The sequence below is a fragment of the Brienomyrus brachyistius genome, chromosome 24 (genome assembly GCF_023856365.1).
Source record: "Brienomyrus brachyistius isolate T26 chromosome 24, BBRACH_0.4, whole genome shotgun sequence".
Lineage (NCBI taxonomy): Eukaryota > Metazoa > Chordata > Actinopteri > Osteoglossiformes > Mormyridae > Brienomyrus > Brienomyrus brachyistius.
Window position 1 is genome coordinate 267,119 of NC_064556.1, and position 132,882 is coordinate 400,000.

The window sequence follows — 132,882 nt, forward strand, 5'->3', positions numbered from 1 at the left end:
AAAAAGTCAAGATCAAAAGACACCCCCCCATCCCCACCCCCCCATGCTGAGACCAGGTCCTGGCCTGTCGCTGGGGGGGGGGGGGGGGAGGTGACATTGCAGATAATCATCAGGCATCCCCACTAATGAAAGGAGGGGGGGCACGCAGATGTGATGTTTGTCTGCTTCTGTACCTAAATACACCACACTGGTTAAAGGGCGCAGAGAATGTCGGTATATATATCATCAGCTATACGTGTCCAGTCCTGCCTTTCCGCCATTAACGCGCATTTCCGCCCCTGTTTCACCACTAAAATATACGCAGGTATTATTATGGGACTGTCCTGTTGAGCAGGGTGGCCTTATCAGCAGTGCCACAGCCTCAGACCTCCAGACTTGTGGGTCAGTTCCCAGGTGGCATGTTCTCCCTCTGCAAACCCCCAATACAGTACTGCCCAGTCTTATCCGCAAAGGGCTGCTGCGTTTGTGGGTTTTCGCTGCAGCAGCCTACTTAGAATAATGATTAGAGGACTGATTGGCTGAAGAGTCCTCACTCCTGGGTTTGGACAGCTGAAGTTGAGGTTACCCCTAAAACCTGCAAACACACTGGCCCTTTGCGGATAAGACTGCCCACCCGTGTGGTAAAGAGTCCCGTCAGGGGTGCCCCCCCCCATGTCCTGGGAAAGGCTCAGGCCTCACTTTTATATGCATTAATGAACTGCAGTACAGTCATAGACACAGGTCATTAAATCACATTTCTGTTGGTGTAAAGCGATTATTTTACATCCATCAGGGTTACGGTCAGCTTAGCCATTTTAAAAACACTTGCAAAGTCATCCCGATATTTGTCTGCATGTGTTGAACTCACCCACCAGCACACTGTGTTTGGATCATAAATACCTGACTGAGTTAATTACATAATTAACTTAATTATTTAAGTTAGCTGGTGGTGGAATTTAACAGTTTAATGGAATTGCTGTGAAATTGCTGTGGTTTTAGAAATGATACAGAGTTTGTGTAGCCGTCCAGTGAGATACCAGTGACTTTTGGAGAATAGAAGAAGTTTAAGTTACTGCTTATTGTGTGTTTGTTAATTAGTATATTTGCTAATGTTAAATTGTGCTTTTCTTCTGGGCAAATATACAGTTTTTTTACACAGATAAATAGGCAGTAATAAAACAGCTTTAGATGAAAATAGCTGACCCTGTGCTCAGACTGCAGGCTTTTAAAACTGTTTATGAATTATAGTTTATGAATTATAGTTTATGCAAACACAGCTTGGCTCAGACAAGTGTTCAGAATTTTCAAACATAAGTACTGAAGCGATAAGCTTACAGAGAGCAAATGAAAAAGAGGCGGAGCGATGGAGAGAGGAGTGAGAAGAGGCTGGGGGCCTCCAGCTGTCAGTCTGCTGGGGGGGGTCTTGCCGTGAGCTCACTGTCGCTGCGGAAGCTACTCAGCATCATAGCACAGCACCAGCCCAGCACCCAGGGTGAGGGGGGGCTGAGCTGCTGTGGACTGGTGCTTTTGGAAATTGAGTGTCGGACATGGTCACTGTGATTTATCGCTCCGAGGGGTGAAACAGCAGCGTCGCCCCCTTGGCTCCAGCTACAATCACCGCAGTCCCGTCACCGATCCATATATTGATTCCGTCACATGGGTTGTCACGGGCCCTCTCCGTTATCTTTATCTCTGACCGGTGAAAGCGGACAGGTAAGTATGAAAGGCGTGCCTTGAATGCACACCGCATTGCTGCTTTTCACTAAATGTTTGCTTGAATATATAGGAACTGAGATGCTTGAATTGTAAAGCCTGAAGCAACAGTTTAGTCTTCAGCCAGCAATTCAGGTGAAAATGAAGGTCAGCTCTGTGCTTTAGAGGGAGGTGATGAGAGCTGGGCAGGGCTGTGGTTCCCATCTGCCCCCAATGCCACGTCTGTGACTTTCCTCTTGGTGTTCAGTGGTGCCAGTAGGTCCTCCATCATGTGGGACCGTCCCACCAGTGTCCCCCACAAACAGAGATGCTTATGCTTTTTGGGGCAAGGGTCAGATTAGCATGAAGCTGCTCAGCAAGGCGGCTATTGATAATATATGGGATGGAAATTTGTGAAAATGATCACCGTGAGAAAGATCACTGTGAAAGAGTGCAATGGTTCTGCATTCAGAGTTTGATCATTTAATTTCTTTTTTATGTCTCTTTAATTATTTCTTTTTGCCTCAATAGTCAATAATGCAAGACCAATAAAGGGAACTCGGTATGAACCTGCAGGGGATTATGGGTAGGAATGTGAGGCCCGCACTACATGCTATGACCCCAGGGAGGATCATGAAACGGTTTCACATCTGTTGCTTGAATAGGCAGGTGTGGTGCCCCCCACATGGTCAGCGGGGGACCAGAGCCACACATCACACGGGACAGGATGGGGTGGGTGGTGGATGTTGGTGGAGGAGCTGGACTGGGTGGCAGAGAGCTGCGCTGTGACACGCTAGCGAAAGGGAGCTACTGTAACCGGCCGCCGTCCTTGGCCACGTCGTCCCACCCGGTTTCCTGATGGCCAGGCCTCATGTGATACGACACGCTAGCGAAAGGGAGCTACTGTAACCAGCCGCCGTCCTTGGCTGCGTCGTCCCACCCGGTTTCCTGATGGCCAGGCCTCATGTGATACGACACGCTAGCGAAAGCGACCTACCGTAACCGGCCGCCGTCCTTGGCCGCGTCGTCCCACCCGCTTTCCTGATGGCCAGGCCTCATGTGATACGACACGCTAGCGAAAGCGACCTACCGTAACCGGCCGCCGTCCTTGGCCACGTCGTCCCACCCGGTTTCCTGATGGCCAGGCCTCATGTGATACAACACGCTAGCGAAAGCGACCTACCGTAACTGGCCGCCGTCCTTGGCCACGTCGTCCCACCCGGTTTCCTGATGGCCAGGCCTCATGTGATACGACACGCTAGCGAAAGCGACCTACCGTAACTGGCTGCCGTCCTTGGCCGCGTCGTCCCACCCGCTTTCCTGATGGCCAGGAGGCCTCATGTGATACGACACGCTAGCGAAAGCGACCTACCGTAACCGGCCGCCGTCCTTGGCCGCGTCGTCCCACCCGGTTTCCTGATGGCCAGGCCTCATGTGATACGACACGCTAGCGAAAGCAACCTACCGTAACCGGCCGCCGTCCTTGGCCGCGTCGTCCCACCCGGTTTCCTGATGGCCAGGCCTCATGTGATATGACACGCTAGCGAAAGCGACCTACCGTAACCGGCTGCCGTCCTTGGCCACGTCGTCCCACCCGCTTTCCTGATGGCCAGGAGGCCTCATGTGATACGACACGCTAGCGAAAGTGACCTACCGTAACCGGCCACCGTCCTTGGCTGCGTCGTCCCACCCGCTTTCCTGATGGCCAGGCCTCATGTGATACGACACGCTAGCGAAAGCGAGGCACCGTAACTGGCCGCCGTCCTTGGCTGCGTCGTCCCACCCGGTTTCCTGATGGCCAGGCCTCATGTGATACGACACGCTAGCGAAAGCGACCTACCGTAACCGGCCGCCGTCCTTGGCCGCGTCGTCCCACCCAGTTTCCTGATGGCCAGGAGGCCTCATGTGATACGACACGCTAGCGAAAGCGACCTACCGTAACCGGCCGCAGCCCTTAGCTGCATTGTTCCACTCAGCTTCTTCATGAAACCTGTGCTTTTTAATCAGCATTTCTATCAGACTTATTTGCCATGGCCCTCTCTCTCAATCAGCCCCTGGTTTATCTGCATCGTGGGCCTCTTGTTGTGATTGGATGTTGCTGAAATGAAGCCCCCCCTCGCTTTGTGAAAATCCTTATTTTACTGCGTATGCTCTATTCGACTTTATGCAGCAATGCTGTCGCTACAAGAGGCCAATGATACATTTCCACAGGTCTTTCCGGCCTCTTATTTATACCCACAGCATGTTGCCCTCGGGCTTGGGAAGGGAAGCAGCTTCTGGATCCCTCTTGGCCCGCAGGCCTGTGAAGGACGGCAGATTCTGGAGTCCTCTGGGCTCTCGGGCCTGTGAAGGATGGCAGCTTCTGGAGCCCTCTTGGCTCTCGGGCCTGTGAAGGATGGCAGCTTCTGGAGCCCTCTTGGCCCGTGGGCCTGTGAAGGACGGCAGCTTCTGGAGCCCTCTTGGCTCTCGGGCCTGTGAAGGATGGCAGCTTCTGGAGCCCTCTTGGCCCGTGGGCCTGTGAAGGACGGCAGATTCTGGAGCCCTCTGGGCTCTCGGGCCTGTGAAGGACGGCAGCTTCTGGAGCCCTCTTGGCTCTCGGGCCTGTGAAGGATGGCAGCTTCTGGAGCCCTCTTGGCCCTCGGGCCCCCTGAGCAGGTAGCAAGGATCGGGAGGTGATGTCCCATCTGGCAGATGTTTCTGCATTAACCCCCCAGTGCAGTGCTGGACACCTCTCCTGTACTGTGAGCAAGAATGGGAGTCATTAGCTATCCCTCTGACTTACGTACTATTCTGCACTCAGGATATTACACATGGGTAACTTTAATGGGGAGATAAAGAAAATCAGCAGCCTTGGCAAACAATATAAGGTGAATTTATCAGCCTGAGAACACAAGGAAATGTAATGGGGAAAGCTGTTTTCCATAGAGAAATCCAACGTTTATTTAGAAACATTATACACATAATCTTTGAAGGTATGAGAACCATCCATCCATCCATCCATCCATCCACATAACCTGAGACCCAGACCACACAGGGCACAGGGCTGTGATGATAGCATATATAAATGGAGTCTGTGTCTGTGAACCAAACATTAATAATCATTACTGTCCATTAAAAGTAATTTCTCCTAAATGTTTTGTTTTTCCAAATAAATCTAAATGATCCGTTTATAGCTTAGAATGTAAACAGCTTTTACTCACAGGAAAGCTGTATTTCACTGCACAGACGGAAAAAAACACAGGAAAGCTGTATTTCACTGCACAGATGGAAAAAACACAGGAAAGCTGCATCTCACTGCACAGATGGAAAAAACAGAGGAAAGCTGCATCTCACTGTGTTTTTTACATATATGCAGTGAGATGCAGCTTTTCTGTGTTTTTTTCTGTCTGTGCAGTGAGATTCAGCTTTCCTGTGTTTTTTACATCTATGCAGTGAGATGCAGCTTTTCTGTGTTTTTTACATATATGCAGTGAGATGCAGCTTTTCTGTGTTTTTTACATCTATGCAGTGAGGCAGCTTTTCTGTGTTTTTTACATCTATAAAGTGACATGCAGCTTTTCTGTGTTTTTTTCTGTCTGTGCAGTGAGATGCAGCTTTCCTGTGTTTTTTACATCTATACAGTGAGATGCAGCTTTTCTGTGTTTTTTTCTGTCTGTTCAGAAAAGCTGCATCTCACTGCATAGATGTAAAAAACACAGGAAAGCTGAATCTCACTGCACAGACGGAATAACAATGAAGACCATGAAGTGAACCAGCCTCCAAAGAACAAATGCTGCTGGGAGGCGGGCGGGGGGGAGCAGTGTATTTGCCCATAATTAAATTTGTGCTACTTTTCTTTATTTTACCTCGTGATAAATGTGCTATAAACACTGTTTCTAGTCGGTTAAGATCATACGCCTTTTTTATGGAGAAAGCAGTAATAATCCTGATAATAGACTGTGTTTCAGGCTGCTGCTGCACTCTGTAACATATATCAGGATAACCCCGGTAACCCCGACCTGCTTGGAGTCTGTCAGGACATCCCCAGTAACCCGGACCTGCGTGGGGTCTGTCAGGATAACCCCGGTAACCCCGACCTGGGTGGGGTCTGTCAGGACATCCCCAGTAACCCGGACCTGCGTGGGGTCTGTCAGGATAACCCCGGTAACCCCGACCTGGGTGGGGTCTGTCAGGACATCCCCGGTAACCCGGACCTGCGTGGGGTCTGTCAGGATAACCCCGGTAACCCCGACCTGGGTGGGGTCTGTCAGGACATCCCCAGTAACCCGGACCTGCGTGGGGTCTGTCAGGATAACCCCGGTAACCCCGACCTGGGTGGGGTCTGTCAGGACATCCCCGGTAACCCGGACCTGCATGGGGTCTGTCAGGATAACCCCGGTAACCCCGACCTGGGTGGGGTCTGTCAGGATAACCCCGGTAAGCCTGACCTGGGTGGGGTCTGTCAGGATAACCCCGGTAACCCTGACCTGGGTGGGGTCTGTCAGGATAACCCCGGTAAGCCTGACCTGGGTGGGGTCTGTCAGGATAACCCCGGTAACCCCGACCTGGGTGGGGTCTGTCAGGATAACCCCGGTAACCCTGACCTGGGTGGGGTCTGTCAGGATAACCCCGGTAAGCCTGACCTGGGTGGTGTCTGTCAGGATAACCCCGGTAAGCCTGACCTGGGTGGGGTCTGTCAGGATAACCCCGGTAAGCCTGACCTGGGTGGGGTCTGTCAGGATAACCCCGGTAACCCCGACCTGGGTGGGGTCTGTCAGGATAACCCCGGTAACCCTGACCTGGGTGGGGTCTGTCAGGATAACCCCGGTAACACCAAACCAAGTAGGGTCTGTCACCAAAGGGGGGAGGACAGAGGCCTTATGTTGCTTGTAGATGCCATCGTAACACTTTCTCTTTGTAGCTTCAAATACACCATCAGACAAGTGTGTAGAAGAAAGTTTGATATTGGGAGGGACACAACTTAATAATTTCAATGTAAATGTGTCCAATGCGTCACATAACCTCCCGTTCTCAGCAGAAATTTTCACAGGTAAGAAACATGGCTGTGTGACTCCTGACGGAGACAGACCATGGAAAGGATGCCGACTTACCCTGCTCTCCAGGCACCGACAACAGCTCCCTCAGGAGGGCCGACGAATCCATCCCCGGTTTCACAGTTACCTTGGTGGGCTTCTGTCTTATGTTTAGTGTACAAGGAGTCTTCTGGTCCCCAAACACTGTAAGGCTGTAGCCCTGATCTAAGGGGCCTCCATCTGGACTCTGTGAAGACCTTGACCTCACAGGGATGCCCCCCACTCGCCCCCAGCCCCACACCGAGCTGCCCTCTGGCTGCCCACTGCATCTGTGCATTTTGTTGTCCTCTGAGCCTCATTTTCATTCATTACTGTGCATGAGAACCTCTCCTGGCTGATCACTCTGTTCATCTAGGAACGCTGGGATGTTTCCAATGTAACTGATCGAACCAGTTTAATCCGAGACCGCAAAGCCCCGTGGACTCCACAGCAGCCCAGCACCAGCTACTCAATTCCGCTGCCCCTCCTCCACACCTCCTCCTCTATCCCAACTGATGGGGGGGGGGGGGGGGGTCAACAGCCTCACCCCCCCCCTTCATCTTGACCTCATTCTCCTGCTGAGTGGGGGTTTTGATGGGGCTGGGTTTTATGAACACCGGGCTGAATCACGGCTCAGGTGGGCTTGTCCATGAGTCATTCGTCAAAGATCCCATTGATCTGCCAGGTCCAGGCCCCGGTGCCATCAGTGGATGGAATGTTGGACAGGAATGTCATAGATATTTGGAACTGATGCTGATCTTTGGCCTTGCCCCCACCCTCACTGACAGGAGGTTTTGGTTTGTTCCAAAGGTGGTAAAGGGGGGCAAATGGCTGGTTAGTCCACAAGAGGGAAATGGACATGTTGGTTGAGTGGGGGGGGCACTTGCAAAGATGGCCTGAGAGCAACAGGAGGACTCAAGACCAGAGACTGCAACCACTATCCTGCAATTTAAGGACGGGGGAGAGGAGAGAGAGCAGGAGCAGCCACAAAACAGGCTGATATTGGAGGCGAGGGGAGGGGGCTGAGCGCAGGAGGGAGGGGATGGTGTGGGGGGGGCTGGGGGGGATAACGCGCAGAACAGAGGAGAGGCAGAGTGCTTTGGCAGAGCGCAGAAACAGACGCACACAGCAGCGCTGGGCGCCACTGAGACACAGGCAGCAAGCAAGATTGCCGGCGTCACGGCAACAGTGCTCATCCGACACCATGACAACAGCCACGAGCTCGTGCTGAGCCTCCACCGGCGCTGCGCCGCAGGAGTAGCCAGGAGACGAGCTGGGACCGAGAGTCCACCGCGTCGCCAGGAGAAGCCATTCATCCACAGCGGTCTCCGGAGTGAACCCCCCCACCCCTAAACCCCCCCCGGGGAGAGCGGGAAAGATGCAGCTGCACGCTGAAGGCGAGCACGCAACCCCGCACCGGACTCGCCGCCCCGCGCCGCCCCATGCACTCCCTCCTCGACGCTGACGGCTCTGCCTCCGCTCCTCATCTGCCCCAGCACCATGAGGATTTCCTGAGACCCCCCCCCCCCGGTGTCGCCCAGCTTCACACGGTGGAGGAACGAACCATGTAAGCGGCCACATCAGGTGAGTGTCATTTCACTGCTTCTCTCTTTCCTCCCTTGGTGAAATAATTTTTAACCAGAAAATAAGCATAAAGAATTTATTTTTTTGTTTTACCTTTTCCATTTTCATCTGCCTTTGCATGTTTCCTAGAATTATTTACTTAATCAGATCTGACAGGTTTTAATTCCAGATGCTCATACTGTGTGATTTCTCGGGGGGGGGGGGGGGGGGGACAGTAAGTGCGAATGGGGTTCATGTTTATCTCTGTAGCGTATGGAATGGTCTGGACAATCTGTGCAGTCTTAATGATCTTAACAGGAAAGGCTTGTGTCTAGTGGTGATTATTTTCTGTTGCCATGAAATAACAAGGAAAAATGTCTTTGGTGGCAAATGCATGCTTTGGAAATGCGTCGGTGTTCTGGCCTCGAAGCTGGACCTGTACACACCAGCCAATCCCAGTGGTCAGGGGGGCACCCCCTCTATTTGCACCCCCCTTGCCCTTAGATACGTGCTGGAATCGCCCATGGATGCAGAGGCTCTGAAACACATCTCACTCACTATCTTCAGTCATTTTTAGGAAGACTTACTGAGATTCTTGCATGGTGTGGATTGGAAAAGAGAAACTTTCAGCTGTAGTTTATCTATAAATCAAAACCGATAAATTACTCATGCGGGTGGAGGAAGACAAAAACTTAAAAACCCGTGCCTCCGTCAGCCCTGAAGACAGCCATCACCATGGAGTAGATAAGCGAAGAAAAGTTGGTGGTACTTGAGTCGTGACAGCAATGAAGAGCAAACAGGTGTCACACTGTTTGTATTAACGACTGTAAATCACAGCTGCCCATGAATTTAGTCCGTGATGCACAGGTAAAACCCACCTGGAGTGACTTATCTGGTCATGTTGTGATGGTGCTGAGCCTGGTAGCCATTTCTCATCAGCTGGAGGAACAGAGAGAAAGCTGGCTCTGTTTGTTTTGTGCGTACGTGTTTGTGTTTGTGTGTGTGTGTGTGCATCTGTGTGCGTGTGTGTGCATCTGTGTGCGTACGTGTGTGTGTGTGTGCATCTGTGTGCGTACGTGTGTGTGTGTGTGCATCTGTGTGCGTACGTGTGTGTGTGTGTGCATCTGTGTGCGTACGTGTTTGTGTGTGTGTGTGTGCATCTGTGTGCGTACGTGTTTGTGTGTGTGTGTGTGTGCGCATCTGTGTGCGTACGTGTTTGTGTTTGTGTGTGTGTGTTTGTGTGTGTGTATGTGTGTGTGTGTGTGTGCATCTGTGTGCGTACGTATTTGTGTGTGTGCATCTGTGTGCGTACGTGTGTGTGTGTGTGTGTGTGTGCGCATCTGTGTGCGTACGTGTTTGTGTGTGTGTGTGCATCTGTGTGCGTATGTGTTTGTGTGTGTGTGTGTGTGTGCATCTGTGTGCGTACGTGTTTGTGTGTGTGTGTGTGTGCATCTGTGTGCGTGTGTGTGCATCTGTGTGCGTATGTGTGTGTGCATCTGTGTTTGTGTGTGTGTGTGCATCTGTGTGCGTATGTGTGTGTACATCTGTGTGCGTATGTGTGTGTGTGTGTGTGTGTGTGTGTGTGCATCTGTGTGCGTATGTGTGTGTGTGTGTGTGTGTGCATCTGTGTGCGTACGTGTGTGTGTGTGCATCTGTGTGCGTACGTGTGTGTGTGTGTGTGTGTGTGCATCTGTGTGTGTATGTGTTTGTGTGTGTGTGCATCTGTGTGCGTATGTGTTTGTGTGTGTGTGCATCTGTGTGCGTACGTGTTTGTGTGTGTGTGTGTGTGCATCTGTGTGCGTACGTGTTTGTGTGTGTGTGTGTGCATCTGTGTGCGTACGTGTTTGTGTGTGTGCATCTGTGTGCGTACGTGTTTGTGTGTCTGTGGTTGTACATGTTTGTGTGTGTTTGCTTGTGTGTGTATGTGTCTGTGTGCGTGTGTGTGTGTGTGTGAGCAGGGGGGGTTGTGAGTGTGTTGGGGGGTGGTGATTATAAAAGATTTCTGAGCTGAGTCTAGAGTTCTGCACTTATTTGTCAGAGTAACGATCAATGTCGAATATGCATGTTAGTACATCCTTCCTGGACTCGAACACACACACACACACACACACACACGCATGCATGCACGTGGTCACACACACACATTCACAGGTGTTTGTGCTGCATTGTAAAGATGAAAGCTGCATCACAGACCACTATCTCAGTCATTGTACAGTGATCTCCTCTCGCTTTGGAAGAGCAAAGTTAAAGATACTGTTTGCAGTAATGTGTTAGGAACAATAGCTTGGATTTACTACGACATGCTTCATATGGGCATAGCCGCAGGAAATGCACGTGTGTCTCATCCCTGCCCACAGTCCTGGGCTGGCGCCTTGGCCATGCCTCTTCCCCAGGCGCACACTGCTGCTCCTGTGTGTGCGGTGTCCAAGATAGTAACCAGCTGCTAACCCATTAGCATCATCTGTAGTCTGTTCTGCACGCTGTAATACTACCTGCTAAAGGGTTTGAATTACCAGTTAAAACCTCAGGGTAAAATCTTCATTAATTTCCAGAATCCATCCTGAGTGTTAAAACCATTATGTGCTATTGCAGTGTTATTATTAATAGTAATATTTTGCACAGTATTTCCCTGCTTTCACTGTAAATTGGCTAAATGGGAGTTTTTCTATGTGTTGTTAAAAATGGTCGCATGCACTCTTTTGGCTTCTACTGCCATCCTCTGTGTCGTTATCGAGCATGACCGTCTGCGGTACTCCCCCAGCTGTGCCATCGTTGCGGGGTAGAAGCCGAGCTGCCCAGGAGTTGCCAGGCTGGTATGTGGTAACTGCACACGGTACCACCACACATGGTACCACCGCACATGGTGACTGCACACGGTACCACCGCACAAGGTGACTGCACACAGTACCACCACACATGGTGACTGCACATGGTACCACCACACATAGCAACTGCACATGGTACAACTGCACATGGTGACTGCACACGGTACCACCGCATATGGAAACTGCGCATGGTACCTGCACATGGTACCACCACACATAGCAACTGCACATGGTACCACCACACATAGCAACTGCACATGGTACAACTGCACATGGTACAACTGCATATGGTGACTGCACACGGTACCACCGCACATGGCAACTGCATATGGTGCAACTACACACAGTACGACCACACATGGTACAACTGCACACAGTGACTGCACATGGTACCACTACACATGATGACCACACACAGTACAACCGCACATGGTGATTGCACATGGTACAACCATACATGATGACTATACACAGTAGAACCGGATATACTACAACCACACACAATGACTGCACTTCCTACGACCACACATGGTACGACCGCACTTGGTACAACCACACATGGTGACGGCACATGGTATTACCACACATAGTACAACTGCACATGCTGACTCCACATGGTACAACCACACACAGTGGCTGCACACCCTACAACCATACATGGCGACCGCACACTGGACTACTGCACACTGTGACTCCACACAGTGACCACATATGCTACCATTGCAGATGGTGTGCTCACATGTGGTGACTGTGCACAGCGCGTAACCAGGGACCACAAGCCCCAGACACGTCTGTAGTGCAGGATTTTTTTTTAGAAGGGAGCTGCCGATTGCTCTTTTGAAACATGGCATTAAACGTTGTATGAGGGAGGGGGCAAAGTCAAACTCTGTGTATGTGAACCAGAGGGTCCCCTGCTCACCCGCTTGTGTCACATCCCCACACTGAAGGCAGCCCAATCCTCCAAGTCTTCCTAATGTACCACAATTTAATGATTGTGAATATTTGGTTAATGAGACGTGTTGGAGGCCCAGCCACCCTTCCCACCTTCCAGGCAAATTCATCAGGTCTCTTAAGCTATGTTCCTTCGTTTCCTGGGGGAACAACATTGTTTTGGTCTTCACCAAAAGACCAGACTATGTTTTCTACTCTGTAACAGCTGCACAGTTTTTCTTTTAGAACTATTAGACATGGCTTTGTTCCGGACTGTGACAGTAACATATGAAATATGAAAAGTAAAACATGAGGGTCTTCAGTAACACACGAGGGTCTTAGGTAATGCATGAGGGTCCTCAGTAATGAGGCCTCCTCAGTAACTGATAAGCGTCCTCAGTAACATATGAGGTTCCCTCGGTAACACGTGAGGGTCCTCAGAAATGAGGCCTCCTCGGTAACTGATAAGGGTCCTCAGTAACATATGAGGTGCCCTCGGTAACACGTGAGGGTCCTCAGTAATGAGGCCTCCTCGGTAACTGATAAGGGTCCTCAGTAACATATGAGGTGCCCTCGGTAACACGTGAGGGTCCTCAGTAATGAGGCCTCCTCGGTAACTGATAAGGGTCCTCAGTAACATATGAGGTGCCCTTGGTAACACGTGAGGGTCAACAACAACAACAAATTTATTTTTATATAGTGCATTATCACAACATTACATTGTCTCAAAGCGCTTTACAGTATCCTCACCCAAAGCCCCCAGTGAGTAAGCCATAGGCGACAGTGGCAAGGAAAAACTCCCTAGAAGGAAGAAACCTTGAGAGGGACCAGACTCAAAGGGGAAGCCCATCCTCCAGGGGCCGGCAGGGATAGTCAAATAGAGAGAGGAGAGCAACTGTCCTCAGTAATGAGGCCTCCTCGGTAACTGATAAGGGTCCTCAGTAACATATGAGGTGCCCTCGGTAACACGTGAGGGTCCTCAGTAATGAGGCCTCCTCGGTAACTGATAAGGGTCCTCAATAACATATGAGGTGCCCTCGGTAACACGTGAGGGTCCTCAGCAATGAGGCCTCCTCGGTAACTGATAAGGGTCCTCAGTAACATATGAGGTGCCCTCGGTAACACGCGAGGGTCCTCAGTAATGAGTCCTCCTCGGTAACTGATAAGGGTCCTCAGTAACATATGAGGTGCCCTCGGTAACACGTGAGGGTCCTCAGTAATGAGGCCTCCTCGGTAACTGATAAGGGTCCTCAGTATATGAGGTGCCCTCGGTAACACGTGAGGGTCCTCAGTAATGAGGCCTCCTCGGTAACTGATAAGGGTCCTCAGTAACATATGAGGTGCCCTCTGTAACACGTGAGGGTCCTCAGTAATGAGGCCTCCTCGGTAACTGATAAGGGTCCTCAGTAACATATGAGGTGCCCTCGGTAACACGTGAGGGTCCTCAGTAACATATGAGGTGCCCTCGGTAACACGTGAGGGTCCTCAGCAATGAGGCCTCCTCGGTAACTGATAAGGGTCCTCAGTAACATATGAGGTGCCCTCGGTAACACGTGAGGGTCCTCAGTAATGAGGCCTCCTCGGTAACTGATAAGGGTCCTCAGTAACATATGAGGTGCCCTCGGTAACACGTGAGGGTCCTCAGTAATGAGGCCTCCTCGGTAACTGATAAGGGTCCTCAGTAACATATGAGGTGCCCTCGGTAACACGTGAGGGTCCTCAGCAATGAGGCCTCCTCGGTAACTGATAAGGGTCCTCAGTAACATATGAGGTGCCCTCGGTAACACGTGAGGGTCCTCAGCAATGAGGCCTCCTCGGTAACTGATAAGGGTCCTCAGTAACATATGAGGTGCCCTCGGTAACACGTGAGGGTCCTCAGTAATGAGGCCTCCTCGGTAACTGATAAGGGTCCTCAGTAACATATGAGGTGCCCTCTGTAACACGTGAGGGTCCTCAGTAATGAGGCCTCCTCGGTAACTGATAAGGGTCCTCAGTAACATATGAGGTGCCCTCGGTAACACGTGAGGGTTCTCAATAATGCATGATGGTCCTCAGTAACGATTTGGGTGCAGCTGACATTGACAGCTTCTCCAGCTTCGCCCAGACCCTGATTCGCACCAGTGTGCACCACAAAATCTGTTGCACAAAAAGCCCAGCGGAAGGACACCATTGGTCAAGCAGACAGCTAGTGTACAATTCAACACTCAGTGTGATAATGGCGTTAGCTATATTATACAGCTAATGTACAATTCAACATGGCATTAGCTATATTGGTTCTCTGGGGCTATGGAATTTGGAGGTACGAGCTGTTTCATGCCTCTGGTCTGCTCCTGCTGGCAGTTGACGGTTTGCCCTCCTGTAGTTGCAGCTCCTGCATTGTCCATGCCCCGGGTGTCTGTCTCTCTGACGCTGTAGTAAATATATGCCCCCACGCCCCCCCCCCCTCTCTGGGGAGGCAGCGAGAGAGAGAGCGGCATTGAGCAACCACCCCCGCACTCCTCCCCCTGCCTCCGTGCGCGGGACTTCTTGCGGAGCGCTAATCCATCTCGCTGGTACGGCAAACAGGAGGGAGCGAGCCCCCCCCCCCTTTCCTGCATGGCCTCCTGGTGCTGTGGCAGTGCGGGGGTGGGGGCTCCACCGACAGCTCCCACTGGTCATCTTCATCACCTCCTCATCACCTCCTCATCACCTCCAAGCCTTGTTTCAGACAAGTTAGCAGAAAGACAATAAATATTATTAAAAACAGGGGGGGGGGGGGGGTGGGGGCATCATTTTTACACCCCAAGCTTGCTGGCATGGTGGCACTCTGCCATTCCTCATAACACATCACCCCCCATGACAAAGCTTTGTCATCGCCCCCCACTGTCCAATCTCAGTGCCTTTAGCAGCTGCACCCGTTCCTCGGGGGTGGGGAGGGGTTCTCTAGCATTGTTTGGATTTTATATCGCCATCTTACACATAGTGATGACTTTAGCAGCAAATCCTCCCATCCAATGTGCCTGTGACTGATGCACAATGGCATGACGTTGATACCCCCCCCCCAGCCATCCCAATGTGCTGGCACTGCAGCAAATGGCTGCTCTGCACTATGGTGCTCTTCCCATCCACTCCCCCCCATGTCGAACCTGCCCCTTATTGCATAACGGCACATTGGACACGAGGAAGCATTTCCACTGACAACCCCCCCTCCCACTACCAAATCTTGCGTACCATGGGAGAGGTGAGCACCCAGCCCCAGGGTCTCCATGCACCTCAAAGCAGAGCCCAGTGGGGGAGGGGCCTTACATTATTCACGCATCACAGCTCTGTACCGCATGCCTGAAATCGGATGGAGCGGCAAAGAAATAAGAGGGAGCAAGGGGGTTCCCGGGGGCACCAGCAGGGGGCACCCAGCATCCCCCCGATACGAATAGCACCTGGAGGTGTATCACTCCTAGCCTGTATGGTCTTACTGTTCCGCTGGCTGTGTTTAAATCAGCTCACATTGCTCAGTTTCTCTGGCCCAGAGCTGCTGCATGTTACTGCTGCACCTTTCCGGAGAGGCACCCTGTTCCGGAACAAACCCACCAAAGGTGAAACTTTTTTGGTTCCAAAGCCACCACATGCAGGTCTTTGTAATGCTTGTTCTTAGCCAGAGATTTTCTCTATTAATAGCAATAGCGATGTTCTGGAGAGAAGTTGGCAGAATGAAGAGTAGAAGGTCTATAATGTCCTGGCTGAAATCCTGACTCCCTGATCTCATTGCAACTTTAATGACCGCCTTGCAAATTCTGTCACATCGCTATAATTATTTGCTACTACTCAAACGTTTCCATAACAATGCCCTCATACACTATTCATGATTCTGTCCAATCAAAACATCTCTTTTCTTGTCTCTTCGATACAGACAACATTACCACAAAGCACAGATGAGGCTTCCGGCTTTTACTTACTGCTTTGCTTCTCAGGTTATGAAAGACTCAGATGGATCTAAAAAAAAGATCTCAGGAGGGATGTGTCTAGATCTTACAGAACTGTCACTGTGGCTCTATGTATGTGTCAGTTCTTTTCCTCCTCTGGTCATATACAATAGTCTCAAGTGACTCACTTTTCAAAATATGTATTTTGTTCCAACAGCAAAGGTTGAAGAAATATTGCAGATAAGAATACTTTACCGAGCGGACAGGGAAATATTGAATGTTATTCTTTGCTACTGGAATAGCATCTCAGCTTTTCCTGGTTAGGTTCATGGTGACAGCATGCAAGGCAGGTCAGACCAGACAGTTTCGGTCATTCTGGTGGATCCATAGATATTCCTAAACCAGCTGGGAGGTATAATCCCCAGCCTATCCTGGGTCTTGATTGGGGCCTTGGCCTAAATGCCTCAGACAGCAACCCTTGATCTGAAGGTGCATCAGTTCTGTTTTGAAATCCCTGCAGATCTCCGAATGTCTCACTCTGAGAGTTAATATACCTGCAGAGAAATCTCATTTTGGCCGATGTTAGTAACCACTAACATAGTCATTATGCATAGCTTATATGGTTGCAGATTGCACCATAAACCACCAACATAAACCTCCACTGTCACCAAATCAATCTGCCTGTCAATCTCACCTTCTCTCGTACCAACACTCCTTCACTTAAACTCCCTCACTGAGGTCAGCATGAGCTACTCTTTTCTCAAAGAGTGCCATCGTCATAAATTTGGACCTGGCAATCCTTATGATGGACATTCTGCTAGCATCTCTGATGCAGCTGTCGCTCCTAGCCCCCCATGCCATATGCCTTTGCAGCCATAACTGCACCTTGATATTCTCGCCAAGAAAATCACAAGCGAGAGTGAAGCGAAGTCCACCCTTTCTGGAGGCCTGGAATCCACACTGCTCTTTCTGAATCCTAGCTTCCACCATCATGAGCAACCTCCTGGTTAGTATCCTGGCACATACTCCTCTGTTTGAAGGACAGAGTGCCCCTATTCTTTAAGCACCTACCCCACAAAAAAATTAGCTCAGGCCTGCTAAGAAGTGCGATCCCCTGTTGGTGGGATACGCTGTCTGGTTTCCCTTTGTAAAAATAGGAAAAATCACCCTAGTTCGTCAGTACTGGAGTTCTGTACCGACTGTTCATAAAACACTGAAGAGGCACATCAGAAATATCACTCCAAAACATCCAGTGATTTCAACATTGCTGCATAGATTTCTCCTACCCCTGCATCCTTTCCAAAACAGGGGAGTTCCTCTAAGGGCACTTTCACAACGAAGCCCCGGAACCTGCTCCTTGATTACAGCTCCCCGGAACCTGGTCCCTGTTTACAGCTCCCCGGAACCTGGTCCCTGTTTACAGCTCCCCGGAACCTGCTCCTTGTTTACACCTCCCCAGAACCTGCTCCTTGTTTACAGCTCCCAGGAACCTGGTCCCTGATTATAGCTCGCCGGAACCTGCTCCTTGTTTACAGCTCCCAGGAACCTGGTCCCTGTTTACAGCTCCCCGGATCCTGGTCCCTGTTTACAGCTCCCCGGAACCTGCTCCTTGTTTACACCTCCCCAGAACCTGCTCCTTGTTTACAGCTCCCAGGAAACTGGTCCCTGTTTACAGCTCGCCGGAACCTGCTCCTTGTTTACAGCTCCCAGGAACCTGGTCCCTGTTTACAGCTCGCCGGAACCTGCTCCTTGTTTACAGCTCCTTGGAACCTGGTCCCTGTTTACTGCTCCTAGGGCTATCAGCCTGGAATTTTTGTAGCCCCTGCTCATTTTCATTTGTCCCTATCGCTGTAAGCACTAACAAATCTGCAGGCTATTGCTGTAAGCACCAACCAATCAGCAAGCTATCGCTGTAAGTGCCTCCCCAGTAGTTTGTGTTTGAATAAAAAACAGCAAGTCTGGAGTAGGCACTAAAAAAGGGTTTTGGAACTGCCCTTGAAGAACTAGAATGGGGCCGAGTTCCTGGGGCATGAAGATAACGAAAGTCCTGGAAAAAGTGCTTCCTGAAAACAGGTCCTACAGTATTAAAGCACCCAATGTGTTCTTTCCATCGCTGAACAATATGCCCAAAATGCTCAGCACTTCTAAAGCCTAGCTGAACACAGAGCCAGAGCAAGCAAAAGCCTGCTACCTTCTACTGAGGCATCAAATGGATTACTAAATCATCTTTGGTGCCACCATGACCTCTCCAAACACCTGCCATTCATGGTCGTTTGCCTCCATGATTGCCTTCACTACTTCCCCTTTGGCCTGAAAGTACCATTCAGCTGACTCAGGTGATCTCAATGCAATAATTGCACTGAAGGTATCATTCTTCAGGTCGACAGCTTTCCTCAGCAGAGGTGTCCATCAGAGGGTCAAAGGGTTATCGCTATTACAGACAGCGAATACCTTCTGGCCAGATGGCCCATTTACAATAAATAGCCCCACCTCATGTGACACGTGGGAGATTATCTGCTGGTCTGGGTTTCATTGACCTGACATACAGTAGGAGCTTCAGCCAGATATTCCCAGCAACCCCTACTGGTTTGTCTGGCTCCTCTTGGTCCATCTGGCCTCCTTACCTTGCACTGAATCCAACAAGTGGTGGTTGGGTGAATCCACAATCAAGTGGTGGTTGGGTGGTATCTCTGTGCCCATCTTCATCCAAGCATCCAAATCCAATCAGATGAACTGCAAGACTGACCACTGATCTTTGTAATAGAGTATAGAGTGCTCTGGTAATGTGTGCACTTATGAATGTGTCCGTGTTTGAACTTCCATATAAAATCTGTCTGTTCTGTCACAGAAGTCCAATAACAGTCCAGCAGAAGACCATTCTTCCCAATCACACCCCTTGTGGCGTCTCCGTCTTTGACGTCTGGCCTGTTCCCCTAGAGCCGTTTGTAAAGGGAAGCCCTAGTTGGAGCTAAGATCACACAGCTCTGTCGGTCGTAAAGGCATATAAAGGCATATGCAGGGTCCTGAAGAGGGAACCACATGACAACAGAGAGTAATAAGCACAACAGCATATCCATCAACTGTAGGGAAAAAAATTACTAATAAACAAAGGAATCTATTACATGTATTGTATGTACAGGATAGATGAAATACAAAGAAAGGTAGTATAGTAATAGAGTAATTAAACAAACTATGGTAGCCTTCATCTAAGGTTCCTGCACTTGTATGTGTATACATTTTGTTTGGGTCTATTGCACTTTAGATAGAGCAGAAATTAAAATGTATCGATATGCCATATTGTTTATGTGATTTTGATGTAGTGAAATATGATTATCATTTAGCAATATTAAAAGTTACAAATCACTCAGACATCATTTTATCCACTAATTAAGTTTTGATGTTTACTTATTCTTGTCTGTTTAATTGATTTATCAAGATAATAAGCTCATATCCTTCATATAATTTCCAGGAAGTCTTTGAAACATTACTAAGGCAGCTTATCCAGGTCTCTTTAAACAGTGGCAGGCAGTTCCATATTTTAATGGTGAACATGCAGACAGATAACAGGAAACATGCAGTGTGGTCACCAGCCCCGCAGGAAACATGCAGTGTGGTCACCAGCCCCGCAGGAAACATGCAGTGTGGTCACCAGCCCCGTAGGAAACATGCAGTGTGGTCACCAGCCCCGCAGTCCTTGAAGTTACTGTATGTCACTGGAACAGGCAAATGGCAGGTTTGACATCCCACCCTCACTGGTATATTTCAGCTTGTTTTCCGAAGTTTAGAATGGCTTAGAAAATATGCTGAACATTCAGGATAAGAAAGTTTCAGTGCACTTTTCTGTGTGTTCCACAAGACACATTCTCTTGTTTACACACACAGACATACACACTCAGGTTTGTAATTATATCTTTGTGGGGACTCTCCATTTCTATGGGCAAAATTCTAATCATAACATGGCAACCTTAACCCCCACCCAGCCCTAACCTTAACCCCCACCAAGTCCTAACCTTAACTATATGTAACCAAACAAAACATGAGACTTTTTAGTTTTTTGCTTGCATTCACAGATCTTTCTGGGGACCTGAAATATTTTTTTATTACATCGTGGGAAACATTTGGTCCCCACAGTGTAATATAGACATATAAACATAATCCACACAGACATAGACACATGCACCGACACAGTCCTTTATACAAACATACACACAGAATTCTCTAACCCAGTAGTCCCCAAAACTCAAACACTGTGTACCACCTCAGAAAATGTTAGACTGGAGTGACCGATGATTACATACATATACACCTTCATGCAGCACGGCTCTCATCAAACACACGGGCACAGTCCTCAGCACACAGTCTTTGAAACAAAGACTCACATGCTCAACGTATGGTTAGTACTGAAAGCCCAGTTTTAAACTAAGGTGCCTCCCAGGACTCTATTTACTGTAATAGTTATTACTGCAGCTGCTATTAGTGTTAAAACAGCGTGGAAGCTGCTGAAGGAGAACAGGCCCTTATAAGCAGGGATGGACATAGTATGATGTATGCAAAGTACGCATTCACCTTTAAAAGCGTTACGCGCGACAATCGATTATGGTAAGTTTCCATGTCAGTGCAAATGCACATAAGTACGCATTGACACTGACATGAAAACAAAATATAATGCATTTTAATCGTTATATGGTAACTATACTTCATTTGCGGTATACAGGTTAAAATGCAGGGTATTTTACTGTCATAGCAGAGCCAATACACATAAAATAAGTATGCATTCACACTTTTACAAACAATTGTCACACATATCGTTTTTAAAAGTGAATGTGTACCAGTTATGTCCATCCCCGCTTATAACATAAGCATGAGAGGAAGGAATTGGGATTTTATTGGAATACAGAAGCGGAAAGGGGTTATGAAAAATGAAAAGAACAAAATGACTGGCAATAAGCCTCGAGTAAAGTGAATCAATGTGAACCAGACTTCCTCCTACAACCATCACCATAATTAGGAATCACACTATAGTCATTAATATGCTCAGTGTTGGTGCCACGGTTGGGGGGGTGATGATTGAGGTTCACCCCTTGCCTGTGCTCCCTCCCCCAAAAACTCACCCAAACAAAAACAATTAAGACATATTGCGCAAGTCCAGGTCATGTGTCTTTTGATTTCTGCGGTTATGTTGCTGCTCAGGTATTACCTTTGCCCCCCCCCCCCCTCCCACACTTCCTACTGCTCCACAGCTGTGGCCCCCGTGAGAATCCTGAGCTCGGCCATCACAGTTGTACTGATGTCAACGCTGACTGTACCTCTGCTACATTGTTGCTAAAGCTGCTAATGCTAATCTTGCTAATGCTGTTGCTGCTAAAGCCAGTGGTAACGCTCTAACTGCCAGCTACTAAGTGTGCCGACCTGCTGCCTCATGTTAGTGCTCTGTCACTGCAGGCACTGAACTGCTCCCAAGCGCATCATTGCCTAGTCTCCCAGGCCGTGGGGGTGCGCAGTAGTGACCTGGAGACCACTGCTAGGCTACCAGGCAATCTCGCTCATTCGTCAGCCGGCAGAAACATTGTTCTGAGATCCTAAATTATTCAGACCTGCGTCCGATGAAATAAACATGACTTTATGTAGCTGTCGGTTTTCATTTTGCCGGTTTTAATCACTTCATTAAATTTCTGATTGGCTTAGTTATTTAACGGGTCGTCTCAGTCTGCTTGTAAAAGGCATGCCTTGGGGGAGTGTTATAAATGTGGGGGGGACATGCAGGGGTGCAGCATGGGTAGGGATACCCTGGCAGATTCGGGGGGGGTCCCACATTTCACGGGAGCCCTTAGACTTATACAGTTATACGATTTGTCAGGCCCAGCCTGTCTAACTATGTCCTTAGTTACATGTATCCTGAGTCTGGGATGATGGCGACATTCGTTGTACATTTATATCTGGGAGAAATGGCTTTGTGTGGAATGAAGACAAAATGTAAGAGAAGGATGGTGCTACTGCTTGTGTACAACAATAAGAAGTTAGAGGTGTGATAACGGGCTCTACAGCAGTGATTCATCCCGCTGGCCGGCTCTCCTGTCCCGCTGTGTTTGTGTAGCGCTAGCAGTGAGCTCACAGGCTACACGTCCACCTTCGTGGGCGCGTTAAAAGGCAAACTGCGCCCCGGGCCGCAGAGCCAAGCCACCCAGCTCTGCGTTCGCTTTGTGCCTCTCCCCACCCCACATGATTTTCTCGCTCATCTCCAGTACCGTGTTTGCCGGAGTCTGCAACGTGTGGCGAGAGCCAGCACCATTTAAGCTGAGCACTAAAGGAGAAAATGGATATGGTGGGGGGGGGGGATGTTTATTCTCAGGGGAATAATGGAGCTCCTGGAGCTCGCCAGCCTGGATGCGGGGGCACTGATCCTCCCCCCAGACTGCCCGCTTAATGCTTTGCTGTAGAAACTGACGCACCCCCCACCCCCCGCTCTCTGCGGTTGCTTATGCTGCCACCCCCACGAACATGGCTGCTTCAGCCCCCTCCCCCAATCCCGCTGGCAGGCCCCACGGCCTCGTGTGCAGTAAGGAGATGGGGGCCCGCATTGGCCCCCACGTGGATCCACCACCTGACACCTCCTTTCATCGGAGCAGACCTGCCCCCTTCCTGACATCAAACAGGAAGCACCATCAAACGTTTACTATTTCTGAATCATTCAGACCTCCCCCCGCCATCATGGGCTCCGGTATAGGACAAACCCACACACGAGAATCACGCTCCACTTCTCATCTTTGGACAAAACATGCTTAAAAAACGGTAAATTAGGGAAAGAATCATTAAGTTCCGAATATGAAAATTCACGCCTAAATTGACGAGCCTGTAGATCTGCTTTTGAAAAAACGGCAGCGTTCCTCAGGATGAGCCACTCCTGCTGTGTGTTTAGCGTTTTGCATTTAGTGCCAGTGCGTTCCGGCAGCGAGCGGCCAGCTGGTACAGGACTTGCAAACATTCGGTTGTGGTTTGAAGTCTCAGCCAAAGCTCATGTCACCCTGCATTGTCTCAGTAACAGACCAGCTGTAAACTGTATGAGGGACGTAAATGATGAAATAATAGTGTAATATTATACTTCAAAGAGAAGAGGACACAGCTGCTCGCAGAGAAGGAGCGATGGCACTCTGTCATAAAACCGCCTGTTTGCTTGGTAGCTCATGGACATGTGGTGGGAGAGGAACGACACTGGGTCTGATCTGGAGTTCCTCGAGGCGCAGCAGGCTGTCTGGACACCATCCAGAAGGCATTACTGGTGTCTGTCTTTGCAGACATGGGCTGGGTGTTTGGACTGCTGGGTGTGACGTTGGGATGAGATTTCACGTGTGAGTTATTGGATTTTTTTGTTTTTTTAGAAAGGCCACTCATAGGTTTAAGCTGAGGTCACAGCGGAAAAGGTCAATTTAGCTGACGGACACCATGTTCACACAGCAGTGCCACTGCCTTGTGCCCTGTGTGGTACCAGGAAAATGGAGGAATGGATGGATGTTAATATAGCCAATCTGTCAGGCAGACAGAAATACACTTCATTTGTAGTACCTTCCGGAAGGTGCTGCAATTTTTAAATTCTCTTCTTAAACAGAAATTAGCTCATCAGCCTTGTAGATGTTATGCTGTGGTTATGCTATCAATTTGGTTCCTCCAAGGATTATAGGCGATGCATAGAAATGAAAGATGTGGACACTTCCTGTAGGAAAGTGTACGTGATGGATTTCACTGTTTGGTTACATTTCAACTGCACCTAACCCTGATTTAATGTGATTTAATGTCTCTGTGATTTTGTGTCCCATGAGTGTCCTGCTGTATGGATTCCGATCGCATCAAGGGTGCAGCATTCCTATATCCATGCCAGCTCTATAGAGGGCACCAGTACTTCTAGGGTCACCCCACACCACGTAGCTGTTCTGTGCCGTCACTGCAGAGGGCTCCAGTGATTCTAGGGTCGCCCCACATCACGTAGCTGTTCTGTGCCGCCACTGCAGAGGGCTCCAGTGATTCTAGGGTCGCCCCACATCACATAGCTGTTCTGTGCCGCCACTGCAGAGGGCTCTAGTGATTCTAGGGTCGCCCCACATCACATAGCTGTTCTGTGCTGTTACTGCAGAGGGCTCCAGTGCTTCTAGGGTCACCCCACATCACAAATCTGTTCTGTGCCGTCACTGCAGAGGGCTCCAGTGATTCTAGGGTCGCCCCACATCACGTAGCTGTTCTGTACCGTCACTGCAGAGGGCTCCAGTGATTCTAGGGTCACCCCACATTACGTAGCTGTTCTGTGCCGTCACTGCAGAGGGATCCAGTGATTCTAGGGTTGCCCCACATCACGTAGCTGTTCTGTGCCGCCACTGCAGAGGGCTCCAGAGCATCTAGGGTCACCCCACATTACGTAGCTGTTCTGTGCCATCACTGCAGAGGGATCCAGTGATTCTAGGGTTGCCCCACATTACGTAGCTGTTCTGTGCCTTCACTGCAGAGGGCTCCAGTGATTCTAGGGTCGCCCCACATCACAAAGCTGTTCTGTGCCATTACTGCAGAGGGCTCCAGTGATTCTAGGGTCACCCCACATTACGTAGCTGTTCTGTGCCATCACTGCAGAGGGCTCCAGTGATTCTAGGGTCGCCCCACATCACAAAGCTGTTCTGTGCCATCACTGCAGAGGGCTCCAGTGATTCTAGGGTCACCCCACATCACGTAGCTGTTTTGTGCCGCCACTGCAGAGGGCTCCAGAGCATCAAGGGTCACCCCACATTATGTAGCTGTTCTGTGCCGTCACTGCAGAGGGCTCCAGTGGTACTAGAGTCACCCTGCATTGCGTAGCTGTTCTGTGCCATCACTGCAGAGTGCAGCCAGTGCTTCTAGAGGTGCCAACAAGACATTTTTTTTTTTTGTATTGGGCAGCGCACACATAAAATTGCCAATGTGCTCAATCGGTGCCCCTCAGAAGCTGGCATCCAGGACAGCCGCCTCTATTGTCTAATGCGTTGACCAGCGAGTCAGGTGAGCAGTTATTGGAACTGATTGGGCGGGTGGGTGGATTTTAGTCTTTGATGTCTTATTAGAAATAAATCAGTCAGTATTGGAGGACTTTGTAGAGATACCTGCGATTAAATGTGTGAGGTCACCAATGCCATATAGTTAATGACTGTGTTGTGCTCTCAGTACATAAACTTCAGTTTATAATTATTGTTATGATTAGTAGTGACGATACACACACACACACACACACGCACCCTAAAGTGAATAATGAGAAAGGAGCCATGGGTATATTTTGCCATAATTTCTTCCAGACACCACCTTAATAGGCACTGACCAACGCTGACATTTGTCCGCATGACAGGGTGACAAAACGTTTCCATGGCGGAGGCGCCAGTGGGTGATGGAACTGAGAAATCACAGAGAAGCTTCACTGCTTGTCAAACAAACGTGACTCGAGTCAGCATCTGCTGAAGAGGAAGATGGAGAGCTGTATTTACAAGTCAGAATAACAGTCGTTTATATTTTAATATATTTATTATGTGTTCTGTATGTCATGGTGGTTCAAGCACACCTGAGGTTCTTATTCACTTTTGCAGCGAAGGCATTACTTCTCTCCCGTGAATACCATAATGCAAGCTGCTAACATCAAGTGGCGTTAATTAAACAATGTAATGTTTCACAAGATTACATGGCTTAACGCTAAAATGATGCCCCTTTCTGGGACAATCGCTTCAGGCAGAATAAAGATAATATCGCAATGTTCCCTCTTCTATCGCATCCACTGACGGCTAAATAAAACGATAACTATTTCCTATTTAGAGTCGTCAACGATATATATGCCCCATTGCATTTTAATTTTTTTTTCCAGTTAGAGGATTTTAAGAGTGATGCTTTGTTTGGGAAAGCTGGCAACTAATAACCAACTGTTTTACAGGTATTTTAGCAATATTATATCTTAATATGTAAGTAAGATAGAAGTGGACGTCATTTATGGGTAGCCGCATTAACCGTTTATAAAATGAAACAAGACCCAGTATAAGTAATTGCTGGCTATTTATCACCAAACTTCACTGAAGACACCGAGAGAAATTGTTGTTAAAGCCGATGCCGACCGAAGCACTTTATTGCAGCTTACATTATTAAGGCGGCCCGTTTAATTAAGCCCATCAATATGGTCTCTTCGTTCGCTATAATTAATTTTACCGCCATTAATTTCGGCCCTTTCCAATTGCTTTGTTAGGCTTAAAATTTATATTCTGAGACCGCCGTGATAAATCATTCTTGAAAATCAATCTCGACATGGATGTAAGTCTCATCTGCGAGAAACTTCAAACCGGTACGTGGAAAAGGCTTGTCTGGAGCGGAGGTGCCGGCACGGCGCATGCGCTATATTAAAGTTAATGTTTGACCCCGTTAACGGCACCTTGGCTTTTTAGATGAGATCGAGTTCTGGAGGGTATAGTTTGACGGATTTGTCATATTTATTTTTTTCCTCATATGAAACACCAGCTGCCACCCATAACGAATAATCTCTCCTCCTGTATATGTTATTTATAACATTCTCCTCCAAAAAGTAACCCTACTGCAAATATACACATCTATGTTACCTATTCAGCCTGTTAAGCTAATGCTACTTATTTTGCAGGGAAAGAACAATTAGTTTTATTCGTTTTGACAAAATCCAAGCAAACGGATGAGCGGTATGAAAAAAGTCGAAACTTAAGGATGAAAACAGAGAGGCGATATTTTTAGATCAAAGCTATATGGTGCACAGGCCCTTTGTGAAAAATCACAACATTTTGCTGCAACGCCGTGCCAGGAAGGAGCAGTCGCTGTGGGTGACGCTGCCACATAGCGCTTAAGTACCAGCATCCATGTCCAGGAGGAACCCAGTTCAAACACAATGGTGGTGCTATAGGTAAATACAGAAGACGCCCCATTGCGGTAATAATGATGCATTAATCACGTGTCTATAGAAAATGTGCATTGCCATTTCCAGTTAGCCTGGGCCAGTGTAGGAAAACGAACAAAAATTCATCTCGCATAACCAGTTAGCAATATAAATATTAGCAATTACTGCATGTCAATTACTGTGACTGCATGTCACAGCCACTATTCACTTTCAATAATCTGATGTTCTAAAACGAAGGTCCTTCAATGTTACAGTACAGTTTGTGTAGTCAGTGGTTTTAATATGGAATAGTACTGATTTACTATAAGACGAGGGTGGGGGAGTTTGCTCTATGTTTTCCTTGTGGTGACAGAAATAGCGGTCCTGTTTACGGGCCTTCTCGTGCTTTAGTTAAAGCTACACTCTTCTGCTCAAACAAATTCCCTTTCCTCTCTGTACCACGTGCCAAGGGCAGCTCTGATGCACCCACTGCAGCTCTCACACATCCACTGCAGCTCTCACGCACCCACTGCAGCTCTCACACACCCACTGCAGCTCTCACGCACCCACTGTAGCTGTCACACACCCACGGCAGCTCTCACGCACTCACTGCAGCTCTCACGCACCCACTGTAGCTGTCACACACCCACGGCAGCTCTCACGCACTCACTGCAGCTCTCACGCACTCACTGCAGCTCTCACACACTCACTCTAGCTCTCACGCACCCACTGCAGCTCTCACGCACCCACTGCAGCTGTCACGCACCCACTGCAGCTCTCACGCACTCACTGCAGCTCTCACGCACCCACTGCAGCTCTCACGCACCCACTGCAGCTCTCACGCACTCACTCTAGCTCTCACGCACCCACTGCAGCTCTCACGCACCCACTGCAGCTCTCACGCACTCACTCTAGCTATCACGCACCCACTGCAGCTCTCACGCACCCACTGTAGCTCTCACGCGCCTACTGTAGCTGTCACGCGCCCACTGCAGCTGTCACGCGCCCACTGCAGCTGTCACGCACCCACTGCAGCTCTCACGCACCCACTGCAGCTCTCACGCACCCACTGCAGCTCTCACGCACCCACTGCAGCTCTCACGCGCCCACTGTAGCTCTCACGCGCCTACTGCAGCTCTCACACACTCACTACAGCTCTCAAGCGCCCACTGCAGCTCTCACGCACCCACTGTAGCTGTCACGCACCCACTGCAGCTCTCACGCACCCACTGTAGCTGTCACGCACCCACTGCAGCTCTCACGCACCCACTGCAGCTCTCACGCACCCACTGCAGCTCTCACGCACTCACTGCAGCTCTCACGCACTCACTGCAGCTCTCACGCACTCACTGCAGCTCTCACACACTCACTCTAGCTCTCACGCACCCACTGCAGCTGTCACGCACCCACTGCAGCTCTCACGCACCCACTGCAGCTCTCACGCACCCACTGCAGCTGTCACGCACCCACTGCAGCTCTCACGCACTCACTGCAGCTCTCACGCACCCACTGCAGCTCTCACGCACCCACTGCAGCTCTCACGCACTCACTCTAGCTCTCACGCACCCACTGCAGCTCTCACGCACCCACTGCAGCTCTCACGCACCCACTGTAGCTCTCACGCACCCACTGCAGCTCTCACGCACCCACTGTAGCTCTCACGCGCCTACTGCAGCTCTCACACACTCACTACAGCTCTCAAGCGCCCACTGCAGCTCTCACACGCCCACTGTATCTCTCAAGCGCCCACTGTAGCTCTCAAGAGCCCACTGTAGCTCTCACGCACCCACTGCAGCTCTCACGCGCCCACTGTAGCTCTCACGCGCCTACTGCAGCTCTCACACACTCACTACAGCTCTCAAGCGCCCACTGCAGCTGTCTGAGGGTCCCTTTGTCCATCACTAGCTGGTTGAAGTTACACTCGCAGATGTTTTTTCTTTCTTAGGCGTCACAGTAACTGGTGATGTGAAACCAGCAGGCTCGATTACCAAATGCAGGTAACTTGCATTTGTAGCTGTAGGAAGGTATTTAAAAAAAAATCGGTTTTTCTGTTGGAATTTTAGGAAAAGTAACAACTTATTCAAGCTTCCTGTCCTAGTCTGGGTCACAAGGATTACTTTTGGAAATGAGAAAAATGCATAATGGTGAAATGTTGTTTTTTTTGTTTGATTTTCATAGTACTTTTTTGATACTCTTTTTGGAGTGGTTTGTACTGAGTAAGCGTGAATCGACTGTTTAACGTAGCAGATGTCTGTGTTCCGAGCTGGAATGTGGCCAGGCAATGCAGGTAGAGACACTGCCGTTTCAGCTAAATTCACATTGCGAGTCCCGCCTCTCCTGCCGTCTGACGGACGGGAATCGTGGCCCGCCTTTGCCGGGCAGGTTTCCTACGGCCTCCGCACCAGCACCAGCCTCGTGCGGTTCTCCTGTTTCCATGGATACGCCTTATACCCTCAGCCAAGATGGAGAGCTGGCAGGATGACGAGTCGATGGGGAGAAAGCAAGTGGTCTGAGGAGCGTGGGAGTGGCCCTTTGAGGACACGCCAGCCCCGGCACGCTGAATCCCCCATCGCCACCGCCATGTACGGACATGGCAGTAAATCTCACACGTCCGCAGCCTTGGGTCCGGGAAACACCTTAATTGCCCGGTTTCTTGCCATGTCGTTCCCAGCCTGAATTTCTCTGCTCCCTCATTTCCATGCACCACAGCGACAGGTGAACGAAGAGGAGCTTCAGGCGGATCTGATTTGCTAGTAATCCTGCGCTGTTCATAGTGCAGCCCAGTCCATGTCCAAGGGTTTTGTATCCTGAAACCAATCAAATCAATTCTCTGCTCCTAACGACCCCTCTGTTAATTGAGCGTGACCTGTTCATGTCCTACTCCAGTGATCTGTGGTGATTTAGGAAGGACAACAGCCCAGTGGCTGTCGTTGTGTCTTGGTCCGCATGGGAATCGTGCACATAATACCGTGGGGGTGGGCATTTTGGAGCTGGGGTGTGCTTGCTGAAGCCCCCCTGAAGAGAGAGACTGGGGAAATGGTATAGCTGTCGGGGTAAGGGGGGGTCCAGATTTCTGATTTAGTTTTGAGAACAATCTGTGCGTCTCTATTCTGTGTTTTTATGTTGCTTGGTTCGCCTACCCATGGATACCAAATACCCCTCCCCCCCCAGCTCATCCCATCCTCCAATCCCTGTGTCCCTATTTCTCTTAGAGATACCAAATGTTTCACACGTGTGTTTACACCAGACTAATAAGGGTGCCCCTCCTGTTGGTCCTTGTCTTTGTGATGGACTGGATGTAAACACACAAACTCAGCACTCAGGATACCATTAGACAATGTCACAGATTCAAAACTTTTATGGTTTTCCAGAACCCTAAACTACCTATGAATCCCAAATCCAGTTCAGGATTGAAATGAGCTTGGACCCTATTCTGGGAGAGGCAGAGGCCGGAGACACCCCAGACAGGACGTTGCCCATTACCAGTATACACGCTGTGGACAGTTTAGGGGCCGGGGACACCCCAGACAGCACGTTGCCCATCACCAGTATACACGCTGTGGACAGTTTAGGGGCCGGGGACACCCCAGACAGGATGTTGCCCATTACCAGTATACACGCTGTGGACAGTTTAGGGGCCGGGGACACCCCAGACAGGACGTTGCCCATTACCAGTATACACGCTGTGGACAGTTTAGGGGCCGGGGACACCCCAGACAGCACGTTGCCCATCACCAGTATACACGCTGTGGACAGTTTAGGGGCCGGGGACACCCCAGACAGGATGTTGCCCATTACCAGTATACACGCTGTGGACAGTTTAGGGGCCCGGAGACACCCCAGGCAGCACGTTGCCCATTACCAGTATACACACTGTGGACAGTTTAGGGGCCGGAGACACCCCAGACAGGATGTTGCCCATTACCAGTATACACGCTGTGGACGGTTTAGGGGCCGGAGACACCCCAGACAGCACGTTGCCCGTTACCAGTATACACGCTGTGGACGGTTTAGGGGCCGGAGACACCCCAGACAGCACGTTGCCCATCACCAGTATACACGCTGTGGACAGTTTATGGACCGGAGACACCCCAGGCAGCACGTTGCCCATTACCAGTATACACGCTGTGGACGGTTTAGGGGCCGGAGACACCCCAGACAGCACGTTGCCCATCACCAGTATACGCGCTGTGGACAGTTTATGGACCGGAGACACCCCAGGCAGCACGTTGCCCATTACCAGTATACACGCTGTGGACGGTTTAGGGGCCGGAGACACCCCAGGCAGCACGTTGCCCATTACCAGTATACACGCTGTGGACGGTTTAGGGGCCGGAGACACCCCAGACAGCACGTTGCCCATTACCAGTATACACGCTGTGGACAGTTTAGGGGCCGGAGACACCCCAGACAGCACGTTGCCCGTTACCAGTATACACGCTGTGGACGGTTTAGGGGCCGGAGACACCCCAGGCAGCACGTTGCCCATTACCAGTATACACGCTGTGGACGGTTTAGGGGCCGGAGACACCCCAGGCAGCACGTTGCCCATTACCAGTATACACCCTGTGGACAGTTTAGGGACCGGAGACACCCCAGACAGCATGTCGACCATCACTGGTACATACATTGTACACAGTTTAGAGGCCCTGGCTCATACAATAACATATCCAAAGTGCTACTTATGCTCCATAACTCTTCATCTTCCTTCTCTTCTTCACTCCCAGGCAGTGACTCTGCACGATGAACCCAATGGCACAGCTGTACTACAAGAAGGTGAGCTACTCGCCATACCGCGACCGCATCCCGCTGCAGATCGTGCGGGCGGAGGCGGAGCTGTCGGTCGAAGAGAAGGCCTACCTGACGGCAGTGGAGAAGGGTGACTACGCCGGGGTCAAGCATGCCCTGCTAGAGGCTGAGATCTACTACAACATCAACGTGAACTGCATCGACCCCCTTGGACGTAGTGCCCTGCTCATCGCCATCGAGAACGAGAACCTGGAAGTGATGGAGCTCCTCCTCAACCACGGGGTGTATGTGGGCGACGCACTTCTCTACGCCATTCGCAAGGAGGTGGTGGGAGCCGTGGAACTGCTGCTGTCCCACCGCCGGCCCAGCGGGGAGAAGCAGGTATGGCACCAGGCGAGGTTCTCAGGAGTACCTGTAGGGGGCACTGAAGGCCACTTTTCTGAATGGTTTCCCGGCTTAGCAGTTATTAGCTTACTGTCAGTGGACACAGCCAGGGTTGCTTTTTCATGTTGAGATTCTTATTGTGGAGAGTTGTTCAAGCTCATCCGTTTCTCTTCTGTCCTCTACTCTAGTGTGTTTCCTGGGAAGTGCCACATGTATTCTGCAGCATACACAAAAATAATTAGTTTGACTGAGAATGTTCCAGACTAGCATTCCAGTAAGTGAGACTCCCCATCCACCATGTCTCACACCCTCACAAGCCCCCAGATGGCTGATCAGCACCAGCTCTCCTGCAGTGCTGTGGAACTCCTGCTCACAGGCATTCATTGACTAAATAACTGCAGATACTTGCTGGTCCCCAGGACTCCTATGAAGTAAAAGTAAAGGTTGTTATTGCATTAGAGGATAAGGAACTGTGAAGGAGACCAAATCTCCAAACAGCAAATTCACATACGGTACAAAAAACAATTTGTAAAATATTTCATTAATAATATGTGAATAATGTGATTCTTCAGGGATCCCAAATTACAGAGTTATATTACAGAGTTAATTTTTCTTCATTAATGAATGAATCCTTCCATCCATCCATCCATCTTCTATAACCACTTATCCAGTAGAGGCCCACAGTAATCCCAGATCTCACAGAGCCCAGGGTGCAATGGAGGGACACGCTGGCCAGGATGCCAGTCCATTGTAGTGTACGCTCACACACAGACACACACTGACCTGTACTCATATCTTTGTGAGGACTCTCCATTTTTTTCTATGGCCATAACCCTAATCCCAACAATGACACCGTAACCCCCACCGAGCCCTAACCATAACCATAAATAACCAAATAAAACACAAGACTTTTCACAAATTTAGTTTTTTTTATCACAGTCATAGATTTCATTAAATTTTATTTCCCCTTGTGGGGACCAAAAAATGATCCTTTCAACATGAAAATAACAGGCTTTTGTCACATTGTGGGGACATTTGGTCCCCACAATGTAATGTATACCTGGATCACACAGACACACATAGACTCACACACAAACAGATACACAAACACAGAGAGAGAGAGACACACACACGGCAGGGGGCATCCTGGAGGTACGAAGGCAACATCACCCACCCCCCAACGGAAATTCTGTTTGGCGATTCATGAAAACGAATTGAAACCAATCAGTTGGTTATTGCGTTGAAATAATGCGTAATATTTCTTTTTTCCCTTCCCTGTGAATACAGCTGTACAGATAGATACATCCACCATGCAGATGAAATTATGGGGAAGAAAAAGCAATTTCAGTTTGCCCTCGGACGATACATCCTCATTTCCTGCACTCTCGCATGGATCTATTTTCTTGCCTCTTTTACATAGTGTAAATGAAAATATATTTGGTGCATCTCCGGGCTGCCGTGGTGCTGCATCTCGCCTGCATCCTCCCGCCTTGTTCACTCATTTGCCGTTCACAGTGGAAAGCGTGTAGCTAGGCCTTTAAGCTGGTGGCTTTGTGTGGAATTAAAGCTGAAGAGCTTGGCCTGTTAGCCTGCCGCTCAGTGTGAAAAGCACGGATCTGTCTTTCTGCCTCTTCTCATATGCTCCTTTGTGTTCTTCTCATTTCTTCACCCTGTGCTGCCCATCCCTCCATCCCATCAGGTCCCCTCGCTAATGATGGACAGCCAGTTCTCGGAGTTCACCCCTGACATCACGCCCATCATGCTGGCCGCTCACACCAACAACTACGAGATCATCAAGCTCCTGGTGCAGCGCGAGGTCAGCATACCGCGGCCGCACCGCATCCGTTGCGACTGCGTGGAGTGTGTCTCCAGCTCCGAGGTGGACAGCCTGCGGCATTCTCGCTCCCGCCTCAACGTCTACCGGGCGCTGGCCAGCCCGTCACTCATCGCCCTCTCCAGCGAGGACCCCATCCTCACCGCCTTCCGCCTGGGCTGGGAGCTGAAGGAGCTGAGCAAGGTGGAGAACGAGTTCCGGCAGGAGTACGAGGAGCTGTCTCAGCAATGCAAGCGCTTTGCCAAGGACCTGCTGGACCAGGCACGCAGCTCCCGTGAGCTGGAGATCATACTCAACCACCGCGATGATCACAGTGAAGAGCTGGACCCCCGCGAGTGCCACGACCTGGCCAAGCTGAAACTGGCCATCAAGTACCATCAGAAGGAGGTAGGTAGCATTCCATGGAGACTGGGGTGGGGGGGGCAAGAAGGGGGCAGGGGTGCACTGAGAACATAACCCCCCCCCTTCCATCTTTAAGTTAGCATAGCAGTAATGAGCCGTGGAAACTGGCATGTGAATACAACGGCATGTGCGAGACTTGGTGTGTTAATTTGCTGAAAATGAGTCGGGCAATTTATCAGATAAATGCTTAGTGTAGAAGTGCCATTACACCTTCTTTTGATTGTGTATGAGTGACGAGTGCCTGCTCAGCTTGTGGGAAACGATGAGCTTGACTGCAGTAAGTAAAGTTTGTGAATAGAGTTGGAATCAAATGACCGTTCAATTTTGTGGCTGAGTAAACCGTAGAGATATACAGTGGTTGTAGTTTTTTGGCATAAGAATATTCTTCGTTAGTTACTCTTAGGAAAAGTGTTTCAAATCTCCAGAGGGTCACTGCGATCCCATGAAGGTTGGTGACACCTCACCAAGTGCTCCAATCAGCAGAATGGGATATGGGGTGTAGGCTGCTGCAGGGCAAGATCTGGCTGAGAAACATTTGCATTGTTCAGCAGAGATTTCGGGTTTCGAGGGGCTCCAGTGGTTCCCAGCCTGTGATGAGCTGATGAATGACACTTTATGTAATTGATTTGAGTTCCTGTTGATTACCAAGCCGCTGGGGCTGTGAGCGGTGGCTCGATGGGTGGCACTGTTGCCTCACACCTCCAGATTGGGGATTTGGATCCTGCCCCTGCTCTCATCTTTTGTCCAAAAATGTGCAAACTGGCATATGAAGATTGCCTGTAGTGTGCTTGTGTAGGTGCCCTGTGATGAACTGGCATCCCATCCAGCAGGTACCTTAATCTTCTGTGCCCTTTGGCACATGGGATAGGCTCCAGGCACTTCCAAGGAATGATGGATATTATCTGCATTGTCATTTAGTGAGTTTAATGACAATTGACATGCAGTCTTTTAAATGTGTAGGGTCTTGCAAATGTATATTGAGTCGTGAGACCTGAGCACTTTTACATTTATGTATTCAGCCTATAGTTTTGTCCAAAGCAACGTAGAAGTGAGGTAGAGAGTACCTGCAGCTGTCTGGGAACCAACGAGCCATTAGTGCAGCTGGGCTGAGTTTCCAGTGAAAGACCAGTAACAAGTGAGGTAGAGAGTACCTACAGCTGTCCGGGAGCCAACAAGCCATTAGTGCAGCTGGGCTGAGTTTCCAGTGAAATACCAGTAACAAGTGAGGTGGAGAGTACCTGCAGCTGTCCGGGAGCCAACGAGCCATTAGTGCAGCTGGGCTGAGCCTCCAGTGAATGACCAGTAACAAGTGAGGTGGAGAGTACCTGCAGCTGTCCGGGAGCCAACGAGCCATTAGTGCAGCTGGGCTGAGCCTCCAGTGAATGACCAGTAACAAGTGAGGTGGAGAGTACCTGCAGCTGTCCGGGAGCCAACGAGCCATTAATGCAGCTGGGCTGAGTTTCCAGTGAAAGACCAGTAACAAGTGAGGTGGAGAGTACCTGCAGCTGTCCGGGAGCCAACGAGCCATTAGTGCAGCTGGGCTGAGCCTCCAGTGAATGACCAGTAACAAGTGAGGTGGAGAGTACCTGCAGCTGTCCGGGAGCCAACGAGCCATTAGTGCAGCTGGGCTGAGCCTCCAGTGAATGACCAGTAACAAGTGAGGTGGAGAGTACCTGCAGCTGTCCGGGAGCCAACGAGCCATTAATGCAGCTGGGCTGAGTTTCCAGTGAAAGACCAGTAACAAGTGAGGTGGAGAGTACCTGCAGCTGTCCGGGAGCCAACGAGCCATTAGTGCAGCTGGGCTGAGCCTCCAGTGAATGACCAGTAACAAGTGAGGTGGAGAGTACCTGCAGCTGTCCGGGAGCCAACGAGCCATTAGTGCAGCTGGGCTGAGTTTCCAGTGAATGACCAGTAACAAGTGAGGTGGAGAGTACCTGCAGCTGTCCAGGAGCCAACAAGCCATTACTGCAGCTGGGCTGAGTTTCCAGTGAAAGACCAGTAACAAGTGAGGTGGAGAGTTCCTGCAGCTGTCTGGGAACCAACGAGCCATTAGTGCAGCTGGGCTGAGTTTCCAGTGAAAGACCAGTAACAAGTGAGGTGGAGAGTACCTGCAGCTGTCTGGGAACCAACGAGCCATTAGTGCAGGTGGGCTGAGTTTCCAGTGAAAGACCAGTAACAAGTGAGGTGGAGAGTACCTGCAGCTGTCCAGGAGCCAACGAGCCATTAGTGCAGCTGGGCTGAGCCTCCAGTGAAAGACCAGTAACAAGTGAGGTGGAGAGTACCTGTAGCTGTCCAGGAGCCAACGAGCCATTAGTGCAGCTGGGCTGAGCCTCCAGTGAACGAGTGCAGCTTAGCACCACAGCAATTGCTGTGCAATAAATTACGAAGAACTAAGCAGGAATCTCATGAAATCAATAAGATCAATTCAAATCAGTGTCGAGTGCAAAACAAGACCATTCAGGACAGGCAAGAGAGCAGCTGAGGCATAATAGAGAAGTTCCTAGAACAGATGGGTCTCGAGGCATTTCTTGCCGGTTAAGAGGGATTCTGATGACAGGATGTGGCTGGGTAATTAGCTCCACCATCGAGGAACCACACCTCTGAGACTTTCACATGGTGGAGGAATCCCCAGGAAGAGTAGTGATAAAAAGTAGCCAAAAAAAGAGTGTAATTCATGTTATATTTTGATTTGTGAATGCAACACATTAAAATGTCATGAGAACCACCATTCCTGTGGCCTGTACTACGAAGCGGGGCTATTAGCTTATCGGGGTAACTTGTCGGATTTAACACAGTTTAAATGGACTTCATATTCGTTCATTTACATTTCATCCATCCATCCATCCATCCATCCATCCATTTTCCAAACTGCTTATCCTACTGGGTCGCGGGGGGTCCGGAGCCTATCCCAGAAGCAATGGGCACGAGGCAGGGAACAACCCAGGATGGGGGGGCAGCCCATCGCAGGGCACACTCACACACCATTCACTCACACACGCACACCTACAGGCAATTTAGCAACTCCAATTAGCCTCAGCATGTTTTTGGACTGTGGGGGGAAACCGGAGTACCCGGAGGAAACCCCACGATGACATGGGGAGAACATGCAAACTCCACATTTTTCCCAGACTACGTTAAATGCGACGTTACCCCGATGAGTCAGTAACCCAACTTAGGCCACCGATCTATCACAGAGTGATTAAAACAAATGCAAAAATTTATTACACATAACTATAATTATTCCTCAAGCTATAATGTGCACGTTTCTATCTAATATCAATATAAACACCAGGTCGATCCAGCCACCAAGTTTTCCTGTATGTTGGGATGCCAAGCAATGTATCGTACTTTGCCTGAAATGATGAACATCTCTGCTTTAAAGGCACACAATCCGGATTTTCATTATTAATGACATTTAATGAGCAGCCGCATTTAGTTTTATCTGATACACCCCTCAATAAATCAAATGGAATGGTACGTGTTGAACTCAGGGAAAATGCTTTTCCAAACTCCATCCATCCAATTACATTTTTTTTATATAGCACCCTTTACAACAGTGTCGTCCGATGGTGCTTTACATGGGTTAGGGTTTCAGATTTCATAAAGGTGCCGGATGTTCGCAGACCCTAAGAAATGGAAAGACAGCAATGAAAGAAAGAGCCAAATGACAACGGAAAAATAGAGGAGAAGAACCAAAAACTGCCAAGTAGGGAGAAAAAAAACCTCTGGGGTTCCATGGTCACCTGGCTGCCCCCCGAGCATAGTAACATTACAGGGAAAAATCCATCCATCCATCCATCACCCATCCAACCAACCATCAACCATCCATGCATCCATCCAACCATCCATGCATCCATCCATCCATCCATCATCCATCCAACCATCCATGCATCCATCCAACCATCCATGCATCCATCCATCCATCCATCATCCATCCAACCATCCATGCATCCATCCATCATCCATCCAACCATCCATCATCCAACCATCTAACATCCATCCAACCATCCATCCAACATCTATCCAACCATCCATCCATCCAACCATCCATGCATCCAACCATCCATGCATCCATCCATCCAACCATCCAACATCCATCCATCCATCATCCATCCAACCATCCATCCATCATCCATCCAACCATCCATCCATGCATCATCCATCCATTTATTTTCTGTACCTGCTTGTCCTATGTAGAGTCTGGAGTCTATCCTGGGAGTGACAAGGGTACAAGGCAAGGGAATAATCCAGGATGGGGAGGATTCTAGGGGCTGGGGCATCAGACACAGGAGTGATTTTGTAATTCATGTAATAACTTGCAGTTCATCTATCCTACTTAAGTGGAAAACAGCAGTGCAGCAGCTGGGGGGTTATAATGAGAATGGCTCGAACAGGTGGAGTTTTGGCTTTGGGATGAAAAGTAGGAAGCGCTGAAGTGTGACATGAAATAAATAACAGATGTTTGTTCCTCACACAGTACCACTGCAGAAACATACACTGGGTGTAGCCAGAGGGGGGCAGCGAGAGAACCTAATTGGGACCTGATCATGGGTGAATGCCACAGATGCTAGGCGACTGGCTTCGAGAGGAGGAGGAAGAGCCACGTGATGAAGGGAGGGAGGCTGGGTGGTCATATAAGCTGTGGTGTCTGTAGTACAGAGACTGGGTGGTCATATAAGCTGTGTTGTCTACAGCACAGAGACTGGGCGGTCATATAAGCTGTGGTGTCTGCAGCACAGAGACTGGGTGGTCATATAAGCTGTAGTGTCTACAGCACAGAAACTGGGTGGTCATATAAGCTGCGGTGTCTGTAGCACAGAGGCTGGGTGGTCATATAAGCTGTGGTGTCTGCAGCACGGAGGCTGGGTGGTCATATAAGCTGTGGTGTCTGCAGCACAGAGGCTGGGTGGTCATATAAGCTGTGGTGTCTTTAGCACAGAAACTAGGTGGTCATATAAGCCGTGGTGTCTGCAGCACAGAGACTGGGTGGTCATATAAGCTGTGGTGTCTGCAGCACAGAGGCTGGGTGGTCATATAAGCTGTGGTGTCTGCAGCACAGAACCTGGGTGGTCATATCAGCTGTGGTGTCTGTAGCACTGAGACTGGGTGGTCATATAAGCTGTGGTGTCTACAGCACAGAGACTGGGTGGTCATATAAGCTGCGGTATCTGTAGCACAGAGGCTGGGTGGTCATATAAGCTGCCGTATCTACAGCACAGAGACTGGGTGGTCACATAAGCTGCAGTATCTGTAGCACAGAGGCTGGGTGGTCATATAAGCTGTGGTGTCTGTATCACAGAGGCTGGGTGGTCATATAAGCTGTGGTGTCTGCAGCACAGAGGCTGGGTGGTCATATAAGCTGTGGTGTATGCAGCACAGAGATTTTGTGGTCATATAAGCTGTGGTGTCTGCAGCACAGAGACTGGGTGGTCATATAAGCTGTGGTGTCTGCAGCACAGAGACTGGGTGGTCATATAAGCTGTGGTGTCTGCAGCACAGAGATTTTGTGGTCATATAAGCTGTGGTGTCTGCAGCACAGAGGCTGGGTGGTCATATAAGCCAAGTGCTTAGCAATTCCTTAAGGCAGGAACAGAGCAACGAGCAGCCAGGAGTCTGGGCCTAAGAGCAGACGCTCTGTTAACAATGGTGAGAGGCAGTTATTATGGGCAGAGTGCTTTTTATTTCTATTCATAACTGGTGTGTTTTTTTTGTAGGACAGACCACATCAGGCTGGTTAAGCATCTTCTGTAGCCCAGCAGCACTGAATCTCATTGGTAGCAGAAGAACTCTCCAGAAAAGCCCCCCCCCCCCAGTGCCCATATACAGCCTTCATCTGTGAATTCACCCCAAGCCTGATTCTCCTTTGTGTGGGACCCAATTCTAGGGGGGGGGTACACTGCTAACTCACTCCCCGTGGGGGTGCTGGAATGTGAGATTTCACCTCAGTCTGATATGCCCCCCTCTCCGTCTCCCTCTCCCTCTCGCTCTCTCTCTCGCACACTTACACACTTAATTTTCCCTCGTCCTGGAGCACCTGCCTCACCATTGCCACTGGTTCAGGGCACAACTGCTCATTCACCAAAGAATAAGAGGGATGACAGAAACAGTCTCTCCATCTTGCCAGAAGTACCTGTGAGTTGCGTGAAGCGACACTTTTTTGCCAGATGAGGTACCGCCTATGAAATCTGGCCTGCAGCCTTTATCATATCCATCTTCATCATCATCACTACCAGACCAAGGGGGCAGCAAATGAAATATACCAAATGTGCATTTGACCTAGAAGAGCACCTCTGACTGGTGTCCTGCTGGTAAGTGAGCAGCCTTATAGTCATACATTAAGGATTAATGGGAACAACAGGTCCAGCCATCAGCAGAGTAAACAGGGCAGCTGTATCCTGTTAGCCGGGATTTCCGGGTTTATTCTCATGAAATGTCAGGAAAGATGCATTTGTTTTAACACACATGTGTAATGAGGAGGAAAGGAGTGTTGCTGAGATGGAGGAGGGAGATGCTGAGGTGTGGATGTCGGGGGATTAAGCGCATAAGTGCGGCTGGTGGTGGCCGGGTCACTCAGTGCTTTCTGAATAAACACCTGGACTTCTTTGCTGATATATCACAGGGTTTGAAACTATGCTGTTCACTAGTGCTGCGCAGTGGATTTAGCAGCAATAGACAGACAGCAGAGACTGGTAGCTCAGTGTCAGTCTCAGTGCTGATAAATCTCCGAGCAGGATGGACGTCCTCACATAAGATGTCTGCCTGTCTGATATTTTATGTGACAGGAGAAATGTGAGCCTGTTTCCTTCGCTTGAGTCCTACTTCCAAATACTGTCAGCGGAGTGTGAGTTCATGGCTTCCACACTGCAGTAGAGGCTGCTGATATAAATTCCGTAGGAAACGTACTGAAGGCTCTATTATCCTCCTGGTGAAGCCAGATTGTCATTCTGCTGTTTAGTAAGAGCAGCGGCAGTGGTGTTTACCTTCAGTTCAAATCACACATTTCCTTGGGCCCCCAAGGTTTGGCTCCCCCTGTCAGCCACTAACAGTCAATACACTGGGGGGGCGCCTGAAGTGACTGAAGTGAGTGGGACTTTATAAACAACAATTTCCGGAATGTTCTATTGCTATTGCAGGGCCTCACCACCTGTCTTTACTGTAGACGTTTAGGGCGTCTTCCCACCATGGATCAGGGTAATGGCCTAAACTGTACTGCCCCCTACTGGAGAGGAGGGGTGCAGTCTCATGCAGCCTGCTTCTCCTGGCTGGCAGTACTGGTGGTGAATGTTGATGCCGCAGATCACCACACCTCTCTTAATTACTCTTAATGGTGTAATTGCCCATTGCTGAGCTGGGGGGTTTGTAACCATGGTCTTAACCACCACTGAGACCATGCATTTGTGTGGAGCCCCTGAGGTTTGGGGCCCCCTGTTGGCCAGAAACAGTCACTACACCAAATTACACTAAATATTCACTTAGGAGAAGCAGCATGTTCTGTTAACCAGCTACGATCTTCTGTGGATTTTTTTCTACTTATTTATTTAGTTTTTGAAACATCTGAGGAGGGACAGGGGTACACAGAAGTCTGTTGGATTTATGAGTATCAAACAAGAGATGGTCCCTGCAGCCCCACTGGAAATGTCTTTGTGAAACGCGAGTCGGGTCAGTGATTAACTGTGTGGCAAGAAAGCTTTGAAAAAAGAATATAGAATGGAATATCAATAAACATATCGTCAGACGAGTGTCCTTGCAAATTGTATTTAAGCAGCCCACCCTCTGAAGAATTTAGAGGCAGAGAATAAAAAAAGTCATTGCCGGTGAATCCAACTTCTTTCAAGAGAGAAAAGGATCAGAGGAAATACTGGAGAAGCTGTCATCTCAATTTCAAGCCGCAAGAAAACATTAAAATCTATGGAGGCATAGATGGAGAGGAAATGTGTGATTTTCACCCTCTCTGCTCTGAGATTATCACACTCGCGTTCCCAGGGAGATAACAGCCCACTGCAGAGGAGCCTGAGGTTCAGGTTGGAGGTCAGAAGCTGCCAGCAGAGAGTGACAGAGGCAGAGAAATAGTGAGGGAATGCGGGATACTGCGGAGAAGATGGGGAACAGTTACAGGTGGGAGAGAGGGATAAGCCTGGTTCAACAGTGGTCGGCATGGCAACAGAGAACCCAGGTCTAGCTGAAGGTGTTACAGTCAGTTAAGGATAAAACCCTGAATGGCTACAGGAACCAAGTAATGGTTATAAAGCTTAAGCAGGCATTGTAACGGAAAAGGAGGGAGGATAAATCAGAACTGAACCGGAAAGCCGTCCAGGTCACTGTTAGCCAGACTGATCCAGATATTATCGGATGGCAGATGGAGCGCTGCTGTCAAATCTGGAGCTAAAGGAGATTTCGAACAAAGGAGTGTGGTTTTTCCTCACCGCAGAGCCTCCCAGGTACAGATTTCAGGTGCCGACTTTCCTCGTAGCGAGGGAGAGTGCTGAAGCAGAAATAGCCGAGCGTCATCATTTCTGGATTCTGTCAGAGTCCAACGTCTCTTTGCAGCGGGGGGGAGGGGGGCATAGAGCAGGAGAGCAGGATGGGGGTGTTGAAGCCTCCAAGGCAATGAGACGCAAACCACATCTATGCATCAATACATATCTACGCTTCACAAAGGAATTGGCCAAAGTATAATAATGATACTTTATTGATTCCTGTGGGGCGATTCTCTTTTTTCCTACCCGATCTTGCTCTCTATAAGACACAGACACCGGTAGGTGAGAGCGAGCTCAGCCGCACCCAGGGAGCTGGGGGTTAAGGGCTGTGCTCAAGGGTTCACAGCTGTGACTATACTCGACCATACTCGAACATACTCGAACCAGCCACAGGCTGCCCTCCATATGTATAATGGTACATTTTATACTTAGCCCCACTAATGTACTATAGAACAGTACAATGGTAGGGTCCCTGAACCAGTTTCTTTAATCTTTTAATTATAGTTTGCATTTCCAGCCGCCATATTTCCTGGCTGACCATCGTGAGTCACTCTCCGCTTTACTGTCGATATCCCGCTTTAATGGACTCTGTAATGAAGTGCCGTCACGGGCCTTGTGGCCTAACTGCTCCTCTGCTCTGATGGCCAGAGAAATTTGATAGGTGTGGGGGGGCAGGATTAATGTGCCAGGAGAATGGGGGGGAGGGCTGTCGTGCAGAACGGCGGGATCTCTCTCTGTCGCGTCTGCGGGGGTGGGGAAAAGGCGGCTCCTCATTCCGTCTGACGCATCCTCGGAGACGGGCACGGAACCGGCATGCCTGGTAGGCATGTGAGACCTGAGCTGGGTGGGACATCAGCTGCAGGAACACAGTGTAAACATTAAATATTTAAGGGGCAGGAAAGGAGAGCTGCTCTTGGGCAAGACGTGAGTAAGCACCCCCCTCAACCTGAGAGTGATCCCGCATCCTGTGAAGTTTAAGCGCTCCCACACCAACCGCCTTATTTATTCATGTCCCTGGTGAAAAGAGCCGCTGTAGCATAACATTACTCAGACCCCAGCCCCTCCGTAGAGCTGCCAAAACGGGCAGTTTGCTGGGCGCCTACGACAGCCAGACGGGTCCTCAGAGGATCATTTGATGTCCTGAGCAGCGCGCTCTGCAGCGGAATGTGAAGGAGGTGTGCAGCAGCTGCAGTGCGCGGGGGGGGGGTTGGGGGTTTGCTGTAATGAAGATAAAGCACCTCTCTGGGGTCTCCTGGTCATGCATGGTGGCCTGAGTTAGGCCAGAGCAGAAACCTGAGAGCAGAAACCTGAGAGCAGAAACCTGAGAGCAGAAACCTGAGAGCAGAAACCTGAGAGCAGGTGCGTGTTCCTGAGAGCAGGTGCGTGTTCCTGAGAGTGCACGATGAAAACACTCCATTCTTTGGAAATGACAGAAAAATATCGACTAGATAAGCATGTTGATGCTCATACGATTTAATCTGATTTTTAGCTTACGTAAGTATTCATAACTTGAAGAAAAGCTGTAGAAAGCTAAGCTAAGCTGTATTTGCAAGCAACAACTTCGCCTCGTTTTCTATGTTTTTTCATGTGAGAAAAGCTTTAAAATCACCTCTATTGATTTTGTCACTCGCCTGAAACATTTGAAAGCATAACAATGAATGATGAAAAAAATCAGGAAAAGAGAAGTAAAACCACAGTGTGTAGATATTGTGGTACATCTGTAAAGGGCTGACATCCTATGCAGGGCGTGCCCCCACTGCCCTGAGCAGGATAAACAGTTGGAGGATGGATGGATGGACGGAAGGACAGATGCATGGATGGACATCTGCAAATACAGAAACTGCATGTCTCGGCCATCCGTGCTGGGTTGGAGGATTCCAGCTGTTTTTTTTGTGAGATCTGTCTTCCTGACCCACCGGTGCTGGTTGCGATTTTTTTCCACCACATAAGCGTCTCCAGTTGCTAAGCAGCCAAAGTCCGGGCAAGTCTGCGGAGCGCAGGAAGGTTGCGTGAGAATGTGATGAGGCTGCGGAGTACAATCTAACCAGTGGGCTTCTCTGGGACGTGTCCCACATCAGAAGCTGAGGGTATTACTCAGTGTTAGTGCACAGAGTGCAACCAGTTCTCTAAGACAGTTCGTGCTCTCTGTGAGAATTAGCCTCAGCAACAGAAGCAGCGTCAGCCTGTCAATAACTCTCCTCGGCAGGATCCATGGCTGCCCCTCCCTCACTAAAATCCCCCTCATTGTGTCACCCGTGTCTGCGGACATTCTGACGTCAGAGTCACCTCACCACGTGCCGAATCTCCATCCAGTTCAAGCATCGAAAATCACCAGGACACCTCTGTCTGGGTGGAATGGCGAATCCGCCGGTGAGGTCTGTCTGGGCAGAATGGCGAATCTGCCGGTGAGGTATGTCTGGGCGGAATGGCGAATCTGCTGGTGAGGTCTGTCTGGGCAGAATGGCGAATCTGCTGGTGAGGTCTGTCTGGATGGAATGGCGAATCCGCCGGTGAGGTCTGTCTGGGCGGAATGGCGAATCTGCTGGTGAGGTATGTCTGGGCAGAATGGCGAATCCACCGGTGAGGTCTGTCTGGGCAGAATGGCGAATCCGCCGGTGAGGTCTGTCTGGGCGGAATGGCAAATCCGCCGGTGAGGTCTGTCTGGGCGGAATGTCGAATCCACCGGTGAGGTCTGTCTGGGCGGAATGGCGAATCCGCCGGTGAGGTCTGTCTGGGGGGAATGGCGAATCCGCCGGTGAGGTCTGTCTGGGCGGAATGGCGAATCCGCCGGTGAGGTATGTCTGGGCGGAATGGCGAATCCGCCGGTGAGGTCTGTCTGGGCGGAATGGCGAATCCGCCGGTGAGGTCTGTCTGGGCGGAATGGCGAATCCGCCAGTGAGGTCTGTCTGGGCGGAATGGCGAATCCGCCGGTGAGGTCTGTCTGGGCGGAATGGCGAATCCGCCGGTGAGGTCTGTCTGGGCGGAATGGCGAATCCGCCGGTGAGGTCTGTCTGGGCGGAATGCCGAATCCGCCGGTGAGGTCTGTCTGGGCGGAATGGCCTGTATGTCTTGTGGCATCCTGCAGGTTCTACTCTTCCCCCCTTGGCTTTGCCTCTCTGAACCCTACAGCTGACAGGGAGGGACAGAGCAAATATTTACGGAACTCATCATCCCCCCCTGACCCTTCTCACCCAGCACCTTACTGCTGCCGATGGATGATCATCATTCATAGTACATATATCAAGACAATCACTTCATTCATTTGAAACCGGATAACTGGCCACTTAGCCCAAGGACATAACTTTGGGGTTACCACTCCCCCATAATTTATGCCGATGATCCAACCCATAATGAATACACTGCCTCCAATAGTACCCCTAAGCGAGGTAGTTAGGGTTTGCTGGTGTTCCCGCTGGAGTCAGGCTCTATCCGACAAGGAGAGCCGCCCACGGTTTCCCTATTCAGGGCGTGTGACGCCATCGCAGCGCACCAATTTTGAGGATGATTGATACCCAGACGAGCTTCCACACGCCATCCGCCGACACGGTCCCACAGAGGCATTGGATACAACGGAGCCTCAACGGTATATCCGAGACGTGGCTGGGCACGTCACTTATGAAACGCCAGGTTGGCTGATGAATACTGAACAGTGTGGCCTGACGCCCGATAAATCACCACGCCGTGCCATTCATCTTCCTTAGTTTGTGTTGTTTCTTTTGGGACTGTGTTTTCTTTGCTCTTTTGACAAAATGGATTAGATTTGCAGGTGATTACTCATTTCCCCCCCCCCCCCAGTTTGTGGCCCAGCCTAACTGCCAGCAGCTGCTGGCCACCCTGTGGTACGACGGCTTCCCTGGCTGGCGACGTCGCCACTGGGCTGTCAAGCTGCTCACCTGCTTCGTCATCGGCCTGCTCTTCCCCGTCTTCTCCCTCGTCTACCTGCTGGCCCCGAAGAGCTCGCTGGGCCACTTCATCAAGAAGCCCTTCATCAAGTTCATCTGCCACACAGCCTCCTACCTGACCTTCCTCTTCCTCCTGCTGCTGGCCTCGCAGCACATTGTGCGCACCAACCTGCACATGCAGGGCCCCCCGCCCACTATCGTGGAGTGGATGATCCTGCCCTGGGTGCTGGGTGAGCGAGCCGGGGGGTGGTCCTAACCCTAACTTGTCTGTCTGTCTGTCTGTCTAATCTACCCGTCCATCCTTCCTTCATTGCTTGGGGTTATTAACAATCATTAGAGGATGTGAGCCTATCAGGATCCTATGAGGAACCTATAAGTTCTCTGTCACCCCCCCAGGCTTCATCTGGGCAGAAATTAAGGAAATGTGGGATGGAGGCTTCACCGAGTATGTGCACGATTGGTGGAACCTGATGGACTTTGCAATGAACTCACTCTACCTGGCCACCATCTCCCTGAAAATCGTGGCCTACATCAAAGTAAGCCCTAACCCCAGCAGGATGGACCTGGCAGCCTGTAATAGGCAGACTGATCCACCACAGTGATGTCACCATTGAGCTCTTGAGCAGGGATTGGCCGACCCTGCTCTCTCAGTTTATATGCACACATATATGCATCACTCTGCCCCTGGCACATGCAGTATTAATAGTGGTTATTTGGTGTGTCAGTATGTGTAGATATGCATGAACTAATGACCGCCTTCGTGCCTGCTACGGCGGCCTCTCCTTCACCCCCCCCCCCAAAGTACAACAGCTCACGTCCGCGGGAGGAGTGGGAGATGTGGCACCCAACTCTAATCGCCGAGGCCCTCTTTGCCATCGCTAACATCTTCAGCTCTCTGCGGCTCATCTCGCTCTTCACGGCCAACTCGCACCTGGGCCCGCTGCAGATCTCACTGGGCCGCATGCTGCTTGACATCCTGAAGTTCCTCTTCATCTACTGCCTGGTGCTGTTGGCGTTCGCCAACGGACTCAACCAGCTCTACTTCTACTACGAGACCAAGGCGTCGGATGAGCCCAACCACTGCAAGGGCATCCGCTGCGAGAAGCAGAACAACGCCTTCTCCACGTGAGTCCTGGCATAGCGGACTTCAGCGGCTATTCAGTAATAATGATTAACATACTGCTTAACTGTTTAACACCCGTGTGTGAATTTCACAGATAACCTTCAGCTGAAGGCCATTTATTTACATCGTTACATCGCTCGTACCCGGGTAGGGTGACCAGATAATTCATATCAGGAGGGACACTACGACAGGGTTGGTGAACTACCATTCTAACCATTTCAGTTAAAAGGATATCAGTTAAAACCATTTCAGTTTTAAAGTAGTTTGTAAAACCTGAAGTAGCTCTGTGTACCCCATGACTTGGACTAGGTGGTCACCCTATACCCAGGCTGCATTTAAACTGGAAACGTGACCTCATTTGACAGCAGATATACACTGTGGATAGTCACACCCCCTGAGAGAGGGCTGACATTCCATCCGCCATCAGCTGAGTTTGTTACTAATTATGAACGCACTAAGTACTCCTCTGTCAGAGGCAGGTTCTTCTCACTTGGGGTCCTGCTGGTCCCCATACTGTAGTAACCATTTGTGGCCACAAATGGTATGAGTGGTGTTATGAGCCCTGGTAAACCTCTACCCACATGCTTATAATGAATTCCTTGGACTCATGGGTATATACAAAGGGGGGGGGGGGGCACAGGGGCACTGGCCCCAGCTGAAAGCTGATTGGCCCCTGGAACAACCCCGCCCCTGTCAGTGACCAACTCATAACATATTGGCAATTGATAAGGTTGGCTCATCTGAATGAATTATGGTCCCTTTATGGCCCCTCCAGTGGGTAGTGAAAGGAAATCCCTTTTGATTGTATGTATAACATGTTAAGTCAGGCTTCAGTCTGTGTATCTATCGCATGAAATTAAATGTAGCTACTGTTAGGGTTTGGTCAGAGCTGCATGAAAGTCAGATGTTCTAATACGTAAAAATAGACTAAGCTGCAGGGTTATATTAAATTTATGCATTATTAGATTGTTCTCTGCATATCCGAAGGATATAATGTGCATGTTGAATGAAGGACGGTCATATTGGTTAATTATTAAGAGACATTCATTTTCTGGGGGCAAAGCTGATACATTATGAACTCGGAATCATTCTGGCGTGAACACAAACAGCCCTCGCATTAGTGCTCTTTGCTGACCAGTGAGGTCAGGTTTATAAAAAAGCAAGGAATGCATCGTGACAATGATATTTAAACGGGACCTTCCTGGTCTCTGGCCCTCCCATTTAAATGAAGCGTTGGAGATCAAGGTCTGTGTAAATCATGGTGAAACCTTATTAACCAAAGATATGCTCATATTATTAAAGAAATATGGTGAAGTGTAGAGCCTGAGCTCAGCCTACAAACATGGCTGTTTCTGCTTGGTTCTTTGTGGCTGAAGCTTTTCCAGGTTTGTTGCTGCATATTCCAGTTCTCTCTGCCTGTGTGCTTTACCCTGTAAGGCTGCATATTCAGCCTTTTTATGCAGAGACCACAACATCATTCAGGAGAGTCACCCTGGGCACGGCTCCCTCACCGCTGCTTCAGCTTGCCTGGTGTTTGCTGTTTAATGCCCGTATGCGAATGTCAGCCAATCAGGTACTCTGAAGCCGGAAGGTCGGCCTGTCGAGACAATAACTCTTCCGAACGAAAAGTGCAGGATTTAACTTATTATTCTTAGTTTGTTCTGTGAAACTTTTAAAACTTATGAATTACTCATGTATACAAAATAAGTTAATTTCCTAGGAGAAATTCAGATCTAGAACCTTTCTCGAGGGTCTAACAGCAGGGTTTGCTCCTGGAATTTGAACCAATAACCTTCAGCTGAAGCTCCAAGCTGTAGGCCAGTGTGATCATTTATATCCCTAAATCATTCATACCTGCAGCAAAGAAAACAAAACTCCTTTTGATAGGAGTTATACACTGTGAAGAATCACACCCTCTGAGAGAGGGCTGACATTCCTTCTGCCGTGATGTGTACAGTCACCCCCACATGATGTGTACAGTCACCCACACACACTGCATCAGCACTGCATCACATCTCACCAAATTATCTCCCTGCAGAATGTTCAGATTGCTCCCCCCACCCCACCCCCCATGCACCAGTCATATTACACCAGCATAAAGGCGTGAGCCTGCCCCCTTTTTCACCCCCCCTCCACACTGATGTGAGTCTGCGTTTAATATTTCATGGAACATAAAGAAGAGTCTTGCCTGAAGCGGGGGTGCATGCGAGAGTCGCATGGCAGAGACATCTCGCATCTGCACGTGCAGTAATTGTGTTTGCTGTTCTCCCAATGTCTGTCTGTCTCCTCTCCAGTCACCATGAGTTACCGTCACACCGCTGTGCCGTTGACGCAGTGCCCATTCCTGCCAGCTGGCTCTCCTATCTGACCTGCCTTAAGGCTGATTTATTCTTCTACAATGAATCTATGATGTCCATACAGCATAGCTGTGTACCCTATGCTGTAGGCTGGCGCCTGTAATTATAGTTCTGTAAGGTGTAAGGTATTCAGCTGCACTATACTGTAAGGTGTAGGGTATTCAGCTGCACTGTACTGTAAGGTGAATGGTACGCAGCTACACTGTACTATAAGGTATAGGGTATTCAGCTACACTGTACTGTAAGGTGTAGGGTATTCAGCTGCACTGTACTGTAAGGTGAATGGTACGCAGCTACACTGTACTGTAAGGTATAGGGTATTCAGCTACACTGTACTGTAAGGTGTAAGGTATTCAGCTGCACTGTACTGTAAGGTGAATGATACGCAGCTACACTGTACTGTAAAGTATAGGGTATTCAGCTACACTGTACTGTAAGGTGTAAGGTATTCAGCTGCACTGTACACAGAAGTATAAATCAGCCTTTAGGGGTCGAGATCCAGAGCGACTGGGTTGATTACAGAGGGTTTCCTTCATCATCCTTCCCTCTTCAGTGGATTTTCAGGGATTGATTTTAAGGATTAAATAGCTGATATTTTTTACATATTTATAAAGGCTTTGTTTTTTTTGGATTAAGGTTTTTGCATCACCACTGCCCTTGAATGGTATGGGTGAATGGACGGACAGACGCATGTTTATGTATAGTATTTGAATGGTGCCACTAGAGATGTTTGGCCCTATGTAAGCATGGCATATTGGTACCCCAACCTGTACCGATCCAGCTATGTTCCCACTCGTTAGGGCCCATCCCTAGGAATCATATTCCAACAGCATTTCACCCCTGCTGTTACCACACACATTTAGCATTGTGGTTTTGAATCCCACCTGCTCGGTCTGTGTGGGCTTTGCACATTCTCCCCATGTCATGCTGGTGTCTGCTGGCCGATGCTGCCTGTGGCAGGAGACCCCCCTCCCCACACATACTGTACACATACACACACACAGACACACACACAGCCCAGCACTGATTTAGTGGTTATGGAAAGATGAGACCGATTAGCAATCTGGAAAATTCATTAAAGGAACATCACCATCATTTATGATGTGACACCCTTGAACTGACAGCGGCATCTACATCCCCTGTAGGTTGTTCGAGACCTTGCAGTCCTTGTTCTGGTCAGTATTCGGCCTGCTCAACCTGTACGTGACCAATGTGAGGGCACGCCATGAGTTCACGGAGTTTGTGGGGGCCACCATGTTTGGGACATACAACGTCATCTCCCTGGTGGTGCTCCTCAACATGCTCATTGCTATGATGAACAACTCCTACCAGCTGATTGCCGTGAGTCCCCCCTGCAGCCCCAGTGTTTCCTGTCTGTCTGTGTTTGTTGTTTTTAGCATTTGAGCTGCCAAACCTGCCCCTGGAATTCACCTCAGGCCGCCCTGTGCTTATTTCACCACGATTCACCTCAGGCAGCCCTGCGCTCATTTGCCCTGGGATTTGCCTCATGCAGGCTTGCCCTCATGTCCCCTGGGATTTGCCTCATGCAGGCTCGCCCTCATGTCCCTTGGGATTTGTCTCGGGCAGCCTTGCACCCATTTCCCCTGGGATTTGCCTCGGGCAGCCCCACCCTCATTTCCCCTGGGATTTGCCTCACGCAGGCTCGCCCTCATTTCCCCTGGGATTTGCCTCACACAGGCTGACCCTCATTTTCCCTGGTATTTGCCTCGGGCAGCCCTGCGCTCATTTCCCCTGGGATTTGCCTCGGGCAGCCCTGCGCTCATTTCCCCTGGAATTTGCCTTGGGCAGCCCCGCACTCATGTCCCCTGGGATTTACCTCGGGCAGGCCCCGCCCTCATTTCCCCTGGGATTTGCCTCGGGCAGCCCCGCACTCATGTCCCCTGGGATTTACCTCGGGCAGGCCCCGCACTCATGTCCCCTGGGATTTGCCTCGGGCAGCCCTGCGCTCATTTCCCCTGGGATTTGCCTCGGGCAGCCCTGCGCTCATTTCCCCTGGAATTTGCCTTGGGCAGCCCTGCGCTCATTTCCCCTGGAATTTGCCTTGGGCAGCCCCGCACTCATGTCCCCTGGGATTTGCTTCACGCAGGTCCACACTCATTTCCCCTGGGATTTGCTTCGGGCAGCCCCGCCCTCATTTCCCCTGGGATTTGCCTCGGGCCGCCCCGCACTCATGTCCCCTGGGATTTGCCTCGGGCAGCCCTGCGCTCATTTCCCCTGGGATTTGCCTCGGGCAGCCCTGCGCTCATTTCCCCTGGAATTTGCCTTGGGCAGCCCCGCACTCATGTCCCCTGGGATTTACCTCGGGCAGGCCCCGCCCTCATTTCCCCTGGGATTTGCCTCGGGCAGCCCCGCACTCATGTCCCCTGGGATTTGCCTCGGGCAGCCCTGCGCTCATTTCCCCTGGGATTTGCCTCGGGCAGCCCTGCGCTCATTTCCCCTGGAATTTGCCTTGGGCAGCCCCGCACTCATGTCCCCTGGGATTTGCTTCACGCAGGTCCGCACTCATTTCCCCTGGGATTTGCTTCGGGCAGCCCCGCCCTCATTTCCCCAGGGATTTGCCTTGGGCAGCCCCGCACTCATGTCCCCTGGGATTTACCTCGGGCAGCCCCGCCCTCATTTCCCCTGGGATTTGCCTCGGGCAGCCCCGCGCTCATTTCCCCTGGGATTTGCCTCGGGCCGCCCCGCACTCATGTCCCCTGGGATTTGCCTCACGCAGGCTTGCCCTCAATTCCCCTGGGATTTGCCTCACGCAGGCTTGCCCTCAATTCCCCTGGGATTTGCCTCACGCAGGCTTTCCCTCAATTCCCCTGGGATTTGCCTCACACAGGCTTGCCCTCAATTCCCCTGGGATTTGCCTCGGGCCGCCCCGCACTCATTTCCCCTGGGATTTGCCTCGGGCAGCCCCGCCCTCATTTCCCCTGGGATTTGCCTCGGGCAGCCCTGCACTCATTTCCCCTGGGATTTACCTCACGCAGGCTCGCCCTCAATTCCCCTGGGATTTGCCTCGGGCAGCACTGCACTCTTGTCCCCTGGGATTTGCCTCATGCAGGCTCGCCCTCATGTCCCTTGGGATTTGCCTTGGGCAGGCCCCGCCCTCATTTCCCATGGGATTTGCCTCGGGCAGCCCCACACTCATTTCCCCTGGGATTTGCCTTGGGCAGCCCAGCACTCATTTCCCCTGGGATTTGCCTTGGGCAGCCCCGCCCTCATTTCCCCTGGGATTCGCGTCGGGCAGCCCTGTGCTTATTTCCCCCACACCAGTGTCAGGTCTCATTATTTCAGCCAGAGAGCTAGGGCGCAGGAGACGCAGTGTGAATGGGAAAGTCCTGCAGGGGAAATGGCCCGGGGTGCCACGCGATGCTAAAGAGGTGTTATTATCAGCATATTGTGCCTAAACAGTTTCCAACCTTGCAAAGTGTCAGCTGACATTCACGTAGCTGGTGTACTTGTCTGACCGGCGCTATGCCGTAGGACCACGCTGACATCGAGTGGAAGTTCGCCAGGACCAAGCTGTGGATGAGCTACTTTGACGAGGGGGGCACACTGCCCCCACCCTTCAACATCATCCCCAGCCCCAAGTCCATATGGTACCTGTGCATCTGGCTGCATGGTCGGCTGTGTGGCAAGGGACCGGCGCCAACGGACGAGCAGAGGAAACATGAGAACTTGAAGGAGTTTACGGTAGAGTCCCTCCCAGCCATTACAGCATGTTTAGGGTGGGTGGGGCACCAGATCAGAGAGCCAGTCAGTACCTACCTGGGATTCCAAGAGGTGATGAATGTCATTGGCGTAGCTCATGGAAACCGAATAAGTGTGATGACAAGATGATTCAGGTCAAATAGGATGAGCTGAGGACAGGTGTAACCTAACTGCATGCCATCTAAACACTAGTGAAATTATTAAGAAAGATGCAAGATAACAGCTAAACAGCAAAACAACAACAGTGCACGATGCATTTTCTATCTTTATTCTGTTAACGGACATCCGAAGGAGAAGTACCCAAAAGCTAAACCAACACTACACATTTAATAATTACTGCAGTAGACTGGCATTCTATCGAAGGCTTCTCCCGGCCAAGCCCCCCTACTCCAGGATGAGAAGTGGAAAGATAGATGGGTGCAGTTACATTTTATTTAGCAGAGACTTTTATCCTAAACGACACATTTTTCACACGGCAGGGTCGGCCAGTTCCTGCAGCAATTGTGGTTAACGACCATCCTTAAATACCAACAGCAGAATGATCCTGCAACCCTAGAATTTCAACCAGCAACCTTCCGATCACAGACACAACTTCGTAACAAACTGCAACCTGAGCCTTGAAGATTAAATTATTATTTGATAGTAATTATTAATTTCTTTTTAAGGGTGAGAATCACTGTAATAATTGGAGAAAAAAAATTCTTTAAAAAAGGTGCAAATGTCTTGAAGTCCGTAATTTGGGGGTGATCAAAGACGCGCACTGCCACGTGGCTGAAATACACAGACCAAGCTGTGAAGCTTAGGAAGACTTTACAGTTACTGCTCTCTGACATCTTATAACCTTGCAGTTTAGAGCATGAGCTCACTGCACATGCCACCTAGATTTACCCACTAGAGATCAGCCATCAGTCTATTTCCCCACCAGCCAAAAGCTTCACTTATCAAAATTAAAGCTCTGATCTGATTTGAATTGATCTTTTTACCTCAAGGAATAAAAAGCGATTAGCTAACCCAAATCTAAACCGATTCCGCTATTTTATCGATTCCTTAGTGTGTTCATTACATTTGTAATCTTCAGTTTAAATGTACATTGTTTTCGTGAGCATCACAAAGTGCTGCGTACGTTCGCTATTATGAACCTTTGTATTTAACCTGAATTTTTAATATAATTATAATTTAAATATATAATATAATGCCAGTCCGTTTGTAAGAATTATCTGTCTGTAGACACTCCTAGTTTGAGGACTGCCTGTAAAACACTGGTAGAGACAGCTGGAATGGTACAAATGTAGGACATAGCCTTGCACCCAAAGGTTACTAGCTGTTATCAGACCCAATTGGGCTTCTTCCACACTTAAGTATCTGTGCAAAGCATCCATTTATCGGATCAGATCGTGATGGGACATTAGTTGGTGTTTTTGTCATAACAGAACAAGTTATGAAGAAGAGTATGACTTGCATCTTATACAAACCATGCAACCATGTTACAATTATAGCACTCTATGCCCGTATAGCCAGTAAATCGGTGAGAGTCTGTGTGCTTATCCAGCACTTTGTCACCCACTGAACCAGTCACACTGCTTGGTCTACATCACCACTGCCAGCACATTCACCCACACAGTTTCAGGTACCCACACAAAGGCCAACATTCTCATTCTCATTCTCTCTCTCTCTCTCTCTCTCTCTCTCTCTCACTCACTCACTCACTCACTCACTCACTCACTCACTCACTCACTCACACACACACACACCAGAAAAATCAAATCAAACCAAAACACTACCAATTTTATGTAAGACTTATAATGTGGAAATGACAGCAGTTACCATGACGATGAAACAAAGTTCAACAGAGCTTTGAGCAGTGGTACTTTTCATCAAAATTCCCAGGAGTTCACTGGAGAAAGTTCTGAGAATAAAAGATAGAGATGGGAAAACGTCTCTTGAAAGTCAAGATCACCTGTGGGGGGACATTCTAACCATACACACTGCCATGGATCATGATAACCACACATGCCAACCGCTGTAATGCATGGATCATGCTAATGGCACATGCTGACTGCTCTAATGCATGGATCCTGTTAATCGCATATGCAGACCCATCAAATGCATGGATCATGATAACCACACATGCCAACCGCTGTAATGCGTGGATCATGCTAATCGCACATGCTGACTGCTCTAATGCATGGATCCTGCTAATCGCACATGCAGACCCATCAAATGCATGGATCACGATAACCATACATGCCAACCGCTGTAATGCATGGATCATGCTAATGGCACATGCTGACTGCTCTAATGCATGGATCCTGTTAATCGCACATGCAGACCCATCAAATGCATGGATCATGATAACCATACATGCCAACCGCTGTAATGCATGGATCATGCTAATGGCACATGCTGACTGCTCTAATGCATGGATCCTGTTAATCGCACATGCAGACCCATCAAATGCATGGATCATGATAACCACACATGCCAACCGCTGTAATGCATGGATCATGCTAATGGCACATGCTGACTGCTCTAATGCATGGATCCTGCTAATCGCACATGCAGACCCATCAAATGCATGGATCACGATAACCATACATGCCAACTGCTGTAATGCATGGATCATGCTAATGGCACATGCTGACTGCTCTAATGCATGGATCCTGTTAATCGCACATGCAGACCCATCAAATGCATGGATCATGATAACCATACATGCCAACCGCTGTAATGCATGGATCATGCTAATCGCACTTGCTGACTGCTCTAATGCATGGATCCTGCTAATCGCACATGCAGACCAATCAAATTCATGGATCACGATAATCATACATGCCAACCGCTGTAATGCATGGATCATGCTAATGGCACATGCTGACTGCTCTAATGCATGGATCCTGTTAATCGCACATGCAGACCCATCAAATGCATGGATCACGATAACCATACATGCCAACCGCTGTAATGCATGGATCATGCTAATCGCAAATGCTGACTGCTCTAATGCATGGATCATGCTAATCGCACATGCAGACCCATCAAATGCATGGATTATGATAACTATACATGCCAACTGCTCTAATGCATGGATCCTGCTAATCGCACATGCAGACCCATCAAATGCATGGATCATGATAACCACACATGCCAACCGCTGTAATGCATGGATCATGCTAATGGCACATGCTGACTGCTCTAATGCATGGATCCTGTTAATCGCATATGCAGACCCATCAAATGCATGGATCATGATAACCACACATGCCAACCGCTGTAATGCATGGATCATGCTAATCGCACATGCTGACTGCTCTAATGCATGGATCCTGCTAATCGCACATGCAGACCCATCAAATGCATGGATCACGATAACCATACATGCCAACCGCTGTAATGCATGGATCATGCTAATGGCACATGCTGACTGCTCTAATGCATGGATCCTGTTAATCGCACATGCAGACCCATCAAATGCATGGATCATGATAACCATACATGCCAACCGCTGTAATGCATGGATCATGCTAATGGCACATGCTGACTGCTCTAATGCATGGATCCTGTTAATCGCACATGCAGACCCATCAAATGCGTGGATCATGATAACCACACATGCCAACCGCTGTAATGCATGGATCATGCTAATGGCACATGCTGACTGCTCTAATGCATGGATCCTGCTAATCGCACATGCAGACCCATCAAATGCATGGATCACGATAACCATACATGCCAACTGCTGTAATGCATGGATCATGCTAATGGCACATGCTGACTGCTCTAATGCATGGATCCTGTTAATCGCACATGCAGACCCATCAAATGCATGGATCATGATAACCATACATGCCAACCGCTGTAATGCATGGATCATGCTAATCGCACATGCTGACTGCTCTAATGCATGGATCCTGCTAATCGCACATGCAGACCAATCAAATTCATGGATCACGATAATCATACATGCCAACCGCTGTAATGCATGGATCATGCTAATGGCACATGCTGACTGCTCTAATGCATGGATCCTGTTAATCGCACATGCAGACCCATCAAATGCATGGATCACGATAACCATACATGCCAACCGCTGTAATGCATGGATCATGCTAATCGCAAATGCTGACTGCTCTAATGCATGGATCATGCTGATCGCACATGCAGACCCATCAAATGCATGGATTATGATAACTATACATGCCAACTGCTCTAATGCATGGATCCTGCTAATCGCACATGCAGACCCATCAAATGCATGGATCATGATAACCATACATGTCAACCGCTGTAATGCATGGATCATGCTAATGGCACATGCTGACTGCTCTAATGCATGGATCCTGTTAATCGCACATGCAGACCCATCAAATGCATGGATCATGATAACCATACATGCCAACCGCTGTAATGCATGGATCATGCTAATCGCACATGCTGACTGCTCTAATGCATGGATCCTGCTAATCGCACATGCAGACCAATCAAATTCATGGATCACGATAACCATACATGCCAACCGCTGTAATGCATGGATCATGCTAATGGCACATGCCGACTGCTCTAATGCATGGATCCTGTTAATCGCACATGCAGACCCATCAAATGCATGGATCATGATAACCACACATGCCAACCGCTGTAATGCATGGATCATGCTAATGGCACATGCTGACTGCTCTAATGCATGGATCCTGCTAATCGCACATGCAGACCCATCAAATGCATGGATCACGATAACCATACATGCCAACTGCTGTAATGCATGGATCATGCTAATGGCACATGCTGACTGCTCTAATGCATGGATCCTGTTAATCGCACATGCAGACCCATCAAATGCATGGATCATGATAACCATACATGCCAACCGCTGTAATGCATGGATCATGCTAATCGCACATGCTGACTGCTCTAATGCATGGATCCTGCTAATCGCACATGCAGACCAATCAAATTCATGGATCACGATAATCATACATGCCAACCGCTGTAATGCATGGATCATGCTAATGGCACATGCTGACTGCTCTAATGCATGGATCCTGTTAATCGCACATGCAGACCCATCAAATGCATGGATCACGATAACCATACATGCCAACCGCTGTAATGCATGGATCATGCTAATCGCAAATGCTGACTGCTCTAATGCATGGATCATGCTAATCGCACATGCAGACCCATCAAATGCATGGATTATGATAACTATACATGCCAACTACTCTAATGCATGGATCATGTTAATCACACATGCAGACCCATCAAAAGCATGGATCATGATAACCGTACATGCCAACCGCTCTAATGCGCGTCCCTCTCTTGTGTTCAACCACAGGAGCGCCATGCTGACAACTTGATCCAGAACCAGCACTATCAGGTATGGGGTGACCCAGGACTTGGCGTGGGATGGCGGGAATCAGGCTGACTGTGAATCATCAGATTTTAAAGGAATATTACAGACACAGCAAAGAGCAGCGTTGTGAGTGCAATGGGATCAGAGATTAGGATTCTGAATGAAAACAGCTTATCCTTAAAATATAAAAAGTACTAAATATCCCAATAATCAATTAGCAGTCAATGATGAGCAAGTCAGCATATTTCAAAGTTCAAGTTTGAACCATAAAAAGAAAAAATTAGCACCTTATTAAATTCACATTTTAAATGTTATCGAATCAATCATTCCAAATGAAAAGTACTTATAATGTAGATACGGCTGACACTGAATAACACTGGCATACACCCAAAGCCACCCCTCCTCCTCGACTCTCAGTAACGTTACTTCCTTTTTAAACATGCAAATTCATGCAGATATATGCCGGTCCTCATTTTCACCTCCGGCTATACATGTGTTTCGAGTATGAGGGGAACGAAATAGTTTTCCTAAGTAAACTCAAAACGCAAATATGTCTGTGCTCAAATAGTCCAGCTGCCGAACATCCTCACTGCAATCTTTGGGAACAAACATCCAAAAACCCATTCCAGGAGCAGGGGTGCACGCTGTGCTCAGGGGGTCTCTGAGGAGTAGGACCCAGCTTGTGGTCTCTCCCTTTCAGGAGGTCATTAGGAACCTGGTCAAGAGGTACGTCGCCGCCATGATCCGGAGCGCCAAGACCAATGAAGGGCTCACGGAAGAGAACTTCAAGGTACACTCACGCTCCAGAACCTTCCTGACTCAAGACTTAAGTTCTATATTGTCAACACATCCATGTACAAGTACACACAATAGTTTCTCTTGGGTTTGCCTGTGGTGCTACAAATAAATACAAGTATAATAAATTACAGACAAGAAGAGAGAGCCAAGCAACTGTGCAGATACCCCCACTTTTCTGGAGCTGTAAAATGCTGGCTGTTAAATGTAAATCACTTTGCAAGTGTCAGCTCAGTCTCTATATGTTAACATGAGTACTGTGGTCACCCAACAGGAGCTGAAGCAGGACATCTCCAGCTTCCGCTATGAGGTGCTGGACCTGCTGGGGAACAGGAAGCTACCACGGCGCACCTACTCCTCCAGCAGTGACATCACCCTCAAGGACGAGGCTACTGAGAGTGGCGATGATGGGATAGGCCCAGGGGCAGCACTGAGCCTGGGCAGAGACAGTGGGCGGGATGGTGGCAAAGGGAAGGGCGTGACCTTCAACCTGTCGTCATCCGGCAGGAAGAGCCGCGAGGCGGCGTTCAGTGTATCCGCCCTCTTCAAGTCCATGTCGGCCTTTGGGGTGTCGGTGGAGGACAAACCAAAGAGCAACGGGCTGAAGAAGTCCTCCTCGTCCTCACCACCCCCTCCCGACCCCGCCTCCTCCTCCTCGTCTGTCCGGAATGGGGGCAGGTTCCAGCGCCTGGCCGGCACCAAGAGGGACTCTCTGAAGCGCATAGGGCTGCTGTTCTCTCGCATGAACGGCCACGTGCCAGAGCCACACTGCGAGGCCGCCTACAGTATCTCCGACGGCCTGCTGCAGCCGCCCGCCACCTGGCCCGACCTCAGCTTCACCCCCGAGCGCCATGTCACGCGCAGTGAGGTGAACCTGAGCCGCCTTGGCACTGCGGGGGGCCAGCAGGACCCGGCAGCAGTGCTCCAACCCGACCGCACCCCCCCGTCCTCCCTGCACTGCTCTTCCAGCTTCGCTGCCTCCAGCTCACACCTCCTGGACTCTAGTGAGGACGTGTTCGAGGGTTGGGCAGGGCCCTGCGATGGGCTGGACTCCTCCCACTGGGAGGCAGAGCAAGAGGAGTCGGTGACAACAAAGCTATAAAGCAGGCCTGCCGGCACGCTGAGGGACACTGACGTGACCGGTGGAGCTTTGCCGGTCTGCACACCGGTCTGCACGTCTGACACAAGCTTGTGGACCGCACCTGCAGCCGGGCCAGCAGGGCAGGCACGCAGCAGGGCAGGCACGCAGCAGGGCAGGCACGCAGCAGGGCAGGCACGCAGCAGGGCAGGCACGCACGCAGCAGGGCAGGCACGCACGCAGCAGGGCAGGCCGGACCATGCACGCTTACCACGTGATACCCAGGGCTCCTTTATTAAACACTATTATTAGCTTAGAAGGAAAACAGAAAAATGACAAAAAAACAAACGAAGAGCTTAGTTTATTGCAATAGTAGTATGAACATAGCTGACACCCACGTCAAAGGCTTTCATCCTCCACCTGCCTGTGGAATTTTCTGTAACCTGAAAATACCCTTTTCCATCAAAAAATAACCAATTTAGCTCAGAAATAGCATTACCTTGATGTTTATGTTGATGCGAGGGATCACAAGGTTGACCCTTGGTGTCGAACCTCATTCCCTCGCTGGGGCTGGTATTCGTGGCGTCTGGATGAACCGTTGATGAGCCGGGAATCGCGGGAGCCATCCCTGGGGGCCCTGTGCCGCTGCCATGCACCCCCTGCTCCCCGCCAGGGCTGACAGGTGCCGCCGGGGGCAGCCCCGGAGGAATGGAAGTTGGCACTGTGAGCGGACCGGCTGAGCAGTCAGGAGACGCCGTTTCCCATCTGGCTACTTTTTATACCTGGGTCGTCCATCTGCGACGGCGGCATAGAAACACCAACCCATCCGCTTTTGCCAAAGCATCACTGTCAAATAGCACCCCCTGTTGGACATCCTGCAGTAAAAGGGAAACATCTTCACTTTTAAGGGGTGCTGTAGAACCCACTGTGAAGCGGTATGCAGGGAGATCTCACAGGGGTGATCCTGCCAGCTTGCAGGCAGTGGCTGTGCCAGGACAGGTGGTGGTGGTGGTGGTGGGGGGGGGAGTGTCAGTGTCCCTCATTAATTTTGACCATTCAGCCTCATCACTGTGTCAGTCCTCTTCAGATGAATGAGTCTGAAATAGAATCCAAACTGGTTTTATGAATGACTTCACATGCATGGTGTTCCTAGCACATTTTCTTACACACACCCATCTCATTTTTCCATGTTCCGTTTTCAGCTACTCTTCTAAGGAATGGTTTCATTCAATACTCAACTTACTTCACAGACGGGAGAATTTACAAGGTTTATGAGGGAATTTTGTTTCTCTTAGAAAAACTTATTTTTTTAACGCGTGTTCTCAGAAATGCAGATTTGTTACGATTTATTATTTTTTTTAAAGACACGTACAATAAAACACGCCCGATTGAGTTTTGCCCATCGAGAATGTGAGACGTGGTTTTTTTTAGGGTTTTTTTCGTTCTTTGTGAGGCAAGACGCATCTCCAAGAGCGATGGCACAGAGAATCTTCCACAGAAACATTTCTTAAACCTGTACCAAACGAGCTAAAGCTAACTTTCCTTTCTTTTGATAATTCAACAGCACTGTTGACTAAAAAGTATATTGAATAAAAATATGGACGTAATCATCTGCTCGGATTTTTTTTCCCCCCGACCCCCCCACCACCAGCACACTGGGCACCTTTCTCCAGCTGCTCTGCTTAATGACTCAATTAACACAAACACTCTCAGCCCTTTCTGTCACTCCTGTATGATCAAGTACAGTGATGATCGGACCTTTGTGATGTACAGGGCTTCCCAAAGTGGGGCTCGCAAGAGGGTTTACAGATTGTTAATTTAAAAAAGCGGAAAAATTCCATTGTAGCCAGACCCGGTTAATTGCGATAAGTCTAGCGAGGTGGTCATCCTACTTTCGCCGAGTCTCCATGGAGGTACATAGTTAAAGGCCGACACTCAAATGTCAGCTGTAAACTGAGCCTGGTGCTCAGACGAGCCCATAATCGGGGTCCTAGGCAGCTCCTGACCCGATTCCCAGATCATTGTGCCGTCTTCCCCATAACAGCCCCAATCAGTTGTCCACTCTCCTTGCTGTCCATCCTCGCAGACCTCCATTCAGATTTTCCCCTCATATGTACAGACAGAACAAGATTAAATTGTTTTACAAACAAGTTCAGGAGGATGAGCATGTGACCCAGAATGGCCACCCACCCATTCCTTACCCAGCCTCTCTGTTTCCAGGCTCACAGGAAGGTACAGCTTTCTCACGCTCCCTCTGTCTACAGCTCCGCTCGAACCCAAGGCGCCTGTCGATACGTGTGAGATGCACAGGGATCCTTTCTGTGCATCGGAAACCACACACAGAGCTGGTTTGGTGGCATGATCGAGCTGTACGACGGCCACTAAACCCACTGAGAATTCCAGGCATTCAGCACCCCCCTCAACCCCATTCACAGCTTCGCTTCCGAGTATCTCCACAGAAACACTTCCACTTCTGTTCTAAATGCTTCTTTTCCACTCCATTAGCACCCCTTTGAACAGCCCTACTTCCTCACACCAAACACAGCACTCCCTCACTTCTTCAGCTGCAAGGACCCCAGCGCCACACCCTGAAAAAACTGATAAAACCCTGGTTCCCTTAGGGAGACCTAAACAGAAATATCCAATTTGGCAAAACGGGGAAAAAAAAAAGAAAATGACCCCTCAGCCCCTTCAAAGTACTGAACGCTGAGCTTTTAGCTGAAGGAGCGCATCCATCACGCTAACGGCCAGTCGCCAACGGTGAAAGTGTAGAAAGGAAGCTGCCGTGAGGGCTGAGCGTTTAGCCTAGGAGCAGTTCCAGCACGCTAACAGCCAGTCGCTAGCGGTGAAAGTATAGAGTCACTTCAGCCTTTGCTCTGAGAGATCTGTAGAGTCACCACAGGAGGGGAAATTCACTATTAAAAAAAGGTTAGTCAAATATCCAAGTAGCTGAACAAGCTCTGTGAAGGAGGCCCTCTCCAGCAAAAACAACGGAGAGGTGGAGCGACATGAACACGCGCTTCCAATGAGGCACCAGGGGCACGTGCTTGGGAAAACAAGTTTATTAATGCAAACCTAAAAATAACGTACAAAAACACTCAGGAACATAAATATCTCCCCTGAAAGGTGTGCAGGAACCGGGGTGTGAACAGCCAAACCTGGGATTACAGACAGACCCAGAAACAAAAGTGAAGTTTAACCACGTGGGGCAGCAGCCAGGCAGCTTGTCACTGATGCTGTGAGGGGTGTGCTGTACTCTAACAAGCGAGCCGTTACATGCTGGGCGGGATGAATGGGCCCGGGTGGGCAGGTGTAGCGATGTAGCTGATGGGATGGGAGGGGGAGGCGCAAAAGGAGGCGTGCAGAGGGGGCTGGGTGGGGCCAGGGGTCCAGGGCGTGATATAGTGGAAGCTTGTGGGGAGCACAGGAACATAGGACTCGTAGGAATGCGGGGAGGGCTGGCCGCAGTGCTCCTGTACCATGGGGTAGAACACAGTGCCTGGGGCGGCCGGGGGAGGGTCCAGGGGCAAGGGGGCACCTGGGGTGGCGGGAAAAACAAAAACAAGCCACACAGGTCACATCCATGGACACCAAAGATAACCAGACCCACCCACCCTAGCAAAAGCAGCCATTCTGACCATAGGCGGAGAGCTCCCCCTGGGGGTCGGGGACTGCATGGCCCGCTTCGGGGTACGCCTGAGGCACACTGCTGTAGGGCTGGAAGGGTGGTGCGTCAGCGCTGGGTGGCTGGTACACCTGCTGCATCTGCACCATAGAGTGCCAGTAACTCTGCTGGTACCACTGGTGGGGGGGGGGGGGCACACATTAGGGCCGTCTCTGAGTTCAGGCTGCTTAGAGACACTATGCTGACACCTCCAGCCTTACACTGAGAGGCAAGGAACACCCACCGGACGATAAAGCACCTCAGGAACGAGAACCTGAGTGCAGCCCTTAGCTGGACTGGATCAGTGTGAAGTTTTACCTAGTGGCTGGAGTGCCAATCCTGCCACCACCCCCCTCAAATTTCCCTGCCACCAAGTCCCAATTCGAAGCACTTGCAGGTTAAGGGCCTTGCTCAAGAGTCCAACAGAGTGGTACCACACCAGGAATTCATAGGGTTTGAACCAGTAACCTTCGGATCTCTGGCCCAGACCCTTGGAGACACTGCTCTGCCCCTTAGAGAGAGGGGAGAAAATGCAGCCAGAATGCAGTGCAACCACCACCTGCATTCCCATCGCGCATCAGACCCAGGTTCCAGCACTTCCATCTTTCAGGGGCCCTCAGATATTGAGGGGAGCTACAGACAGGCCCATGGAAACCAGAACGGCATCCTGCTGCCCAACATCCACAGCTGCTGCTGTCCTCAACTTACTGCAGTTTCAATGGCCACTGTTTTCAGATGACCTGCTTTTTGAAAGCACACTGTGATTAAATGTGACCTGTGTGCTCACAACAGCTGGAATTTGAAAGCCAGCATTAAGTTCAGTCATTTCAAGCAGGCCCCTCCCCCGTTAAGCTTCAAAGACCCACAGCCCCACTGTTTTTACGGATACCCCCCAGGACGCGTCTCGGTGGGCTGAGGCCGTCTCTTCCTGGTCCTGCTGCACCTGTGGCAGAGAATCCTTCACAGATGGAAGACATTTGCTTCCTGGTGATCCAAGAGCCATGAGGCATCAGCGACAGTTTGTCCGATGACGCGGGATCCAGTACAGACCATCTGCAGAGCATAGCACTATGCACCCGGTATGCGGCTAGCAAACGCTTCGGAAAATGATTATTGAACAAGACCAGGACGTACAAGGTGCCGTGATGCTCCAAAACCATGAGGTACTGTGTGTGTCCTAAACATATGACCATTCACTTCTGGTCTCTGATGTAATTGTTACAGGGAACAAAACCATAAATTGTGCATCAAAGCCCTTTGAAATCCGTCAGACATTCCGCGTGGCTCGAGGCCCATGCGGTACCATTACGAGCTGTAATCCCACGGCTGTGTCACTTACTTGAACTCCCAAGTTAAAGTAATACTGGAGGACCTTGCAGTCTGGGGGAGGGAGAGACAGAATTATGTTACCGTGAAACATCATTACATCCTTGAGTGAAAAGGCAGATTGCGGGCGTCTCATGGAAGCCTGAGATGAAGCGGCTGTCTGGCACCCTGACCTTGGGGTAGGTCACTGCCATTGGGGTCACAGGAATACGGCGGCGGGGGGGGCACTCCGACGGCTTCCCCCATCTCATTAACAAACCAAGGCGGCGTGGGGGGGTATGGCACAGAGAAGACTACCAAACGGCAGAGAACAAACAGCAGTAATGAGGGGCAGTGTTCAGTAAAGTGCGTTAGGGTATTGCGCACTCCTCACAACATCAATGATTCAACAAACAGCTATAATGAGTGTTCAGTAAAGTGCGTTAGGGTGTATGTGGGATTACCCGGCCTGCCCATGGACTGAGGTGGCAGCATGGTGCTTTGGGTTAGACCCGAAGAGGGTGCCAGTGAGCCCGGTGGGGTCTGAGAGCTGCCCAAGGATGAGGAGGAGTTGGAGGTGAAGATGGCTGCAGGGGCAGTGTTGACTGTGGGGGAGGAGGAGATGACAGCCGACTTCACAACCACCTAGAGAAGAGGTAGTGTCAAGGGCGAACAGACCACAGAGGTGTCACACAATCCCAGAGCAGGAGGGCAGCAGTACCTGTTGGGAGTAACTGTAGGTGGCGACGCCCTCTTGTGGAGATCCAGCACGAGATCCTCCTTCCTGAATAGTCTACAGAATTAGGGTGATTTTAAATAATAATAATAATAATAATAATAATAATAATAATAATGTTCGCTGGTATAACATGGATACCTGAAATCTAGCACATAGACTATATGGACAAAAGTACTGGGACACGCCTTTTAAATCACTGAAGACCCACTACCACAGGGGTATAAAATCAAGCATTAGCCAAGCAGTCAGGGTTCCAAACATTTGTGAAAGAAAGAGTCTTTCTGATAAGTTCAGTGAATTCAAAGTAGGCACTGTCATAGGCTGCCATTGCCATTGTGAAATTTCTTTCCTGCTAGATATTCCACGGTCAACTGTAAGTGGTATTATTTCAAACTGGAAGCATTTAGGAACAACAGAAACTCAGCCGCGAAGTGACAGACCACGTAAAAGTAACAGAGCAGGGTGACAAGAGTGCTGAGGCACACAGGGTGTAAAAGTCTCCAGTGCTCTGCTGACTCAATAACTGCAGAGTCACAAACTTCCTCTGGCATTAACCCCAGCACCAAAACTGTACAGTGGGAGCTGCATGGAATGGGCTTCCATGGCCAAGTAACTGCATGCAAGCCTCACATCACCAAGGGCAATGCCAAACGTTAGATTGGAGTGGTGTAAGGCAAGACGCCATTGAACACTGGAGCAGTGGAAACATGTTCTGTGGAGTGACAGATCATGGTTCTCTGACTGGCTATCTGATGGATGAGTCTGGGTTTGCCAGTTGCCAGGAGAACGTTACCTGCCTGACTGCATTGTGCCAACTGTAAAGTTTGGTGGAGAAGGGATAAGGGTATGGGGAGGTTTTACAGGGGATGAGCTTGGCCTCTTAGTTCCAGTGAAGGGAACTCAATGCCTCAGCATACCAAGACATTTTGGACAATTCTATGCTTCCAACATTATGGGGACAGTTTGGGGAAAAGCTTTTTCTGTTCCAACATGACTGTACCCCAGTGCACAAAGCAAGATCCATAAAGACATGGTTGAGTGAGTTTGGTGTGGAAGAACCTGACTGGCTCTACCGAGCCCTGATCTCAACCACATCGAACACCACTGAGATGAATTCGCACGGAGATTGGAAATGTTTGCCCATTCAGCTTCTGCGAGGTCAGGCATTGATGTTGGATCTGGCCTGGTTTACAGACACTTCAAAATCTTACGTAAAGCCTTCCAGGAAGTGGCAGCTGTTATAGTGGCAACTCCATACTGATGCCTATGGATTTGGAATGGGATGTAATAAAAGCTCTGGTAGGTGCAATGGTCAGATGTCACAATACTTATATCCATATGGCATATACTTATATCATTAAAGGCAGAGTGTTTCCGGGGAGGACAGATTGCGGGTTTGCGGAGCGTTGAGGACGTACCAAGTTGGCGGTCGACTCGGCGGCAGCGAACACAGAGGGATTCTGGTAACCAGGGTCTGTGGAGGAGCAAGTGATACACCTTTAAAGAGCACAGCTCCAGAACTTCAGTCTTCTGTAAGATATTTAACACTAGAGCTGCCAATGAATGTCAAACTCGTTTAACCACCAAGACAGACATAAAACGGCACATGAAACCCTTGTTTGCATGAATGTGCGATCTGTGGCGATTACAGCAGTGAATCTAACACCCACAACCAAAAACCTGCATGTTCCTAACAGTGGCGGCTTGGTCGAGAAATCGTAAAAACGAAGAGTTTTCAAACACAGACTATTTTGTGTGTCAGAGAAACAGATGTAGTTTTTTGGGGATTTCATGTTCATTGAGGTTTGCATTGTTGCTCCGACAAATATAAAATGAAATATAAAATGAATACATTACCTGTGTCACTTTTGATCTTTGCAAGATTAATCGTTTTTCCAAGCTTAAGTGATCATTTCTTCTGGTATATATGCTGAAGCAAGGCTTTTATTACAGTGTGGGATTAGATTAAATTTGTGAAATTAATCTTATCAAAAGCAATACTTACATCAATGAGCACAAAATCATGAGAAACACGCTGCATTACAGGCTTTTTGGGGGGTAACAGCCCCCTGCTGTGAGAATTATTGACTGTCCCATTGTTTTCTTGATGGCTGAGCACTATACTAATGCCATGGCCCACTAACAAAAACCACAGGTGCGATAGGCAGCAGTACGTGCCGCTTGCGGTAAAGGAGGTCGAAAAACGTTGGTGGCTCTAGTGTTAAAGGCCCCCCCCCCCCATCACCTCCAATGTTCAGTGTCAATGAGCACGAACAGACCTGTGGCTGTGTACATGTAATCCTCCGGATATTCACCTGTGGTGGACATGGAAGCAAACCAGTCAGCTTATACAGACTCTACCACTCAGCATCCTGGGAAATTTACCAGCATTCTTCCAGATGCTCGTTCTTGGTGCATAAGCAGGGCTTATGGAAGAGTGGGGGGCGTACTCTTCTAACCCTGGTCCCCCCCTCCTACCCCACTCAGTCCTGGCCCCCCCCCCACCCCACCCCTCCTACCCCACTCAGTCCTGGCCCCCCCACCCCTCCTACCCCTCCTACCCCACTCAGTCCTGCCCCCCCCCCCCCCACCCCTCCTACCCCACTCAGTCCTGGCCCCCCCCCCCCCCCCCCCCACCCCTCCTACCCCACTCAGTCCTGCCCCCCCCCCCCCCACCCCTCCTACCCCACTCAGTCCTGGCCCCCCCACCCCTCCTACCCCTCCTACCCCACTCAGTCCTGGCCCCCCCCCCCCCCCCCACCCCTCCTACCCCACTCAGTCCTGCCCCCCCCCCCCCCCCCCTCCTACCCCACTCAGTCCTGCCCCCCCCCCCCCCCCACCCCACCCCTCCTACCCCACTCAGTCCTGGCCCCCCCCCACCCCTCCTACCCCTCCTACCCCACTCAGTCCTGGCCCCCCCCCCACCCCCACCCCTCCTACCCCATTTGCTCTGGTACCCCCCCAACCCCACTCAGTCCTGGTCCCCCCCCCACCCCGCTTGTCCATGGTCCCCCCCCCCCCCCACTCAGTCCTGGTCCCCCCCCCACCCCGCTTGTCCCTGGTTCCCTGCCCCCACCCCACTCAGCCCTGGTCCCCCCCCCCCACCACTCCTACCCTGCTTGCCCCTGGTTCTGCCCCCCCTACCCTGCTCGCCGCCATTGCTCCTCTCATCAGGGTCCTCCTCAGACGAGGTCATGGTCTGCTTGCCAGCTGCTGGGATGGGGCTGTGTCCCCTCTGCACCCAGAAGGTGGTGGAAGCCGGCACAATGGAGCTAGGAACCGCCTGTCCCTGGAGACAGAGGGACACGCATGCCAAGTCACAGGACTCCAAAGCCAATCAAATCCTTCCACCCCGTCATAACCCGGAGCCTTTTCATGGGTTTACCCGACTGTCTCAGAGATTTTACTTGTCAGAACAGAGATGAGGCTTCACAGGACCACTAACATTTTTTCATTCAATAGGACGGAAGTCTTTTAAAGGCCACAAAGTTGTGATCAAAGCTAAAGGACGACAACAAACACTTCAAGGTTTGCCAGACAGCAATCAGGGACAGGACAGGACAGGACAGGACAGGAACATGCCGGGACATTAAGAACCTGTCGAGAAGGACCCACAATAACAGTGGGCTGTGGGCAGGGCTCAATGACCTTAACCTACAGAGCATCAGCGAGGCTGCGGTGTGGTCAGAATTCCTGTACGGATTACCAGACTCCCAGTCTCAGCCAGCACAGATCCAGCAGATCTCAAGTTACGCCATTCAGCTTGGTAATGGGGCGAGCCAACTCACAGGCAGGGGAGGGAAGGCGGCCTCGTCTCCTTCCTCGATCTCGTAGAAGGTGATGGTGCCCTCCACATCCGCGGGCTCTTCCCCGCTCTCAGGGACGAAGCTGAACTGGCACTCCTTACTGGCCGCCTGGCGCCGACTTCTGCCACAGGAGCTAAAAGCGAGCCACGTTCACGGTATCCATGGAAGACCCAGACTCCCCCACAGCAGGTCACCGTTAACAAAGCTGAACACCCCGAGATGCAGAATGGCCCCCATACGGTCCGCTGTTCTGGTTCAGTTAAGACTTTCTTTGGGCTGTGACTCCACCCCTGCTAACGAGGGGTGTAATTCCGGCCGAATGCCCAATGCCAGGCACGCCCACTTACCGTGACCGGTAGGAGTAGCTGTCACAGGTCTGGTAGCAGCGTTTGCCAGGGTTTGTGTAGTACGCCACCTCGGGGGCCACCAGATGGTGCCGGTTCAGAAAGCGGGCGGAGCTTCAGGCAGAGGCGGGATGAGAAAGTCTCGTTAGAGAAGGTAATGACATTGAACTCATAAAGCCATAAAGCCCAAGCGACATTAAAATGCCAGGGTGGTCCTGCCTGGACTTAACACTCGGAATGCTTCCCCCCGCACCGCAAGGATAGATCACAGCAAAGTGATTCCCCCGATCCTGGAAACCGACATTCCGAAAACACTTTCCCGATTTTCTCTACAACGTGAACAGTCAATAAACCCCAGGCTCACCAACGAGACAAAATCATCCAGGGTACATCAGGAAAAACTACAAGAAGTTCCTATAGCAACATGAGAACCAATGACGCCGATATGGTGGGAAAAGGCACACACACAGTGTAACAGCGCAGTGTTACCGCACGCATCTCCCTACATGGTTAAAGCAAGACTGACTGACAACATGGAGACTGCTTTCAGTAAAGTCACCATAAGCAGCACAGCGTACCAAGGCTCAGCCTGGGCACCGCACAGCTACACACTGACCTTGGGGGCCTGTAACAGACACAGCGTACCAAGGCTCAGCCTGGGCACCGCACAGCCACACACTGACCTTGGGGGCCTGTAACCGACACAGCGTACCAAGGCTCAGCCTGGGCACCCCACAGCAACACACTGACCTTGGGGGCCTGTAACCGACACAGCGTACCAAGGCTCAGCCTGGGCACCGCACAGCCACACACTGACCTTGGGGGCCTGTAACCGACACAGCGTACCAAGGCTCAGCCTGGGCACCATACAGCCACACACTGACCTTGGGGGCCTGTAACCAACACAGCGTACCAAGGCTCAGCCTGGGCACCGCACAGCCACACACTCACCTTGGAGGCCCATATCCACGGGGGGCCCTCGGGCCTGGGTGGGCTCTGTACTGCTCGTAGGGCAGGCCAGGTGGTGGGGGGTGAGTGTGCATGGGGGGGGCACGGCCAGATGGAACCCCAGTGGGGCTGGGCTGCAGGCGAGGAGGGAGGCCAGGCTGGGAGCGGCTGTAGGACACAGCCAGCAGCATCTCCTTCCCTTTGGGCTTCTTGAAGAAGCGGCGCTTCCCTCTCATATCTGAGTCTGGGGGGGGAACAACGATTTCAACTGCAGGACACGGTCATCATAGACTTCCAGTGGGTCCACACACCGAATGACTGAAGTCCATGAGAACTCAGTACACTGACAGTGGCACAGAGAACACTGCACTACTACACACAGACAGTAAGGTGCAATATTTGGGATGGGGCTGCTCTTCAGATAATAGTCGTTCCTCATTCCACATCTAAAGAAAAACACTACTTAGAATCTACCTTCACTCCATGGCAGATGATCCGTTCTTATGCTAATATGCAAAATGTTCTGCTCAGTGTATTCACAGAGCAAAATGAATATGTCTGTGTACAAATCCAAAGCCGCTCCCCCCCCCCCCTCCAAGAGTTTTGTAGCTGTGGATGATAGCAGCAGGTGCACACCAACAGAAATTACACAGACTGGTGCTCGTCGCTGACATCTCAGCTCATTTACTCTCATAGCAAAAGCCGCTGCGAGCACAAGCACACTCCATTAGAACGCTATCGCTAGCAAAACCATTGTTGCACAGCCAAGCTCTCAGATGTGCCAAGTGGAGCTTTGGGGGCGGGGGGTATCGTACCGAGCTCCCCCGGGTACTGCTCGGACCTGGCGAAGGGCCCCTTGCGGCCGGCACACACGTTCCAGGCCGGGACGGGGTTCACAGGCTTGAGGTTGGTCAGGGACACCAGGTGCCTGGGGGGAGGAAGAAGTCAGAGCCCCCAGACGCTCAGCTGATAACCTAACCCCGGGCGGGGTTCGGGTTCGGGGGGCAGGAGGTGGCGCCACTCACTTCTCCCCGAGCTCCTCGATGAAGACTGTGACGGCACTGGCATGCGTGCCCACCTCCTGGATGAAGGCGTTGTAGAACTTCCCCTTGGGGTCCAAACGCACCTGCAGAAGCCCAGGACACGTTCTGACAGCCCAAAGCAGCCGCCGCTCACCCAGCAGGGGCTCACAGACATCTCACAGCTGCCTTACGCAAGTCCTCAGTAAATCCTCTTAGTTTGGGCATTAATGCATTTATGTTTTTTGTGGAAGAACATCCCTTTGTTAACACCAATGACATTTCTAGCTAATTATTCAGGGTATTCTGGCTTTATAGTTTACTCATGGCATAGACGGCACTGCATCTTATTTAAGCATCATTAACTAATGATTGTGTGTTTAAAGCTGTAAACACAGTGGCTTCAGCAGCACCTACCTTCTTAGCACCCAAACAGCATCTAATACACCAGTGTATTCATCATCAGCCCACTGTCGAACACTGTCCGACACCAGGCAGAATATCAAAGTCTCCGGGTTCGAACTGTACTGTAGCACCCCCTGCCTGCAGCCACTGCAGTGGACACCCTCGTACCTGGCATTTGTCGCCCAGGAAGTACTGTCTGCCAGCAAACACCATGTAGTCAGTCTTCTGCATTTCTGCCCCACAGCCATGGAAGACAAATAGAGAGGCATGAAAGCTCGGCGAAAAGCTCCGTGGTCCTCAAGCAAACCGAGCGAAACGAAACGAGCAAACGAGCAAAGGCAGGGACAGAGGGCAGACACCTGCGGACTTCTGAACCTTCATTTCATTTGCAATCCCATCCGATACCAGCACTGCCTTAGACAGTTTTAGCCTCCACTAGGCCTGTACAACATGCAGTGTTAATTTGGACATCATACACTATGTCTCGGTCCTTGCGATGTATGGTCAACTGGGCTGGGAGTCAGCCTCGGAGGCATGTAATTTTTCATACATATACATTTCACGCATATACATACATACTGCAGTATGAGGAATATTCAAAAGCAACATTATTCATGCATTTTGAAACCTCATCGACAAAGTTCGCCAATTTTCGGGGGTGGGGCTCATGGCATGAATCAACGGGCGGAGATTTTCACTGAAACACAATCAAAACAAAACAAGCTTGGTAATTTTCATAATTTATTTTAAATGATTCTCAAGATCATTTAGCGTATTTAAGCGTAAGGTTGCCCATACTTTCGCTCATTGACCCAATCGATCATTTTCATCCTTGCTGGTGCTCTCAGACAGTGTGGCGCGTTTGCAAGAAATTTAGCAAAAAATAAAAGGAGAAAAAAAGTAAACAAGAAATGGACACTAAATGGCAGCCTTCCGCTGCATGGAAATATTCTGAATTCCATAGACATAGTATTGAGCAAAAATATGCAATTAGATCAGCAACATCAGCTTATCTGATACACTGGTGGTAGCTAAGTTCCATGTGGCTGTGGCTGATTCTAAGTACATTTAACAGTTCCTGTTTTGCTTTGTAAATATCACAAAAATTCAGTGTGAATTGAATTTTGAATCCAGTAGTGTGCAACGCCTCCACACCGTCTTTGGCCAAACCACCTTAAATTGATTATATTAGGTTTTAAAATAAAATTGCCTGATTGATAACAGGGTTTCTGCAGGTTTCAACAAGTTAAAATTTAAGATTTTTAAAGACCTTTTTAAGACCGTTATGAATGCAATTTAAAATCTATTTCACATCCATACCAACAGAAAACAATGAAAGGTATGAAGGAAAATCAAATTACAAAGTAATTTCACATTCTAAATGTATATCCAGTTTTGTTTTTTTATGCGAGAAGACGCCATGTTGGCTCACACACCACAGGGTGCGCTCCAAGATCTAACCAGGATGTGTGTCGCGTTTTTTGGGTCCACGTTGGTTCCGTTTTGTCATTTTGTTACAGCGTGATCATTTTTTCCCAAATACACATTTAAAAACAAGACGTACATTTACGCTTTAAACTTAATAAAAGTTACGTTGACGTCATAATCCAATCAATTACTAAGATCCCTAAAAAAATGTATTCAAGATATTTTAAGGCATCAAAGGTCCAAAACTCAGATTACTTGATTTCAGACTTGAGGCCCCACGGAAACCTTGCACTACTCCACTATCGTTTAGCTAATAAACTAACACACTTGCAACATTTCAGAAACCGCAGCACTGGCTTCCCCGATTCACCCCGGAATCACAGACAGACATTACGGATCGTGCCAAAATAGTCACGGATCAAATTTAGAAAGAAGTGCCAACCGTGGGCCACAATTAGGGATAAACGCTACAAAACAAGACAGAGCTCTGGAAGACTGACACAGCCCAATTAGTCAGTCAGTAACAATGCAGCCCCACACTTAGCCAGGGCTGTATTAAAATTAACAGAAGTCAAAGGCAGCATTGATGAGCTGCAAGAGGCAGACAAAGCAGCAGTCAACTCACTGGATAGCCTGCTACTGGACAGCAGGCTGGCAGGGCACGCTCTGCACCGGCAGGGCGCGCTATATACCGGCAGGGCGCGCTATATACCGGCAGGGCGCGCTATATACCGGCAGGGCACTATGTACCTTTCCGACAGTCGTGCCAGACATCAAACTCCACATTGCGGTACATCTCTGGGTCCAGAGCCTTGAGAGCTTTGTAAGGCAGAGAGAGCTTAGCAGCACCCTCTAGAACCTGGGGAAAAAAAGCCCGATTACCACAGTGCAGCTGTCAATGGGAGATGATCTTTTGTGCAGGATACTGACCTTTGACTCCTCAGCCGACAGTCTCACTTTGTCCTCCGAATGACAGAGACCATTCAGCTCCCAGTCCTCCCTGTCGAGGATTCAGACCAACAGAATTAGAAACATTTTGATGTGAGGAGCCCCAAAAAAGGAAGTTCTTTTGTGAAGATTAGAGACATGTGTGTGACCAGATCAGTGCTTCTCAACCCGGTCCTTGACCTACGTTTTTGCTCCCTCAAAAGAGTAAGCTGTCTGGGAGCCCAAGGACCGATTTGAGAAACACATCAGTGTACAGACTTCCTGTTCAGTTCCAGTTCAGACGTGCCCGTTTGAAAGCAGCACCAAGCGACCAGAAATGGGTTTTTGCTCCTTTACCTCCAAACTGAGACCTGCTACCCAAACGACAATCGGTCTACTACTAACTTTCCATTCACAAATGCCAAAGTTTACAAGCGAAGCTACAATTTACATATTTAAATATTCAGGAGGACTGCAGCGTTGTTTTTGAGGGTTAACATCAAAATGCCCAGTATGTCTTATCCGAGTTCACCCGTGCATCAATGCAACCTTGCATCCCAGCAATTAGTTAACTGATTAGTGTTGAAGGTGTGACATTAAGCAAGGAGCCCATTTCACAAAACAGACCAGGGGCACATTCAACCTGAAAACGACAGGCAGCATTTTCTTATGAGCTGAATGTCGTTTCCTCGAAACGGTGTGAAACATTGGGCAATAAACCGAGGTACTTTTTCTTTCGATTGTGTGTCATAGGTGTTACCCACACACACACACCAATCAGCAGCAGCATGTACCACGCTGAATTCAAAAGGCAGTGCCTGCAATGGATCCCAGCCATAGTTGAACACGTGTTACAATCAGTCTCCGTTTAAATAAACGTAGCCCAGGTGAGGTCACTTCCCATCTGATATTAATCAGCTGAGTAGCAAGAGCATAAACCCGCCAGCCCAGTCACACGTCTTTACAAAAGGCTTTCAGGTAGCAGATTTAGAATGATGATCCTGCAAAAAGATGCGAGACTGGCACCTATGTCCACGAAGTGACTAACGCAGAGGCTTCTGCTTAAGGACAGAGTGTGTAATCACAGTAAACGTGCAGCCGCATTCATCACGACTCTCCAAAGATGCAGGGATCTGTGTAACTACTACAGCCGTCACAATTACGCGATTAAACTCCATTACTGGATTTAAAAAAAAAAAAAAACATCAATTAACATTTTCCTTCTCGACTACACATCAACACGGCGGAAGGAAGATAGAGCCTGGCTGATGAGGGTGCAAGTAAAGAAGCAGCATGCTGGGGGGGGGGGACACAAATATCAGCACAGCCTGACTGCAATGCAACTTAAAGGGAGATATTCGGGTTTGACAGCCTCAGCCAGTAAGGCGAACATAGCCATTTAGTCTCTCAGAGTAGCATTTACCACTGACTCAAATTATTTACGGTACATAACCATATTTTTCTCTTTTCTGTGACCATATTTTGTGATATTTGAAGTCTGCAATATGTTAGAGTTGAAAATGAACTGTAACCAAGCAGAACTTATCTACCAACATCTTTGCTTGATACATTGGTGGTGCTGCAAGCTAAGCCAGTATCTCCATACGGCCGGAGTCCTTTGGTCATGGGTTCCTGTTCACTTTTCTCTCCTTCACTCATCCTTTCTCACAGTCCTGCCACATTGTCAATGAGTGAATCCAACAACATGCCACATAATGTTGAAAAACAACCATTATTAAAAATGCTAAACTTTCTTAAGTGCCCGAGTACTTATTGATGGACTCAACCCATGCTGACTATCGCAGTGCTCACCATGTGACATCTGCATGTGCATAACACCTCACATCGTGCAGTGAGAGCAGCAGTTACAGAGTGGTTAGTTTAGTGTGTCTGCATGTTCACTGCATGTGGGCGTGGCTTTGACAGATCCTCAAGCTTCCTCCCACTGTCCAAAAACATGCAACTTAAAGTGAATTGGTTTGCCTCAGCTGACCGTAAGCGTGACAGTGAATGCACCCTGCAAAGCCTGGCTGGTTCCTAGCTTGTGCCAATTGCAAAGTATATTACAGGCCTATATAAACAATTGCTTGATTAATCTGACAATTAGTTTACTTTATTAACGTAACATCGTTATAGACCTAAACTGCACCAGTGTAATACCAAGGGCATCCTAATGCCAGAAACACAGGTTACTGCCAGCTGAGAATCTCAGCACCGCGGTAAAAGCAGGTGGGCAGAGCTGGGTGCGCACGCACACAGACCTCTGACAGCGGTCATCTGGCGTGTCGTAACCTGCGTCCTCGCTGCACAGAGACAGGCTGTTACGGTAACGGCGTCCCGCACTGCGAAAGGTATCCAGGGCTGCTTGGACCTCACAGTCGTCGACACCCAGGACCTTGCAGTACAGCAGCTGGTAGAGCAGCGCTGTGAGTGAACAGACACGCACACACACAAGTCAATTACAGACAGAAGTGCCACTTAGCAGTTTATCATCATCATCATCATCATCATCATCATCATCATCATCGAGGACCAACTGAAGTTCCCTTTAACAATGGGAAGGGGGGAATCTTCCGTTATGTGCCTGGTTTCATTTGCAAGCTATCGCAATCTAAGCAGCAGAGGCAGGCAACTCATACAGTGGCACGTGCAGGACTGGTGTACAGACCAGGCCTGGAGCCCATAGCTCTTACCCTGGCAGAAGGCTGCGTCCACCGGGTAGCACCTGGGGTACACAGTATCATAGTGCCCGTTACTGGAGCAGCACAGCAAAATCTGAAAGGGACAGTGAGCGACTCCAGACCATGAGGTGGAACCAGTTACTCAAAAGAGCAAGACAAATGTTCCCATCCTACATCAGCATGCAAATTAGAGACATGCAATTATCTTCTATCTGCAAACACACACACACACACACACACACACAGCTTTATAAGAGCAACAGAAAGTTGAAGTGGCACAGCTGATCTGTACAAGGGCGCCATCTGTTGGACATAGCTGAACCAGACGCTTCTGTCAAAGCACAGACAAGGGGGGGGGGGGGCAGCTTTCCACAGCAAACCTCAATAGGGCTCCGTGTGCCCCCCTACCTTCTCAGGGTACTCCTCATCCGCGATCTCCGTGGGAGGCTTTCCAGGGTACCTGTAAATAACAAAGACCCGCCTGCAAAGATAAATCAGAACTTGTGGTAAGTCAGGCCAAAAGTTTAATATCGGAATCTCAGACGAATCACAGTGGACACAGCCCGCTATGACATAAGCGGCAGAGGCCCACCACGCGCAGAGGCCCACCACGCGCAGCTGTGTGTGCGATTCTGTCTAGTACCGACCAGACGTTTCTAACGGCTACTCCCCTGTATACCACCGCCTTTCTGTATACATATTTTACACTGATTTAAATAAATTTACATAATAGCGTTAATGTTCTTTAAAGGGATTTCAATCACAGAGTTTATAATTTTATTAAACATCAGGAAAAAGCAAGCCCCCCCCCCCCCAAAAAAAACGCTATTATCGATGAGGATGAGGCCATACCTGTATAATAAAGACAGAGCTTTTATCTCCACTTGTCCGGCTGTCTCCTGCCATAAAACAACAGCTGCGTCAAACATCTAATCAACGGAGACGAAATGCGGTAGAGTGCGGACTGACTCACCGTGGGGTCCTCCAAGCGCTCCAGGTACTTCTCAAAGGATCCCTCAACAAACTGGGGAAAACGGAGAGAGAGGAATAAATAAATTGGGAGGAGGGGGGCAGACAGCCAGTCAGCGAGCCGCATTTCGTGACCCGCGGCGATGTGAGAGCCGCAAACGGTCACTTACGGGCTCAAAGTTGCATCTATTAGCCCGCATAAAACTGACGCAGTCCTTTCTGATCTTCTGGTGGTAGTTCTGCGAGTAGTAAAGCTAAACAAACCAAGCAGATGAATAAATGATCCACATATTTGTGGTAATGAAAATGAAAACTTCACTTGCATTTAAAACCATGGGCATAACATGTCTAAATTCAGCTCGAAATGGTAACAGTCGTTCAAATATATAATCACAGAGGAACGACGTAAACTAATTTGTTGATAAACACAAGCAACGACTAACTGAAAATATTTACAAACCGATATACAAATGCAATATTTAAGATAACAAACTATGGTCTGTGAGAGCACTGAAGTAAATACCGGAGCAAACAGTGAGGATAATTCTGTCTGTAAAACACCATGGCAAATTAAATGTCCGTTACAATTTAGGAGCTGTTATGCATAACTTTTTACCTGCTCGGAAACAGCTCGGAATAGACAGGACGCATCCCGAGCCATCATTTTCCGATATAGGCCGATGCTAGCCAGGTAATCGTCCATATTCAAAAAAAACTTCTTCAAGGATTTCTGCATTTTTTCAAAGTAAATCAGAAATAAAAGACAACATTAAACACGCCAAGCTTCATAACTCTCCGTGTAAACGGAAAAAAGGAAGAGCGTGAAGGTGGAAAGTCTCCTTCCCAGTCGGAGGGATCATGCACGTGTTACAAATGCGCACTGATTAGCGGGCGCCGCCCGCGTGCACAGCCCGCCTATGCGCGTGTCTCCGGTGGAGCAGTGGCCGCTACTGCCTGCACTCACCCGAAAAACGTTACCGTGAAAAGCATCCCCCATAACTACTGTGTTGGCCGTCAGAGCATTTTTAGTCAGTGGGGAGGCCTTTTGCTTGTTAGCGGTTTCTGATGGACAGCGTGTCGTTTAACTGTCGTCTATTAAAATGATACTTACTGGAAACAGATGGTTATTTGAATGCTTTCGCAAACGCTAATCTATTATTATCATTATTAATAATAAAGTTTTATATTGGTTTATTTATATGTTGCACGTTTTCGTAAAATGGTGCTTATAAATACCACAGGAGTTATACCGTGTCCTTATTTGATGGTGTACTGATTCGTTTGTTTCTTGCGTAAATGACTTCTGAATAGAAAAATGAAGGGTTGGCCTATTAAAAAAGCAAATTTTGCGCCTTTCAGAACATTTCTTGCTATACAGGTCGAACAGGCCTGCAGCTGGATGCGTGAAACGTGCGACTGTTTCCAAGCGAAAGACAGTTCAGCTACGGGATGTTCAGCGTCGTCTCCTAACCACGGCAAACGAACTTCATAAGCGTTTAAGTGGATTGGAAACCTGAGAGGGACTTTTTAAATTAGACAGGAGCATTATTGTTTTGGGGGCACTAAAACGAACGAAACCTTATTGCCAGGCTAAATCATTTTTAAATTTTGAAAAGTATTAGGCCTGTCATTCCTACAGTAGCAGGGATGAAGTATGTTAACCACAAGTTTTTTTTAAATAACCTACGTTATTTAGTAAGGAAACTGGCATTGTTACAATGTTAATATATATATATATATTTGACATTACACTGATCAGCTGTAACATTAAAACCACTGACAGGTGACGTGAATAACATTGATTATCTCGTTACAATTGCATCTGTCAGGGGCCCATATATATCACGCAAGACAATGCTCAATTCTTGAAGTTAATGTGTTGGAAGCGGGAAAAATGGGCAAGTGTAAAGGCTGATTTATTGGTGTAGATTTTGGAGGCCCTGTACCCCACACTGCAGTCTGATGCTTGTAGTTACATTTCTGGGGAGGCGAACATCAGGCTACAGCGTAGGGTACTGGGCTACGTCCTGGCACACAGCGTAGGGTACAGGGGTACGTCCTGGCACACAGGGTAGGGTACTGGGCTACGTCCTGGCACACAGGGTAGGGTACTGGGCTACGTCCTGGCACACAGCGTAGGGTACTGGGCTACGTCCTGGCACACAGCGTAGGGTACTGGGCTACGTCCTGGCACACAGCGTAGGGTACAGGGGTACGTCCTGGCACACAGCGTAGGGTACAGGGCTACGTCCTGGCACACAGGGTAGGGTACTGGGCTACGTCCTGGCACACAGGGTAGGGTACTGGGCTACGTCCTGGCACACAGCGTAGGGTACTGGGCTACGTCCTGGCACACAGCGTAGGGTACTGGGCTACGTCCTGGCACACAGGGTAGGGTACTGGGCTACGTCCTGGCACACAGGGTAGGGTACAGGGCTACGTCCTGGCACACAGGGTAGGGTACAGGGCTACGTCCTGGCACACACGGTAGGGTACAGGGCTACGTCCTGGCACACAGTGTAGGGTACTGGGCTACGTCCTGGCACACAGGGTAGGGTACTGGGCTACGTCCTGGCACACAGGGTAGGGTACTGGGCTACGTCCTGGCACACAGCGTAGGGTAACCGGCTACGTCCTGGCACACAGCGTAGGGTACTGGGTTACGTCCTGGCACACAGTGTAGGGTACAGGGCTATGTCCTGGCACACAGCGTAGGGTAACCGGCTACGTCCTGGCACACAGCGTAGGGTACTGGGCTACGTCCTGGCACACAGTGTAGGGTACTGGGCTACGTCCTGGCAATGGTGTATATTCCATGTAGAAACTTCTCCAAAATGGCAGGTGTTGTGGGATGTTACCATTATGCAATGGTCAGTACCTAACAAAAGTGGTCCAAGGAAGGCCAACTGGTGAGCCAACGATGAGGTTCTGGGCGCCCAGTGCTCATTGGTCTGATCCCACACTAGAGATACTGTACCACAAACTGCTGAAAAATTAATGCTGGCTGTGATCAGAGCACACAGTGCATCGCAGCTTGCTGTGTTTAGGGCTGTGTATCCACTGACTGGTCAGAGTGCCCATGCTGACCCCTGTCCACCACCAAAAGTGGGCACATGAGCATCAAAACTGGGCCATGGAGCAATAGGTGAAGGTGAACTGGTCTGAATATTCATGTTTTCTGTTACATCATGTGGATGGCCAGGTGTGTCTGCATTGTTTACTGGGGGAAGAGATGGTACCACGAGAAGGCAAGCCGGTGGAGGCAGTGAGACACTCTGGATGACGTTCTGCTGGGAGACCTTGGGTCCTGGCATTCATGTGGATGTTACTTTGACATGTACCACCGATCTTCATGGCAGTGGTATTTCCCAATGGCAGTGACCTCTTTCAGCAGGATAATGCACCCTGCCACACTGCAGAAATTCTTCAGGAATGGTTTTAGGAACATGGGAAAGAGTTCAAGCTGTTGACTTGGCCACCAGATTCCCCAGATCTCAATCCGATCGAGCGTCTGTGGAATGTGCTGGACAAACAAGTCCGATCCATGGAGGCCCCACGACCGCTAACGTCTTGGTGCCAGATACCACAGGAGACCTTCAGAGATGTTGTGGAGTTCATACCCCGATGGGTCAGAGCTGGTTTGGCAGCACGAGAGGGATCCACACAATATTAGGCAGGAACTTTTAATGTTATGGCTGTGTATATTTAGTATTAAATTTATAAAGCAGAAAATTAATAAAGCAACATATATGAACTGTTCCCCTCTTTAGCCACATATATGAACTGTTCCCCTCTTTGGCTACATTTATGAACTCTTCCCCTCTTTAGCAACATATATGAACCGTTCCCCTCTTTAGCTACATTTATGAATGGTTCTCCTCTTTAGCCACATATATGAACCGTTCTCCTCTTTAGCCACATTTATGAACCGTTCTCCTCTGTAGCCACATATATGAACTGTTCCCCTCTTTAGCTACATTTATGAACCGTTCTCCTCTTTAGCCACATTTATGAATGGTTCTCCTCTTTAGCTACATTTATGAATGGTTCTCCTCTTCAGCCACATATATGAACCGTTCTCCTCTTTAGCTACATTTATGAATGGTTCCCCTCTTTAGCTACATTTATGAATGGTTCCCCTCTTTAGCTACATATACGAATGGTTCCCCTCTTTACCTACATTTATGAATGGTTCTCCTCTTTACCTACATTTATGAATGGTTCCCCTCTTTAGCCACATATATGAATGGTTCCCCTCTTTAGCCACATATATGAATGGTTCTCCTCTTTAGCCACATATATGAACCGTTTTCCTCTTTAGCCACATATACGAATGGTTCTCCTCTTTAGCTACATTTATGAATGGTTCTCCTCTTTAGCCACATATATGAACTGTTCCCCCCTTTAGCTACATTTATGAACTGTTCCCCCCTTTAGCTACATTTATGAATGGTTCCCCTTTTTAGCTACATTTATGAACGGTTCCCCTCTTTAGCTACATTTATAAATGGTTCTCCTCTTTAGCTACATTTTTTAACTGTTCCCCTCTTTAGCCACATATATTAACTGCTCCCCTCTTTGGCTACCCTCATCATTCGTTCACCTGGGCAACTGGATATAAATCCATCGTTAACAGAAAGGTAAACCAAAAGGCTGCACTAGCAATGCTTGTTGCAAAGGATGATTATTCCTGCAATAATGGTCAGCAGATCAAAGAGGAATGCCCGGTTTCAGATTCAGTCTCTTCTGAAGAGAAAATGAACACAAAAAGAAAGTCTTTTACTGATTTAAGAGTATGGCAGGCAAACAATAATATTCATCAGGCTAGAATTAATTCACAAAAGAAAGAATGGCTTTTATTGTGAAGGGATGACAATGGCAGAATACGGCTACATCATGCCAAGAAACACTGGGCACGTAAGATTTCTTTGTACTGCAGTGAAAAAGCAGGGAAAATGGCCAAATTCTGTGTAACAAAAGCAGCCGCTTCAGCTCAGCTTAGGTCTACTAGAGCAAAGATGAAGGGGCAGGGGCAACAGGTGATGGTCCTCTCCAACACAGAGTAAAGTGACGCTTTCGAGAAGCTGGAGAGAGTGGCGAGCATGAGTCACCGATTCATCATCACAAGCACGACCTGAAAGAGGCTGCAACAGCTGTACCAACTGACCTTTCTGAAAATGATAAATGTAAAAAACATTCTCGAGTGCTCTCTGCTGATTCAGGAACCCGTACTTAGTGAAGCAGACACCATAGAATTGCATTTATGTAAGACAAGATGGACCTTTTGCCCAGAAGAGCACTTATACAGCTTACTAATCGCCACTTAGTGAGTTAGGATGAAAACAAGCAAAAAAAAAACTTGCTGAAATTGCAATACAGTTAGAATTCTTCTGAGAACAGTAACAGAAGATTAAATTTTCAATTGAGCTGCTTACTGAGGAATTAGCATGAAATCTATTGAGGATAGCGTGACATGTGTGGATGTACAAAGAGGTACAGATTTGTGAAGCTGCAAAAGATTTGCTTTAGTCTTCGCAAAACCACAAAGTAATGCCTGAACTGCTGCATTTATGATTATTGATGCCTAGTGTAAACACACAGAGGCTGCGTCAGAGCTTCCTGACTCACAGTTTTGCACACACCCTATGAATTCAAAATCGAGACCTTATTTACACAAACCTCCCAGTTATTCCATATCACAGCCTCCACAGATAGCAGGACGAGCTGACAAATCCCAAGCACAACATTATCTTTTCAGATGCCCACTAATTCCACAGTTTGTCACAAGCTTCCAATATGATGCTTTATCATTTTGCCCTGACATTATCATCATCATTGTGTCAGATTGCAATGTTTGTAAAAACTGGCTAGTTAAAAACTCATTAAAAACTCGTCAGTTACATGCACCAGTATAGAATGTGTTACTAATAACACAGCATTTCTCTTTACATAGGTTTTTTTAATGGCTACATTTCCATATTAATCGCATCAGAGATCCTCCAGATAAAATCCCTGCTAATTTTGGCCAGTGGGGGTTACTGTTAAGGATCTTTGCTTTTTCGTGGATCATGTTTCAGAACATTTATCTGGGGTTGGCGCCCCACCCTGGTTGTTCCCTGCCTTATGCCCATAGCCCATGTGTGGTGTCACAGACCTGTTATCACTTTATTGATCAATCAGGTGAAATAAACTGTGATCATCAACAGTGTCTGGTAAGAATCCAAACCTTTGTTAATACTTTGATGTTGTACAGGGCTAGATTTCACATAAGTAGACAAACCCACTGCTTTATCCCAAGATGATGAGTGAATGCACAGTATTGGCAGTGACACTTTTGTGCTGCATAGAGTCACTCCAGAATGACGACTCAGGCATAACCGGCTAAACCACTTCTGAACCCGTCTACTGGTAACCTGCCCTGTCAACTTGTCATGTTCCCGTTGGGCCAGCAGAGGTCGCTGGCCACCCCATAATCACCTCATGTTACTTTCTCTGTTACGGGCATGGTATAATTTTATTGATCAATCAGGTGAAATAAACTGTCATCATCATGTCACCTCATTGACTTCACTCCTACAGTGCCCTGTCTACACTCACAGAACCCGTCTCCTCACCTGTGGAGCCTGTCTTTACACTCACAGAACCAGTCTCCTCGCCTGCATCGCCTGCGGAGCCTGTCTTTACACTCACAGAACCTGTCTCCTCGCCTGCAGAGCCTGCGGAGCCTGTCTTTACACTCACAGAACCTGTCTCCTCGTCTGTGGAGCCTGTCTTTACACTCACAGAACCTGTCTCCTCGCCTGCATCAACTGCGGAGCCTGTCTTTACACTCACAGAACCTGTCTCCTCGCCTGCATCGCCTGCGGAGCCTGTCTTTACACTCACAGAACCTGTCTCCTCACCTGTATCACCTGTGGAGCCTGTCTTTACACTCACAGAACCTGTCTCCTCGCCTGCATCGCCTGCGGAGCCTGTCTTTACACTCACAGAACCTGTCTCCTCGCCTGCGGAGCCTGTCTTTACACTCACAGAACCTGTCTCCTCACCTGCATCACCTGCGGAGCCTGTCTTTACACTCACAGAACCTGTCTCCTCGCCTGCGGAGCCTGTCTTTACACTCACAGAACCTGTCTCCTCACCTGCATCACCTGTGGAGCCTGTCTTTACACTCACAGAACCTGTCTCCTCGCCTGCGGAGCCTGTCTTTACACTCACAGAACCTGTCTCCTCACCTGCATCACCTGTGGAGCCTGTCTTTACACTCACAGAACCTGTCGCCTCACCTGCATCGCCTGCGGAGCCTGTCTTTACACTCACAGAACCTGTCTCCTCACCTGTATCACCTGTGGAGCCTGTCTTTGCACTCACAGAACCCGTCTTCATGCACGCAGGGCGTGCGGAACCTTTCCCCCAGCTGCACCTGTGGAGGCCGTCTTCACCCCGAATAGGCCCAGCTCCGCTCACACCCGAGTCACTACGGTTAGTTGAGAGCCACCCTGACCATTCTTGCTGGCCAGGCCCATGTAAGCCAGCACCCTCCGAGCCTCACGTTGGACCCCCTTGGTCCATGGACTCCCACTGGGTCATGCACCTTCTCCCACAGCTCCTCTTCAGTTTGCTTCCTTGCCTCCTGATCCTGTTCCCTCCTGGTCCTGATCCCTCCTGGTCCTGTTCCCTTCAGTCTGCTCAGCCTTGGTCCTGATATCACTTTCCAGGTCCTGTTCCTCATGTGCCATGTCTTGCTCCTAGTCTGTGTGTGCCAAGTCCCCTGGTCTTCTCCCTAGTGATGTTCCCTGTTCAGCTGATCCTAACCCAGTTCCTTGTATCCTACCTGTCAGTCTTGCTTCCCCTAGCCCTTAATGTCAATGCTCAGTCAATTTAGTCCCCCCCCCCCCAGTCTTGGTATTGTTTCGTTTTTGTTCGGTGTTACCCCCTGACCCTGGGTACTCTGTTCCCGGTCCAGAGTGTCCTGTCCAATGGTACATTGTGTAACCCTGGTCCCATGATGCTATGACATTGGGCACATTTCAGACCGAAAAAATTGCATTTATAATTAATAATGGTCAAAACAATATTTTATTACAAATAAAACTATATGGTCACTTAAACATGCATCGATAATATTTTCATTGAATTCTTTTCTAATGTTAACTTGCTTACTTTTCCTACAAATGTATTGTGATTGATGAATATTGAATTCAGTTCTGCTGAACTCAGAAATAATGTAGCTACTGTAAATTACTTTGTTGTTATACATAAGAGGCAGACATTATTTGATAAGAAGTTTAGTGACACATGTCTAATTTATGTAATAACTATATTAAAACTGTCGAGTTTAATAAATTCAAATACTTATACGCATGACCTGTTTTATTACTGAATAACAAAGTGGATCGTCAACAGAGACTTGTTACAAAATATTTGCATTTAAATTTCCATTAAACAGTGTAACTACTGATAGCCATTGGTCATTGAAAAAAAAATCCCTGAAACGTTTTTTACCTTGATTTAAAGTGACGTGAAACCCTTCCTTCAATGAACCGACACCGTCCCATGCTCCAGTAAAACACAGATAAACGCAAACAGGCATTTTCAAACGCAAAACACAACTGTGACTCTCCACGCATCTCCGGCGTTTCCTACTCCGGCCCTAATTGGTCTGTATCCGCCGCGTCTCGGTCCGTCACCGGCCCTATAAGTGACATCCGTGTCGTGCATCTCTTGACTATGGCGGACGTGTGACAGCCCAGAAAACACAAGACTGTGCAAAGGGGGCTGTAATTAGATATTAAGTGGCCGATAGTAGGTCAATTGTGGCATCGGTATGAACATCTGGCTACTGGCGGCTGCGTTTGTTCTCACCGCCGCTTCCGAAGCGTCTAAAAAAGGCGACGATGAAGACTGGGTCAATCTGCCTAACAAATGCGAAGGTAAGCATACATTATGATTTTGGACATGCAGCCTTCATCGATATACAGTTTCTCGTTATCTTCTTAGTGGAGGTTGGATGCACGTCATCTGTTTGAGTATAACAGATCACTGATTAAAATAATAAACGATGAGACGTACTCGGATGCCGTCCCACCATTAACATAGCTGTCTGTGTTAGTATGTAAATTCTTGAGTATAGAAATGAAGTCTGCGTTTGAGGAAACGGGCAAAACCAAAGAAGTCATCGACAGGAATTACCGGTTTTTGGACGAAAAGGGTGCCCCGCCAATAAAATACGTCAAATCGTAAGTCTTCGTTCTATACTGTAATATAATGTGATCTCAGTATCATCGGTTTATAAACGCTTACGTCTGTGCGGTTTTCTCATACCCTGCAGGGATATTCGCTTTATTGAGGTGATGGAAACTGTGTGTCAAAGATTACAGCAATACAACGTCCACAAGGAGCGACCAGGCAGCAACCGCTTTGCAAAGGTGGGCGTGAACAGCGGGGGCGCTAGCAAGCGCCTGCCGATCTGTTCTGTTTTGTTAACTTATTATACCTCCTCGCAAGCTCTTGCTTAATGCCATCCATATAACTGTTCATATAATTGCTTATTTATCGCTTACTTCCTTTATCCTGCTTCTCTTAACGTTTTTGATCTGCCTGTCCTCCATTGGCCTGAACATTTGGCTTGCTCAGGGTATGTCGGAAACTTTCAGCACTTTGCATAATCTGGTCCACAAGGGGGTGAAAGTGGTGATGGACATACCTTATGAACTCTGGAATGAGACCTCTGCTGAGGTTTCTGACCTGAAGAAGCAGGTGAGTTTGCCGGAACCGGAATCGTCATCTTGGTAACGTCATACGTTGACCGAGTTACGGAGGATGTTAGTGCTGAACGTCATCGTCGGGAATGTAATTACACAAAGACGCCAGCAGGTGCCAGTATCAAACAAGATGTGGTGCTGAGTATGTTCGTACTACAAAGCCAGCGAAAGTTCCTGACTGCCGTTAAGTTTTAGAAACGCTTGATGGAGTAAGTTCTCCTGACACTCCAGTGGTGATAACTGAACAGAATTTTAGGCTATAATGCTTGTTTTTTTAACTGAATGTAAGTATTTGAGTAAACATGTAAACTATGCTTATTAAAGTAGTCTCACATGTTTTGAAAAATACAGTCAAACTGTGTGGTGTGGCCATCAATACTAACCCTAACCTATAAATAATACCATAGATGTTCGGTTTGCAGAACTGCCAAGCAACATATGGAGATGAATCATTTTGGAACATGCATACGTGACATTAAGTACCATATTACCATTAGTAGCAGGGACGACTGTAGGTGGGCGGCATAAGGGGGGGGCATAATTCACACAGAGGGGCCTACCTTATCATTAGCCAATGATATGCTTTGGACCTGTGACTGACAGAGGAGGGGTAACTCCAACAGCCAATCAGCTTTCAGCTGGGGTCAGTGCCCCTGTGGCCCCTCCCCTGTACACACCTCTGATTAGTAATGGGAGATATTGAAACACTGTCATCTCCACTGGTCCTCTCCCAGTCCCCCTGGATCAGAATCCCGGAGCCTCAGCTCCTGTCAGCTATGATCAACACTGCCGTTTGTTTTCCTTAACTGGGTTTGTGATCTGAGCGCCGCACACATACCGCCATTATTTTCCAGAAATATTACCTACTGCCCCCTTTGAAGGGTCAGGCAATCATTACATTCTTTCCCATTTTTGGAAATTGGGCTTTACTCTGATTTTTGATTCCCTCTGGATAAGTGACTGTAAAATGTATTGTGAAAACCTGCTTGTTATATTGTGAAAGAAAAAGCTCACCTGACCTCTGTGGGCATCTGCAGTGTGATGTGATGGTGGAACAGTATGAAGATGTCATTGAGGACTGGTACAGAGGCCTCCAGGAGGAGGACCTTACGAGCTACCTGTGTGAAAAACACGTCCTCAGAGGGCAGGATGCAGGTACTGAACCGAACGCCTGTCCTCTTGGTCAAGAAATACCAGCCCATAGACACAGTGACCCAACAGTCTGTTAATACATCACCTGTTAATCACAGCAGCACGCAGTTTGCCCCTGGAAGCGCTGCGCTGTGCTGCCCGCCTCGTAATATGATCTATAAACTGGGAGTAGCTTCCACAGACGTGTTATGAAGCCTAGTTTATTAAGTCTTTAAAAGTTAATGGGTTTGAATATACAAGAAATATGGGGGGGGGGGTTGTATGGGGGTCGAATCACCCTCCTTTATGTGTTTGTGGAGTTTCCATGTGCCCCCATGTTGTGCACGATGATCCTGAGCACTGCAGTTACTCACCAGTCAGAAGACGTGCAATTCGGTGAACAGGCAACTCTCAGTTACCTGTTGTGTGCGATTATTGTGCTTCCTGGGATGGACTCTGCCTCCCCCCCCCCAGAGGACCCTGAGTAAGATAAGCAGTTAGAAGATGGATGGAGTAGTGGTGGACAGATGGAGTGATGGATTGATCTATGGATAGTTAGATGGATGGAAGGAAGAAATAAATAGATGCAGAGCAGTACCAAATGGCTTTTTCGCTCCTCCTTACAGCTTGTTTGAGCGAGACATGGGGCAGGAAAAAATCAATCAACGAAGAGCCAAAGAAAAAGAAGATTGCAAAAAAGAGTAAGGAGGGGGCCAGAGGGGGGCAGGCGAGTCAGAGCAAACCACGAAAAAAGAGCAAGAAGAGGAGTGCACAGCCCAGCGAGGCGGGGGGGCGGAGCCAGAGTGACGAAGGCCTCGTCCTGGACGACGACGTTCCAAAGAAAGCCACCTTGCGTGGAGAGAAGACTGAACTGTAGCTAGCGGGACCTGTCCCACTGCTCCTGCCCACCATGCATCTCCTCCGCTCCATTAGCTGCTCCTCATCCCGCCGTGACCTCCGCCTCCTTCCCGGCTCCCAGCGCGGCTGTCCGCTCCTCATCCCGCCGTGACCTCCGCCTCCTTCCCGGCTCCCAGCGCGGCTGTCCGCTCCTCATCCCGCCGTGACCTCCGCCTCCTTCCCGGCTCGCAGTGCGGCTGTCTGCCCTCTCTGCTCCCTGACGTCTTTATTTCCTTCCCTCCCATCCTCGTTTTCCGGACGGGGGGGCACATGGAGCCTTGATCCCCGGGATGAGGCGCTCTCGCTCGAGTGACCCAGAGCAAGCTGCTCCGGGAGATTTTGTCAGGCCATCCATTAGATGCCTTCACCTGTCCTTCACTCCTCTTTAAAGCTTAGCAGGAAGTGAGAATTGCACACATTTTCCCATTTGTTTCAGAAATGGTCTTGATGGTTTTTGTATTCCAACACCCCGTCTGTATACTCAGCAACCAGGCCCATGGAATAATCTAAATCTTTATCATTTAAATCTTTAAAAACATGAGCTACACATAAAAATACCTGTAGACCCTTAAGTAAATATGGTAGCAGTGTAGCTCATTTCCCCCTATACACAGGGGTGGGGTTTTTGTTTGTTTCTGGCCCCCCACTGACAGTCACTTCACCCCTGCCCTCCCTAGTGTAGTAACTGTTTTTGGCCAGTGGGGGGGGGGGCTTAAAAAAACCTCAGAAACTGCACACAAATTTGTGGTTTGAATGGAGGTAAACACTGCTGCGGGGGGGGGGGGGTCTTCAAACACCAAGCCCTGCCCTGTGACTTGCTGGTTTACTTCCCAGATCGATGGGCTCTGTCTGAAGCGCTCAGTATCAGGGAGTCCGCACAGAGACTCGAGGAGCCCTGCTTAGTCACCAGGCCTTCACTGCTCACCAATGTGCGTTTATTTCTGCAGGACCACCAATCATTCTAATCATCATCTAATAAGACCAAAGTGTCTACAAGACTCAGCTGATCTGAGAAAAGCTGTCATTTCAGTGCTGTATTCGCCAAAACATGCTTTGACTGATAGTTTATTATTTGTATGAATTTGGTTAGTGATTTTATGCAGTTTGTTGCCGTTGTACATGCCCTTGACTTATGGAATACAAATCCTTCATTTCCTACGATGCTCTATGCTTATATTCTGCCTAATGCAGTGAGAATTATGACAGCCGATTCAGTATTAATGTCCTTGAAATTGTTTGGTTTAATTTTGTCGTGGTCTAACAGGACGATGTCATCAGTGACTTTGTTAACTCAGCTGCTGTAGTGATAGAAAAATCAGATTTTTTTTGTTGTTGTTTTAAATCTGGTTACTTTGGCGTTAAATGCTGCCACATGATGGCGAATCATAAGCTGAAAGTCAACTTTAAGGTGTTACTTTTTGGAAATGTGTGGTGATCATTTTTAAGTTTCACCATAATGCCTGACCTGATAAACCACTCTGGATCAGCGCCGAGTGAATGTGTCTAAACTAGAGGATCATTTTTGAAGTAACTTAATATCAGACATCCTCCTGTAAAAGGGGACTGAATTATGCCACACGGGTGGATTCATTCTGCCATGTTTGTGTGACTCTGTGAGTTACACAGGTACTTATTAATTCCCCGGTTGTTAATAAGATGATTTCTAAATAAGAGGCATTACTGTGGTAATGCATAACAAAAGAGATGTGTGACTACATTAACTAATCAGAATGTTCAGCATGTTACTATTTTACTAACTTATGTTACTGAGTGTTTCTTTAAGTGATTGAAATAAGTGCAAGAATAAACATTTCATTACCAGCCTCTGCTTTTTGGTAGATTAATGTGTCATGTGTATATACCTCATACTAGAGGAAGCCATTTGAGTGCTTTTCCTAATTACCGCGTCAGTATCCTCGCCTCTCCGACCTGCAATCCTGACAGCCCTGCGTACCGAGCGCTACGCTGATAGAGCGCTATCAGCGTGTTCCAGCCCCTGCCTAGACCTGGACCAGCTTCAGTCGCAAGCAGCTTATCCGGTAAAAACACTCATTCCAAGCACGGCCGATTATGGCTCTCCCCGGCATGTGTCATTAGCCGACCGCGATTAGGACCTTCCAGAGCCATGAAAAATAATGATACCTTATTTACCATTTGTACAGATACATGGGAATTCTTTAGTTTTTTGCATATCCCATCTTTCTCTTCTATGAGAGCAAACCTTGGGCTCAAAGCACAGGGTGAGCCATCTATCAGGTGTCTGCAGGGCTGCTTTTTTTAATGGTGCCTGACCGTGAGGGATGATGGGTAAACTCCCCTAGAGCAGGAGGGTTCAGGTCTGAGTATGGAAACCTTTGGCTTTTCAGTGCCTTTTCTCAACCTTGCTCCTGCCGAATGTAGCATGCCGTCTACCTGAGCAAATATGGACTAGACGAAAATCATTATTATGCTAATTAAAGCAATTTGGTCTTCAGTCGACGTACTGGATTCTTAGTGACGTAATATGGGCCATGCGCGGTTCCTGCCAGGATCACTGCGCAGATTAACACAGAAATCTACAGGCTAGATTCAGCATCTCTGGCTGGTCGCCAGCGAAGGACCATGGTTTATATCTACAAGGCGCCAGTTTAAAGCAACTTTTATCCGAGGGTTATGGGTGGAATCGATGATTTCTGGGTTAAGGAGGAGGTCAGAGGAGCGGACGGATACGCGACGGGAGGGGACAGGGGAAGGGAAAACCAAACGGGTTATTAAAGTCGAGTCCTTGTGGACTTCTGTTTGTTTTCATCCAAGTTTGATCCAAGAAAGTTTGATTATCCACAAACAAGTGCTAAAAAAGTATAAATCAAAATAAAAATCAATTTGCATAATATATCAAGTACGGTGCTAATTTGAGCTCCGGCATTATGCTTAGCCGTCCAAAGAAGGTGCTGGGGGGCTCATTAAAGATCAAACGTGCTTTTTTAAAGGTTTTGACATGAACAGTTTGTAATTATTGTGGGTTTTTTTTTTACACACGCTGTGTACCAATTTATATACATGAATTTGTTTGCATACGTTATATTAAGGGCTCAAAGAGGGACGTTATTTGAGGCTTCTCACTGATTAAAGGTAGGAGGCTTACATGTGAAATCGGAGTATAAAACGAAAACATGCCCTAACTTTACTTTCTTTCCCGATGATCGGCGGTGGCTGATTTGCCGTTTCCCTGCCCACCGGCCGGCTCCGCCAAGCCCATTAGATGGCACCAAAGCTCAATAAATTAAGCAAGTTTTAACACGGCTTTCCACATCAAAACCACCCACTTCTCAGTTAATACTCGCTACTTCCTACATGCCCCATATAACCTGCATTTTCGCGTATTGTTAGTTACGTGTCTTTGTGTATACACACCGCTACACCTACAGGCTATTAACAGCAGAATAAAAATCACTGCATACACATTTAAACTAAGGTATCAATTTCTTCGTTGTAATTAATATATTAATATTAATCTGTCGTCATCATATTATAACTTTAAGCTACAACATCGTAGGTGTACTCAAGTTTTAAATTCACAGCCTATTAAAAGCAGCCTACGACGAACGGAACTCTTGTTTTTACTGAAAGCTGAAGTAAGCGTATGGTGTTAAATATAATATTTATGGCCTGGATGTAGAAAAAAATAAGGAGCGATCGTAAATTCAGGATCTACTGATCGACGTAAAAGTGATCGCTTTTATAACATTAGGCATATTCTCAACAACTATATTATTTAAGATCGTTTTAGCTGCAAAACAAAAACATTGTCCTAATAAACTGGCAGCCAGTTGCTGAAGTTTACTGCCAAAAACAGACACCGGGGTTAATGCGCAAATGTTCGTTCATTTCCAGACGATCGACCCAGCGGCTCGCTGTTTATTGTCCTGCACAGTTTCCTCTGCTCACTCCTTCAATTTTGTCCTAACCCGGTTTTCTCAGCCCCGCTGCGCGGGAATACATACTTCAATTTCTTTGCCCACATAATGAACATCTGGCGGCAAGGTGTCTAAAACTAAGAAAGGAAAGAAAAAGAGGAGAAAAAACAACTCAATAAAACTTATGCCCCTTATTTTTTATGACCTAGATATTCTACCCCTTACTCACATACGTTCCGTTTTAGTGCATCTGTTGAAATGTATATTGTGTAACAAACGAGACATTTCGATTCCTAAATGCGGTACAGTTTAATTATGAAGCGGACATTTTGTATTTATGAAACAATTCATTTACTTAATTAAAGCCCGCACTTTGATCTCGAAGTAAAAGGTTTAATCATTATGCTTATTAGGTTAAATGTTCTTTTCTAAAATTTCAATTGTATCAAGATGGTTTGGAAAATTCCTTTACCTCTGTATTGAGAGCACTTGCCTAGTTGGGAAATACAATGAAGTGAAAAATAATTGAGGGGGAAAAAGTATATTTACTTTTATCTTCCGAGAAAGCCTGATTGAAACCCATATTCAGATTAAAGCATTTTTGTCTTTTATCTGATAGGAGATTGAAGAGTAGTTCTGGGAACAAGTGCCCCGGGCTCAATTTATTAAGCACTTCACCGAAGACACCGATAATGCGACCGGCTGTTCCTAATTCTGAAAAACGTCTCAATCTAAGGTTTTACATAAATCGTTTGCTATGTGCCCGTCTTTGTACTGCGATTTACTGCGGCGAGTACAGCTTCTGATAAACCCCAGTAAATGACCGCACATTAAAGCAAATATTTCACTTACAATAGCTCAAAATCCGTCTTCTGAAGTTTCTCATGAAAAAAAATCAAATAAAAACAAACAGGCCCTCTTATGAGTGATTCTGCACAAGTGAGAGTACAAACATTTCTATAATTAAAAAGCTGCATTTATAACATAAGTCAATATTTTTATTTGTTCGTAATTATTGTTGAATAGGAGAAACTGCCATGCTGATGTAAGTCCGCAGTTTCTCCGTGGAGAGCGGAAGTAGAGTTCCCTAAAATACATTAATCAATTAAAATACTGTGAGCGCCGCTGAATTTACAGCCACTGGTATTTCAGCCAACGAGATAAAGTGATTAATTTTTCTTTGCAAACAATTTACTCAGTAAATAATTATTTTTTTCACAATCGATACAACAATCAGGCGGTGCTGACTTGGACTTGGAAAGACTGATAAAGCGGAGCGTTTAAAATGCAGGGCGAGCTTCACGCGCGCGCTGAAGGGTTTCGAAAGCACCGGGAAAAAGATGTCAGCGAGGAGACACGCACCGCCCTCTTTTTCAAGCATCTGCCATGATCACCTTGTTTGTGCGGTCAAAATTATCGTCGTACTGGAAGGTTTTGCAGTGCAACTACTTTTTGACACATCGGGGATGCATGACGGCCAGGTCTCCTTGCGTATTCCGCTTCAGTGGCGCTTTAGCAGGGACGCGGCATGATTGAATTGAAGGGGGCCACGGTGTGATGTCGTGTATTTGCCTAAAAGCCGTCTTCGACACCAGAATCATTGTACTTTCTCGTGTTTCGCCTCTCCCTCCTTGCCTAATGGATAGCGAAACACTCCGGGACTCAATCCTTCTAATGAAAATACTGCATTAATTTTATTTTCTGATGTGTCATTGTAATTCAAGAGATGTTTTTAATCTTCCGATAGCTTCGACACAACAAGCCATTTAAAAAGTATTTGGCTGCTAGCCTTTTTTCTGCTCTTGCAAATGGGGGCTTTCATTTTATGCCGTTTTTCAGATCTGGACATTAAAAGCGCTTCTTCATTTAATTACAGAAGTGTATTTAAAAAAAGCTCAGACGGAGGGGGGAGGGATTTTGAAAGACACAGGAGAAAACCAAAGAAAAGCGAGATTTTTTGTTTATGGCATTTCCGCAACTCCCTAATGACGCGTAATTATATCCCAGTCATACTGTTCCTGCAAATCAGGAATGAACAGATGGTAGCGGGATCGTGGTGTGGTGTGTGGATCGGATCACCCCGGACCCAAATAAAACCGATAACCTTGAGAGACGTCGTAAGGGTAGCGTTCTGCCCCCCCCCCCCCCCCAAAAAAAAGAGAAAAGGAAAAAAAACCCGACGCATAAAGGAAGGTTCAAACCTTCTGAAACACTTTGGACTGGGGTCTTGTGCACTGTCAGATCTTTGCGCATTCTGTCCCACTGCCGTTTTTTTTATTTTATATAATGGGATCAGTGGACATAACTAGTGTAAATTACCGTTCAATTTGAGAACACTCAAAAGTCCTCTAAGCGTAATTTAAATTACGGCTTTGTACGTTCAACAGACCGACAGCAGAAATGTCGACACCGTAATTTAAAGCAATTTAACAACACGGGAGGTATATTGAGTGCCACGGAAACGTGATGAACTGTGAGCGCGAACCCCCATTTACTGAAAGCGTTATTGTGGGAAGAAACGACACTAACTCCCGTATTTACATTAGGACAGACAAGGATGATGAGTGGTCTGAACCATTAACTCAAACTAACCTTGGCTAAACATGCTAGCCCTTAGCTATTTTGCATAGGACTTCACAGCTTAGCCAGTGAAAACAGCAACTGCACTGAAAGCTATGATTCTCCACTTCCTTATTGCTGCCAGGGCCTGCCTCCTAAAGGTACTGCATGGCTAAGCTGATGTCACGCGGACAGATCCCTCCTTGTACTAGATGATCTCTGCTGATCCTCTTTGCTCACCAGATCCTTTGCTCTGTCAGGTCACCCAACACGTCCCTCTGCTCCCGCCATGGAGTCATAAATCCACTTCTCTCTCCTTATTCCGCTGACTCTCACCATCGTCTGCTACCCGTGTCACCCACATTTGGCCTGCATCCTGAACATCCTTTTTGGGCACGGCGCGCTGCCTAGCACCGCGTCGTGAATGACTCTCTCCATGTGGGTCTGCACATTGATAGTTTTGACCTCCAAATCGTCATTGACAGTGACTCCCGCCGACTCCCACTCCCTGCGCACGGCCCTCGCTTGGGCGCCTCCGCCTTGTTCACCACATTTTTGCTGCCAGGAAAAAGCAGCATTTTACCTGCGATACGTCATGGGAAATAAACCCCAGAAAGGTCACTTGCTACTGAGTTGCCCCTGTTTGCGGAGCTGGGTATATTAAAATTGGGTTCCTCCTTTGCCCCCCACCCCCCCCGTATGCTGGAACAAGCTCTTTAAATCCCATGGAGTGCAATTTGTCAGATTTTACACTAATAATAATATGCTTTGTCACTTTGAGACAGGACTGGGGAGGGCGCCTCTGTTGGGAGACATCTTGTTTTTGGATGTCGAAAGTGTGTAGGAAGCTGTCGCTACCTCATCGCTCTGCTTCAGAGCCAAAGCCCCTTTCAGTCTGAGACTGACTGACACTCTGCTAACAGGGCTCGCCTATGTGAGTCTGCGTGGATCCCCTCCTGCAGGAAGCACAACACGTCCTACATTGATGTATAGCCCATATAGTAGCCTAGCCACTTATCTTCTCTTGCTGTCACCTGTTGAAATAGACCCCCATAGTGCCCCTATTTTGAAACACTTCGCAGGAACGGATGTGTGTCTCAGGTTTGGGCTCGATTTTATAGCGTCATTAGACACACAAGTGTTGCGCTCCTGGTGCACGAAGTTTACTTACAGACCACACAGATTTTACAGGCATCACTGAGCTGATATGCTCACAAGGCCCTTTAGCAGTGGAATTTTTAAAAAGTCTGACGGAGCAAAACTTGACGGAATAATAGCACTCCAATTTAGATCAAAGTGTAGAAATTATCTGCATATCAAGGTTTGGAAAATAATTTCTCTTATCGATGGCAACGTATAGAACGGGCTAATCCACATGTACTTACATGGATACAAACAGCTCGTAAATGTTCGTTGTTGCATTATAAAACTTCAAAACACAGATAAAGCAAGACACAGATGGGATTTGATCCACCCTACTTATGAAGCCGGGTAGTGGGTGGGTTATGGTTGTTTAAGGTAGTCAGATTTAGTGTTTGTGGTGAACTCCGTGTATATTAACTTCCTTAGATACAAAAAAATTACAAAAAAAATGTTACGGATGAGCGAAACTTGGTGTGTAGGATGTGGTTCCTGTGTCTGCACTAATACCTTATAAATATCTGTCCTAACTTAGCCTTCCCCAAAACGGGATTTTCCGCTGGCGTGAAGCGCCATTCCCATCTATATTTTGGTGTGTGACACACGGATGCGTGTTCCTGGCACGGCGGTCTTGGAGCGGATGGTTAGTGCAATCTGTATTATTTACCCTTCGACATTGGAACCTCTGGCTATTTCCCCTGCACAAACGGATCGAGATGAATAATTTAGAAAACAAACATCCATCGTCCAGGGTGAAAACCTTTATTCACTTCCCAGAAAAGATGGCGAGGGATTTTATCATATCTGAAGCCTCATAATTTATTTTCTTTTTAGACAAAGAAAATGGAGAATTTGATGGCTGTAATCTCTTTGAATAAAAGTGTGGTCAAAAGCAAAATATTGATCTTATAGCACATTCTTCATCTGGTTTTATATCGCGGCCTCGTGTGGGGAATGCCAGAGCATTATGGGAATGCAACACAGGGATCTCGGCTGTTTATCTACGCATGGAGACAAGCTGTCCCGTCGCCCAGCACCGTCATTTTATTTTTAACAGTTCGACGAATTTGTGCGAAGTCTTGCAGGACACTCAGTAAACACACCTGTAAACGCTGCACTGACTATCAAGCGGCCTCAGTCAGAACTCCCTCCGTTATCTGTACACCAGGCAAACGTCTATGTAACCCTAACCTTAACCCCGTCTGCAAAAAGCACCCAGCAACTTGAGTGGGACCTTGCCCAATTTAATGTATAATTTGACGTATTCAAGGGCCCCTGTCAAATGCTGGGCCTCATGAATTGCCAGGGTATCCATACCCCTCCGATGTCCCTGAGGTGTCTGGCACAGGGGCGTCACCATCATCCTGCTTTGGGTTTGGACATGAGCTAGGCCTCGGGAAGGAAGGCCTCGGGAAGGAAGGCCTCGGGAAGGAAGGTCTCAGGAGGGAAGGCCTCGGGAAGGAAGGCCTCGGGAGGGAACGCCTTGGGAAGGAAGGTCTCAGAAAGGAAGGTCTCAGAAAGGAAGGTCTCAGAAAGGAAGGTCTCAGAAAGGAAGGTCTCGGGAGGGAAGGCCTCGGAAAGGAAGGCCTCGGGAAGGAAGGTCTCGGGAAGGAAGGTCTCAGAAAGGAAGGTCTCGGGAGGGAAGGCCTCGGGAAGGAAGGTCTCAGAAAGGAAGGTCTCGGGAGGGAAGGTCTCGGGAGGGAAGGTCTAGGGAAGGAAGGCCTCGGGAGGGAAGGTCTCGGGAAGGAAGGCCTCGGGAAGGAAGGTCTCAGAAAGGAAGGTCTCGGGAGGGAAGGCCTCGGGAGGGAAGGCCTCGGAAAGGAAGGTCTCAGAAAGGAAGGTCTCGGGAGGGAAGGCCTCGGGAAGGAAGGTCTCAGAAAGGAAGGTCTCAGAAAGGAAGGTCTCAGAAAGGAAGGTCTCGGGAGGGAAGGCCTCGGAAAGGAAGGTCTCGGGAAGGAAGGTCTCGGGAAGGAAGGTCTCGGGAGGGAAGGCCTCGGGAAGGAAGGTCTCGGGAGGGAAGGCCTCGGGAAGGAAGGTCTCAGAAAGGAAGGTCTCGGGAGGGAAGGCCTCGGGAGGGAAGGCCTCGGGAAGGAAGGTCTAGGGAAGGAAGGTCTCGGGAAGGAAGGCCTCGGGAGGGAAGGCCTCGGGAGGGAAGGCCTCGGGAGGGAAGGCCTCGGGAAGGAAGGCCTCGGGAAGGAAGGTCTCGGGAGGGAAGGCCTCGGGAAGGAAGGTCTCGGGAGGGAAGGCCTCGGGAAGGAAGGTCTCGGGATGGAAGGTTTAGGGAAGGAAGGCCTCAGGAAGGAAGGTCTCGGGAAGGAAGGCCTCAAGAGGGAAGGCATCGGGAAGGAAGGTCTCAGGATGGAAGGTCTCGGGAAGGAAGGCCTCAAGAGGGAAGGCCTCGGGAAGGAAGGTCTCAGGATGGAAGGTCTAGGGAAGGAAGGCCTCAGGAAGGAAGGTCTCAGGAAGGAAGGTCTCGGGAAGGAAGGCCTCGGGATCTGTGCTGACAGCTTTGTGTGGTAAGCATAGCCCCAATACTAGTCTGTGTGGCGTCAGGAGAAGGATGAGGGGGGACTGGCAGGGGAGGGGGCACGTTTAGAGCGGATCAGTGGCACGGAGATGGCAGAGCGGCTCCGACAGGCCCCTGCGGGAAAGCAGCGCTAGCGGCCGCTCTCGATTTAACGCTTCACTCAGGACATTCACATCTCCTTATTTCCGTGTTTTACAGCCGCTCTGTCGCACGGCTGCAGCTTTTAGAGAAGCATCATCCCTGCCGGCCTGCTCCGAATTCATCGCCACGCTTACGATTCCGCCGTCGCTCTCGTGCTTTTATGTCGTCTGCTGATCCTGCACTTTCTGCCGTGTCTCCTGGTGAACCGGTGAATTTTTTAACAGCTGATGCTCAGCCCTGTGCGCTTATGAGCTCGGAGGCCCCCGCTCTCCCGCTTGAGTACAGGATGGGGGGGGGGGGGTGAATGGAATAACATTGACTTTGCAGGTATAAAGAGACAAAGCGGAAGGCAGCAGACAGCTGTATTGTCCTTCTCTGGTGCCATCAATCCTCAGCGCACACGGTCTGCCGTGTGACAACACGGATGTAGTTGTTTTGTTTTTTTTTTGTCACTCCAATAAAGCAACACGAAAAGCAAAAAGGGAGAGACAAGGGGTGGGGGTGGCCAGGTGCGAGGTCAGCCAGACAGATCTCATCACCAAGATTAACAGTCAACGTAATTTGTGGTGAGACGTCGGACCTAAAATATACAGCACCTCTGTGAAGCGACTCAGCCTTGACACATCTGCTGTACACACAGTTTTTCCCCGAAAGACGTCCGTTAACAGAACAGTTGCTGCTAAATTTACCACGGGAATTAGGTGATTCGCTCCTATGACATTCGTACATTCCCTGGAAGATACAGAGTTACAGCGAACGCATTAAAAATACTGTACTTCAAACAGCCCGTCTTCAAAGGCCTATATGTATAATGAAAGCTGAATTAGTAAATCTTTACATGACTATAAGGGTAACTCAGAAAGGGGAAACCACTGAGACCTGCGCAAAGCGTAACCCCAACATCAAAAAGTATTTTCATAAAAAATATGGCGAACATAAAGCTGTCGGTGTTTCGCCTCAGTCAAGATCTCAGCGAAATCCTGAAAGAATCTCTTTCAAGGCCCTTGCTGCGATCGCCTGTAGTCATTAAAGGACGACTGAGGCATCATGGGTAATTATCAGGAATGACACCAGAGCAGGTCAGTGAGCTGTGGCTTAATGTGCTGCTGGCTTTGGGAAGTGCGATTGCCTCACACTGCAGGGCCTGTCCCGTTATTAATGGATGACCTTTGTGAATTTTACTGGTTATGGAGTGAAATTAACGTCTCTAATCATTTGTTATAGTCACATCCGCTAATGCCCGCTGAAGGTGAAAGGTCTGATGGGATTTTTTTTTTTTTTTGCGGCTATTTTTTTTGTCAAAATAAAACTGGAGGGATGACCGGCACCGTGGAGCCGGGGACGGGATGCAGGTGGGTCATCGGCAGGGAGCGGGGAAGGCCTCCGGGCACGACTGCCGTTTTACCCATAACGCACCTCCCTTCATAGTGGGCGATCCTCCCCCTGTGCGGCCAGCGACAGCGGGGAACCCGGACTACCGGGAAAATGAGTCCAGTATGGTGGCAGCACTGGCTGTCTCTTTGTTGTGGCTTTTTACCGCCTTTCTGAGCCCTTGGAAGTAAACAGGTAGTCGGGCTGAATGGGCCCCTACAGGGGTTCTCGGCAACCGCGACGCAAGACAGCGCTCCCTCGCCACTTCAAAGGGACCAGAGGGAGAGGGAGAGAACGAGCCTGAACTGTACGCCTTTCCTACCGAGCCTTGTTAAAGCAGCTTGTACAGTAAAAGATCACTTCAAAGGGGCCCACCGCCAGCCGCCTTGAAAGGCAGCCCATTGTTTTTGCATTTCATTACCCTGTGTAGGATATTAATCCTCACTGCACCTCGCTAAATCTTAATTAGTCTGATGATAAAAAAAAAAAACAATGCAAGCCCACAAGAGTCGTGTCATCAAACCCACGTAAATATCTCCCAGTAAAAGGGTTGGGGGCTGTATTGCCCACCCGGCTCATGTACCGGTACCATCTGGGTTTGTGACCCATGGAAGCTGTGCTGTGGATTAGCTGCCCGGAACACGCTGGCATCTGGCATGAACAGCTGCGGTATGGCGGAGGAGTGTGGGCAGACTGCCGCATGTCACTGTGTCCCCAGTGCGGGCAGACTGCCAGATGTCACTGTGTCCCCAGTGTGCGCAAACTGCTGGATGTCACTGTGTCCCCAGTGCGGGCAGATTGCAACATGTCACTGTGTCCCCAGTGCGGGCAGACTGCCGCATGTCACCATGTCTGCAGTGCGGGTAGACTGCAACATGTCACTGTGTCCCCAGTGCGGGCAGACTGCCGCATGTCACTGTGTCTGCAGTGTGGGCTAGACTGCCACGTGACATTGTCCCATACAGGCCAGATTGCACCCAGTGTCGGCTAGATTGTGGCTCAGACTGTGGCATGCGACTTTGTCCCCAGCGCAGGCAGACTGCGGCATGCGACTTTGTCCCCAGCGCAGGCAGACTGCGGCATGCAACTTTGTCCCCAGCGCAGGCAGACTGCCACATGCGACTTTGTCCCCAGCGCAGGCAGACTGCCGCATGCGACTTTGTCCCCAGTGCAGGCAGAGTTGGCTCTGGCCATTTGCGGCCCTGTCATCACCGCACCCATGTCTTCTCCCCTCATGCAGCAGTTAACGTGCCCACAGGAACAAACAGCCGTTTATGTTCACATCTGAAATTTCATACAGTAAATGAGACGTTTCTTTTTCCCCCCACAGTCCAAAGACAGACATTTGGCCTCATTGGCACCTCAAAATTACACGTAGTGTGACTGCGGGTGTGTGTGACTGTATATGTGTGTGTGTGTGTGGGCGCGTGTGCTTGTCGCCCTGCCTTCTGGCATCCAGGGTCTACCCCAGCCTTGGGCCCCATGCTGGCTGGGATAAGCTCCAGTAACCACTCCTGGAAGCCAGGCGAAGTGGATGGGGAAGTGAATCTTTAATGGAAAAAGCACTAAAAATAGAGGGTTACTTATCTGAAATGATGACAGTTCATTTTTGTTTGCTGAGTAACAGAATGCATGCTTGCAGTAATTGTGATATAGAGGTTTAACATTTCTGTAGATGTTACTTTATGAAGTATAATGCATGTTTGTGACAACACAGCACCTTAATGTTAATGGCTGTTATCACATCACAGACTCATTCAAATAAAATGATATTTCACAGGTCAACATAAAGTACTATAAGGAAATATTCTGACAATGACGGTTCCAGCCAAGGTCAAATGGTTTGTTAGCCGGTAGAAATAATCATGATTGAGCGTATCATTTCATCATAAAGCCACAGAGGACACAGAGATAAAGGATGCAGAACAAAGGATATGGAGTCAGAAGATACAGAGGTAAAGGGAACACAGAGATAAAAGACAAGTAAAAAGCAAAAGATAATGCACACAAAAGAACACAAAGATACGGAACACCGATGAATGACGCAGAGATACACAGTGTAGTTAAACAAAAGAGAGATAAAGAGCAAAGGTGAATGACACCAAGATAAAGAGCACAGAGTTAAAAAGCAGAGGTAAATGACAGAGAAAGAGCACAGAGATAAAGAGCAGATGTGAGCGACACAGATGTAGAGCACAGAGATAAAGAGCAGATGTGAGCGATAGAGATAAAGAGCACAGAGATAAACAGCAGGGGTAAATGACACAGAGAAAGAGCACAGAGATAAAGAGCAGATGTGAGCGACACAGATGAAGAGCACAGAGATAAAGAGCAGATGTGAGCGATAGAGATAAAGAGCACAGAGATAAACAGCAAGGTAAATGACACAGAGTAAGAGCACAGAGATAAAGAGCAGATGTGAGCGATAGCGATAAAGAGCACAGAGATAAACAGCAGAGGTAAATGACACAGAGAAAGAGCACAGAGATAAAGAGCAGATGTGAGCGACACAGATGAAGAGCACAGAGATAAAGAGCAAGGTAAATGACACAGATGAAGAGCACAGAGATAAACAGCAAGGTAAATGACACAGAGAAAGAGCACGGAGATAAAGAGCAGATGTGAGCGACACAGATGAAGAGCACAGAGATAAACAGCAGAGGTAAATGACACAGAGAAAGAGCACAGAGATAAAGAGCAGATGTGAGCGATACAGATGAAGAGCACAGAGATAAAGAGCAAGGTAAATGACACAGAGAAAGAGCACAGAGATAAATGATACCGAAGTAAAGAGCCTCTGTGATGTTCTCAAACAAGCTGTTCCGAAGATGTCAGAGGATCTTCAGCATAACATCCTTGTCGGCATGGCGACCCTTGTGTGCACTCGTGGGTCTCGTGAAGCCACAGTCCAGACTCCAGTGCAGGGCAGGGCAGGGCGTTGACCCCATGGCTTGGTATCCACTCTCATGTCATGTAATGGCTTCAGCAGCCCTGACCTGTTCCTCCCTGCTCTCCTGGGATGTCCGCAGAGTCACGTGACAAGCGCTGGAATCCAGGGCCGGCCTTGTTTACACAGCTCATTTTCCCCCTTTAAATATCTCTCTCGGAATTTGTATTTATATCTTTGGAATGGCCGTGCCTGAAATGCGTTAATACGCCTCCAGAGAGGAAGCGGTCCCGCGCGCAGGACCAAATAAGAGCGCCTGCATCCTCCCTCCTTTATGCATCTCGTGAGAAAGCTGCTTGCAGGCCCTGATGCATTTTCCATGACAGATCCAGCAGTGGAAAAGTCTGACAGTCGTCTTTGGACCCTAGCTGTGGGCTTCGGGGGGTGGGAGGGCACAGGGACAGTGTCACACTGCATGGGCTCCGCTATGGGGACTGGGGGTGCGATCCCACCCACAGGAGAACCGACCTCCTGCGATCATCCTCCTACTGGTATCAGTCTCTTAATTACATGCCCTGAGAGGGAGCAGGTCACAGCCGACCCTCTGCAGTACGGCCGTCCCTGTCAGGCGGCTGTGGGCTCCGGCCCCGAGAGGGAGCAGGTCACAGCCCACCCTCTGCAGTATGCCCGTCCCATCAGGTGGCTGTGGGCTCCGTCCCCGAGAGGGAGCAGGTCACAGCCCACCCTCTGCAGTACAGCCGTCCCTGTCAGGCGGCTGTGGGCTCCGGCCCCGAGAGGGAGCAGGTCACAGCCCACCCTCTGCAGTACGGCCGTCCCTGTCAGGCGGCTGTGGGCTCCGGCCCCGAGAGGGAGCAGGTCACAGCCCACCCTCTGCAGTACGGCCGTCCCTGTCAGGCGGCTGTGGGCTCCGGCCCCGAGAGGGAGCAGGTCACAGCCCACCCTCTGCAATATGCCCGTCCCATCAGGCGGCTGTGGGCTCCGTCCCCGAGAAGGAGGAGGTCACAGCCCACCCTCTGCAGTACGGCCATCCCTGTCAGGCGGCTGTGGACTCCGGCCCCGAGAGGGAGCAGGTCACAGCCCACCCTCTGCAGTATGCCCGTCCCATCAGGCGGCTGTGGGCTCCGGCCTTGAGAGGGAGCACGTCACAGCCCACCCTCTGCAGTATGGCCGTCCCTGTCAGGCGGCTGTGGGCTCCGGCCTCACGCCTTGGCTATAAACAGGGTCCCCACGGGCCAGGCCGTTTTAAATGTTCCATCATCCATTAACTTCAATTCGAAATGATATTCTCACAGACATTTCTCACATTCCCTACAGCATCCTCTCGCCAAATTAATTCTGCCTATTTATAATTAGTTTCTAATTTGGTTAGAGTGAAATGGAATATTTTCATAATTTGAGCAATTTTGTCACGTCTCCACAAAGGACTTCCCGATTATGAATAATCATTCCCATCCACAAACACAGCTCATCAGAGAGGACAGGCTGCCGTGGATGGAGGAATTTAAGCTGTGTGGGCAAGAGACTGGGATACATGAGGGGAGAAATGTTACAGTTAGGGTTAGGGCAATATCACACAGACACAGACAGACACAGATATAAAATGAAACACACAGAGACACTGCACAGATACACACAGACACACACACACAGACTCACTGAACACTCAGTCTTTAACTGGTCGATCTGTCCAGAACTTTACTGTGATTTTTAAAAATCAGCTATTGATCTAGTTGCTGTCATTAGCCAGAAATTAAATTCCCACTCAGGGAAAAAGCTGGAAGCTGGATACAGTAATAAAACAAATGAGCCTGAGTTTGCATGTTCTCCCCATCTTGCGGAGGTTTCCGGAAAGCACGCTGGTTTCCCCGCAGTCCAAAGACATGCAGCTGGGCTCACCGGCATCTCTGACCTGACCGCTGCCTGTGGCTGTGTGGGTGCAGCCTGTACCCTGCCCCCGCCTTGTGCTGCTTGGGACGGGCTCCTGACCCCCCCCCCCCCCCCCCCATACTGGGTGAGTACAACTGCTTTGAATTTGCATCTTTAATTGTTAATATATAAGCATTTCAGTTTTGTCTACTTTCTTTAAAGGTCTCAGCTTAACACGTTTTCAACGTTATTGTGCACTTCAGGCCAAACAACCGTCATCACTTGGCAGCTCAGTCAAACCAAGGGGGAGTGAGACAGGTGATGTGAGGGACGCGAGAGGAATCCGGGCGCCGGGATCTCCTTGGAGCCCCGGCGAGCTCGCGGGACACGAAAGGGGAGGGTCTCCGAATGATGAAAAATTATAGCTGTCAGGGATAATAAGAAGTTGTCACTGCGTGGTAGGCGAGTAACTGGGAGTTTACCCTCCATTAACGGCTTTGAGAGGGGGCACGCGGCAGCCGGCGTTCCCGAATTAGACGCGAGCGCTGACTCCCAGCCTGGGGAGGGGGACTTATTGATGGGGGAAGTAGATATTAAATTAATTGGCAGAGTGTAAATTGTGAAAGGGCAAGCGAGATTCGGCTTTGTTCTCCAACAAAGGGGGCTGGTACGACTCAGGCTAGCGCCAACTTAGCGGGACGCCGGCATGCCACCGTCACCGCTGACGGGGCTGTTATTAGGGTTATTCTTACCCCAAGCTGTCGATCTGCCCCACAGCCGTAGGTATCGTCATCAGCGTCTCGCACGTAGAGAATCGGCGAGCCGCAACCAAGACCGCGTGAAAACAAATAGCGAGTGACGTATTCAGCGGTTCTGTGGGCAGCGAGAGGAGCAGCGAGAGGAGCAGCGAGAGGAGCAGCGAGAGGAGCAGCAATCGGCGGCTGCGTTTGGGATACGGGATTGTGGAGGGGGGGCAGAGGGGGGCTGCATTCATGTTTAATGGGGGCTCTCGCTGGCAACAGCGGCATATGTCACCAGCTAATTGCAGGACCCCCTCCCCCCGCCCCATGCACTCGTCCTTTCGTTTGTTTAATTTACCGACGTGCTTCCATGTGTCTCCCATGACCGGGCAGGACGAACGAGCAGACGAAACGAAAATGAATTTGCTGATAAATAAATGCATAAATAAATAAATTAACAGATGGATGCTGTTTTTAATAAAGGTTAATAAAGGTTAGCATAGACTTAGGTACTTCGTATAACAGGTAAAGCAGAAAGATGGTGAACTGATACGTGCTAAACGGAATCTGACACCCCCTACGGACAGATTGATAGGATCCACACAATCCTGGATCACAGGATCTCCACTATGTGTGAGGGGGAGATCCCATGGGGGCTCAGCTACATGTGTGATCACAGCAGAGGGTGTTCTGGGGGGGGGGCTGGGCAGGTCAGCAATTTTACAGAGCCAGAAACCGCTCCCCCCCCCCATGAATATATAATGGGAAAGAATCGCAAACAACAGAAACAACAGAGATGGGATGGGCTAAAGCCTGGGGGGGCGGGGGGGGAGCGGGGGGAGTCTCTGAGAGCTTATCAATAATAGATGATTCAGCGGCACAGGCAGCCGGCCTGCTTGCCAGACACGCGTATCAGCAGATGGGAATATAAACGCCTTTGCAGCAGACATACCCCTGTCTATGAGCCCTGCCACGGCCAAGTGGTGGAAAACGCCGAACGGAGGCGTCCCAGGCTCGTCAGGCACGCCGGCTCCCTCCCCGGGCTGACATGGAGACGTCAAGGACCCGGAGGCCTGCAGAACCTTCTGGATCTCTTAGGTTTTGGGTCATCTGTAAAATCATTCCGATTAAGGAACTCTCTGGCTGCTTCTGGGGAAGCGTTTACATCCACAGAAGCCTGTGATGGTCATATTCCATACCGAGGGCTGCTCCAGCACAGTCTTCTGCTACATACAGGGCCCCCCCACATTATTTAACTGCCCCCTGTCTAACCTCATGCCCCTGAGTGTTTTTTTCATTTATACATCAACTATAAAGAGAAACTCTATTAAACTTTCACAATGTTTACTGTGCAAATCTCCTGTTAGACTGTAAACTAAGAATGCATGACCTTCGATCCTGATGCATTTCCCTGCCTTAACCGTGAGTGTGATTTAAATGCTCAGCACTTTTGACAGTTTTATTTCTAAATTCAGCATACAAATGAACCAGATCTTGTCTTTATCATTCATTCAGACATTACAAATAAGCAAATAAGCCGCATGACTGCGATACTGAGCTGGCTGTTATGATTCGCAGATAGCTTTGTATTTAATTACTTATTTCATAGGGGTCTGATTATTTATTGTCTCTAATACTTGTTAAATATCTGGGTTTCAGGCACTCAGGGGAAGACGCATAGTAAGGTGAATGAAACAGGTTTGCAGAGAAAGCCTTTGGAGACTGTAGTCACTTTGCATAAAGGGTCACATGGTCACATAATCACATGACGTCACACGACGTCCCTGTGGCACAGGGTATTTTAATTAAGGAGATGGTGTTATCTAAGCACGGAGACTGGGATTAATGCGCTTTGGCATCTGCAGGATGTCTTTGCAGTGAGGAAGTCGCAGGCCACTTTGGGAGTGGGTTACTGGCTGCGCAGTCACAGCTAACACTTTGGGAGTGGGTTACTGGCTGCGCAGTCACAGCTGGCACTTTGGGAGTGGGTTACTGGCTGCGCAGTCACAGCTGGCACTTTGGGAGTGGGTTACTGGCTGCGCAGTCACAGCTGACAGTTTGGGAGTGGGTTACTGGCTGCGCAGTCACAGCTGGCACTTTGGGAGTGGGTTACTGGCTGCGCAGTCACAGCTGACACTTTGGGAGTGGGTTACTGGCTGCGCAGTCACAGCTGACACTTTGGGAGTGGGTTACTGGCTGCGCAGTCACAGCTGGCACTTTGGGAGTGGGTTACTGGCTGCGCAGTCACAGCTGGCACTTTGGGAGTGGGTTACTGGCTGCGCAGTCACAGCTGACACTTTGGGAGTGGGTTACTGGCTGCGCAGTCACAGCTGACACTTTGGGAGTGGGTTACTGGCTGCGCAGTCACAGCTCACATTTTAAGGGTCCTCTGTCCTGTGTTCTGGCAATCATACGGTGTGAAGGACCTTCCCCAGAAAAGATTACATTCCTTTAAAAGCATAAAAAACAGCTGAAATGACAAGAGGGTCGTGGGGGGACACAGGGTGTCTCACTACAACATATAGTAACAATGACAGAATTTAAATCCCAGTAAATAATAAAATTCTCAGTTCAGCTTTGATAGCTGTGAAGTGAATCTTTAATCTTAGTCTTAATATTTCTATATGGACCCACGCTTCTTAAAATTCTGAATATATTCAGAATATTCGTGGCGGACTGAAATGGAGCAGCAGTGTTGTCTCCACGTTGAGGACTACGGCTCCGTTAGGGCTGAACCTCCCATGATTCAGGTCACCACCAGTGCACTTACTCAGCAGTCATGGCCGCACCAATTTGCATTTAGCTACAAGTTACCCCAGAACTGAAAGAGATCTGCTTTTTGAGTGATTTTGCTGTAATTCATCTTTCACACACAAAGAAGGAAGCTTCGCCCCATTGGCTAGTTTGGGTCAGTTCACCAGTGCTTACCCCCCCCCGAGTCAAAATCACACGGGTACACGTCACACGGGTACAGGTCAAACGGGTACACGTCACACGGGTACAGGGCTATAGGTCACATGACTACTTTGACATTTTCATGCCGCAAACGTCAGCAGTAAAGACTGTTTCAGTTTTATCTTATGCACAGCCAGGTCTCAGCCTTTCCGGAAGCTTCTGGGATGTGGCAAAGCAGAAACCATCCCTGAAATCCCCGTTTCAGGTGAAATATAAGTAAGAAAATGCCAGGAGACAGCCAGCGGAAAACATGCCCGTGCGGGGGGTCCAGGGTCTGCTGATTGGCCAGGACTGCTGGGGACGCTGTGCCACTATAGCAGTCTGCTGACTATACAGAGCAGACAGGCTGCAGGGGCTGCAGGGGCTGCAGGGGCTGCAGGGGAAGGCTGAAAATCAAGTGCCGGTGTGAAGTGCAGGTTCCCGCATTGTTGGCTATGGAGCTGCAATCCAGGCTTTTCAATCAACCCCCGACAAAGCAAGCTTGTTCATGACAGGATGACCTCCTCCACAGCCAAAACACACCACAATGGAGCTTATTTTCTGAAACTCCTCACTAGTAGAGGTTTGCCTTCCAGTTTATGTTGGAGTCTATGGAGGTGAATCACATGCGCTCTGCAAATCGCCCATCCTCCCGGACCTCGGGGTTATCATTCAGCAGTTGTACTCCTGACTCTCGTTTCATGCAATCAGATGACAGCTATAATTATGTAGCGTGAGGCCAATGAATCACTCATTCGCTCACAGACTCGGCTCTCTGTTCCACTTGCTGGTTTGCTTGCTGACTCCTCACTCGGAACCTGGATTCTTCACCCATGATTTATTTGGTCAGACATCCAGTTAGCAGGTTAGCGATCTCTGCGTACAGAGCCTCACTCACCAGTCCGGTGATCTCGTGCTGTACGTGTTCGTCTCTCCAGACATTGTAAATCAAGAAGCCATGTAATTATTGCTTAGGATAATAAGTGGATGTAATTTAAAATGTAATTAAATTTTTATTTAATTAAAATACCTGTGTATTAATTATTAATGCAATTTTCAATGTCATCACGTTGAGTCGTATAACATATAAAAAGGTAGGGGATACATACATTTTGGTATTTTTGCAAATGGGCGATTTTTATGTAGGAGTCAAAGTTAAAACCACGGTATCGTGTAGCTTATCTTATATTTAACTTTAAAAAAGGTTGAGGGTGTATATTTCTAATAGGTATGGACCTCAATTCAGTAAAATTAAGTCTGATTGGCAGACACTCATTTTCAGTGTAGTAGTTTTCTATTGGCTAATGTCAGTGAAGCATTTTAAAGTGACAGAAAACAGATTAGCCCAAGAATATGATAAGATGCTTCTGTAAGGTCTATCCAGCACGCAGGATACCCTCACTTCGCCTGTGGACACTCTCTAACTCGTACATCTGCTTCTGTCATGATTTACAGGCCTTATGGCACCGAGTAAAGACAAAGACCTTCATTTGTTACTTCAACAATGGCATTATGTGTAACGCAGTTCAAGAGCTTAATACGTAAATAATTCATTAAAAAAAATGGAAAATTAAACCGTTTTGGTCCCAGGGACCCTGCTCAAGGGTGTTGTGGTACAAACAATATAATGGTGGGTAAAGTATGCATGTTCAGGTAAAAAGTAAGGCAGATGTCCTGGAGCGCACACTTACGCAGCGTAAAAAGTAAGGCGGATGTCCTGGAGCGCACACTTACGCAGCGTAAAAAGTAAGGCGGATGTCCTGGAGCGCACACTTACGCAGCGTTAAAAGTAAGGCGGATGTCCTGGAGCGCACACTTACGTAGCGTTAAAAGTAAGGCGGATGTCATGGAGCGCACACTTACGCAGCGTTAAAAGTAAGGCGGATGTCATGGAGCGCACACCTACGCAGCGTTAAAAGTAAGGCGGATGTCATGGAGCGCACACCTACGCAGCGTTAAAAGTAAGGCGGATGTCCTGGAGCTCACACCTACGCAGCGTTAAAAGTAAGGCGGATGTCCTGGAGCGCACACCTACGCAGCGTTAAAAGTAAGGCGGATGTCCTGGAGCGCACACTTACGCAGTGTTAAAAGTAAGGCGGATGTCCTGGAGCTCACACCTACGCAGCGTTAAAAGTAAGGCGGATGTCCTGGAGCTCACACCTACGCAGCGTTAAAAGTAAGGCGGATGTCCTGGAGCTCACACCTACGCAGCGTTAAAAGTAAGGCGGATGTCCTGGAGCTCACACCTACGCAGCGTAAAAAGTAAGGCGGATGTCCTGGAGCGCATACTTACGCAGCGTTAAAAGTAAGGCGGATGTCCTGGAGCGCACACTTACGCAGCGTTAAAAGTAAGGCGGATGTCCTGGAGCACACACTTACGCAGCGTTAAAAGTAAGGCGGATGTCCTGGAGCACACACCTACGCACAGTTAACTGAAATCAAATCACCATGGTATTATTAGTGCGGAAGCGGATCAGCTCCTGCCCAGCTACTAAATATGGAAACACATTGACACTCATTTAGATAGGCTGCCTATTTACTGATATATCTATTGACCAGCTAATTTTATTGCAAACGGCATCAGTTTGCCGGCTACAGTACTGCATGACAACTAATATTAGCTTATTAAGTGAAAATAAAGAACCACTCAGCCCGTTTTCCATTTTCACCCTCTATCTGTGCTATTGATGTTTTTTAGGGGGGGGGGTGCTTATTGTTTGGGTTTGTGTAAGGTAACACACTTATCATGAACTATTCTGACGACCTAATCATAAAAAGGTGAATACTGAATATTTATTGTGCTATGGGTAACCTGAATAAAATTAACTACTACCTGTGGTAGCTGAAGACACTCCTATGGGTATTTATGTGGCTGGGCTGAGACTGACATATTCGTATGACCTAACTGCTTGGGCGCATGTATCATTTCAGGATTACTGAGCCCATAATGCTCCTCTCCGGGCCAATTTGGTCTCTCATCCCAGTTCACTGGCCTGAAGTCTAGCTAGCTTTTAGCAACCGTGCTACGGTTATAGGATCCGTAGACATCTAGGATCGACGCTAACGTGTTTGATCGGCGCTCCAGGCTCAGGCGGGACAGTCCCGTTACGCCGGGGGCACCCAGAATGGAACGCTGTCCTACTTTCTGCTCCCCCCGCCCCGATGCTCCCGCTGTGCCGATGGCCCTTTACTGCAGCCTGCACACCTGCTCGGCGCGTACGCACAGCTCGGAGGGTCTCTCCTGGATCAAGCCCACGTGTCTGCTCTTTATTAAACTCGCTGCGCTCCGCCGCGCTCGCTTCCCCCGCAGCCCGACGTCTGTCACGCCATTCTTTCCAATCGCCTTCGCAAATGGCGGAGAGGAAGCCGCGACGGGCTCCGATCTGTGCGCCGATGCACGGCGCTGCCTGCGCCGGGTGGCCGCCTCCCCCCACACCCGCCGGCACCTGTGTGCGGCAGCGCTGTTCACCGCTACTCAAACCACAAACGCACTCGTGGCCACAGTCAGTCACTATACAAAATATAAAATTAAGGCGTTCCTTATGTATGAGATGCTGAAGCAGCGTGTTCTGCTAAGCAGCTGGCCGGCTACCGTAACGCTGCTAGGGTGAATGCAGCAGGATCCAGCCTCAGACACACCGTAGGACGCCACCCAGCCTGCCTTGCACTTTTCTTTCAAACGTGTGATTTGGTTTGTGGATTATTAAAAGGAACAATTGAGATTCTTTCTCCTGTTAGCCAAATTCTACGTGCATGAATGCATTTTTTTCTTAGGACTAAGTCTTTTCCCCGTATTTAAGTGTGAGATAAAAAAAAATAAAAAACATGAGAATCAACTGAACAGAACATTAATTAGGGCTATAAATTCATCACGTATTGTAAGTTTTTGCTTTTGTGTCTGGGTATTTGTCTTATCCCTCTGATGCTTTCTATTATCTGTTACAGTATGTATGTTGTTTTGCAATAAAAAAGAAAAAAAAAACAGGATCGATCCCGTTAATGCGGTGCTCATATAGGCGTACCTTAATGTCGGTCTTCCAGCACCCAGCTTGCCTTACATGTGCAAAAGTAGCGCAGACTGACTTACCGGGCTAGGTGCAGCCGCCGTCTGATTGTACTGTGTTTGAACGGGAAACTAACTAATAACGTTTAACAGGTAGGCGAGGGCCGCCACGGTTACTTACGTAACCACCCCCTTTCGTTTTCGCTTACCATGCATGGTACACTTCTCCAACCCCTAAAGTGGTAGTAAAGTAAAATAAGTACTAGTTAGTATGCCAGAACGCGCTATATCTCACCGGTAATATGATATATTAGTACCCAAGTTCATACAACGCCAAATCGTGTTTGTGTTTGCGCGATTTTCAGTCGAAGAGAAAAGCAGTTTGCGAACTACTATGCGATATGATCTTAGCAAGAAACAGTACTTGCACACAAAAACAGCTATCCAAGCGAAAAATGGTAATGTCCAATTGGTGAACTAATCAGGGGGACACACTGGACAGGACGCTAGTCCATCGCAGGGCACAAGGCAGGGGACACCCTGGACGGGATGGCAGTCCATCACAGGGCACAAGGCAGGGGACACCCTGGACGGGATGGCAGTCCATCGCAGGGCACAAGGCAGGGGACACCCTGGACGGGATGGCAGTCCATCGCAGTGCACAAGGCAGGGGACACCCTGGACGGGATGCCAGTCCATCGCAGGGCACAAGGCAGGGGACACCCTGGACGGGATGCCAGTCCATCGCAGGGCACAAGGCAGGGGACACCCTGGACGGGATGGCAGTCCATCGCAGGGCACACCCTGGACGGGATGGCAGTCCATCGCAGGGCACAAGGCAGGGGACACCCTGGATGGGACGCTAGTCCATCGCAGGGCACAAGGCAGGGGACACCCTGGACGGGATGGCAGGACACATAACATACACATACAAACACAGATGCCAGTCGGCCAAACTGCCTACTTTTGGACTTCTGGAAGAAGTGAGAGGAAACTCAGGGAGCGTATCATACATTAAGCACGTGTCTGATAAATAGTAAAAATGTAACAATGGCATTTCTGAGTCCATGGATAACAGAAAAGGTTATTATACGTGTTGATGACGGTAATGACTGTAACAACAATAACAATGAAGACAAACGGCAGACTGAGCAGGTATACTGCCCGCATTAGTCCCTATTCATCACCTGCTGATTATCCGCTGTACATGTCGCTTCCATCTACAGTAATTGATTCTAATTCCGCAGCTGCTGGTTGGGAGCGCAGGTGTTGGTCTGTAACCAGGCTTCGGCCGGCACACTTCACGCTCTATGCCTATTAAGAACATATACATAGGCGAAGCTCCGCCCCCCACCCTCGCACGCTGACCCCATTTCTCAGCTTCTGTTCGTGAGATGTCAGCTCCGATAACTCCCTATCTATCTTCCATCTATTTATCCATTTGTTTTGTTCGAGTTCCGCTCCACTCAGTGGGAAAACTAAGACGATCCATCAGCTGTCAGAGATGCTGTGATCAGCCAGTGAGGACAGCGGCACATCACCGGCCAGACTGTCTTGTTAGTGCAGATCCACTCGACCACATCGTCTGGTCCTCCTGCGCACAGACGTACCCGTTCCACTCTGGCCTACACGAAGCTCAGACCTGTGCTTCAGACCAGCTGGGAAGCCTCTGGTCCCTGCCTGTCAATGTGCGGTGCATCCCAGCCTCTGCCCTGGCTGACAGAACCTGGGCAGGGCCGTCGTGGGTCCGACAGAATGTTGTGGAGAGATGGGACAACGGACTAAGCCCGAGGAATCTGTTCATCTCTCAGTCTCCCTGAAGATGCTTCAAAGATGTCAGCATCTCTCCCATTCTCATAATTACAGCTGACGCAAAACTGAGGGCTATAATCCTACGAGCAGCTGGTTTAGGTTCCCCACAAAAATAAAAAATTATGTGGGCTTCTATGTTAGCGAAGCTGGACGTTTTCCTTTGGTGGACTTAATGAGTCCATCAGACCGTTTTTAGGAGGTTTTAAGGGATGGGGGACGACCGTGAGAAAAGTGGGAAAAATGTTCCGGTAGCACGACATCCAAGTGGAGGATGTCTGTGAACGAGGATGGACAAGCAAAGTCCTGAGAGGTGTAGATGCACCTGAAATGAGCAGCAGGGGGGTTTAGGCGGGAGGCTAGGGGGTGTATTCACCAGCCGGGCAATGAAATAAGGGCTCAGTGATGCCAGGCATGGCGGAAACCCCCCCCCCCAAGCGAGGTGGGGCAGCCATATCGCTGGCAGACATCTCGGTACGTGGCTGAAAACATTCTTATTTACTGAGTCGTGGTGCACAAATAAATAAGCGTGTTAATATGGTGGGAATGTGGGAGTGTGAGCGTCCGTGCAATGCGAGAGTGGCGTGATGATGCTATTCATCACGCGCTGACAGGCCAACGTGGCGCAGCAGGAAGTGCAGACAGCATTTTGCCGGGGGGGGGGGAGGCATGCCGGCCGTGGTCAGGCACACAGACGCAGTACACACACCTGCAGCCACACAGATTACTCTCTGGAAGGGTATCGGCACATGAGCCGAACGCCCACAGGCAGAGACGGGCGCACAGATGCGGTGTACAGGCGGGCAAACCTGTAGCCACACGGATGTTGTAGCTGGCACACAAACCATATACCTGGATGCAGAAACGGGCACACCTGCAGCTACATGGGTAACTCTACAGTTACTACTGCGCAGACAGGGGTACGCAGATGTGGGTACGCAGACAGCGGTACGCAGATGTGGGTATGCAGACAGTGGTACGCAGACAGCGGTACGCAGATGTGGATATGCAGACAGCGGTACGCAGATGTGGATATGCAGACAGCGGTACGCAGACAAGGGTATGCAGATGTGGGTACGCAGACAGCGGTACGCAGACAACGGTATGCAGATGTGGATATGCAGACAAGGGTAAGCAAATGGAGGTATGCAGGTAGACTCATCTGCAGCTACATGGATAATGCTGTGGACATGTCACAGCATCTTGTTGTCGTGGCTACATAAGCCCCTCCCCCACCCCACCTGCGAGCACGTGCGCCTGTCGGCCCGCAGACGCTGCCGCCTGTGATTTATGCTTGCACGGGCGCTGAAATGCGACATGACATTTTCCTGCTGCGGTATAGCCCAGTTCCTGCCGCATGCTTCATTTCGCCTCATTCCCACGCGAGCCTCGACCCAATAAAAATAGCCCCGACTGTTTAAAATATAAAAAGAGTAAATTAACTCACATCAGATGCCCTTTTCCACTTTCACCCCCAACCCCCCCCCACCCTCGCCGAACTTTGTTACGCAGGAAACGGCTGCAAAATGCTTTTGGTTACTCTTAAAGGATCCTTCTGAAGAATCGCCTGCAAGAATCTCTGGGTTTGAGCCCTGGAGAGTCAGCTGGTGTCAGCGTGTGCGTGTCTGTGGAATGCAGGCCCCCCCGCAGTGTTCTGGATGCTCCAATGACTCTGGGCCCACCAGTGACGCCCCACTCAGTGCCCCCCAGGAGTTTTTCCCCCTGGGAGTGTTGCCCCCACCCAACCTCATGTCTCGTGTTCATCACGCAGCTCTGCAGATAAGGATGGACGGCTGGGGGACCAGACCCCAAGGGCCCGTGGGGGCTCGACTGACTGAGACACAGCTGGGGGGGGACGCCCCCTCCAGTCCGGCCCTCTGTGCGGGGCGTAGTATTCTGGATGCACGACTAATTGAAATGAGCAAAGATAAGCAGCCAGTTCTGAGAAGCGAAGGGATGGAGTAATTCCACGGGATTCCGGAGAAGCAGCGGCTGGCGTGCTGCTGGTGTCGCATTCAGAGGCGGCCAGGCGCAGCGTGTGGGTGGGGATGGATTCACCGGGCGCATGCAGGAAAAATGCAGCACAATCATTTTATGGTGCTGTCTCTCCTGTCACTGTAAATGTATTCAAGCAGAAAATCTAATCTAATTTACTGCTTACATTAAAATCAGGCCTGATGATCCAATTAGGTCCGCGTAAACACGCAGGGCTTCCCTTCCTGCGTTTAGCGGATCGGAATGGTACCGTCGGAAGACTCGCTCAGCATGTTCTCAATATGAGGAAGGAGTGGGGGGCTATCGGGGGGCACATGACCGGCCATAAAAGGTTAAAGGTCATTCTTTAAACGATTCTGCCATGGAGCCATTGATCTGAGCCTTAGCCGTGCGGGTCGCTGGTGTAGATGTGACTGATTAGGAGACGTGCTCACGGCCAGCGCCGTCAGCTATCGTAAACATCCACGCAGGATGCCTGCAGGAGGTCCTGGATGCAAGTATGTGGCCTCAGCAACCCCCTCCCCCCTCACCGAATTGCTGACGGCTCCCTGGCGCTGACAGCCATTGATCGGGTCACACGGATCGGGCTGCCTGTCATGTCATGGAAGCTCTCCCAGGTCGGCAAGATTAATGGCACAAACAGGTGGCTCCTCTAGAGGAATTCATACAAGCCTGCAGTTTGACTCTCATCGACTTCTGAGTCTTTTCTTATCGATCAGAAAAATAATGAGTTAATTTTTCGTGGAGTATCATGTGCATGTATTACATACAGGTATCGACTGAGTGATGTTTTCATATTCATTAGGCCTTATTTTTTAAATCAAAACTACCTGATATTTCTTATACGAAAATCTCAGTGCAAGCATTTCTGGAAATTTCAGAACTTTTCAGGATTAAGTTGCGCACAGCAGGAGGAGTGAAGGCCTGGTGTGTGGTGCTGTGAACTCACACCAGCGGTTTGTGGGTTTGCAGACCAGTCTCTGTGTGTCTGGACCGGGCATGCGTTTCCTGCAGGCATTCCAGTTTCCACCAACAGTCTGAAAAGGTGTGACTGCAAGTGAACCTGCATTATCCGCATTGGCTCTACCGTGTGATTCTCCGTGGGCCCTGTGATGCACTGCCATCCCGTCCAGGGTGACCCCTAAACTTCCTGGCTCTGCATCCAGGCTCTACATCAGCTAATTAGTTATGAATGGAGTTTCCTCGGTTACACTGATGGCCCGGCCTGGTAAGATCCGATTGGTGGGGATGAAGACCTGGCTGTTGGAAGTCATTCTCCACAGAGCTACCGTGAGCAAGGAGCAGTGGCGGAGGATACAGACAGGAGTCAGGCAAGGAAGCGGGGGGATTTAGAGCGAATCCCAAATACGGAGTGCACAGGGGGAAAATGACAACTGAAGCAGGGTCATTTGTTCTGGAGCACAGACCAGACAGTCACCGTGAGACGACAGATGGATGCGATAAGGGCCCCCCTCCCCCCGTGAGATAAGAGGGACATCTTAGTGATCGGAATGGCACCAAACACACAGGACAAATGTAATAAAGGGAATGACTGCTACCATAATTGGGAGACTTAAGACGCTATGAAATGAAAGGGAGTAAAGGGGAGTACTGACCATTTTTACTGCACTTTTACCAGTACAATACAGGCAAGTATAGTATGTATATTATTACAACGTTTACATTTATTATGTATATTATTACATTTAAGAGTATTGTAATATTAGTATATTAGGCCAAAAAAACTGTCAACTGATGTATATGTGCGTCTGTATGTGGGTGTGTGCAGGGGCGCTACTAAGGATTTTGGGCCCCATAAAAAGAATCTTGACAGGGCCCCCAACACAGTTTATTGGGGGCTTCTCTGGGCCCCCTCTCAGTCATGGGCCCCGAGAATCATCATCGTTTACCCCCCCTTTACAGCGCCCCTGGGTGTGAGTGACTGAGTGAATAACTAAGTATTTCTAAGCTTTAACGCTTTAGAAAGGTTTACACATTTGGCATTTAAAATATTGTTTCTAAACTTTTTTAAAGAATGGACCCCGGAAATAAAGGCGTTTCATTTTGGTGATTTAGGGAGCAGGCGGACTGAGAGCGCGCCTGCTTCTAAGTGACTTTGATTTACTGCCCGCAGACGTGACTGGTGATTTTTCACTTTCTGATAAAACGATCACACGAGCAAGACAGCGGCTAACGACGGCTGATTAATTCTGATCTAGGATGTGAAGGAACGTTATCTAAGGAGAATAAAAAATATCCCCTCAAGTCGCCGCCTAACAGCTGTGTTTGGCATGGCAGCGGAGGCCGCCCGTGTAACTAATGCAGCCCAGTAAAGCTTAATGAAATACAAATTGGCGCTACAGCGGCGACAGATTAGACCCAAGGAGACGCGCAAATGGGGCTTTCACTGGGGATTTCCATCAGCGGCGAGCAGGGCTTCAGTCAGCCAGCCGTGTGCACCTCCTCCTGCGGCGGTACGGACGGCGATCGGCTCGGTACCGATCAGCGCGTCCGCTTTCATGCAGGGCGTCCCGGACGGGGATCGGAGCTGCAGCCCAGAGTGCAAGAATGAAAAAAAGAAAGCAGCCCCCCGGCACCTATTATTTATCATTAGACTTTACAGAGAAATCTCCCAGCGTTTTTTCCATTTCTTTATGATGCCTGTAGGTAACACAAGGCAATGCTTTTATTTTTTACTATGGTATCGTAGACGCGGAGGAGAAAATGGCCGTGGGAATTGGTCCAAGATCCCTGTGGACGTCTTTGTTGTTGCCACGTTTTAATTGCCCCATCTTTTCCGCTGTCTCTCTAAAAAATAGCAATAAACGAGAGTATCTTACTCACACACTAAGCCCTTTTTTCACAACAACTACTTGTTTTCCTTTTGTTTTCCCCTGAAACTTTTTTTTTCCGTGACGTGTGGCGGAGAAAGAAAAACACGTTATGTTATAGGTGTGTGAACAACGTGCCCCCAACCCCCAGTCCCCCGACAATCCGCGAGGCCAATTAACAACCACGGTAATTCCGCGCACTTAAAATAATCAGCTTAAGGGCAACTCACCTTGGTTTATCAGATGGCGTTTACGCGCGTATATGGCGCTACATGGCAGAGAGTAAGGGCCACCCAGCCAGAGGTACGTGCCTGCCATTAACGCGATTTATTAATGGGGGGTGCTGGTGTACAGGTTTACTTACCAGTTTCATTTGGCTTTTTGATTTAAAGGGGTGTAAAATCAGTCACGTGACAAGCCCTGTCTTTTAACTGAGGTCAGTTTTGCTGATATAAACCAAAATTATATTTGTCTCTTACCTGCAGACAGGCCAGATTACTGCGGCCCACTTTGCCAACCTGTCTTGCTTTCCACGTCGTGCTTTTCCTGCCTGTCGCTGCTGTCCCTGTGACTGAAACTCTGCCCTTTGTGTGCCCCCCCCCCCCCCCCCCCCTTCCCCCCCCCCGCCTCAGACCTCCCTTCACCATGCCACATGGATCTGTCTGCCATCCTCACCAGAATCTTCTAGGGGGGGTCTGAAGCCTGCAGTGACATGGTTTCTGTTTGACTGTTTAAAAGGACCATGACCGCATTCATTTTAGATTCAATGAAAAAAAACCCTGTTTCGGGACGAAGGCCGCGGTCCAGTACTCTTGGACCCTCCATGTCACGTTTCCTGACGGACGCTTACTTTTATCGGGAGTCTTCATGGATCCGCAGGTACTGCGTAAATCTGCTGTGTGCAGACAGGCAGCAATGCCACACCAGACACTGTGCTACGCCACTGATTACACGTTTTTGTTTTTTTAGACATGCACTGAATGCAGCCCCCCCCCCCCCCCCCCCCACTCGCCCAATAAGTTTCCATGATCTCAGCTCGTGTTAGACAGTGGGGTTACCCCCCCCCCCCCCCCCCGAACAGGAAGAGCAGCAATGTGACAAGAGCTCCGTTTGTTTACAGCTGGGTGTGGGGAGTAAGCAGGCGTGGCTCCCGGTGTGCCTCGGATCGCATGGGGGGGGGGGTGACATCATGGTCACTGCGCCTGCACCTTCCTTGGGGCATTTGGGGACTCAAACACAGCCTGGGGACACCGAGCAAAAGGGACACCGAGCAAAAGGGACACCGAGCAAAAGGGAGACCGAGCAAAAGGGACACCTGCGTGTTGGTGTTTAGGTGCCTGTCGGCAGCCGATCACAGTGGCACAGTTATGGTGCAACACACAGCCCCAGAGGGAATACCAGTGGTCCTCCGAGGCCTCGAGCCACCACACGGAAGGATCCGGAATCACAACACAGCATCTCCTCAAAGGAGAGGGGAGGTTCAGCAGTCACGCGTGTTAAGGGTGCTGTACTGCGTGTGGAAGCACGTGATTCTCCATAGCAGCTTCACTGCATGCAGGTTAAGTGACATTGATCTGGCTTTGGCTCATATTTCATCCCAAAGAACAATATTTTTAATTCACATTGATCTGCCTTCTTGAGTAATATTTGAAGTAAAAAAGGAACAGGAATAATCTACACTGGTCTCATATGTCAAGGTCAGACATCCTCATTTGATCTCTCTCGTCTTGTTAGTCTTAATCAAATTCAATGTTTTTTAATGAAAATCATGCAAATTTTGTATTTTTACATTCTATTGATCAAATAGCCCACATTGTAATTGCCTTTTCATTAAAATAATCTATCATAAATTAAGTGGTTTGGCTGCTTTGCATATCGCTGTAGGAGGAGAGGGTCTATCGGTGGAGATCAAACGCGCGCCTCTAACTGAAGTGTAAAATCCTCTCCTCGGTTACTCATGGAGCATCTCTGGACCACTTAGGGAGAAGGTTATCCGAGGGAACCGCTCTTTGGATTTGCGGTGCGTCGTGGTGAGCAAAGGCCCAAAAAGAGCTGGAGGAGGTGAGCAGCTCTCACAGCCAGTCTGGGGTGAGAGAGCGATCGAGGGCGGCGGCCGCTGCCGTTATCGCATTCTTCAGAATTCCGCCGCACCGACCATCAGCTCTCCAGGCTGAGATGTTACACACATCTCTCCCCCAGCATCTCCCGTCATACTCATCCCATTCTCTTCCCGGCACCAGAGCGGGAAGCCAGAGGGCTGGAATTCCGAATACGGCGTGTGGCTGGAACATCGGGACACCAGTCGCCGCTCCGAGACTTCTGCGAAAACGGTCCGTTCCGGGATGGAAGCTTGTCACGGGCCACCCACAGAAAATTTCAACAGAACATTGCGTTTCAACATTTTATTACTAAAAACAAATCTACCAAGAAATCCTGAAGATGTTTTATTCTTTTGTGTGGTCATTTTTTTCCATGTGCAAGGCTTGTGGTAATGTAATCATTTAAAACAAGATTAACATCATCGACAGCTGCCTGATTGTGATCACGATGGCAATGAATCCCAAAAAATGGTCAAAAAAATATTATATCTGAATCGGCAACTTTCACCTGTGTCATTTCCCCAGCGTCATAATCTATCAGCATGCTTGCATTAGGATATCTTTCTTTATTTTATTTTATTTTATTTTATTTTTTTCTCACTAAAAATGTATCCACTTTATTACGACATCATAATAGCAGATGCTAGAGCATTTTTACATGTTTTTATAAACAAGGGTAAACAGAAAGGGATTATTGTAATACTGTATTTTTTAGCAAGAACATTTCAACAAAGATTTTTCAAACTGAATACAGTACAACAGAGAAACCGTTACTAGGGTTCTACAGGATGCATCGACAAACTCCTCTTTCACCTCCAGAACTGAGCCTTGATTAAAATACACCGAAAACAAACAAACCAAATAAACAAGTTAATGAGCCCCTCCGCAGTGATGTACAGAAAGGGGGGGGGGGCGCATTAGCGTGTCAGTCAGCTAACGGTAGATAAAGTTTGTTTTTTCTACATTACTATTTTCCAAAAAAGTGAAAAGAGAGAGAGAGAGGAAAAAAAAAATCCCTTTCCCACAAAATCTTCATCATTTAGTCGCTTAGAGCGGAAAGACCTAGAATAGACAGCAGGCTAAAGACGAGCACATTTCAGCTTCTGTTTTTAAGATCGCGTTTCTTTTCTCCTTTACGCTCTCCATTCCTCCTTCTGACCCTCTGGAGCTCCTCCCACTCCCTGACGCACTGCGACGGCCTGTGCACCTTCACAGTACCACTGTGCTGCCTACAGACGGTCTCTAGTACTTCCCGGAAAAAAAGAAGCAGGCAGAAAATAATAATAAACAAATGATGACAGCAAAAGTAAAGGAAACACTTCAGCTCACTGAGAAGGAGAAGAGGGAGAGCTCTGAGTGTGCTTCACGGGGAGACCGGAACAATCCGGAACAATCCGAGAATGTTCATTCATTTTTAAAAGGTCCATTTTCTTGACAGACAAACAAAAACAGGTTAAAGGAAATACCGTAAAACATCTTTACAAGTTGTCATAGCAACGTGATGGAGTACCAGTGAGGGACACTATGCGATGGGTTTTCTGCGGTGACATGGGGCACGGTCCCCTCTCCCGAGGGTGGTCTTCAGGAGAAAGTTCTGGAACACCCCCTGCCACCACCCCCCGGCACCTCCTCCCAGCCAGGGAGTCCGTTAGCAGGGTGAAGCTACCGTCCTGCGCCGAGCTCCCCGCTGTCCGGGCCGGAGGGGGCGGGCCGGTAATGGGGGACCCCTCCCCTCAGTACATTATTGGTGGCTTGATGAAGGGTCTGTTTTCTGTTGATAGACACAAAGGAGGAGAAGATGATTAAAGCAGGAACTCGCACATTAGCTGGTACACATATGCAGCCAAACATACCAAAGACATACTGAACTAAGTAGGAGGAGCCACACTGACCCCTGCTAGTAACTGATTGGCCCTGGAGTGTCCCCTCCCCTGTGAGTCACTGAATTGAAGCATGTCATTGGTTAATGACAAGGTTGGCCCCCTGTATAAATTATGTCCCCTCTTATGCCATCCACTTTAAAACATCCTACAGTCACCCCTGTCTACTACTGCCCCATTTAACCTGCTATTGCTGGACTGAGGCCCTTTATTCCCGAGGAATGTAACAGAAGGTACATTATCTGTCAGGTTATTAGAGGTCAGGGTTCTGGTCAGGTCTGAGGTCCACAGCAGACTGCCAGGTGACCCCCCCCCCCCCCCCCCCCCCCAGCAGGAGTGGCGAAGCAGTCTGCTTGTGCTAATTTCACAGACAGGAAAAGTCCTCAATTGCAAACTATAAATCATACATGATCAGCGGTGGAACCCGCATCCCGCCCGTGCCCTCGCAGATGTAGATCTGAAACCCAGAAATATCAAACAGAAAATATATTCCTGCTCACAGTACCTGCGGTGTGGTAGCAGAGACAACCTCTGGATTCTGTGACTATTTTAATCAGATTTGCATGGGGTGTAATACGGGTGATTTATCATTTAGTATTAGCTGTCAGCAAATGTGGACAGATAAAAGCAAAACAGCTGGAAAGCAAAGTGAGACGGAGCCGCGGCGGCATGCTAATCTGAACACTGTGTGCGCACTTCATTAGGGGCCGGAAACGGCTAATTAGGAAGTAAGTGTTTTGTATTTTTGATAGGTTTGTGTTTGAGTTCTGAACAGATGAGCTAATATGTATTCAGGATGTAAACAAGTACAGCAATCAGAGGGAAGGAGAACAGGGAGCCAGGACTCCCCAGAGGAAGGGGGTTAGGGTCTGGGAACGGGGCGTGTGTGTGTGTGTGTGTGTGTGTGTGTGAGAGAGAGAGAGAGAGAGAGAGGGAGAGAGAGGGAGGGATGGAAGGTTGCCAAAATGAATCTGGATTTGTCTCCGTCTGTGTATGTATGTGTGGGGAGGGGGGTATCTATATATTACATTGTGGGGACCAAATGCTATCAGCACATTTTACAGCTGACGACAAAACCTGTGGTTTTATAAAAGTCTGTGAATGCAATGAAAAAACTAAAAATAGCCTCGTATTTTGTTTGGTTACTTATGGTTAAGGTTAGGGCAGCGTAGGGGTTATGGTCTTCATTGTTGGGGGAAATGAACGGATGGTCCCCACAAGAGTACAGGTCTGCATGTGTGTGTGTGTGTAAGACTATATGCTTCAGGTTCACTGGACTGCATCTCAGGCCTCAGCAATGACCATCACAGACGCATCATCAGCCGCTGAGCAGCAAGACCCGTAAACTGAATGCACGCTACGTGTGGCAGCCGATTGGCTGATCTGTGCTGAGAGGGGGGGGCAGCGGTTGGGGAATTCTTAGGGGTCCCGTGACAGACCTGTGCAGTGGGGCGCGGCACCTCCCGTATCTCCGGGGCAACGAGCTGGGCGGAAGACAAATGGGAGTTCGTAAATCTGCTTAACGGACTGAGCGAGGTGCGATCTCACCACCACTAAATCCACATCACACAGAACCGGGCCCTAATCTGACACTTTAGCAAATTGTGGGCCTTCTGGAGAGGGCATACTGAAAGATGAATGTGTGTTTCTGTATTACAGGCTGACGGAGGCTCAGAGCGGGTGTTTGTTTTATTCTGTTTACAGACATTATTTATCGCTAGATGAACACGCTGGGTTACCTGCAAGCCCTCGGCAATAACGGAATCGGCGGCACGGAAACAGGGCGGCACGGTAGCAGGGACTCATGATTTGATAACTCTGCACAAAGCGATCGGAATCTTCCGGAATGCTGGTCAGTGAGCTATGGCCGGGGCCAAGGGTGAGAGGGGCCTGCTGGGTGTCCCCGCTGCAGAGGGAGAGCCAGGACTAAGTTACAGGACAGGAGGTGTGCAGGAGGTAGAGAGTCAATGTTTCACTACGGGGTCTGTTGTTACAGGGAGCTAACGAAGAACCAGCATCATCATCTGGTACATGGCCACATACTCAAATTACGTTCGTAAAAAGACTGACCCCCCCATTGAAATTTTGACTAAATCCAGGGCGAACCTGGATTTTATGGTTTTCATTTTATTTATTTAGTTTTTAAGTTATTTTCAATTTTCATTTAAAATCCAGTTTAGTTTTAATCAGTTGTTATTATGGTTGTATATTTTTTTTTATTAGACTTTATTTTAAAAACCTCCTTCCACTTAGTTTTTATATATTTTAGCTTCAGTTTAAGTTTGAGTAATTTTATTTATATGTCTGAAAGCAGTGGGTCTATTTTATGTGTCTGACCGTCAGAGATTCCTACATGAATACACAGTTATCACTATGTGCTAAAGTCCTGAAAACTGACAAAACATCTTCCAGTAATATTAATGGTTTACAAATAAGACTGTGGAAGACCGATTTAAAAAAGCTAAACCAAACAGTATTTAAAATGGTAACAGAAAGTATTTTTGATTTTATTTTATTTCAGTTTTCAATATTTATATAGTTTTCATTTCGTTGTAGGTTTAAATTTCTGCGCATATCTCATTTCACTTTACAAAATGTTTTCTTATAGCTTCAGTTTTCATTCTGATAATAACCCTGACATACCATAATGCATCCCTGCAGTGCGGCCTAATACTCCCGGGTCTATATACCATTTGCTATATAAACATTAAGATATAATACCACTATGTGACAGGCAATCCAGTGATGTGAAAGGAGGGCAGTTATAAGCGGGCCAGGTGAGTCGCCTGGCAGCAAGGTCTGAGGCTCCATGAGAATCCCACAAGCCGGGGGGGGGGGGGGGGGGGGCAATCACAGGTGGGGGGGTACAGCCTCCCCCAGGGTCATGTTCCGATGTGTTTGTCTACACTTTACACTTAGCTCTGTCCTGAATAGTGACCCCTTGTGGGAAGACCCCCTTTTTAAGAGGCTGGGTTTGGGGGGGGGGGGGGACATTCCCAGGGAGCAGAGTTGGACGACATGTCACTGTACATAGTGCAGACTGTTCAGGGCGGCTCTCAGCCCACTGCTGCTTTTAAAAGCCTTTTATCTTGCTTTCCTGTGTATCTCTACACAGAATGTCCGGCATATGAATACCCATCCCAGCTGACATGGTCACGGCCCAGACACATATTCCCCAGAGAGTGAGATGTGGCTGCAGAGGCTCCGCCCACTCCTGGAGCCACACCCACATCCTCCCCACTCACATTGTGGCCCCGCCCACCCACTCACGCCAAAGGACATATCTCTGTCCTGGGGGTCTCACGTGTGACAGAGCGGGCAGCATGGTTGAGAGGCACCGGGGTGATCGCGGGGAAAAGCACAGCCCTCACTCCGCCGTTATTCATATTCAAGCTGACTCTGCCCTCGACACCGCCCCCTGCCCCCCACCCCCCGCCGCATTATTTCCTGCGTGTCCTGCAAACTGTTTAGTTACAGGAGGCCTGGGATGCACGGCGAGGCCCTCACCTTCCTCCCCATCGCTGTTTATATTTTGTGACCAATTAGCGGACTGCAAACTTCGGGAAATTAACGGCCCCCCTGAGCCTCGTTGGCGGTGCACGGTAGCTGCCTGAGCGACCTGCGTACGTTTCTGCCTGCGCTGCAGCTTCATAATTAGCAGCAGCAACAGTTCCAGTGGGGGGGGGGGGGGGTGTTAACGCGAGTAGAGGTTAGTTAGTGAAACGCTCCGGTGAAACCTGGAGGCGTACTGCCCCCCTCCCCCCGCCTAAAGTTATGTCATCTTCCTTTGTGTTCAGCAGTTTGCTTCAGCTCCACTCATCTTGATTAATTAAAATAAAACAGAGGCTGGCGTAATGGGCGGATGGGGGGAGCTGCAGAAAGCATAAAAACGCTTTTACCTCTGCGAGGGGGCGGACGCGTGCCTCAGCCAGGGCAATCAAACCTAATGAAATCAGTGTCAGTACTGAGCTTGCAAAACTGTGAAGTCCGACTTGGGAGTTAAGAGAGGTGTAATTAGATTTCTCCCAGAGTAACGGACAAACACGCCACAGCCACGGGAACGGGCTGGAGCATCCGGGCCGGAGAATCCGGGCCGGGTTCTGTTCTGGATGGACGGCTCAGGCCAAAAGGACAGCAATGTTAAGAGGAGGCCAAGGGCAGGTAACGGGCGGGGGGTCGACTGTCCTTCAGCCTTGCTCTTTTGTATTTTAATAATCATAATCATCCTCATCAGACTCGGCATTAATTTGGCGTGGGGGCGTGTCCCAAACCACTAATCACCCATTCCAGGCCCGGAGTAAACTAATGAAAGTTCTGCCTGAGCATCTCCTGCCTGAAGCCCAGCGATATAAAGTGCTGAAATCTCCAGCGGCGGGGGGGGGGGGTTTCATGTCAGTGCCATCGCCGTACTCACATTCACGGTTATAACTGCTTATCCACACGAACGTGACATGAGTAGGACAGGCATGGGTGGGCCTCTTCATCACCATGTCACTGGTAAGGCCCCCAAATCGAAATCGTGGTCCCCTCGCATGAAGAAAGGTCACACTGTGGGCCTGAAAGGTCAGGGCCACATTGCCACCATGTGATAGATGTGGCCATCGAGGGTCCAGGAGACAGAGAGGCCTGAGATTTGGCTGAGAGTGGCTCTGGCAGGCTAAACAGCAGAGGAGCATGGCGGTGATGGTAGCAGTCTGGGGAAGTCTGCTCGGGGGGGCGGGGGGGGGGCTGTGCTTTAATTAAACCCGGAGAAAGTTTCCAGCCTGATTCAGGATTAACCTTTCATCCTGGGAACGCTGCATGTTTAAGGTTCACATGGATACGGAAGGGCGCTCCGCGTGCACCCCCACAGTCGTGTAATTTTACGGTCCCTGAACACTATTCTCTCTGTGCCCCCCCAGGTTCACACCGCGTGTCAGTCTGTAAACCCAGACCTACATAAATGTGCTCATCTTTGCGGTGTGTGAGCGGCGTGCGGCTCTGCTGATACACAGATTTTAGCTGGGTTAACAGGACTGGAGTCCTTCTGGCTTCAGGATGTATGGATGCAGGACAGACAGAGGCAGGACAGATAGAGGCAGGATAAAGGGACGCAGGACAGATAGGGGCAGGATAGAGGGATGTAGCACAGACAGAGGGAGGAGTGTGGGATGCAGGACAGACAGGGGCAGGATAGAGAGATACAGGATAAACAGAGGCAGGACAGATGGATACAGGACAGAGACAAGACAGAGGGAAGCAGGACAGACAGACTCTTATTCACACGCTATTGTGTCGGCGGCAGCTGCAGAATGTACATTAATAATGGCCTCCCTTTATCAACGTGAGGTTTTTTATTTTTAGTCTTTTTTGGCATGAGGTTCCAGGATAGATTGTGAACGACTGGAAAACAGGCCTGTAAGACAGGAGTGAGGTGGGGGGGGGGGGGCAGCGGGGGGGGGGGGGAGCAGCATCAGCCTGCATTCTGAGGTCGGGCTTTTGAAGGTGCAGCTTGGACTGAGCAAGCCAGTCATGAAGGGGGTGGCTGCGATATCATATCAGAGCACATCATGGTCCAATTGGGCAGGGGCAGGGGGACAGGTAAACTGGGGGGGGGGGGCAGAACACCACCCTGATTGTGAGGTCAGAGGAAACCACCCCACAGGGAACGGCACATTGGCACATCGGCCCCGCCCACCCGGCACTCCCCATACCCACTGCTAACCACACAGCATCAATCGGAAAAATTCATAGTACTTCTCCACCACGATAGCAAGCAGAGTCTGTCCCATTGGGGCCCCGCAGTGTCGCGGCATGCTGTGTGGGTGGGGCTCACCCTGTACAGTCGGGCTCTCCTGCTGGCTCCCGTTGTGCTCGGCCTCCACCTCCGGTATGACGGCCTCTGTGTGGTGGGGAGATAGGCTTAGGGTTAGGGTTAGGGCTCTGATCTGCAGCCCCGTGCCAATCTACATGTCAGGTGGCGTGACCTGGCAACCGGTGCCCCCCCCCGGCCGAACATGTTAATGGCGACCGCTTCATTGGCTCTCTGTGATTGGTCCCTGCAGCTGCGCTCGGGCGCCCGTCTGTATTAATGGCTGCTTGTTGGGCCCCCCATTAAAGCTTTATAAGTGACACTAAACGACAGCGTGCAGCGTAATGATATTTTACGGAAGAGCGGCTGGTTGCGTCTCCGCGAGCTGTAATGGGATTTGTCTGCTTCCTCATGTAGAAACATCCCAGAGATTCACATGCTAATCTATTAGCCGCTTTTATTGGTTCATCAGCGGTTGTGCCGTAACGTTACATGAAAGGAAACAAACCGCATTTCCCTAATAAATTCCTGCTTAATCAGCCTTGGAAATAATTGCCCGGCCTACAGAAATGGTTGCAGATGTTTGCCGGGCTCTCGATATGCTTTACGTATCTATGTGTTTTTTCTCAATCCTCCCCCACCCCCACTCCCCCCCCCCCCACGTTGGAATATTCAAAAATAAACTAAGAATTAAGCCGCTATTATAGCGATTTGCCGGTTTAAAACGGCCCCGTTTATGGGTGCGATTAGGCAGCGGCTTCCTGCGTAGCTGACGCAAGAGAACTCATGGAAGATGTGGGAGAGGATAAACGGGCGGGGGGGGGGGGGGGGGGGCTCACCGTTGAGGCTCATTCGGAGGCTCTCCGGGGAGGTGGCCTGCTTCAGCGCCTGCTCCACCTGCTCCCGGCGCTTGGACTCAAACTCTAGCGCCTCCTGCAGTTTCCTCTTCGCCTTCTTCTCCTTCTTCAGCCGCTTCTGGATGGTGGCTGTTTGGGGGGGGGGGGGGGGGCGGGGGGAATCACGAGTTAAAAGCAGAAGAACCTCGAACCCATGAGGGGAGCAACGTCAGCGGGTAGCTAATGGATTCCCAGCATCCCATGCAGTGGTGCTGCACTATCATCACGGCGACCAGGCCATGCCCCCGAACAGCTGGCAGTTCTTGGGGCGAGCCTGAGCTCACGCTTCTGTGGCAGGAGGTGCCAGAAATGCCCCTGCGCGTATCCATAGCGTCTGTAATTACATACAAGTGTTTCATCCGCCAAATTACAACTTTCCTCCCTCTTTATTAAAAATAAATCTGAATAACATGCAGCGCAATAACAGGCATGGCTAATAAATTATTAAAGCAGCTGTACGTATCGGGGGGGGCTGGA

General features: G+C 49.1%; 4 protein-coding genes across 8 annotated transcripts in view; 2 read left to right on the top strand and 2 right to left on the bottom strand.

The window, feature by feature from the left end:
• The first annotated feature begins 7,810 nt into the window (after window positions 1-7,810).
• On the top strand, window positions 7,811-62,598 carry LOC125720181 (short transient receptor potential channel 5-like). Of its 2 annotated transcripts, XM_048995357.1 has the most exons (12): window positions 7,811-8,306; window positions 28,770-28,821; window positions 31,552-31,954; window positions 33,657-34,178; window positions 46,466-46,802; window positions 46,969-47,108; window positions 47,375-47,697; window positions 51,198-51,393; window positions 53,545-53,754; window positions 59,105-59,146; window positions 59,823-59,912; window positions 60,192-62,598. In XM_048995357.1, exons 3-12 carry the CDS (start codon window positions 31,568-31,570, stop codon window positions 61,017-61,019), a joined length of 3,075 nt encoding a protein of 1,024 aa, XP_048851314.1. In that variant the 5' UTR covers window positions 7,811-8,306; window positions 28,770-28,821; window positions 31,552-31,567; the 3' UTR covers window positions 61,020-62,598. The 2 variants fall into 2 exon arrangements, with proteins under 2 accessions (XP_048851314.1, XP_048851313.1); XM_048995356.1 differs by lacking the exon at window positions 28,770-28,821.
• A 1,444-nt stretch (window positions 62,599-64,042) lies between these two features.
• alg13 (ALG13 UDP-N-acetylglucosaminyltransferase subunit) lies at window positions 64,043-80,708 on the bottom strand. 3 transcript variants are annotated; one of them, XM_048995178.1, is made up of 25 exons: window positions 80,481-80,708; window positions 79,847-79,960; window positions 79,401-79,484; window positions 79,235-79,285; window positions 79,114-79,160; window positions 78,670-78,742; window positions 78,274-78,355; window positions 77,842-78,004; window positions 75,584-75,653; window positions 75,404-75,512; window positions 73,394-73,458; window positions 72,827-72,927; window positions 72,617-72,729; window positions 71,805-72,045; window positions 70,857-70,967; window positions 70,492-70,642; window positions 69,848-69,992; window positions 68,983-69,018; window positions 68,122-68,177; window positions 66,686-66,757; window positions 66,429-66,609; window positions 66,159-66,278; window positions 65,999-66,039; window positions 64,634-64,796; window positions 64,043-64,533 (listed from the first exon to the last, which is right to left on the bottom strand). In XM_048995178.1, the coding sequence occupies exons 2-25, from the start codon at window positions 79,931-79,933 to the stop codon at window positions 64,268-64,270; spliced, it is 2,628 nt and encodes an 875-aa protein (XP_048851135.1). In that variant the 5' UTR covers window positions 79,934-79,960; window positions 80,481-80,708; the 3' UTR covers window positions 64,043-64,267. The 3 variants fall into 3 exon arrangements, with proteins under 3 accessions (XP_048851135.1, XP_048851133.1, XP_048851134.1); XM_048995176.1 differs by lacking the exon at window positions 80,481-80,708 and adding an exon at window positions 80,195-80,343; XM_048995177.1 differs by lacking the exon at window positions 80,481-80,708 and having other exon boundaries at window positions 79,847-80,118.
• A 7,145-nt stretch (window positions 80,709-87,853) lies between these two features.
• On the top strand, window positions 87,854-92,840 carry LOC125720102 (protein canopy homolog 3-like). Its single transcript, XM_048995179.1, has 6 exons — window positions 87,854-88,160; window positions 88,340-88,466; window positions 88,559-88,655; window positions 88,864-88,986; window positions 90,029-90,146; window positions 90,749-92,840. Exons 1-6 carry the CDS (start codon window positions 88,055-88,057, stop codon window positions 90,997-90,999), a joined length of 822 nt encoding a protein of 273 aa, XP_048851136.1. The 5' UTR covers window positions 87,854-88,054; the 3' UTR covers window positions 91,000-92,840.
• Window positions 92,841-124,525: 31,685 nt separating this feature from the next.
• Window positions 124,526-132,882, bottom strand: part of dacha (dachshund a) — a 136,299-nt gene continuing 127,942 nt past the window's right edge. For both annotated transcript variants that reach the window (XM_048995168.1, XM_048995167.1), the window contains 3 exons: window positions 132,349-132,495; window positions 131,534-131,599; window positions 124,526-125,609 (listed from right to left, as the gene is read on the bottom strand). In XM_048995168.1, coding sequence (XP_048851125.1) covers window positions 125,572-125,609; window positions 131,534-131,599; window positions 132,349-132,495 — 251 coding nt within the window. In that variant the 3' untranslated portion in view covers window positions 124,526-125,571. The remainder of the gene's footprint in view (window positions 125,610-131,533; window positions 131,600-132,348; window positions 132,496-132,882) is intronic.

Bases quoted from the DNA above. Each gene is read 5' to 3' on its own strand.
- LOC125720181 (XM_048995357.1), top strand. From the start codon at position 31,568: ATGAACCCAATGGCACAGCTGTACTACAAGAAGGTGAGCTACTCGCCA. The intron at 34,179-46,465 runs GTAGGTAGCATT...CCCCCCCCCCAG, and splicing joins TCAAGTACCATCAGAAGGAG to TTTGTGGCCCAGCCTAACTG. The intron at 59,913-60,191 runs GTACACTCACGC...GTCACCCAACAG, and splicing joins TCACGGAAGAGAACTTCAAG to GAGCTGAAGCAGGACATCTC.
- alg13 (XM_048995176.1), bottom strand. From the start codon at position 80,227: ATGGGGGATGCTTTTCACGGTAACGTTTTTCGG. The intron at 79,161-79,234 runs GTGAGTCAGTCC...GTTTTATGGCAG, and splicing joins AGCGCTTGGAGGACCCCACG to GAGACAGCCGGACAAGTGGA. The intron at 66,040-66,158 runs GTCAGGGTGCCA...TCCCTCCCCCAG, and splicing joins TGGCAGTGACCTACCCCAAG to ACTGCAAGGTCCTCCAGTAT.
- LOC125720102 (XM_048995179.1), top strand. From the start codon at position 88,055: ATGAACATCTGGCTACTGGCGGCTGCGTTTGTTCTCACCGCCGCTTCC. The intron at 88,656-88,863 runs GTGGGCGTGAAC...TGGCTTGCTCAG, and splicing joins GCAGCAACCGCTTTGCAAAG to GGTATGTCGGAAACTTTCAG. The intron at 88,987-90,028 runs GTGAGTTTGCCG...GGGCATCTGCAG, and splicing joins TTTCTGACCTGAAGAAGCAG to TGTGATGTGATGGTGGAACA.